The 144,179-nt window shown below is 38.0% G+C and overlaps 3 protein-coding genes across 7 annotated transcripts; all 3 read left to right on the top strand.

The window, feature by feature from the left end:
- Positions 1–33,435: 33,435 nt before the first annotated feature.
- Positions 33,436–108,469, top strand: LOC132549072 (papilin-like). 3 transcript variants are annotated; one of them, XM_060212973.1, is made up of 29 exons: positions 33,436–34,135; positions 68,853–69,722; positions 72,956–73,138; positions 74,098–74,256; positions 74,761–74,913; positions 79,682–79,849; positions 80,857–80,964; positions 81,200–81,394; positions 82,666–82,866; positions 84,027–84,194; positions 84,822–84,931; positions 87,085–87,130; positions 87,593–87,763; positions 89,099–89,275; positions 90,410–90,598; positions 91,231–91,440; positions 93,456–93,629; positions 93,937–94,140; positions 94,294–94,500; positions 95,305–95,472; positions 95,787–95,978; positions 96,908–97,222; positions 97,591–97,776; positions 99,504–99,626; positions 103,096–103,240; positions 103,450–103,604; positions 103,719–103,991; positions 104,439–104,714; positions 105,066–108,469. In XM_060212973.1, exons 1-29 carry the CDS (start codon positions 33,862–33,864, stop codon positions 105,206–105,208), a joined length of 5,943 nt encoding a protein of 1,980 aa, XP_060068956.1. In that variant the 5' UTR covers positions 33,436–33,861; the 3' UTR covers positions 105,209–108,469. The 3 variants fall into 3 exon arrangements, with proteins under 3 accessions (XP_060068956.1, XP_060068958.1, XP_060068957.1); XM_060212975.1 differs by lacking the exon at positions 68,853–69,722; XM_060212974.1 differs by lacking the exon at positions 99,504–99,626.
- Positions 108,470–117,869: 9,400 nt separating this feature from the next.
- On the top strand, positions 117,870–121,104 carry LOC132549159 (zinc finger protein Gfi-1b-like). The gene is made up of 3 exons (XM_060213079.1): positions 117,870–117,958; positions 119,008–119,275; positions 119,547–121,104. The coding sequence occupies exons 2-3, from the start codon at positions 119,098–119,100 to the stop codon at positions 120,542–120,544; spliced, it is 1,176 nt and encodes a 391-aa protein (XP_060069062.1). The 5' UTR covers positions 117,870–117,958; positions 119,008–119,097; the 3' UTR covers positions 120,545–121,104.
- Positions 121,105–128,079: 6,975 nt separating this feature from the next.
- Positions 128,080–141,710, top strand: LOC132549079 (ribosome-releasing factor 2, mitochondrial-like). Of its 3 annotated transcripts, none has more exons than XM_060212984.1 (8): positions 128,080–128,195; positions 129,429–129,557; positions 130,359–130,439; positions 133,410–134,212; positions 134,768–135,061; positions 137,646–138,006; positions 139,965–140,131; positions 141,399–141,710. In XM_060212984.1, exons 2-8 carry the CDS (start codon positions 129,464–129,466, stop codon positions 141,660–141,662), a joined length of 2,064 nt encoding a protein of 687 aa, XP_060068967.1. In that variant the 5' UTR covers positions 128,080–128,195; positions 129,429–129,463; the 3' UTR covers positions 141,663–141,710. The 3 variants fall into 3 exon arrangements, with proteins under 3 accessions (XP_060068967.1, XP_060068968.1, XP_060068966.1); XM_060212985.1 differs by having other exon boundaries at positions 128,109–128,172; XM_060212983.1 differs by lacking the exon at positions 128,080–128,195 and adding an exon at positions 128,372–129,122.
- Positions 141,711–144,179: the final 2,469 nt, after the last annotated feature.

The raw sequence follows: 144,179 nt of genomic DNA, 5'->3' as shown, positions 1-144,179 counted from the left end.
AGATACCACACTGTGGGCTATCTTTACCTCCAGATACCACACCATGGAATGTCTTTACCTCCAGATACCACACCGTGGACTATCTTTACCTCAAGATACCACACCATGGAATGTCTTTACCTCCAGATACCACACCGTGGGCTATCTTTACCTCAAGATACCACACCATGGAATGTCTTTACCTCCAGATACCACACCGTGGGCTATCTTTACCTCAAGATACCACACCATGGAATGTCTTTACCTCCAGATACCACACTGTGGGCTATCTTTACCTCCAGATACCACACGGTGGGATGTCTTTACCTCCAGATACCACACTGTGGGATGTCTTTACCTCCAGATACCACACTATGGGCTATCTTTACTTCAAGATACCACACCATGGAATGTCTTTACCTCCAGATACCACACCGTGGAATGTCTTTACCTCCAGATACCACACAGTAAGATGTCTTTACCTCCAGATACCACACTGTGGGATGTCTTTACCTCCAGATACCACACTGTGGGATGTCTTTACCTCCAGATACCCCACAGTGGGCTGTCTTTACCTCCAGATACAACACAGTGGGCTGTCTTTACCTCCAGATACCACACTGTGGGATTTCTTTACCTTGATACAATGACAGTGAGATAACATTAAAAATATCAAACCTCATAGTCACATGTCATCAAACAAATCAAAGCTGACAGTCACATGTAATCAAATACATCAAACCTCACAGTCACATGTCACCAAATGCATCAAACCTGAGAGGCACATGTCACCAAATACATCAAACCTGAGAGGCATATGTCACCAAATACATCAAACCTGAGAGGCATATGTCACCAAATACATCAAACCTGAGAGGCACATGTCATCAAATACATCAAACCTCACAGTCACATGTCACCAAATACATCAAACCTGAGAGGCATATGTCACCAAATACATCAAACCTCACAGTCATATGTCCCCAAATACATCAAACCTGGCCGTCATGTATCACCAAATACATAAAAGCGAAACATACGACACCCACACATCATCAAAGTGCATCATAATCTGAAACTTGAGTTTTTTTCTCTAGAAGGTAAAAAAACATTAAAGATACACAAGTGAACTTTGAAGGAAATTAAAGAGATAGTGTGTGTTACCTGTTGATAAAGGACACCATCGAAGGTGTTAGGTCATAAGGTAATATCAGATCTTATAACCTGGTATCTATCGGTACTGTACATCAAGGCTATATTACATACTCAGATAGGTATGATGTTACAGGTGTTAGTGGGACAGGTATGATGTTACAGGTGTTAAGGAGCTAGGTATGATATTACTACTAACCTTCATTCTAGATAATCATATTTGGGTTGTTTTTTCTGTCTTTGGCAGATAATCATCATAATTATTCACAGTGTTGTTCAATGTGTAAGGAATAATATCCTGTGAAGGCAGTGTATATATTTACACCAGACATTGTATCCAAATGTACATAAACTTATCTCTGTTTTACTGCAGTCTTAACAATTTGAACAGATTAAATAGATTGAATGTTGTATCCTTGACTGCTTTTGGGTATTTACTCCGGTATTTATGTTATTACAAGCAGTTTGCACTGATGAACGACATGCATTAAGTCATTGACATAATGACAAAATACAGAGTTGTGACCCTTTGTATACTTGTATGTCAAGTACAGGAAGTTAGGTTCAGGCACAAGGTGTACAGAGGTATTGACCTGTCACTGTTTATCAGGAGGTTGGATGTGTACAGAGGTATTGGTCTGTCACTGTTTATCAGGAGGTTGGAGGTGTACAGAGGTATTGGTGTGTCACTGTTTATCAGGAGGTTGGAGGTGTACAGAGGTATTGGTCTGTCACTGTTTATCAGGAGGTTGGAGGTGTACAGAGGTATTGGTCTGTCACTGTTTATCAGGAGGTTGGAGGTGTACAGAGGTATTGACCTGTCACTGTTTATCAGGAGGTTGGAGGTGTATAGAGGTATTGACCTGTCACTGTTTATCAGGAGGTTGGAGGTGTACAGAGGTATTGGTCTGTCACTGTTTATCAGGAGGTTGGAGGTGTACAGAGGTATTGGTCTGTCACTGTTTATCAGGGGGTTGGAGGTGTACAGAGGTATTGGTCTGTCACTGTTTATCAGGAGGTTGGATGTGTACAGAGGTATTGGTCTGTCACTGTTTATCAGGAGGTTGGAGGTGTACAGAGGTATTGACCTGTCACTGTTTATCAGGAGGTTGGAGGTGTATAGAGGTATTGATCTGTCACTGTTTATCAGGAGGTTGGAGGTGTACAGAGGTATTGGTCTGTCACTGTTTATCAGGAGGTTGGAGGTGTACAGAGGTATTGTGTCACTGTTTATCAGGAGGTTGGAGGTGTACAGAGGTATTGACCTGTCACTGTTTATCAGGAGGTTGGAGGTGTACAGAGGTATTGGTCTGTCACTGTTTATCAGGAGGTTGGAGGTGTACAGAGGTATTGGTCTGTCACTGTTTATCAGGAGGTTGGAGGTGTACAGAGGTATTGGTCTGTCACTGTTTATCAGGAGGTTGGAGATGTACAGAGGTATTGGTCTGTCACTGTTTATCAGGAGGTTGGATGTGTACAGAGGTTTTGGTCTGTCACTGTTTATCAGGAGGTTGGAGGTGTACAGAGGTATTGGTCTGTCACTGTTTATCAGGAGGTTGGAGGTGTACAGAGGTATTGGTCTGTCACTGTTTATCAGGAGGTTGGAGGTGTACAGAGGTATTGGTCTGTCACTGTTTATCAGGAGGTTGGATGTGTACAGAGGTATTGGTCTGTCACTGTTTATCAGGAGGTTGGAGGTGTACAGAGGTATTGACCTGTCACTGTTTATCAGGAGGTTGGAGGTGTACAGAGGTATTGGTCTGTCACTGTTTATCAGGAGGTTGGAGATGTGTATTGGTCTGTCACTGTTTATCAGGAGGTTGGAGGTGTACAGAGGTATTGGTCTGTCACTGTTTATCAGGAGGTTGGAGGTGTACAGAGGTATTGACCTGTCACTGTTTATCAGGAGGTTGGAGGTGTACAGAGGTATTGGTCTGTCACTGTTTATCAGGAGGTTGGAGATGTACAGAGGTATTGGTCTGTCACTGTTTATCAGGAGGTTGGAGGTGTACAGAGGTATTGGTCTGTCACTGTTTATCTGTGGACATGAGACTGCTCTGCCTGGGTTTTTGTTACTTTATAAGGACCTAGGGCAATAAAAATGTCACTGACCAGTCACGATCTTTAACTACAAAAAAATCCCATAACTATAAACTTTATTTATTTTACAACTACTGCATGGCAAGCTTTAAGGCTTATATTAATCACTTGTTCAGTTCCTATTGAAGCATGTGAGGAGTCTTACAGTGGGAGGAAACATGTGAATGAGATTGTGCCACTCGACTTTCAGAAAAATTCCTAGGTTCCTAAAGTTAGGCACATGTATCTGATTTAAGGTGTTTTTTCGTGTGAATTTTGGTGGTCTCAACGTTATAGACTTTAGACTTTGGCTACTGATACTAGCACATGGTATGGAATAGTGGAGATAGAATCAATTTTGTTGCTTGTTTCCACTTAAAATGAGTGGAGTGAATCATCTTGTTCTACTTGGACCAGGACTGTGGTGTGGTTAGGCTACCCAGTTTGATGCTAGTGAAACAGGATCTGTATACCATATATAAAGCTCAGGCATATTAACAGTCATTACTATTCTATTAGCATTCCATTGAGGAAATCTGACCTTCAGGAGAGATCATGGACTTAAAAGTCATAATTTAAATCAGTATTCAATTAAATTTGAAAAGATTCTCTTATAAGTAAAAAAAAAGGAGATATTTGATATTCATCAAAAGAATATATTGTGGGATGGGACAGATATGCCTACAACCCTCTCTTGTGTCCATGTATATTCATGATAACATTGGGTCAGTGGTCATGTACTGTCTTTAACAAAGGCGTAACACAGCTGTGACAGTTATGGACCTGCTACTGGTACGTTCGCCAAGGGCAAATGCTTTGATGACAAACAAGATATACACGCTTATAAAACATTTTCATAAAATAAAAATCTTCAGTACTTTTTTTATCTTGCCTAGAAAATGTATGTCTGTTTTTCAGTAATGATGGGTGACATTTTTGTCAGTCATATTTCAGATAGTATCAGTGTGAGACTTTTTTGAGATTTAAATACAAGTATCGTGATTTCAGGCCATAGTTACTGGTGGATATGCTGAAAGTATCATAATTTCGGGCCATTGTTACCGGTGAATATGCTGAAAGTATGAAAATTATACTTGTATGAAAGACTGGTGAGGAGGTTAAAATACCTTTTGTCCATTCAGGATAGAAAAAAAAAAATTTCACAATGAGTTTAAAGTGTAATGCTAGGAAAAACCTAGAAATTTCAATGTTTTGCCTTTATCAACTTCCAAATACAACAGACTGACTGTCATTGCACCACCCCATATAAAGACCTGTGGATACACATTGTAATGTACACAAAAAAATTGTTAAATTCTTCCTTGTCTTCAAATTTAGGTAAAAACCATACTATCAATAGGATAAGTACAGAAAGATAACACTTCCATTTCCGTCTTAAAAAAAAATAAAAATGAAGAATTTCAGTACAGTGAATAGTTTTATAATCAATAAAGGTTTTAAAAATATACGCTGTAAGGAAAGATAAGTAATTTGAAGTGTTTAAACCTATTATTCAATTGTTTTTTGTTCTGGACATATAGTGGTTTGATGTTCAGAATTCAATTGTCAATGTCATGATGATAAATTGTGCCTTCATAGCACACTATTATTATTAACTAATGATGATATTCTACACTCTGCCAACACTTTTGATCTATCACCAGTGGAAACACAAGTCAGCTTTGTCCAGGTGATAAAAAGGAGAAATTAAGGATAGGGGTTGAAAGGTCAGACTTGTTACTGCATCTATCCTCATTCTAACAAGAGTGTCACATTAAAGGGTCAACATGAAAGGTAGGCTGGGATTTGTTGTTACCTGTCAACCAGTAACTAGGGCAACCACCTCAACAACCTCACACTGGAGGTCATAGGTCAACATTGAAAGGTCGAAGGCCATCTGCCACTAGAGGAAGTTTGGTGATTTGTTTGTAGCAGCGGATGAACTTGTGACATTAAGTGTACATTTTTTACATGTTTATACACTATTGATACATCAAAATGGAATGCACATAGTAGAAAAGAGTATGAAGGATTGGACAAGAACTGTGATAAAATTTTGTCATAGAGCATCGGATATTATTGCTGAGTAACTGTTTACACTATTCTGAAGATGTGTTGTCTCATTGTCACTTACTTATTCACGGTATCCAAGTCTGGATTTATTAATTACATTGCATAGCTCTGTACATTTGATATTAATAACTTCAGAGAAACACCTGTATGCACAATTAAAGAATTCACTGTAGGCACTATATAAATTATGTCTTACTAAATTTCATGTTACCTGAGTCACTGTGAATCAGATCTTGCCTGAGTCACTTTATGAGTCAGATCTTACCTGAGTCACTGTGTGAGTTAGATGTTACCTGAGTCACTGTGTGAATCAGATCTTACCTGAGTCACTGTGTGACTTACATCTTACCCGAGTCACTGTGTGACTTACATCTTACCCGATTCACTATGTAAGTTAGATGTTACCGGAGTCACTGTGTATGTTAGATGTTACCGGAGTACTGTGTAAGTTAGATATTACCCGAGTCATTGTGTAAGTTAGATCTTACCTGAGTCACTGTGTAACTTACATCTTACCCGAGTCACTGTGTGAGTTAAGTCTTACCTGAGTCACTGTGTGACTTCCATCTTACCTGAGTCACTGTGTAAGTTAGATGTTACAGGAGTACTGTGTGACTTCCATCTTACCTGAGTCACTGTGTAAGTTAGATGTTACTCGAGTCACTGTGTAAGTTAGATGTTACCCGAGTCATTGTGTAAGTTAGATCTTACCTTAGTCACTGTGTGACTTCCATCTTACCCGAGTCACTGTGTGAGTTAAGTCTTACCCGGGTCACTGTGTAAGTTAGATGTTACCCGAGTCACTGTGTAAGTTAGATGTTACCAGAGTACATTGTAAGTTAGATATTAACTGAGTCACTGTGTAAGTTAGATCTTACCTGAATCACTGTGTAGTTAGATATTACCAGAGTACTGCGAGTTAAGTCTTACCTTAGTCATAACCAGACCTGAACTGAGTCAAAGACTGAATATTTTGCTGATGTCACTGGTGAAAATCAATTTACAAGATAATATTTCCACAAATTTAAGGATGAAAGTTTGACAGTGTGATATTTGCTAGTGAGTGTTACTGTTTGACAGTGTGATATTTGCAAGTGAGTGTTACTGTTTGACATTGTGGTATTTTGTAAGTGAGGTTTGATAGTTTGACAGTGTGATATTTGTTAGTGAGTGTTACTGTTTGACAGTGTGGTATTTTGTAAGTGAGGTTTGATAGTTTGACAGTGTGATATTTGTTAGTGAGTGTTACTGTTTGACAGTGTGGTATTTTGTAAGTGAGGTTTGATAGTTTGACAATGAGATATTTGTTAGTGAGTGTTACAGTTTGACAGTGTGGTATTTGCTAGTAAGTGTTACAGTTTAACAGTGTGATATTTGTTAGTGTGTGTTACTGTTTGACAGTGTGATATTTGCTAGTGAGTGTTACAGTTTAACAGTGTGGTATTTTATAAGTGAGGTTTGATATTTTGACAATGTGATATTTGTTAGTGAGTGTTACAGTTTGACATTGTGGTATTTTGTAAGTGAGGTTTGATAGTTTGACAATGAGATATTTGTTAGTGAGTGTTACAGTTTGACAGTGTGGTATTTTGTAAGTGAGGTTTGATAGTTTGACAATGTGATATTTGTTAGTGAGTGTTACAGTTTGACAGTGTGATATTTGCTAGTAAGTGTTACAGTTTAACAGTGTGATATTTGTTAGTGTGTGTTACTGTTTGACAGTGTGATATTTGTTAGTAAGTGTTACAGTTTGACATTGTGGTATTTTGTAAGTGAGGTTTGATAGTTTGACAATGAGATATTTGTTAGTGAGTGTTACAGTTTGACAGTGTGATATTTGCTAGTAAGTGTTACAGTTTAACAGTGTGATATTTGTTAGTGTGTGTTACTGTTTGACAGTGTGGTATTTGTTAGTGTGTGTTACTGTTTGACATTGTGTAAGTGAGGTTTGATAGTTTGACAATGAGATATTTGTTAGTGAGTGTTACAGTTTGACAGTGTGATATTTGCTGTAAGTGTTACAGTTTAACAGTGTGATATTTGTTAGTGTGTGTTACACAATGAGATATTTGTTAGTGAGTGTTACAGTTTGACAGTGTGATATTTGCTAGTAAGTGTTACAGTTTAACAGTGTGATATTTGTTAGTGTGTGTTACTGTTTGACAATGAGATATTTGTTAGTGAGTGTTACAGTTTGACAGTGTGATATTTGCTAGTAAGTGTTACAGTTTAACAGTGTGATATTTGTTAGTGTGTGTTACTGTTTGATAGTGTGGTATTTTGTAAGTGAGGTTTGATATTTTGACAATGTGATATTTGTTAGTGTGTGTTACTGTTTGACAGTGTGGTATTTGTTAGTGAGTGTTACAGTTTGACAGTGTGGTATTTTGTAAGTGAGGTTTGATAGTTTGACAATGTGATATTTGCTAGTGAGTGTTACTGTTTCACAGTGTGATATTTGTTAGTGTGTGTTACTGTTTGATAGTGTGGTATTTTATAAGTGAGGTTTGATAGTTTGACAGTGTGATATTTGTTAGTAAGTGTTACAGTTTGACATTGTGGTATTTTGTAAGTGAGGTTTGATAGTTTGACAATGTGATATTTGCTAGTGAGTGTTACTGTTTCACAGTGTGATATTTGTTAGTGTGTGTTACTGTTTGATAGTGTGGTATTTTATAAGTGAGGTTTGATAGTTTGACAGTGTGATATTTGTTAGTAAGTGTTACAGTTTGACATTGTGGTATTTTGTAAGTGAGGTTTGATAGTTTGACAATGTGATATTTGCTAGTGAGTGTTACTGTTTCACAGTGTGATATTTGTTAGTGTGTGTTACTGTTTGATAGTGTGGTATTTTATAAGTGAGGTTTGATAGTTTGACAGTGTGATATTTGCTAGTGAGTGTTACTGTTTCACAGTGTGATATTTGTTAGTGTGTGTTACTGTTTGATAGTGTGGTATTTTATAAGTGAGGTTTGATAGTTTGACAGTGTGATATTTGCTAGTGAGTGTTACTGTTTCACAGTGTGATATTTGTTAGTGTGTGTTACTGTTTGATAGTGTGGTATTTTATAAGTGAGGTTTGATAGTTTGACAGTGTGATATTTGCTAGTGAGTGTTACTGTTTCACAGTGTGATATTTGTTAGTGTGTGTTACTGTTTGATAGTGTGGTATTTTATAAGTGAGGTTTGATAGTTTGACAGTGTGATATTTGCTAGTGAGTGTTACTGTTTCACAGTGTGATATTTGTTAGTGTGTGTTACTGTTTGATAGTGTGGTATTTTATAAGTGAGGTTTGATAGTTTGACAATGTGTTATTTGTTAGTGTGGTTGATAGTTTGGTATTTGTTAGTTTTAAAGGTTGATATTGTAACATTGGAATGTGTTAGTGTTTTTTACAGTGTGATATTTGTTTGTGAGGTTAACAATTTGACTGTGGTATTTCTTGCCTGGCATGACAGTTTGACTGTGATATTTGTAATTGAGCATGGCTGTTTGATAGCAGATATTTGCTAGTGAGGTTGACAGTTTGAAAGTGATATTTGTTTGATAGCAGATATTTGCTAGTGAGGTTGACAGTTTGAAAGTGATATTTGTTTGATAGGAGATATTTGCTAGTGAGGTTGACAGTTTGAAGTGATATTTGTTAGTGAAGGTGACAATTTGACTGAGGTATTTGTTAGTGAGGTTGGAAATTCAACAGTGATAATTGTTAGTGAAGTTGACACTGTAGTACACAGAGGATGGTGTTGATGACACATAATTGTGACTAATTTGTCGCTAGTTGTATCTATAATGACAGGAAGCAAATATCTATGTATTTTACACTTGAGATTCATGTTTTGATGAAATTTACATTTGAAATGATAAGAGACACATATATTTTATCAGACATAATGCAAGCGATGCAGAAATGGGTTCTACATGAATAAACATCTTTTGAATCATGCCGTCACGCTTTTACAATAAATACTGTGCTGATTTATGAATTAAGATATTTAAGACATGGCTGAGATATCAGGTCATGCACCATGTAACCTTATCTTAGTACATCCTACAAGGAATGTATTTTACTTTGAGTTAATACAAGTAACTTACTTCAGATGAGTACTGATTACTGTAATAATTATCAGGGATGATCAAGTTGTCTCCCTTTGTCTTTCAAATATGAACTACAATAAAGTTGTAACAGAACAGAAGAGTACAGCAATTTTACATCAGTCATGGTAAGCAGAAAAGCATTCAAAAATCGTACATGGAATGGAAACAATTGATTTTAATTCATGAGGTCATCTTTGTTCAATTTTTTTTATGACACCATAATGAAATATCTGTGAATGAGTGGCATCATTTCATTGTCATTTCTTAACATCACATAAGTAATATAACATGAGTTCAATCCCTAAGTAACACAACCATCATGTGATATATATATGTATATATCTACTAAGATGAGTATGTATATATATATATCTACTAAGATGAGTATGTATATATATATATAAGATGAGTATATATATGTATATATCTACTAAGATGAGTATGTATATATATATATATCTACTAAGATGAGTATGTATATATATATATATCTACTAAGATGAGTATGTATATATATATATCTACTAAGATGAGTATGTATATATATATATCTACTAAGATGAGTATGTATATATATATATATATCTACTAAGATGAGTATGTATATATATATATATATCTACTAAGATGAGTATGTATATATATATATCTACTAAGATGAGTATGTATATATATATATCTACTAAGATGAGTATGTATATATATATCTACTAAGATGAGTATGTAAGTATGAAAGAAAGAAAGCCAAATAATTCTATTTCACAGGGAGGGATTGCAGGATTACCATGTTCTCAAATAGTATCAGTGGAGGGGAGACAACTCTGATAAGTTTAATGTGGCCATAAGAGAAACAGATTTATAGCTGAAAAAAGATGTAATATATTTACAATGTTTTGATTGATACATGTTTAAATAGAAATAAAATTGAACTAGTGACCTGACTTTTTAACAATAATTGTAATACATGACTGACATGGTGTTTATCACGTAGATTAGAAGGGAAGTAACTCTGTGATAACTAGAAACATATTAGAACAAAAAGTTTCAAGGGATGTTACTGAAGGATATAGGGAAATGACAGGCAGGTAAAATATCTTGCGGGACATAACCTAGTTGTTGAAGAATATGTCTGAACCTGAACTGACAACTGAAGAAACTTACTGAACCAGAACTGATGGTTGAAGTGTCTTACTGAACCAGAACTGGCAGTTGAAGTATCTTACTGAACCATAACTGATGGTTGAAGTGTCTTACTGAACCAGAACTGGCAGTTGAAGTATCTTACTGAACCAGAACTGGCAGTTGAAGTATCTTACTGAACCAGAACTGGCAGTTGAAGTATTTTACTGAACCAGAACTGGCAGTTGAAGTATTTTACTGAACCAGAATGAGCCATTGAAGTATCTTACTGAACCAGAATTGACAACTGAACCAGCAGTGGCATTTGAAGTATTATAGTATTAGAACTGGGTGTTGAAATATACAACTAAACATGAACTGGCTCATGGAAGGTTAATATCATGAGTGAACTGGTGAAATAGAGTTGATTCAACTAAAGTCAGAAATATTGCTATAAGAGAAGTTTTCCTATAAAATGTGTCTCTTGTTTCCACTGACAGTAGATGATATTACCAGTTTACACTACAGATGTAACATGATAAATAGCTATAAGTATACAGAAATCACCTGACACTGATCTCCGAATATTTAGGTTTATATAATGTTTTGTAACTCAAGAAGTAAGTTTAGCAGTTAACTTTCATTCAACTTTATAGTCAATGTAATTCAATATATAAACCAAGGATTGTATAAGATTCGGTGACAAATTAGTGGGTTGAGGGCACGGAGACTATATTTCTCAATATTTCATATAATGGTGGCCCCGACATATCCTGGAGATATTTACGGTACAATTTGGACTTGGAACAAGGCCCACGTATAGAGACCCTCAGTGACAGGAAGACAAATACAAGATGGATGGCCATCTAATTGTCATACTGACATCACCACAGGAATGGAGTTTACAGTCCACCAGGAATAGCACAGTTTTGTGTGATTTGAATTACAACATTTTAGTCTGAGCTTCAGTAGTAAAAGTCTCAGTGATTTACACAGTTAAAACTTCATGCTTTATTTACGACAAAACAACAAAGATTTATAATTAGTATAATGTTCATATGTAAATTGTACTTTTTGTTGTAGAAAGTCTATTTCTCTAGAGATAAAATTTACAACTAATGTATGAAGTTGTTATTGCCATGTAAAACAGTGATCTAGATAGAAAATAGCTAGATTAAGTGAGATGAGGACTTGGTCAGTATGATAAGTTAAAAAGATTTTAAACTGAATGTCTCAAAATTTTCTAATTTTTGGAAGTTATGCTTGAATTATTTGCATCTACATTTTAAAAAATTATCTGAAGATCGCCGGCAATAAAGCATCTGTCAATTTACATGATTCGAGTGAAGTTGACAGTTCTGGGCAAGGCCAAGTTAACATCACAGCTAGTATCCAGTATGTAAATGTAGTTTAGATAAGTCCTGGTGCCTTTTTTAGTCATCCCACATCAATTCCATGCCTTTGTAGTTAAAAGTACGCTTGAGTGATTTCCAAAGATAAATGGAGAAAATTTGCAATTATTTTTCATTTTAAGTTGCAATAATTTTTTTATCGCTACGGTAACCCATAAAAGGTCCTGTTGTGTTGGTCAGGAGGTATTGTGAAATATGGTGTCATCCCACTGAGAACATCAGCTGGATGTCATAACTATCTATAGTACAACTTAAAGATTGAAGATTGGTGTGTGTAAGGCATACGTTTGGCCCGGTCAGTTATCAGACAGTAAGGCAATGTCGTCAGGGTAGTCTCTTTAAATATAACTCAGGTATCGCCCAACAGGAACATAATCAGGCAAGCTGGTGATTCAGTCTTTATCTCTCTTGAAATCAGCATCAACTGTTTGTATAATAACTTCATCAGAAGGAATCAAGGAAGAAGAGTCGTACCACTGTTGGGGAGAGTTAGTTATATATGATGTACCACTGTTGGGGAGAGTTAGTTATATATGATGTACCACTGTTGGGGAGGGTCTGTTATATATGATGTACCACTGTTGGGGAGGGTCTGTTATATATGATGTACCACTGTTGGGGAGAGTCTGTTATATATGATGTACCACTGTTGGGGAGAGTCTGTTATATATGATGTACCACTGTTGGGGAGAGTCTGTTATATATGATGTACCACTGTTGGGGAGAGTCTGTTATATATGATGTACCACTGTTGGGGAGAGTCTGTTATATATGATGTACCACTGTTGGGGAGAGTTAGTTATATATGATGTACCACTGTTGGGGAGAGTCTGATATATATGATGTACCACTGTTGGGGAGAGTCTGTTATATATGATGTACCACTGTTGGGGAGAGTTAGTTATATATGATGTACCACTGTTGGGGAGAGTTAGTTATATATGATGTACCACTGTTGGAGAGAGTTAGTTATATATGATGTACCACTGTTGGGGAGAGTTAGTTATATATGATGTACCACTGTTGGGGAGAGTTAGTTATATATGATGTACCACTGTTGGGGAGAGTTAGTTATATATGATGTACCACTGTTGGGGAGGGTCTGTTATATATGATGTACCACTGTTGGGGAGAGTCTGTTATATATGATGTACCACTGTTGGGGAGAGTTAGTTATATATGATGTACCACTGTTGGGGAGAGTCTGTTATATATGATGTACCACTGTTGGGGAGAGTTAGTTATATATGATGTACCACTGTTGGGGAGAGTCTGTTATATATGATGTACCACTGTTGGGGAGAGTTAGTTATATATGATGTACCACTGTTGGGGAGAGTTAGTTATATATGATGTACCACTGTTGGGGAGAGTCTGTTATATATGATGTACCACTGTTGGGGAGAGTCTGTTATATATGATGTACCACTGTTGGGGAGAGTAAGTTATATATGATGTATATATGATGTACCACTGTTGGGGAGAGTCTGTTATATATGATGTACCACTGTTGGGGAGAGTCTGTTATATATGATGTACCACTGTTGGGGAGAGTCTGTTATATATGATGTACCACTGTTGGGGAGAGTCTGTTATATATGATGTACCACTGTTGGGGAGAGTTAGTTATATATGATGTACCACTGTTGGGGAGAGTCTGTTATATATGATGTACCACTGTTGGGGAGAGTCTGTTATATATGATATGAGAGTGTTATATATGATGTACCACTGTTGGGGAGAGTCTGTTATATATGATGTACCACTGTTGGGAAGAGTAAGTTATATATGATGTACCACTGTTGGGGAGAGTCTGTTATATATGATGTACCACTGTTGGGGAGAGTCCACTGTTTATATATGATGTACCACTGTTGGGGAGAGTCTGTTATATATGATGTACCACTGTTGGGGAGGGTCTGTTATATATGATGTACCACTGTTGGGGAGAGTCTGTTATATATGATGTACCACTGTTGGGGAGAGTTAGTTATATATGATGTACCACTGTTGGGGAGAGTCTGTTATATATGATGTACCACTGTTGGGGAGAGTCTGTTATATATGATGTACCACTGTTGGGGAGAGTCTGTTATATATGATGTACCACTGTTGGGGAGGGTCTGTTATATATGATGTACCACTGTTGGGGAGAGTCTGTTATATATGATGTACCACTGTTGGGGAGGGTCTGTTATATATGATGTACCACTGTTGGGGAGGGTCTGTTATATATGATGTACCACTGTTGGGGAGAGTCTGTTATATATGATGTACCACTGTTGGGGAGAGTCTGTTATATATGATGTACCACTGTTGGGGAGGGTCTGTTATATATGATGTACCACTGTTGGGGAGAGTCTGTTATATATGATGTACCACTGTTGGGGAGAGTCTGTTATATATGATGTACCACTGTTGGGGAGAGTCTGTTATATATGATGTACCACTGTTGGGGAGAGTCTGTTATATATGATGTACCACTGTTGGGGAGAGTCTGTTATATATGATGTACCACTGTTGGGGAGAGTCTGTTATATATGATGTACCACTGTTGGGGAGAGTCTGTTATATATGATGTACCACTGTTGGGGAGAGTCTGTTATATATGATGTACCACTGTTGGGGAGGGTCTGTTATATATGATGTACCACTGTTGGGGAGAGTCTGTTATATATGATGTACCACTGTTGGGGAGGGCCTGTTATATATGATGTACCACTGTTGGGGAGAGTCTGTTATATATGATGTACCACTGTTGGGGAGAGTCTGTTATATATGATGTACCACTGTTGGGGAGAGTCTGTTATATATGATGTACCACTGTTTCAGAGGGTTTATTAGGTAGATCCTGTCATAGATATTTTGCTACTGTACCAAAGGTTTTACAAAATATCACACAGCTGGTGAGGTAACAACATTAGTCTGAAATGAGCCATGTGCTGGTGCTACAAGACCGAGAACATTGAGAGCCAAAAAACAAATTTCATCTTCCCCATCTGCTTGAATTTATACTAGGGATACATGCTATTTAACACCTGTACACGTTGGGAATTAACTCATTTAGAACACCTGAGAGTAGCTCTGATATCCTACCGATCATCTCATCTTGACAATGGCTGATTAGATTAAGTAATTAGTAATCTCTAGCCTGGTAAGGTTCTGCTTTATTTAAAAGGTTACAAAGCCATTACATGTATTTTTCAGAACAGCTGATAATTCTAAGCACTCAAGAGCTGAAATTAGAGTTCACTGAAACTTGACCACTAATATATATAAAACTCATGGTGTTATCATTTTCGGGTTAAAATAGGACAAGCTTAATGTGATACATCTGAAATAATTTTTGCCATTTCTGGAAAGTGTATACATTTCATATGTTATTTCAGAGCCACTTTTGTTACATTGAATATGAACATAAAAACCTTCAGTTGGATAGGTATGCCCTATCCACTACCCATTTTAGCTTACATAAACTTAACTCAGTTTTTATGTATCTCATCATTGATCAGTAGGGGAAGATTTAATGTGTAGCAACACTATAACGATGTGACAACTCACAACACAACATCCATGTTAGTGTCATATAGAGAAAAAAACACTTGTGTAATTTATAATTTGTAAAGATGAGTTATGATATCATTAAGGGTTTTACCCTCAGTCCAAGGGTTATCTAATTTATCACAATTTTTAGGAAATAGTATGTGTCATGAATATGTCAGATTACTGAATTGGTTAAAAAAATTCTATTAACTGTATCGTAAAATCCTCAACATCTTTATGTGAAAGTCATCCGCTGTAAAATGGTCTTCATGAGAAATATCTATACTCCGGTTTTATTAAATGTCTGAAATCATATGCCAATATTTTGATTATATCTGAAGCCAACCACAATATGCTGTTGTTGAAGTATGTGAATGTTAGTTAGATACTAAGGTTTCTTTTCATCTCACACCACAGCTAGGGGTTCCACTGTCATCAGAGTGAGTGCAGAAGGGTAAGGGTTTCAACTCTCAACACAGCTTTAGGACAGGGAGATGTTTCCCCTCTCTGTACAACAAGGGGTCAGGAGGATATTTCCCACACTCACTATACCTAGGGGTCAGGAGGATATTTCCCACACTCACTATACCTAGGGGACAGAGGGATATTTCCCACACTCACTATACCTAGGGGACAGAGGGATATTTCCCACACTCACTATACCTAGGGGACAGAGGGATATTTCCCACACTCACTGTACCTAGGGGACAGAGGGATATTTCCCACACTCACTATACCTAGGGGACAGAGGGATATTTCCCACACTCACTATACCTAGGGGACAGAGGGATATTTCCCACACTCACTATACCTAGGGGACAGAGGGATATTTCCCACACTCACTGTACCTAGGGGACAGAGGGATATTTCCCACACTCACTGTACCTAGGGGACAGAGGATATTTCCCACACTCACTATACCTAGGGGACAGAGGGATATTTCCCACACTCACTATACCTAGGGGACAGAGGGATATTTCCCACACTCACTGTACCTAGGGGACAGAGGATATTTCCCACACTCACCTTACCTAGGGGACAGAGGGATATTTCCCAACTTCACTATAGCTAGGGGACAGAGGGATATTTCCCACATTCACTATATATAGCTCACAAGGAAGATTGAGCATCCCTCTTCTCTGTACTACAGACTTCAACACTATATCAGCTATGATACATAATAGAATTAAACATCGGCAGTTTATATATACCATCTACATGTTACTGCAGTATGCTTCCGGATCCTTTTGGAAAGATTTAATTGAAGATGCCAGTTTACATTAATCACCTTAATATTGGTTTATATCACTGACAATATTCTCTGCCAGTACACTGACTCTATTACACACAAGTTTACTTGGTACTATTAAGCAGTGTAGGTGGAATTCCTACATTTTGATGAAGCCTTGTGTAATGAGATATTTAGGATGAAATCACTGGAAGCTGGAACAGATATTCTGATATTGTTCCAATAGAATAATACTGTACAATGTAACACACTATAATAAAAAAAACTTGATTTTTGGATAAAAAAACTTTTTCAACTTTTATAAATCCATCTCTAGGATGTCTCCATTTTCTCCCATTTTTGTGAACTGGTATACATGTATATCGTTACATACCATCATTAAAGGTTATTAGTTTTATATTGAAGACATACATGTGTTAGGTTTTACCTATAGTATCTTTCGCTACAGGAATTGGATGACCAGGCCAGACTTGTTTATATATTTGATGACCAGGCCAGACTTGTTTATATATTAGATAACCAGGCCAGACTTGTTTATATATTTGATGACCAGGCCAGACTTGTTTATATATTTGATGACCAGGCCAGACTTGTTTATATATTTGATGACCAGGCCAGACTTGTTTATATATTTGATAACCAGGCCAGACTTGTTTATATATTTGATGACCAGGCCAGACTTGTTTATGAATTTGATGACCAGGCCAGACTTGTTTATTAATTGGATGACCAGGCCAGACTTGTTTATATATTAACTGACAAGGCCAGACTTGTTTATATATTTGATGACCGGGCCAGACTTGTTTATATATTTGATGACCAGGCCAGACTTGTTTATGAATTGGATGACCAGGCTAGAATTGTTTATATATTTGATGACCAGGCCAGACTTGTTTATATATTTGATGACCAGGCCAGACTTGTTTATATATTTGATGACCAGGCCAGACTTGTTTATTAATTGGATGACCAGGCCAGACTTGTTTATATATTAACTGACAAGGCCAGACTTGTTTATATATTTGATGACCGGGCCAGACTTGTTTATATATTTGATGACCAGGCCAGACTTGTTTATGAATTGGATGACCAGGCTAGAATTGTTTATATATTTGATGACCAGGCCAGACTTGTTTATATATTTGATAACCAGGCCAGACTTGTTTATATATTTGTTGACCAGGCCAGACTTGTTTATGAATTGGATGACCAGGCCAGACTTGTTTATATATTTGATGACCAGGCCAGACTTGTTTATATATTTGATGACCAGGCCAGACTTGTTTATATATTAACTGACAAGGCCAGACTTGTTTATATCTTTGATAACCAGGCCAGACTTGTTTATATATTTGATGACCAGGCCAGACTTGTTTATATATTTGATAACCAGGCCAGACTTGTTTATGAATTTGTTGACCATGCCAGACTTGTTTATGAATTGGATGACCAGGCCAGACTTGTTTATATATTTGATGACCAGGCCAGACTTGTTTATGAATTGGATGACCAGGCTAGAATTGTTTATATATTAACCGACAAGGCCAGACTTGTTTATATATTTGATAACCAGGCCAGACTTGTTTATATATTTGATAACCAGGCCAGACTTGTTTATATATTTGATGACCAGGCCAGACTTGTTTAGATATTTGATAACCAGGCCAGACTTGTTTATATATTTGATAACCAGGCCAGACTTGTTTAGATATTTGATAACCAGGCCAGACTTGTTTATATATTTGATAACCAGGCCAGACTTGTTTATATATTTGATAACCAGGCCAGACTTGTTTATATATTTGATAACCAGGCCAGACTTGTTTATGAATTGGATGACCAGGCCAGACTTGTTTATATATTTGATAACCAGGCCAGACTTGTTTATATATTTGATAACCAGGCCAGACTTGTTTATATATTTGATGACCAGGCCAGACTTGTTTATATATTTGATAACCAGGCCAGACTTGTTTATATATTTGATAACCAGGCCAGACTTGTTTATATATTTGATGACCAGGCCAGACTTGTTTATGAATTTGATGATTAAATCTCTTTTTCATAAAGGAAAGATACCTACATTACTACTGAACATAGACATCATCACATATTGTGGTCATTTGCATGCTTTGTAAAAGTGAGGTTTTGAAATATGATAAATAATCCATTTCATGCATTTGACTTTACAACATAGAACAATTTCTGTAGGTGAATATAATCAGTTTCTGTCTCAATTAAATAATTACTCATAGAAGATTTGAACAGAAGGTGCTGACTCATTGATTGGGGGCCGACCTACTTAAAATATGACCTTTTGATCATTTTAAGAGTGGTCATTTGGGTCAAGTGTCTTCCTAAATACTGACCAAGGGTCAGGGATGCCCTACTTTGAAGGATTACAGGGATTTGAGAACACTTGAATGACTGGACTTGTTGAAGGAGATAGTCAACCAATTGGAACGTTTATCCTGTATCAATTTGGATCTGTTTTTGGGTAAACATCCTGACTCCCTCATACCTTATCAACATAATAGATATTTTCACCTAATTAACAGTACAGTGATCATGAGTTCTCGGATCTTAATTGAGGGTCTACCTTATTCAAACTTCTAAATACTTGTTTGGATTCTATAAACTCTCATAACCTTTCACAGATATTGAAATAAAAGTGGCATGGTGCAATCAATAGCTTGAATATTGAACGAGAATCATCTAAAGGCTTGATATTTCACCACACACTATCTTCTGAATTTCAATTAAAATGTTGATATGTAAACACTGTCATATAAAGCAATGATCTTAAGTATGCCAAGTACAATACTGACATATATTCATGATCACAACATTATGAGATTTATGTGTGATAATACTAGAAGATCCAAAAGTTGTGACGCGAGACCCAGGAGTGAGTTGCCAACCCATAAAACAAAGGATGTAGGAATGACAATGAACCGTGATAATATTAGTGTAACGTCCACAATTCACCTGTACTGCACTGAAGTCGTGATGGAGATCTGATCTGGTGTACTGTTAATGTCACCTTTCAAGACCAGAAGGACTGTCTGATTAGAAGCTGGGGCAGTGACAGAAATATTATATGTTAGAAAATGTAACCTGATAAGAATTTTAACTACTGCAAATGAATCAGAATGTTAAAGAATTAATTCTGGCAATAAACAATAATTTTAAATGTCAAACTATTTAGTTACAGATTCAGTATACCCATCTAAAATGATAATGATGACCAATTACAGTGGTAACTGTTTCAGATTGACCGTACCTAGTTGTTTGTCTCCAGTACAAAGGCCGACTATCACCAGCTTTTCTGGCCATGAACAATTATAGTTTAATTTCATTGGCACCACATGATGATAAAGTTCTATTTGTGGTAAACAAAGTTTTTGTGGCATTATTATGATGGTAAGGATAGATTGGCTTCCACACGGCTGCTCTCGTCTCCCTAACTAGCTGAGACCCCAAATTTAACAGTATAACCGAGACCCTTCACAGTAATTTCCCAGAGTTAAACCAAAGCCCTGAAGCAGTACTTCCCTTTAGTTAAACTGAGGCCTGAAACTGTACTTTCCTAAGTTAAACTGTTTTTATTGTCCTTATCTCATTTCATCTACAGACATAATGTATGCACGAGTACTAGATGTTTTTATGACTGGCTCATTGTGATAGACTCGTGATAGGCTTGTCTGTCTAGGGAAAATTCTCACAGATGATGTTGATGTCTATAAGTTGTTGATTATTGAGCTGTTATATAAAGATGAGATCTTAGAGACCCTTGTGACAGTTTGATGAAGTATACAGATTTCCTGTACTTTACACGTTTCGTTTAAAATAAATGACCATCGTATTTCCGACTGTTAATATCATTTAAGTACTTAAAGTAGGATTAGTGAGGGTTGTTTGGTGTAATAGGCAATGTGTATTTACATTGATGTATTTAGAAAGATCCCAACAATTCAATCGTTTTCTTTCTGTATAAATAATGTTTTGAAATGGCAGTATTCTTAAATTTATGGTCTTTCGTTTTTTGTATGACTGTATATGAAACTTGATGAGCTACATTGTATAATAGAAGTGGTTCAAATTCAGAACTTATGGTTATTTAGAAGACACTCCTTCCATGAGAATGTTGCACTCATCTGTTACACCCCATACCAAAACTTTTCTCACAAGCAACACATGTACTGCCCACATGAGAATGAAGTTGAGAAACTCATGAACAGCTCTATTGCATGTTAAAATATGGACTAAGTGAGAACCTTATGTGAACATAGGAAATTTATGTGTGACGTGTAATTGTTATCTGTCTGAACCAATCTTTCTCCCAGCAGTTGTAACTGGGTTCTTGTGAGATTCTCATGAACTACACGTTGGAAAGCTTGTTCGCTACAGATTGTTTTATATGAAAGTTTTAAAAAATGTTGAAGAATCTACTATCAGGATACTGTAGGATATCGATCAGAGGTTAAATGTAAACCTTTTCTCAAATTTTTCTGGTGAATCAACAATTCCATTTGATGTGGGAATTGATGTGTAGATCTGTTGGCTGCCATGTCTATTGCAGGGAGAGAGCTATGAAGGACACTACCTGAGTGGCTGAGATCCTACTGACTGACAGTGTGTAGGTGTTTAGTGAACACACTCTGTTTATTGATCACCTGTAAATCAGTTTATAAAGATTCCTCCTGTTGTTACCTATCTTTATTTAGGCCATACATTCAATCTAACCACACAAAAACTGACACATTTCTGGCTGGCTGTTCACACCATTCTTTTTAAATGTGCCAATCTCCCTGTTTACATTCCAATGAAGTTCTTCATTTAAAATTTCTATCCAGGGTTTGAGAAAGGAGAATGTCCAAGCTCTTACAACACAGCTATCTACCCGCACACCATAGGTCAATGACTGCTGGGAATTGAAATCTTTTACATGGAATTTGGTCATGTTAAACGTGTACTTACATCACCTGTGATCACATTTGTTAACTTTGTACCACTTTATTGTAAAAATCTGACAAATTTTCAAACAATTGATTTATTCATTGTGTTGTTAATTGCAAAATATTTCAGGAATTTTAGTAAAGCTCATAAATCTGTTGTCACAGAATATCCTTCCAAATGAAGGATAGCACATTGTTTGACCTATATCTGGCACTTCTTTCACTCAGATAACTGCCACTGTGACCTCCATGAAACTCGATGACAAGATAAAGTGTTGAATGAGTTCTTCCTCCATGATTAATACTTATTAATGTCATTTGATAACATTTATGATTCCTTGTGTGAGGTTTAACACACTGATTTGTTTCTTCCGCAACAAAAGATATCATAGGTCAAGTTTTTTATTCAACCTGGTCTAAAATATAAAACAGTTTTTTTAGAAGGCAGAATGAATGCCCTTGACAAAGTTTGTCAAGGTCAGGACGAATATACGTTGTAGCTCTACAGGAAATCATAAAATTTTGACTTCAGTAACTCAAGTGTTACACGAGAATTAGTTAAAAGTATCAAATTTGATTATGAGCAATGATGTCTGCAAACTTTTAGTCTTTTACCCTCCATCCCTTGTAAGGTAAGGAAACCTCGACAGTAAGAGTACATCTAATACTGACTTTCCACCTGAAGGACATAGCCTAGCTATAGTTGCTTTCAACAGGTTAGTTAATGGGTAGGACATCAGGTCTAGAAAAATGGATAGTGAACAGTTCCAGGGATATCACAGCCCCAAATTGTTTTATTAGATAATGAAATCTGTCTCTAAATCTCCCTTAAACTTGAAATAATACTTTTTGAATGGACATTCTGTGTACTGGACAATAACAGATGTATTATATGCCTGCTTGTTGACCATTGGTCATTAGGATTTTCTGAATGTGGACTCAAAGTAGAAAGACCTTGACCAGTCATCTAATGGGTGGGTCACAATGTACGGATGTGAACACTTGACCAATAAAGAACTGAGTATTGATAGATTACTTGTATGTGGAGTTTGATATGGAAATTTAGTGAATGTAGTTGACCTCCCTCAGGGGACAAAATCCAATGTAAACTCTTGACAGTATTAACAGTTGAAAGGAAGTTTAGTTAGGAAGTGATTGAGACAAGCATTGTTTTGCCATTAATGGTGGAACAGCTTTCATTGTCTTAATTCTCTCTATTGGTTTAGGTCACAAGGTCAGGTATTGAAGGGGGGCACTTTTAACTCTACATTCATGGATTATTTTGTTGAGAGTTAATATCCTGTCCAGCGGAAGCTTTCCAGATATGGACATATTGAACCTTAAATGACAGGACCACCAGCCACCTGTTGTTGGGGAGAGGGTGGGGTGGGGGGGGCAACACCACAGAAAGGAAGACAATATCACTGCAAGGGAAAACACCACAGCAAGGATGACAACTCCACAGCAAGGGAGACAACACTACAGCAAGAGAGGCAACATCACAGCAAGGGAGGTAACATCACAGAAAGGAAGACAATATCACTGCAAGGGAGAACACCACAGCAAGGATGACAACTCCACAGCAAGGGAGACAACACTACAGCAAGAGAGGCAACATCACAGCAAGGGAGGTAACATCACAGAAAGGAAGACAATATCACTGCAATTGGGAAAACACCACAACAAAGGAGACAACTCCACAACAAAGGAGACAACTCCACAACAAAGGAGACAACTCCACAGCAAGGGAGACAACACTACAGCAAGGGAGGTAACATCACAGAAAGGAAGACAATATCACTGCAAGGGAGAACACCACATCAAGGATGACAACTCCACAGCAAGGGTGACAACACTACAGCAAGGGAGGTAACATCACAGAAAGGAAGACAATATCACTGCAAGGGAAAACACCACAGCAAGGATGACAACTCCACAGCAATGGTGACAACACTACAGCAAGGGAGGTAACATCACAGCAAGGGAGGTAACATCACAGAAAGGAGGTAACATCACAGCAAGGGTGACAACACTACAGCAAGGGAGGTAACATCACAGCAAGGGTGACAACACTACAGTTTGGTTGACAACACAGCATGAGTGACAACACTACAGCAAGGGTGGTGACATCACAGCAAGGGAGGTAACATCACAGTACCGGAGGTAACATCACAGAAAGGAAGACAATATCACAGAAGGAAGGCATTACTACCGCAATGAAGAGAACACCAAAGCAAGGGAGACATCACAGCAACAGGAAAACACTACAGCAAGGGAGGCGACACCATAGCAAGGGAGGCAATACCACAGTGAGAGGGAAAAACCACAGCAAGGGAGGCAACACCACAGCATGGGAGACAACTCAAAGCGAAGAGGCAAAACCGATGAAAGGGAGACAACACAACAGCAAGGACGCAACACCAAATCAAGGGAGAAAACACCAAATCAAAGGAGACAACACCAATGCAAGAGAGCCAACACCAAGGATATCGCACTTGCTGCTCGCTTTTGATGACATCATATCAGAGATTGAATGTGGGTGTAATGTCATTCAAGGGCTTGCTGTATAGTTTGAAAATGTATATATATTTAAGATATGTTTGAGCTTTATAAAATCTTAACAAATAATCTCCCTTTAACATGTTCAGCCTGCTGGATTGTAACAACATGCTATTCTAGTTCAGTATTTCATATTTATGTATCTAACAAAAAGACTGCATACCATTGAGGTAATTAGTATGCTGAAAGTTAGGAATAAAAATACACATTGACTTAATTTGTCATTGGGCCTGTAAAAAGCACTACATAAATTTTCTTTATATCATAGTGCTTGTTATCTGTACATAGTTGTGACAGCCCTCAGTGCGGTCTGCATACTCTTTGAAATGCAGCAAAATGAACTGTAAGACACTAACACTACAATTATATACTCATCTAGGGAAAGTAAAGGCACATGGCTAGGGAATATTTATTATGTACAGGCTCATGGAAAGAAATGGAATTTAGGCACACAGCTAGGCTGATGTTATAAAACATTTTCATGTACAATTGAAAATTCATTCAGATAAATATTTATCAAAGAATGTTTGTGCAATTTATGTTAGTTTTTTTTTTTTTCATTTATTCTTTGTTTATATAATTATTGTCAATTGTCAGCTTTATCATTACACTTTTTAGTTTTTGTTAGATGCAATGTTTTAAACCATTTTTTTATATAATCAATATTTTTTATAGTATGTAGGTATATAAAAAAAACATGAAAGTTCTCCTGACGTTTTCAGGCACAACCTTCATAATGGTGATAGAGCATTTGAGATTTACTATTAATAATAAAGTCGAGTTTCCCTATAAGTAAATTTTATACGTTCTAGTCTACATTACATAGAATGAATGTATTTACCAAATTAATTTACATAGAATGTGACCATGTATTTCTCATATCTGCGACAAAAGATGGTCTGTTATTTGCCAAAACACAGAATTTAACCCATTAATCCAGCTTGTGTGACATGACTGCATTCTCTTAATTCCAACTTATAATACAGAGAATGAATCCCTTTAGTAAAAAAAAAAGTGCATCTCGTCAATTCCTGCTTGTGTTATATTGAAAGCATCCCTTTAATTTTAACTTATAATACACAGAGTGTATCCCCTTAATTCTCTCTAATAATGCAGGAAATGCATCTCTTTAATTCCTGCTTGTGTTACGTCAAATGCATCCCTTTAATTAGGTCATCTGACCTGAAGGGTCATGATGACCTATTGACATTGTGCTTCATCTGTTGTGGTCCGCGGAGCACTGTCTGCTGTGCGCTGTGTGTAAACTTTTGACATTTCAAACTTCATCTCAAAATCCACCAGTGGTATTAAGTTTAAACTTGCATGAAATGATCCTGAGATGGTCCTGACCAATTGTTATTTTTGGGGTATGTTTGAAATCCAAGATGGCCACCATTGCCACCATCTTGAAAAGACATATTTTAAACTTATCCAGTTTCACAAATTGGTGGGATTATTTGGGAAAGGTATAGCCAACAATTTGTTGTTATTTTTCGACATTTTCAAAACTTCAATATAGCTGTCAGGGAGGCCATTTTGTAACATGATTGCACAGTCATGGTTTTCCTGTGCAACACCTATTTCAATCTTCTCCACAAGTTTCACAAGTTTGATTGAGCTGTAGTTTTACTGTCAGAAAATAGATAACACTTACAGTTACCTACCTCTCACCAAAACTACCAACTGCATCATGGAAAACAGCTTCTTAGTAAGATTTCATTCAGAGTATAAAAAAAACCCCTTCTCCTTGCTGACAGTGTTTGTAGTCAGATAACTATTCAGGCCCATGGGCCTCTTGTTTCCACTAACAATACACAGAATGCATCCCCTTAATTTCAACTAATAATGCAGCAAATGCATTTATTTAGTAAAGAGAATACATCCCTTTAATTCCTGCTTGTGTTACGTTGAATGCATCCCTTTAGTTACTACTCACAACAAGATTCAGTGTAAGTAATATGTAGTGTTAAGATATATGACAATAAATACTTTATAGACCCTACCAAGGATAGTTAATAGTGCCATACCATTACATATACATTACCAGCGTTTTGTCCAACTCCTGATGTTATCAGAGACTATGTATACTGGTGGAGGGCAGCACCTCTTACTTTTATGGGGATCCCTATAGTATTTACACACAGAAGAAATGTTTCTTTATGTGTCTATTATGTTGCATAATAAAACAGGAAAAGGTTGTTAGAATCAGGTGTGTGGTTGTCATGGACGATCTTCCATGAGCTTCCATTTCATATGAGATTGAGTAAGAATATAAAATGAAAAAGAGTTTCATAAATCTCATATTATACGGAAAGGAATGTGAGATTCTGTTTATCATGTATTTCTTCAATATTTTGTAAGCAATTACAAAAACAGTTATATTACAATGATGGAACATCTAACTTTGTAACTCTATTTCTGAATATTTCTTTCACTTATGATAACATAATGCATATATGACACAACAAAGTTCCATTGTGTCAAAATGGAAATAATTGGACTCACCAGCCAATCAGATATCCACTGGGCATTATTACACATGTGGTCATAACAAAATCTATATTACAGCTGCTTTTACACAGATAACTGGGTAGTTTTGTGATCAAGTTACATATAACTTCATCATATAGTCATTGTAGCGACAGGCGAAATATTCAACTATATATAGTCATCAATATCTGACACAGCTTCTCTACTGTTAATAAGTTATAACAATTCCTAATAATTTTCACAAGTATATAAAAAATAACAAAACAAAGTCATAGATTGGTTAGGAAGGAATCTATTCAAGAACAAGCCTTATGGTGTGAACCTGCTCTGAGGTATGAAGATTGAGAGATGATTTGAGACAATTCCGCTGCTTCATGTGTACTCATGCAGGTATTTCTTGTTAGGTCGTAACAGGTATAACATGGTACTAGTCAGATGAAATGGGAGCAGAGTAGTGAATGGTGGTGACAGTTAGTGACCACAACTGAATCTTTTGTCCAGTTCCCCTCTATTGTCCACCATTATTGGACACTGGCTGGAGGCGGTAGGAAACCGCCATCTGTGAACTAGACTGGCTCCTGTCTCTGAATATCAGAATCATAAATAACATTGGGCTTTATAATTTTGGTCTCTCAGATATGTCTGACCCTAAGTTTCAAACTAGGGGAAGATAAGCTGTTGTAATAATTTAGACGAGCAATTCTGTACGAAAACAAGGGGATGGTAGCAAGTAGTGATGTGATTGTGCCGGGATGGTAGCCAGTAGTGATGTGATTGTGCCGGGATGGTAGCCAGTAGTGATGTGATTGTGCCGTATGTGGTGGGAGATATTTATTGCTCTGATAGTAGTCAGACTTTTAGTTAATACATCTGTCTGGGTCATTTAGGACATTCATAACCCACATTAAACATTCCCAATTACTGTGCATTGTACAAGTCACTAATACAATTAATTTGCTGAAATGACCTATGCGAGTGATTGATGTAGGAGATCCATGAATACTCAAACATATTTCACTTCATATCCTTGTGATCTCAAATAAGCTGATTCCAGAGCCCCAAGTATCAATTCATACAGCTAGGTTGACTAGAACTTTTAAAGATAGAATAGAATGGCTTGTCATTTTTATAGAAGGATACGTATTCATGTCAGCTGATTATGTGAATAACTGACCAGATTTATTGAGTGGAAGATAATGCTAAAGATAGTTGAAATTTCAGTTCATAGATTTATTGTAAAAGATTATTTTTTCTCACAATCATTTGAGGCTTTACCATAAGCACTATGCAAAAAAATGAATTTATCAAATAAGTCATGAAACCTACTGTAGTTTTCTCAGTTAAATTTTTTTCAAGGTAACATGAACTTCTCATTTTCATCACACTCTTGAAAATAAGGAAAATCGACTTCACAGTTGTCAGGAATGGTATGAACACAGTAGAACATGGGAAATAATCTTAGTATTTCCATATGGAAAATGTTTGATAGATGGACTGAAGATAGAGATGGCAAGCGCTGTGAAGATCTTGAATATCCGACTACAGCATCACACCATATGTAAATCTTCAATGTCACATCCAATGAAGGTTGTACTAATAATTTGGACACAAAAGAGCAATTTTATACAAAGAACATCTGTACATGTTAGGTAGAATACTGCTACAGAGTATCACAAACACTGTTTTCTGCAATAAGAAATCCCTATGACAAGAAAACTTAAGAGAAAGGGCATTGGCCGGGGGTAAAACTGTTTTGACTATACTGCCTGTGATCTGGGACTACAGAACACCTCCACACCTGGAAGAATTATCTACAATCTTTGAAGATGTTGCAGTCTTTACAAAACACATAATTTACTAACCCTGCAAGTAATAATAAAATTGTGCTGTTGATGTTTTTCATGGAAAACAGACATCGGTCAGATGTTTGATGATAAATTAATTGGTCACTTGAGCCTATAAGATTTATCTCGGGTATACAGAGTTTTACACAAATATCACCAATATCAGCTCTCAGTGGGTAGTTCAACCCTGTCACAGCAATACTTAATACCATGCATAATGTTGAGGGATTATATTGGATTTAAATATATTCATTTTAGTCTGATAAAACAGGTGGACAAAATAGATTTTACCTGTGTATATAACTGACCCACCCGACAGAGTGACCAAAGCCTTGGGTGCCATGATGACCTCTGTTGACTGAGGTCAGTCTAGTTAAGCTGATACATGATCCAGGTGGATTAGATGTAAACATTTGTCTCTTATATAATCTGAATTGACTGAGTTAAGTACCCTTAACAGAATTGAAAGTATGGTAGAGTGAACGGCTGGCATAAGACCCTGTTTACCTAGCCCAGACCCCAGTCCACTATAAGTACCACCTGGGTTAAATAACACTGTGTGTACATATTTGAAATCCTTGATCAACAAATTGTGAGAGGAACAAGATATTAAGTCATGTTTATTGTCAAAAGAGATTGAAGCTGATTGAAATTGTTGATCAGTTTGTGACAGCTATGTCACCAAACCCTGTGACAGGATAACAGAAATGATTGTGGAATCTCATCATGTCCGCCACAATAAGTTGTCTGCCATGATGGTCAATTGACATTGCTTATTTTGTTCATTTACCAAATCAAATCAACATATATACTTAATTCTGTGTTGGTTAAGAATATGGAAAGTTAATACACTGAGGTTGACTTACAAGCACCATACTGACCGATGAACTTTGAACTGGTATTGACTCCATTTCAGTAACTGTAGACATTGTTAGAGACCCTGCGCCCTCGGATCCACTAAAGAGTACTTCATTTACCTGAAAACTCTAATCACCACTGATCAATATTTCAACTTGTCTTAAAAATTATCAAGATAAGATAGATGTCTTAACATTCAAGTTGTCATATCTTAAAGTTCAGGAAAGGTTAGTAATCTGATGATACTAATGCTGAAGATCAGAACAGAAACTGGCCTAGAGATTCAGGAATTAATTTGAAATCATGACAATCACTATTAGAAAAGAAATAAAATGACTAAGCGCAGAAACTGGTGAGAAATACCAAACAGAAAGTAAAACATCGCATCAACTATACCACACACTAAATCGTGATAACTGATACTATCCTTTATATTACAAACATTGAACTGCATTGTACAAGATCAGGTTTATTATAGCAATTATGTCATGAAATTTTACAGGTAATGACTTACCTGTCCCTGGCAATTCTTTAGGCCCTACACTTATCTATAATGTCATAAGGTGAAGGACAGACTCTTTTTTAGTATTTTAGGGGTACATTCAATAAAAAATTACCCTGTTGATAGAGGTCAGACCAAAGAACCTACTCAATAGTGATGCTTTAGATTTTGGTGATTGAAAAAAGAATAAACTTATAGAGCATATTAGCTAGTATTACATTTATTATGAATTCTCACTGTCTACCAATGTACCTTCTTTTGTTTTACCATTCTCCACCTTTCTATAACACTTTTCTAATTCATCTGGATTCTCTGTTTCTGATTACCCCTACCTCACTCTATTTCTTTCACACTTCCTCCTCATTTCCTTCTCTTCTCACACAATGTATTTTGTCATTTTCTGTGAGTATTAGCTTCTCTGTGGTACAGTTGTATCTGTTTTTGTTTGTGAGCCTCTCACTGTTACATCCGCTTTTGTGTCCAAGCCTCTTTGTGTTACATCTGTGTAAACCTGCCTATGTTACATCTGATTTTGTGTGAACCTGCCTATGTTACATCTGTATTTGTGTGAACCTGCCTATGTTACATCTGTATTTGTGTGAACCTGTCTGTGTTACATCTGCATTTGTGTGAACCTGTTTGTGTTACATCTGTATTTGGGTGAACCTGCCTGTGTTACATCTGTTTTTGTGTGAACCTGCCTGTGTTACATCTGTTTTTGTGAGAACCTGTCTGTGTTACATCTGTTTTTGTGTGAACTTGCCTGTGTTACATCTGTATTTGTGTGAATTTGCCTGTGTTACATCTGTTTTTGTGTGAACTTGCCTATGTTACATCTGTTTTTGTGTGAACCTGCCTGTGTTACATCTGTTTTTGTGTGAATTTGCCTGTGTTACATCTGTTTTTGTGAGAACCTGTCTGTGTTACATCTGTTTTTGTGTGAACTGTGTTACCTGTGTTTCATCTGTTTTTGTGTGTGCCTGTGTTACATCTGTTTTTGTGTGAATTTGCCTGTGTTACATCTGTATTTGTGTGAACTTGCCTATGTTACATCTGTTTTTGTGTGAACCTGCCTGTGTTACATCTGTTTTTGTGTGAATTTGCCTGTGTTACATCTGTTTTTGTGAGAACCTTTCTGTGTTACATCTGTTTTTGTGTGAACTTGCCTGTGTTTCATCTGTTTTTGTGTGAACTTGCCTGTGTTACATCTGTTTTTGTGTGAATTTGCCTGTGTTACATCTGTATTTGTGTGAACTTGCCTGTGTTACATCTGTTTTTGTGTGAACCTGCCTGTGTTACATCTGTTTGTGTGAGAACCTGTCTGTGTTACATGTTTTTGTGTGAACTTGCCTGTGTTACATCTGTATTTGTGTGAACTTGCCTGTGTTACATCTGTTTTTGTGAGAACCTTTCTGTGTTACATCTGTTTTTGTGTGAACTTGCCTGTGTTACATCTGTATTTGTGTGAACTTGCCTGTGTTAGAGATTCACAGTGTTACATCTATTGCTCTTTCTGTGTTTGTGTGAACCTCTCTGTATTACATCTGTTTTTGTGTGTGAGCTTTTCAGTGTTGTATTTTTTGTGGGTGTGAGTCTCTCTGTTGTGTGTGAGCCTCTCAGTATTACATCTGTTTGTGTGTAAGCCTCTATGTGTTACATCTGTTTGTGTGTAAGCCTCTATGTGTTACTTCTGTTTGTGTGTAAGCCTCTCGGTTTAACATCTGTGTTTGTGTGAGCCTGATCATGTTTTGTCTGTGTGTGTGAAGTCAGCTGTTTAAAGAGATTCAGGTTACAGGTAAATATTTCAGTGAAATAGAAGAAAGGAAAAAAAAAAAAGAAAGAAACTCTTTACAAAAGAATTTATCCTTTCCAGATTTAGTGTATAAATTACACAGGTGTATACATGTGATATGCATGTGTTTGTTAGTGTATCTGGTGACTTCATTGATAATGTCATAGGGCAGAAATCGCGTGCAGATTTCATATACAGCCTTTTGTGTAGCACCAGATGACAGAGACCTCCAGTCAGCTGTGGTTGTGAGAAAGTGATCATGAATGAAATATCTGAATGAGTTTTTGATAAAGTGAAAAGCAAACGAATATTATGTGGTTCAGAATAAAAATAAAGTTCTGGTGGTTTGTGCCTTCACAGGAAAATTTGTGAATGAAACGGGTTTGAATTCACTAGATTGAATGAAAATAACTTTACGCTATTCTGATAAAGTTATTCACCATTTCACAACTGATAACGTAGATAACATTTCATTACTTGTAAATCAGAATCATTTCACTCTTGCTTGAAGATTACTAAATAAATTATGTTTTATTTGATGAATGTTTTTTTTTTCAGTATGCATAATTGAAAATTACATATACACAACTGATGATTATATGAAGTAAACTACTAATAACTAACTGATTCATGAAAATGAAATATACCACTGATTAGTGAATGAGATATACCACTGATTAGTGAATGAGATATACCACTGATTAGTGAATGAGATATATCACTGATTAGTGAATGAGATATACCACTGATTAGTGAATGAGATATACCACTGATTAGTGAATGAGATATATCACTGATTAGTGAATGAGATATACCACTGATTAGTGAATGAGATATACCACTGATTAATGAATGAGATATACCACTGATTAGTGAATGAGATATATCACTGATTAGTGAATGAGATATACCACTGATTAGTGAATGAGATATACCACTGATTAATGAATGAGATATACCACTGATTAGTGAATGAGATATACCACTGATTAGTGAATGAGATATACCACTGATTAATGAATGAGATATACCACTGATTAGTGAATGAGATATACCACTGATTAGTGAATGAGATATACCACTGATTAGTGAATGAGATATACCACTGATTAGTGAATGAGATATACCACTGATTAGTGAATGAGATATACCACTGATTAGTGAATGAGATATACCACTGATTAGTGAATGAGATATACCACTGATTAGTGAATGAGATATACCACTGATTAGTGAATGAGATATACCACTGATTAATGAATGAGATATACCACTGATTAGTGAATGAGATATACCACTGATTAGTGAATGAGATTACCAATGATTAGTGAAAGGGACTTGACAGATTAATCCATTTTCAGTGGTAATGCCTCCCAGCTGTGACATAAAGACCTATGATAGTGACACACAATAGGGTTCTGCCTTTCTGTCCACTGTCCCTTTACAGTCATTGTTAGTGAGAACCCATATCTATCACTGATCCTTAATGGGTTCTCCAGGTAGATATCAACATTTTACGATGGTGTGGTCACTGTTGTAAATAACACAACCTGTATGTATTTATAATTTAAATGTATACCTATGATATGTAGACCTACACCCTATCAGAGAGGCACCGTGCTTATACAGCTCTAGGTCCGGTATAGATAGCAGCCCAGCGGTACACCTACACCGCTGTCCTCAGTCGTTCACAGGGAACGAGGGTGTGCACGTGTATAGCGTGAATACACGCGGTTTGTGTTGCAAAGTGAAGAGTGCATAACATCAGAGAGAGTTTGTGAAGGATTACACATTTTGAACAAACTTTCATGATAAGTGTACAAGGAATTCTATTGTTGGATATTTAAAAATCTTGAAATTGAAGATTTTCCTTGAAATAATTTATGAGGGAAATTGACATGATTTTATGTGACCAATGAGTGTGTAAGAGATTATACATGGATTAGTGTACCTGGTGATTCAGTCACACGATTTGTCGGGTGATTTATACACACGAACATTAGTATTGTTAGGCGAGATAAAGTTGAGAAGTTTCCATAACTTAATAGATTATAAGACAATCAAATATAATGACAACAAACTTCTGATATTTCTTTTTCTCCCAAATTGTGCCGATTTAGATCTTTTTACAGTAATAATTTAAATAGTCGACCATGACAAAGTTGTGTGTCTTCCCCACATTGTTTGTGGTGCTCTTGATTGATATGACCAGCGTGATTCTTACTTCAGCACAGGATAGTCGGTGTGGATTAAAGAAAGACAGAGGACCTTGTTATGAATTTGGAGCTAAGTGGTATTATGACTCTGTCCGGAAGGATTGTTATCAGTTTTGGTATGGTGGATGTGATGGAAATTCAAACCGATTTGAATCTCGAGAGGACTGCCAGACTGAATGTTCAGGATACACAGGGGCCGTTGGTGGGACAGGTTGGTTTGGCATGACCTGCTTATATACCTTGCCTTGCTCCGTTGGTGGCTTACCTTCCAGCAGCTGAATCCTACTTGATGCTTAGTTTGCTTGGTTGATAACAGTGATAATCATCTGTTTTACATGATTTGTTGTAGGAAAGATGCTGAATTTTCGCTAGTAAACTCCAACACTTCATGCCTCCCTATTTGGGGGAGACCATTGCTTTTGCACATGCATTGCATGCTCCTTGACATGCTGGCTTCTCATTAGGTGACTCACTTGAAGGCATGTACAAGGCCTTGTAGTGATCTGATTAATGGTATTCACCCGTTGAAAAGCTTTTGCTTGAGTTTTCGTGTATCAACAGCTTACATGTTTGCTCCATAATACAGGTGTATAGAGTCCCAGTGACTAACTACAGTACACATCAATTATAAATGTCAAGGTCAGGGAAGCTTTCTTACTTCACATATTTTTATAATATTGTAGAAAAAATTCTTATTTTCAGTTTTTACCCTTCGATCATGATTGGATCCTCAGAAGATTACATGAAGCAAGGTTTGATGATGTTGATATCATCTACATCTTACTGACCTTCAGCTGGATGTGTTTAATCATTGAAATAATTTTTTCAGACAAAATTTATTTGAGACTGTTTGTCTGTTACATAATAACCATTATAGCATAGTAGCCACATGATATCGCTTAACAAAATCATAAAAAATACATTCACAGGTGAGACTGATCAGAGAGGAAAGATTCTGTAATTTAATTCTTGTAATGGCTATAGATGCATCCATGAGGCTTTTGCAGAATCAGTTTGATCGTTTTTTCTGTTTTTAGTGAAGACTAATTTATAAATGTTGTACACTTGTATGTAATTTACTGCTATAGCAGTGATTGCTATGATATCTATGGAATTGGGCGTCCATTTTTCCTATATCCTTTATATTCCATCTTGATTTGTTTTCTGAAGAATAGTTTTTGCAAAACCTTAAGATATCATACTGTGTCTACTTCACTTGTGCTGTAGACTTTCTATAGTATAATTACCATACTGTACCTCCCCTAGTGTTATAGACTCCCACTAGTCTAGTTACAATACCTCTCCTAGTGTTGTAGACTCCCTCTAGTCTAGTTACCATACTGTACCTCCCCTAGTGTTGTAGACTCCCTCTAGTCTAGTTACAATACCTCTCCTAGTGTTGTAGACTCCCTCTAGTCTAGTTACAATACCTCTCCTAGTGTTGTAGACTCCCTCTAGTCTAGTTACCATAGTGTACCTCTCCTAGTGTTGTAGACTCCACCTAGTCTAGTTACAATACCTCTCCTAATGTTGTAGACTCCCTCTAGTCTAGTTACCATACTCTACCTCTCCTAGTGTTGTAGACTCCCTCTAGTCTAGTTACAATACCTCTCCTAGTGTTGTAGACTCCCACTAGTCTAGTTACAATACCTCTCCTAGTGTTGTAGACTCCTCTAGTCTAGTTACCATACCTCCTAGTGTTGTAGACTCCCTCTAGTCTAGTTACCATACCTCTCCTAATGTTGTAGACTCCCTCTAGTCTAGTTACCATACTGTACCTCTCCTAGTGTTGTAGACTCCCACTAGTCTAGTTACAATACCTCTCCTAGTGTTGTAGACTCCCTCTAGTCTAGTTACCATACTGTACCTCCCCTAGTGTTATAGACTCCCACTAGTCTAGTTACAATACCTCTCCTAGTGTTGTAGACTCCCTCTTGTCTAGTTACCATACTGTACCTCTCCTAGTGTTGTAGACTCCCTCTAGTCTAGTTACCATACCTCCTAGTGTTGTAGACTCCCTCTAGTCTAGTTACCATACTGTACCTCCCCTAGTGTTATAGACTCCCACTAGTCTAGTTACAATACCTCTCCTAGTGTTATAAACTCCCTCTAGTCTGGTTACAATACCTCTCCTAGTGTTGTAGACTCCTCTAATCTAGTAACTATACCTCTCCTAGTGTTATAGACTCCCTCTAGTCTGGTTACAATACCTCTCCTAGTGTTATAAACTCCCTCTAGTCTGGTTACAATACCTCTCCTAGTGTTGTAGACTCCTCTAATCTAGTAACTATACCTCTTCTAGTGTTGTAGACTCCACCTAGTCTAGTTACTATACCTCTCCTAGTGTTGTAGACTCCCTCTAGTCTAGGTACCATAGTGTACCTCCTCTAGTGTTGTAGACTCCCTCTAGTCTAGTTACCATAGTGTACCTCTCTCCTAGTGTTGTAGACTCCACCTAGTCTAGTTACAATACCTCTCCTAGTGTTGTAGACTCCCTCTAGTCTAGTTACAATACCTCTCCTAGTGTTGTAGACTCCCTCTAGTCTAGGTACCATAGTGTACCTCCTCTAGTGTTGTAGACTCCCTCTAGTCTAGTTACCATAGTGTACCTCTCTCCTAGTGTTGTAGACTCCACCTAGTCTAGTTACAATACCTCTCCTAGTGTTGTAGACTCCCTCTAGTCTAGTTACAATACCTCTCCTTGTGTTGTAGACTCCCTCTAGTCTAGGTACAATACCTCTCCTACCTAGTGTTGTAGACTCCCTCTAGTCTAGGTACCATAGTGTACCTCTCCTAGTGTTGTAGACTCCCTCTAGTCTAGTTACCATACTGTACATCTCTTAGTGTTGTAGACTCCCTCTAGTCTAGTTACTATACCTCTCCTAGTGTTGTAGACTCCCTCTAGTATAGTTACTATACCTCTCCTAGTGTTGTAGACTCCCTCTAGTCTAGTTACCATACTGTACATCTCTTAGTGTTGTAGACTCCCTCTAGTCTAGTTACCATACTGTACATCTCTTAGTGTTGTAGACTCCCTCTAGTCTAGTTACTATACCTCTGCTAGTGTTGTAGACTCCCTCTAGTATAGTTACTATACCTCTCCTAGTGTTGTAGACTCCCTCTAGTCTAGTTACCATACTGTACATCTCTTAGTGTTGTAGACTCCCTCTAGTCTAGTTACCATAGTGTACCTCTCCTAGTGTTGTAGACTCCCTCTAGTCTAGTTACCATACTGTACATCTCCTAGTGTTGTAGACTCCCTCTAGTCTAGTTACCATACTGTACATCTCTTAGTGTTGTAGATTCCCTCTAGTCTAGTTACTATACCTCTCCTAGTGTTGTAGACTCCCTCTAGTATAGTTACCATACTGTACATCTCTTAGTGTTGTAGACTCCCTCTAGTCTAGTTACCATTGTGTACCTCCCCTAGTGTTGTAGACTCCCTCAAGTCTAGTTACCATACTATACCTCTCCTAGTGTTGTAGACTCCCTCTAGTCTAGTTACTATACCTCTCCTAGTGTTGTAGACTCCCTCTAATCTAGTTACCATAGTGTACCTCTCCTAGTGTTGTAGACTCCCTCTAGTCTAGTTACCATACTATACCTCTCCTAGTGTTGTAGACTCCCTCTAGTCTAGTTACTATACCTCTCCTAGTGTTGTAGACTCCATCTAATCTAGTTACCATAGTGTACCTCTCCTAGTGTTGTAGACTCCCTCTAGTCTAGTTACCATACTGTACCTCTCCTAGTATTGTAGACTCCCTCTAGTCTAGTTACTATACCTCTCCTAGTGTTGTAGACTCCCTCTAATCTAGTTACCATACCTCCTAGTGTTGTAGACTCCCTCTAATCTAGTTACCATAGTGTACCTCTCCTAGTGTTGTAGACTCCCTCTAGTCTAGTTACCATACTGTACCTCTCCTAGTGTTGTAGACTCCCTCTAGTCTAGTTACTATACCTCTCCTAGTGTTGTAGACTCCCTCTAATCTAGTTACCATAGTGTACCTCTCTCCTAGTGTTGTAGACTCCCTCTAGTCTAGTTACTATACCTCTCCTAGTGTTGTAGACTCCCTCTAATCTAGTCACTGTACTTTGGATATCCTAATATTGAAGGCTTCCTCTAATCTATTTTTAAATGAAAAGGCTGAATATGTGTTTAGGTTTAGAAATAATTTGTCAATGACCATTTCAGAAAGTGATATCTTGAAATGTTATCAGTTTAGTTATCAAATCACTTGATATGCTTTTCCTATATTTTATTGGCCCATTGAACTTAATGAGGGTTTAACCCCTAATGCTTCCTCTCTGTGTAAGTAGTTGAGGTAATAGGTGACCTTTTGTACAGTGTATATTTTGGCCTTGGTAAGCTGACTGGTAATGAATAGTGATATACCTCTTATTGAGGAAAGACTGTAGGAATTGTCAGGATTCCACACAATTACCTAACCAACAGTACAATAGACATTGTCTGCTACATAGCACACACCTCTTCCCTAGCATTACAAACATGATGTTATGTAATAATAATTATGTGACCTTTGACCCATGTAAACTTTAGCCTCAGTACCTCACTTTTGCATAGTTATGTTTGACCTATGACCTTTGTTCCTTGTTTATGGAATGATAGTAGCATTATATGTGTCTGGTCTGGTGAGAAATAACATATAGGTTTTGAAGGGGTCTGGTTTATAATTATGCGAGTTTATCAAATGGTATGAAGTGTAAGGTGTGATGTACACTGTCACTGTTTAATCTAGTGCCAAACCTCTTTGTTAATACAAATGGCATAATCAAGTCTTCAGTAATTAAATTTCCTACCACATGTGAGGAAACTGGTGTTAACAATACACATTTTTGTATTGATATGTGAAAACCAGGTAAATATCACACCCCTAAATTGCTGTAGATGTTTTTAAGAGCCAAAAAAGCTGTTGTAGTTCTTGGTTTCATAGACCTGTTAATGAGAACGCTTGCCCTGTAAAGTATACAATACATTCCCTGTCACATTCTCACTTTGTGTTGTACAACTAAAGGTGTGCATGCTCCCTAGAAGTTTGGCTAGTAGGCACAAATGAAAGTTTAAATAAATGTGTTTAACTGCACCATGTTAGGCAAATTGAATGGCAGCGTTTGATGGATTAGTAATTTCAAGTCTGTATCAGCATAATAAATTCAGGTTAGTCTGTCCTAATACAAATAACTGTACAAATAGAACAGGTTTCAATGAAATTGAGTGCACAGAAGAAATCACTCCCTAAATTGTCTTGTCTAAGAAAAAAAAAAAAGAAATTAGAAATTAAAAATAAAATTGTGTCACTGTCACAACAACGACCTGGTTTTACCTACAATATCACTTGACATTTACCGGTAAAGCAAACATAATTGAACTGCTGGAATATTGATTTTATTGTAGGTGATATAGGACAAGTTGAGTCACTCTACAGCAGGTTTATCTTGCATGTGTATTTCTGTGGGTAGAAATAAGAAAATATATCTTTATGCTGATATAAATTTTATTTATAAAGAATGAGACAATTGATGAAAGGTTTCATGGCTTCACCAGAAACTTCAATATTAAAACTTGCTTTGCTATAACTTGGGCCTTTTATAAAGCCTTGATCCAAGATCCTGTAATGTTTGACAGAGAGTTGATCTTAGACCCCAGGGCCTTTGACAAAGCCTTGATCTTAGACCCCAGGGCATTTGACAAAGACTTGATCTGTGATCCCAGGCTTTTGACCTAGAGTTGATCTGAGATTCTGGGGGTTGGGGAAGGAGATGGAGCAAGAATTGAACTGTATTGAAAAATAAAGCATTGTTAACCAGATCTTACTCTTTTTACATATGCATTAACACTTTCTGATATCCCTTGTATGATAAATGACCTCTGTTACCAACGTCCTCTTTATCAACACCAATACAAAACACTGGTCCATCCTTAACTGACTTCCAAATGATACTGTTTTTATAACTATCAGAATGGCTCTTATTACATTAGGAAACTTAAAGTTTAGACCTTGTTCTCAAATTTCCTCGATTGGAAATATTTTATCGTTGTCTGAATATTTGAAAACACTAAATTTAGGTCAGTCAAAACATAAATGAAGTTGACAAGTTGTAAAGAGTAAATATGATAGTATACATATGGGGTAGGTCTGTTTACTTTGTAAATTTGTTGAGAAGAGAAATTGAATTGTGAATTAAAGGTAACTGGAGAGTACCTGAAAGATTGGTATAGAAAATAGAACCTGATAAAGGAGATTTACACTAATGACTGGAGTTGGATATACTGGCAGACATCCTACGGGGTATTGTCACATAATCATGTGATTTACACAATTTATGCAGGACATGCCTCGTAATTTATCAGCTTTATAGGTAAACTGATGATTAATATGTTCAAATTAAGTTCTTTCATCAGTCTCCAACTGGCAGGCCCATAGAATTGTTACCTGGGTCTACAGCATTCCACTTTGTCTATCTGTTCACTGCTGACAGCAGTCTACAGCATTTTATCTTGTCTGTCCATCTGTCCTCTATCTGTTCACTGCTGACAGCAGTCTACAGCATTTTATCTTGTCTGTCCATCTGTCCTCTATCTGTTCACTGCTGACAGCAGTCTACAGCATTTTATCTTGTCTGTCCATCTGTCCTCTTATGACAGGGTGCTACAGCCTTGCACCATTTCAGACTATCTGTTCACTACTGACAGGGTTCTTAAGCATTCATACTTAGACTTTCTATCAGTTTCACTAGAGATAAGTGTCTATGGCATTTTGCTTTGTCTGTCTGTCTCTTCACTTATGAAAGGGTACTACAGTCTTGTAACATTTCTGTCTCTCTGTTAACAACTAACAGGGTTCTATGGCATATTAATTTGTCAGTCCATCTATCTGCTACTGACGAAGCTCGTCATTATTATACCAAATCTGTTTACTACTGACAGGGTTCTACATCATTGTATGTTGTCTGTCCATCTGTCCTTTACTGACAGGGTTCTACATCATTGTATGTTGTCTGTCCATCTGTCCTTCACTGACAGGGTTCTACAACATTGTATGTTGTCTGTCCATCTGTCCTTTACTGACAGGGTTCTACAGCATTGTATGTTGTCTGTCCATCTTTCCTTCACTGACAGGGTTCTATAACATTGTATGTTGGCTGTCCATTTGCCCACTACTGACAAAGTTCTACAGCACTGCATGTTGTTTGTCCATCTGTCCACACTTACTGGACCTAGATATAGATGGAGCTATTTAAATTAGTTTCTTGTAGTGATAAAATTACCTAGAAGTACATTTCAGTGGGACTTGCAGGGTTTTGATCAAAGCATAGGGAAATTGCTGATCCATTCATTTTCAATAATTAGATTCATGTTAAGGCTTTAGAAATAGTTAATCACACACCTTAATTCTTTGTAAGTTGTCAGGCGTTCCTGAAAGTTTAATAGCCACAATAAAACTTGTATCAAAGTAATATAGAAATGGTCGTTAATATTCCATTATCGCCGTTGTGCTTGTGTGTAGGAGAGTCAGGAGATATGTTGTCTGTCGTATCTGTAGTTCCAACAGCTCGTTTGTGTTTTTGCTTTTATTACTGAAATCGTGTTTGTTTCTCTAAGACATTTTTTGATACTGTTAACGTTTTTTGATGGATTTACCATTGATGTGATGTTTGTGATTTTGTAGAATGGCTTCTCAAAGGTCAGCCTCACCTTATGGCCAACTCATTAAAATAGTTGGGGGAGATTTGATCTAGAGATGAAGTAGAATATGAGTCCTCCCGGGTGTTTTTTTCTAACACTGCCGAACAACATTCACATTATTTCAGCAGGCCATGAAATAGTATTGACTGAGACGAGGTTTCAATGGGAACAGCCTCCCAAATTATGTTCAGTTTACATCATTCAAGTTCATGGGAGAAAAAGTTCTTTTCAACTTCATTGATTGTATGTAAGAAAAACAAGTAATATAAAACCATGTTAGGGAAAATGTTTCTAGTTAAAGTCCAAATGGAATTCACATCAAATATTGCTCACTTAGAAATTGAAAAATGTAAGCTAATGTTATTTAATAGGAGTGTCATGTTATTGAACAAGTTTAGGAAATTTATTTGATGCCATTTTGTCATCCTGCTAAAGACATTGTGGAGGACATTACAATAACTAGCTGGTGTCATGATGGAAGAGTTTAGAAATGGTATCTAACTACATGATAGATATGTTGAGGTTGTGAAGCTACCCACCCTATTGACACCATGAGGTTGTGAAGCTGGGTATAATATTAAGATTAAATCAATGTTTTAACATATTGTTGGTAAGACAGTAATTGTCATGTGTACTTTAACAGGAGGTCTTTTAACTAAAGGGTATTCCTGTTTTAGATTGAAAAGATTCCTGTTTTCAGTTTGATGTTTTATAAATATATTTATGTCTACCTAGTAGAAGGGTGATGGGGCCACAGCAGTATTACTTTAAATCTTCAAAAGACCTCACTAATAGTGCAGAATATTTTATTGTTAAAAATCTTTTTAAGCGGAGTTGTATTCCTCGAGACATGAGTTTGAGATGACATAGTGAGTAGGTCAGAAGTATCACCAGCTGTACCATTATAAGTCATATCCTCCTTCACATCAAAATAGGTTTTATGCTGTAACAAAGTCACGGTAAATCAGAACTTTCTGAGCGTCTGTTGAAAATGTTGATTACAGATATATGATACACAGGAATATTGGTATTTCAAAAAGCAAATTAGTAATGGAGTGATGTTTGATTTATTTCTACAAAACTGCAGCGTTTTAATCCTAAAACATTTAGATTTGTTCCTGATAGAAATTCAGAATTTCTAGAACTTACTTTAGAATATTATAAGTTGGATGAAGAAACGGATTCAGGCACCAGTGTGTATTGGTTAACCAAACTCTCTCAGGGTTTCCAAACAATTCCTCTATGTTATGATGTACAGTGATACGGATGGTCACAATCTGTCCATTTAGAATTGTCAGGTCGAACCGAACTGGAGCCTAACTCAACAAATTTGATAATTATTGCTTTATAACAGGGTGACTGCTATGTGGGCGTGTAAATTATCAGTCAGAAATTATGGTAGGGGTCACAGTAAATACAATGTTTACTGCAGATTATTGTTTCCATCAGTCTAATATAACAGAAACAGGAGTCTATATATACTTAACACTGCTGTGTGCCCTCTTCAGACATAATAACCAGTATATGTCATACAGACAAGAGATATGGCATATAACATAAGGGTGGAATTGGCAAAATCCAATTGTTTGTGTTGTATCGGCAGTTTTGTATTGAAGTTGTCTTTCCACATCAGAAGCATTTTTGGAAGCTATGATATTAAATTCATGTTTCACCATACAATATATGTAGGTAAATGAGTTTGAAAGGTCTCCTCAGGGAATTGTCCCTATATGCTATAACAGTAGGTGAATCAAGACCGGTGCCTATGGAATCTGTAGCTTACACTGCATTTGTTGAAGTAAATACACTGTAAAAAGGAAATAAAATAAAATGAAAATGATTTGAAAAGGAAATAAATGAAGTGTTAGTGTGAACAGAAAGCTCTGTTTTTATCAAAAACATTATAGAGATATATATATATATTTTTCCTGGAACAGCAACGATCACATTCATTTTATGTTTCTTGTAAAGTTTGAGGAAATTTACATGTAGACTGTGTAAGTCATAGTATTTCTACATAGGTGTATACCTGGTATTTTTAGAATATTAACCACCCGCCCTTTTATCAATGCATAAATATGCAATATCTTAAAAGGTCTATATAGACTTAATGTACCTGGGCTTACAGGTGTAAAATCAGGTCTCCTTAAGTGTGTCACGTACCTTTTTATAAACCTTGTAAAAGGAAGATTTCTTTGTTTACTGATGACCTCAATACTACAAAGATCCAAGGCAAATAATCAACTGCCGACACCCAGTCTACATTGTACAAGTATTCAACTGTTTAAACCCAATCTACAGTATAACAGTATTCCACTGTCTACACCCAGGCTACAGTATAACAGTATTCCACTGTCTACACCCAGGCTACAGTATAACAGTATTCCACTGTCTACACTCAGGCTACAGTGTAACAGTATTCCACTGTCTACACCCAGGCTACAGTATAACAGTATTCCACTGTCTACACCCAGGCTACAGTGTAACAGTATTCCAGTATTCCACTGTCTACACCCAGGCTACAGTGTAACAGTATTCCACTGTGTAACAGTACACCCAGGCTACAGTGTAACAGTATTCCACTACACCCAGTCTACACCCAGGCTACAGTGTAACAGTATTCCACTACTGTCTACACCCAGGCTACAGTGTAACAGTATTCAGTACTGTCTACACCCAGGCTACAGTGTATTCCACTGTCTACACCCAGGCTACAGTGTAACAGTATTCCACTGTCTACACCCAGGCTACAGTGTAACAGTATTCCACTGTCTACACCCAGGCTACAGTATAACAGTATTCCACTGTCTACACCCAGGCTACAGTATAACAGTATTCCACTGTCTACACCCAGGCTACAGTATAACAGTATTCCACTGTCTACACCCAGGCTACAGTGTAACAGTAACAGCTGTCTACAGGCTACAGTGTAACAGTATTCCACTGTCTACACCCAGGCTACAGTATAACAGTATTCCACTGTCTACACCCAGGCTACAGTATAACAGTATTCCACTGTCTACACCCAGGCTACAGTATAACAGTATTCCACTGGCTACACCCAGGCTACAGTAACAGTCTATTCCACCCACTGTCTACACCCAGGCTACAGTATAACAGTATTCCACTGTCTACACCCAGGCTACAGTATAACAGTATTCCACTGTCTACACCCAGGCTACAGTGTAACAGTATTCCACTGTCTACACCCCACTGTCTACACCCAGGCTACAGTATAACAGTATTCCACTGTCTACACCCAGGCTACAGTATAACAGTATTCCACTGTCTACACCCAGGCTACAGTATAACAGTATTCCACTGTCTACACCCAGGCTACAGTGTAACAGTATTCCACTGTCTACACCCAGGCTACAGTATAACAGTATTCCACTGTCTACACCCAGGCTACAGTGTAATGTAACAGTATTCCACTGTCTACACCCAGGCTACAGTATAACAGTATTCCACTGTCTACACCCAGGCTACAGTGTAACAGTATTCCACTGTCTACACCCAGGCTACAGTGTAACAGTATTCCACTGTCTACACCTAGGCTACAGTATAACAGTATTCCACTGTCTATACCCAGGCTACAGTGTAACAGTATTCCACTGTATTCCACCCAGGCTACAGTGTAACAGTATTCCACTGTCTACACCCAGGCTACAGTATAACAGTATTCCACTGTCTACACCCAGGCTACAGTGTAACAGTATTCCACTGTCTACACCCAGGCTACAGTGTAACAGTATTCCACTGTCTACACCCAGGCTACAGTGTAACAGTATTCCACTGTCTACACCCAGGCTACAGTGTAACAGTATTCCACTGTCTACACCCAGGCTACAGTGTAACAGTATTCCACTGTCTACACCCAGGCTACAGTGTAACAGTATTCCACTGTCTACACCCAGGCTACAGTGTAACAGTATTCCACTGTCTACACCCAGGCTACAGTATAACAGTATTACACTGTCTACTGTCTCCACTGTCTACACCCAGGCTACAGTGTAACAGTATTCTACTGTCTACACCCAGGCTACAGTGTAACAGTATTCCACTGTCTACACCCAGGCTACAGTATAACAGTATTCCACTGTCTACACCCAGGCTACAGTATAACAGTATTCCACTGTCTACACCCAGGCTACAGTGTAATGTAACAGTATTCCACTGTCTACACCCAGGCTACAGTGTAACAGTATTCCACTGTCTACACCCAGGCTACAGTGTAGCAGTATTCCACTGTCTACACTATGTATAAAATTTGACAGTATTTCACTATGGATAAAGTTTTTCACCGTCGTTTGTAGCTGTAGTCCACTGTATACACTCAGTGAAGCCAAGAATACTTTCAATATTCGGTGTTGGTGTTGTGAGGTCAAACCATAAGGTTGCACTAAATGTTAAATGTTAGTCTTCATATTTCAATTAATGTCAGGATTCACAGTAGTAAAGAGACCTTTTATAGTTTAAGTTGTACTACTCATTTTATAGATCACTTAGTAGAAAATTATATTATAGGGTGTGTTAAACTTCTAGTGAGTGCCCTCTTCTAATGATTTGTTTGTTAAGCCACCAATATGGAAGCTGTCATAGAAGTTAAGTCAACATTTGAAAATTCATTCAAGGGAAAATACTGGGATGAAGAAACAGGATGTTTTTTTTTCTCGAAAGTTTCACTTGATGTGTGATGTTATTGCAGTTGGAGAACTTTTACAGTGAGTTGAATTACAACACAAAGTTGTGGTGAGTTACGAGTTCCAGATAAGGGAGGTAATTTACTAATGTTTAGTGAATGCTGAAGCTACTATATCATGATTTGACAGCTTCCTGTACCATTAGTGCTGAAACAAATTAAAAAGTTGTGTAAAACAATATGTGTCTGACTTCCAAAGACAAGAGATAAAGCTTGGGGCTGTGTGGTAATAGTGACAGGTTAGGGTGTCCAATAATTGTAGGTTTGGGGTAATTCCAGCTGTCACACTAGATGATAAGGCTTTCCCATCATAATCTGCTGATGTTTCATTGTTTTGTTCCCCACTAAATTCCTCTGTAGATTCTGCAGATTTGCTGGGCAACAAGATCTACATTAACTACTTCGACATAATTTACAAAAAATGTTACAAAAAATGTCACTATTGTAGAGCTATGCATGCTGATGTGATGTTCACACAAACTCCACAGTACAATATTGCAGCACTGATGGTGATGCTGATCACAGAGATAGATCTGACTCGTTGTCCTGTAGGAGGTTGCTGCTTGTTAACTGGCTTATGATGTAGATAAGATACTTTAGCCTCTGAATTGGAAATAAAATGGTTTCCTTGTTGAGTAGATTATGAGGAAGATGAAATTCTTCCTAGGTTGTCAGATGTTAAGCGGACTACAGCTGCCAAACCTTATTGCTGCTCTGATCGGGAAGAGATTCTTTCCGCCACCTCTGCATCGTGTTGTTGCACTGATTATGATAAGATTTCGACCCTTCAGTCTTTATCAATAAAATCTGATCCAGCTGCTGCACCAGTGCTTTCCGATGTGGCATGGCAAGCCCCATAACAGTTGTCAACAAGCTGGTCGATGACAAGTGTAAAAGTGGATGGTACTGAGTGAAAACACATGTATTCTGATGGTTTTGTTTCCTGTGAATTGAACATGAACTAACAGTGATACAGAATGTAAGGACAAAAAGCTAGCTTTTAGTTCATTATGTAGAAAACCTTGACAGGCAATCCTCACACATTTACAGCAAGGTTGATTCACCAACAGTCAAGAAACATTCTAGCATTAATGAAATTATTTCAAGGGGGGAATTAGCTAAGATAATTGCCTGAAGGTCAAGGTCACTGTCTAAATGTTCCCTGTATTAACATATCATATTGGTATCATACAGTTGTAACAAAGATACCATACGTGTAATATACATGGAATGTATAGTGAAGTCCTCTTTCATTAAAAAAGAGAAGAGAGGAAGGATAATGGAAAAAATGCTGACATCTTGTGCGGCATTTCTGACCATGTTCCTGTCTCGTCAAACATGTGTTAAACCATATCTATGTCTATAGAACTAATGTAACAGAACATCCATTACATTGTTACAATACGATTGGCTGGAAAACCAGTCGTAATTGACAGGAAGTGAGAGTGACCCCTGAAATGGCGTTCATGTTATGATAAATCTATGTTATAACAAATAATGCCATTTTCATAAGGGGAGATCACTAGAAAATTAAGTAGTTCTGGTCATTATTGATTCATAAACCTGACATGCTTATTGTGTCCTAATCTTAACACATGTACAGTGTTTAGAGTAGGAGGTAGATCCTCTTTGATATTGATGGTTACAATTATATTTTAAACAGCTAAATTACCTGGTGGTGCATGGAAATCACAACAAACATTTAAAGAAAAACAGGTATCTGGAGACAGGAAGGTTATGGAGCTTTGATTGGTTGACATTACTGGTGCACAACCTCATTCCCTGTTACCTTCAGTCCTACCATAAGGTCTACATAGAGACAGGACAGGAATGTCAGTGATACCTCTGGTACACACCCTAGTTCCCTGTTACCTCTAGTCCAGTATCACTAAGTCTCTATAGAGACAGGACAGGAATGTCAGTGATGCTTCTGGTACACACCCTAGTTCCCTGTTACCTCTAGTCCTACCATTAGGTCTCTATAGAGACAGGACAGGAATGTCAGTGATACCTCTGGTACACACCCTAGTTCCCTGTTACCTCTAGTCCAGTATCACTAAGTCTCTATAGAGACAGGACAGGAATGTCAGTGATACTTCTGGTACACACCCTAGTTCCCTGTTACCTCTAGTCCAGTATCACTAAGTCTCTATAGAGACAGGACATGAGTGTCAGTGATACCTCTGGTACACACCCTAGTTCCCTGTTACCTCTAGTCCAGTACCACTAGGTCTCTATAGAGACAGGACATGAGTGTCAGTGATACCTCTGGTACACACCCTAGTTCCCTGTTACCTCTAGTCCAGTATCACTATAGAGACAGGACATGAGTGTCAGTGATACCTCTGGTACACACCCTAGTTCCCTGTTACCTCTAGTCCAGGACAGGAATGTCAGTGATACCTCTGGTACACACCCTAGTTCCCTGTTACCTCTAGTCCAGTATCACTATAGAGACAGGACATGAGTGTCAGTAATACCTCTGGTACACACCCTAGTTCCCTGTTACCTCTAGTCCAGTACCACTAGGTCTCTATAGAGACAGGACATGAGTGTCAGTAATACCTCTGGTACACACCCTAGTTCCCTGTTACCTCTAGTCCAATATCACTATAGAGACAGGACATGAGTGTCAGTGATACCTCTGGTACACACCCTAGTTCCCTGTTACCTCTAGTCCAGTACCACTAGGTCTCTATAGAGACAGGACAGGAATGTCAGTGATACCTCTGGTACACACCCTAGTTCCCTGTTACCTCTAGTCCAGTACCACTAGGTCTCTATAGAGACAGGACATGAGTGTCAGTGATACCTCTGGTACACACCCTAGTTCCCTGTTACCCCTAGTCCAGTACCACTAGGCCTCTATAGAGACAGGACAGGAATGTCAGTGATAATTCTGTGAAAACTAGTGTTTTGTGTTGGTCAGTTATTGCTTTCCTGTTGGTAAGGTCAGTGGTAGAGTTTGACTCACTAGTGTAATATTATAGTGTTAAAATCAGAAAGAGACGGAAAAAAACAGTCCTGTAATGTTTGTTAAGTTTGTCATTTCCTCTTTCATATTGACTTAATTTCACTGAAAAATGATTTGTAGTTTAAACAAGTCGTTTGTTTTGCATTGTGAATAGGAAGATTAGAGTTGTAATTAGTTGTAAGACGGAAAGAGAAATTGAGATAGACACAGATATGATAATGTGTTCATTATTGCTTACTCTCTACTCACGGTACTTATATCACACCTACATGTATAAAACAAACAGCTGTTGATTCAGCCAACAAAACAGCATGTCTTCTACTAGCGTGAGAGAGATAAAAAAAAAGGGTGTTGTTCATTTGGAACAATATGCATGTAGATGTACATTGTCGACATGCTGATGTCCTGTTGATGGGCGAGAAGTATGATATCCGGTGTTGATGAGTATAATATCCATGCAGGAGAAATTGGCTGTACCACTTACTACATTCAGGGAGAGATACACTGTCAATCAAGGTTCCTGTGTGTAAATGTTGTAGAAGTGTACAAACATGTTTTTTATTGCTAAGCAGTTCATGTCTTGGCAGTACTATCAGACTGATATTTAGCAAAGGATGGAGATCTACCAGAGCTGTCGTTCAGTATCAAAGGACACACCTGTTGTTGTCTGGGGTCTTCTGGTATCACTATAACAGTATGTTGTTGTCTGGGGTCTTCTGGTATCACTATGACAGTATGTTGTTGTCTGGGGTCTTCTGGTATCACTATAACAGTATGTTGTTGTCTGGGGTCTTCTGGTATCACTATATAACAGTATGTTGTTGTCTGGAGTCTTCTGGTATCACTATGACAGTATGTTGTTGTCTGGGGTCTTCTGGTATCACTATGACAGTATGTTGTTGTCTGGGGTCTTCTGGTATCACTATGACAGTATGTTGTTGTCTGTGGTCTTCTGGTATCACTATAACAGTATGTTGTTTTCTGGAGTCTTCTGGTATCACTATAACAGTATGTTGTTGTCTGGGGTCTTCTGGTATCACTATAACAGTATGTTGTTGTCTGGGGTCTTCTGATATCACTATGACAGTATGTTGTTGTCTGGGGTCTTCTGGTATCACTATGACAGTATGTTGTTGTCTGGGGTCTTCTGGTATCACTATAACAGTATGTTCTTGTCTGGGATCTTCTGGTATCTCTATAACAGTATGTTGTTGTCTGGGGTCTTCTGGTATCACTATGACAGTATGTTGTTGTCTGGGGTCTTCTGGTATCACTATGACAGTATGTTGTTGTCTGGGGTCTTCTGGTATCACTATAACAGTATGTTGTTGTCTGGGGTCTTCTGGTATCACTATAACAGTATGTTGTTGTCTGGGGTCTTCTGGTATCACTATAACATTATGTTGTTGTCTGGGGTCTTCTGGTATCACTATAACAGTATGTTGTTGTCTGGGGTCTTCTGGTATCACTATAACATTATGTTGTTGTCTGGGGTCTTCTGGTATCACTATAACAGTATGTTGTTGTCTGGGGTCTTCTGGTATCACTATAACAGTATGTTGTTTTCTGGGGTCTTCTGGTATCACTATAACAGTATGTTGTTGTCTGGGGTCTTCTGGTATCACTATAACAGTATGTTGTTGTCTGAGGTCTTCTGATATCACTATAACAATATAATACATATGGTAGAAAATTATGATATAGTCATATTGTCACAATGGTCACAAAATATTGACTTCACAAATGATTAAAAGTCAATATTGACCTTGCAAAACCTTATCCTAAGATTATTCTTAGAGGTCACATGATATTGGCCCTACAAATTCCCAAGGTCAAAAGATATCCTCAGAGGTCACATGATATTGGTCTCACCAGATTCTCAATGCCAGGTCACAAGATACCCTGAGAGGTCACATGATATTGGTCTCACCAGATTCTCAACGCCAGGTCACAAGATACCCTGAGAGGTCACATGATATTGACTTTACCGATTCTCAGGGAAGTAAGATGTCCTCAAAGCTCAAAATCTGTTTTCCAAACCAAATGTTCAAGGTCAAAATAATTTCTCAAAGGTCACATGACGTTGAGGGCGTAGATGTTGACTGTAGGAATTCTCAAACATTCAACAACATTGACTTGCAAATGGTCATGTTTAGAGTGACAACAGCAACCCACAAAGTGAGTATTTAAAAAGACAAATGACTTTATAAATCTATAGAACAGTTGTTGTAACATCTTACACGCTACAATGATAATACAAGGATGGTATGGTCTGAGTTGGAATGCCAGGAAGACATTAGGTACTGCGTATAAACAGAGTACAACAGTACCACTCATTAGAACAGTGTTTAGTTTATAAAGTTCTCCTTCATTGCTCTTGTCATAAGGGTGATGCATGTGAAAAACATGTTAGAAAATATTTGTATACTAATGGTACAGTTGATGTGACCAGCAGGGAAGCAATATCTACTGTGTCGGCACAAACCCTTTCCCATTATATTAGACAAGCAGGTATAACCAAATGCTGTGTTGACATAATGTAATTTAGAGGCAACTTTGTATCCTTTTAGTGATTGTACACATTTTTATTGGAACCCTTCACTTCTGGTTGTGTTATAAGAACATCTATTCTACTACCATCTTGTAATTGTATTATTGTCACTTTCTCTTCAGAGCTTTATAGCTGTAATGGATTATCAAAAGTTTACCAGGTTACCAGCTATTTCATTTTAATTGGATCCATTTGGTAAGGGAGTTGGGTTTTTCTGAATCCTCTTGGTGGGGGCATTAGGGTTCCTCTGGATCTACTTAGTGAGGTATAGGTTTCTCTGGGTCCTTTTGATGAGGGAGTTGGGATTCTCTGGATCTACTTGGTGAGGTATAGGTTTCTCTGGGTCCTTTTGATGAGGGAGTTGGGATTCTCTGGATCTAATTGGTGAGGTATAGGTTTCTCTGGGTCCTTTTGATGAGGGAGTTGTGTTCCTCTGGAACAGGTATAGGTTTCTCTGGGTCCTTTTGATGAGGGAGTTGTATTCTCTGTCTACTTGGTCTATTTTCTCTGGGTCCTTTTGATGAGGGAGTTGGGATCCTCTGGATCTACTTAGTGAGGTATAGGTTTCTCTGGGTCCTTTTGATGAGGGAGTTGGGATTCTCTGGATCTACTTGGTGAGGTATAGGTTTCTCTGGGTCCTTTTGATGAGGGAGTTGGGATTCTCTGGATCTACTTAGTGAGGTATAGGTTTCTCTGGGTCCTTTTGATGAGGGAGTTGGGATTCTCTGGATCTACTTAGTGAGGTATAGGTTTCTCTGGGTCCTTTTGATGAGGGAGTTGGGATTCTCTGGATCTACTTGGTGAGGTATGGGTTTCTCTGGGTCCTTTTGATGAGGGAGTTGGGATTCTCTGGATCTACTTGGTGAGGTATAGGTTTCTCTGGGTCCTTTTGATGAGGGAGTTGAGTTTCTCTGGGTCTACTTGGTAAAGGAGTTGGGTTTCTCTGACTATAGGCATATACCAACAATTTGCTACATTACTATTTTGAAATCATCATCCTGGACTTGGCAGGAATATCCAGATGGCCACCATTACTTCCACTTTACAATTAAAGCCTCAAAGTCCTATCTTTCCTACCATTTAATTGAACACCAGTTTTAAAGCCTGTCAGTTCCTTTCCTGCCTAGTAATAAATAAGGTTAATTGTTTCAAAACTTCAAAAGTCAAGTTAAATTTGATTATAGATTGATGAATACGTAATAGTGTTGAGTTGAACAGTAACTATAATTTGATTGTGATTTTGTCGTGAAACATTCAAAACACACCCTTTCTCTGTGTCATGGTTAAAGTATCAAGCCATATATGGTGCTATAGTGTTAATGGGTTTTGTTCAGCAAATTGATACATGGACTAATAGTGACAGTATGTTTGGGAATTACCAGGTTTTGCCACCCATTTGTAAGCTGAATGTTCTGTCAGTAGATGTGAGTAACAATGTTATATAGCTTACCACAGTAGCTCTATTATCCTAGGCTAACTAAATGTTGGAACCTACTTGGGTAAACCTATAATTATTATAACTGGTGTACAATGCCAAACAGCTAATGTAGAATCCATTTGTTTGTGGGCCTCCAGGTCACCTTGAGGCCAGTCACTATAACAGGTGACTATGTCCTTGGCCACTCTAAGGCTATAGGTTCTATCACAGATGACCAAGGCCCCAATCACACTGGAGTCAGGCCACATAACTGGTGACTATGGCCTTGGCCACACTAAGTCAACATATAGGTAGCTGGGTCCTTGGCCACACTGAGGCCAGGAACTTTGGCCCTGCTCTCTGATGCCAGGCCCTGTTATAGGCCATGGCCACGATGGCGTCCGGCCCTGTAATAGGTAACTATAGTCCTGACCACACTGGCTAAACTGAGGCTGGGTCATGTAAAAGGTCATTGTATATCTAATGTACTTTTATATCTATTAGTACATCAGTTATTTTAGTAGTTGCACCAAAAGTGCTCTTTTGTTTGTAGACAGGAATTTTCAAAGGTACATTTCAGTTCTCTTTGATGTTTGAAACTTAGTTTTTGCAACTTTTTAAAATTTCTGATAGCTAACATCCTGTGGTGACACCGAGTGTATAATTCTGGAGGACAAGTGTAAGTGCCTGTAAAATTGTTCCCCTCATCGCACAGTTCATATTATCTTCAGTGTCGACATTTAGATGCTGCAAAACTGCTGAAATGTCAGACCTCCAAAATTGCTTGCTCTTAATTTTTAGATGATTCACTCCTACAAATGCCAAGTAAAATTGAATTTTCTGTAATTTTAAAAGTCTTACTCTTGAACGAGCAAATTACTAAAAACATTTAAAGTTAATGGAGATGTTGATGGACAGGATATAAATACACCTCCTACAGCACAACCGCTTTGGGTAGAGATTTTTTAGTGTTGACATTTATAGCTGGAGACTCTCACTATCCATCAGGTTATCAGATTCAGCATCAAACTGGACAGTTTCAGCTGATTTCATTGATAATTAGAGCATGATGCTTGCCCAGAATTTAGCACTGCTTTAGTTTGACCTTGAACTAAGTCTGTGACTGAATTAAATTGAGACAGTGTTGTATCACACTGAGACAAGGGATAGTAGCTGTTTATTTCATACCAAGATTTACTGTTATTTGGTGAGCAGCCAGATGAACCCTAGGGAGCTTGCTGTGAGGGATCTGATTTACTTAGAGTTTTTTTTTCCATTTCTAATTACCATAACCTTTCAAAATTTACCAGTATACACCTGGCTACTTTCATTATCCCCGAGCTCCAGTCTTTCCCTTCCATTCAGTTTGTGGATTGTACATTCTGTTACTATAGGATAAGTAAATGAACAGACATATAGGTAAAATAGTATAGGTGTACTGACTACAAAGTCAGACTGGAGGAGTGCGATAGGAGAGGTGATTGTTAATGGAATTATAAAAGTAACCAATTATATACTACTGTGTGTATTATACAGACTTAGGACAGGACTATCTGTCTCACTTCAGCAAGCAGCTGCAAATCGTTCAGCTTATATCCTGCAACTTCATGTTATCCTTTTGTTTTCCATTGCTGTCAGAAATCTTCTTCGATGTTTTCTCTACCAACACATTGAATTAAACAAGCACTATGAGTAATGATGTAAATGATAAAGAATGTGCAGATTCTAACATCTGACTGTAGGTAGTGGGGAAGCACTGATCTCTCTGATCACATTAAAGGCTTGTGTTTTATTTACTGGTTTAACTTGTATATCATACTCACAATCATTAAAATGGTACTCACTTATGATTTAAATTTTGATATTTTACAAAACTTATAAACTTATAAATGTTAAAAGTTTATATATATTTAACTACGTGCCTGAATGGTTTTATAAAAATATAAGTAAAAACAGCTATTTTTTTTGTACCATAGCTGTTCTATAAGATTGTTCTGTTTTCTTAATACTCAGACATGCAGGTCAATTACTGTTGGCTGTACCAAGTTTGTGAAGAAAATCACTTGAGAATTACACTTAATTATCTCGGGGTAATCCTCGTACACAATACATGTACAAGTTGTTGCTTTCATGTGCTTATGAAGTGGGAAATATGCTATAATGGATAGAAAGTAAACAAACTTAGCGGCTCTCAGACAAGTTATAAGGCATCTTCTTCCCACTCTCTGCTTGCCTGGTTTTCATCATGTCTGCGTATTTATCATTTAACAGAATTAGGGTGATAATTTTCAGTCATGATTCTGCATGATTATCCAAACTGGGTGAATAAATTATCAGAAGCAGTACAGACTGAATAGTGGGGACAGGGTATACATGTTCTGTCTATCCTCTGTAGTACAGACTGTGTAGTGGGGACAGGGAAGTCTGAGGGAATAGTACAGACTTTGTAGTGGGGACATGGAAGTCTGAGGGAATAGCACAGACTTTGTAGTGGGGACAGGGAAGTCCGAGGGAATAGTACAGACTTTGTAGTGGGGACAGGGAAGTCCGAGGGAATAGTACAGACTTTGTAGTGGGGACAGGGTATATATGTTCTGTCTATCCTCTGTAGTACAGACTGGGTAGTGGGGACAGGGAAGTCTGAGGGAATAGTACAGACTTTGTAGTGGGGACAGGGAAGGCTGAGGGAATAGTGCAGCAGACTGTGTAGTGGGGACAGGGAGTTTTGAGGGAATAGTACAGACTGTGTAGTGGGGACAGGGGGTTCTGAGGGAATAGTACAGACTGTGAAGTGGGGACAGGGTATACATGTTCTGTCTACCCTCTGTAGTACAGACTGGGTAGTGGGGACAGAGTTCTGAGGGAATAGTACAGACTGGGTAATGGGGACAGGGAAGGCTGTGGGAATAGTACAGACTGTGTAGAGGGGACAGGGAAGTCTGAGGGAATAGTACATGTTCTGTCTATCCTCTGTAGGACAGACTGTGTAGTGGGGACAGGGAGTTCTGAGGGAATAGTACAGACTGTGTAGTAGGGACAGGGAAGGCTGAGGGAATAGTACAGACTGTGTAGTGGGGACAGGGAGTTCTGAGGGAATAGTGCAGACTTTGTAGTGGGGACAGGGAGTTCTGAGGGAATAGTACAGACGGTGTAGTGGGGACAGGGAAGGCTGAGGGAAAAGTACAGACTTTGTAGTGGGGACAGGGAAGGCTGAGGGAATAGTACAGACTGTGTATAGGGGACAGGGAAGTCTGAGGGAATGGTACATGTTCTGTCTATCCTCTGTAGTACAGACTGTGTATAGGGGACAGGGAAGTCTGAGGGAATGGTACATGTTCTGTCTATCCTCTGTAGTACAGACTGTGTAGTGGGGACAGGGAAGGCTGAGGGAATAGTACAGACTGGGTAGTGGGGACAGGGAAGGCTGAGGGAATAGTACAGACTGTGTAGTGGGGACAGGGAAGGCTGAGGGAATAGTACAGACTGTATAGTGGGGACAGGGAAGGCTGAGGGAATAGTACAGACTTTGTAGTGGGGACAGGGAAGGCTGAGGGAATAGTACAGACTGTGTATAGGGGACAGGGAAGTCTGAGGGAATGGTACATGTTCTGTCTATCCTCTGTAGTACAGACTGTGTAGTGGGGACAGGGAAGGCTGAGGGAATAGTACAGGCTGTATAGTGGGGACAGGGAAGTCTCAGGGAATAGTATACTCTGTAGTGGGGATGGAGTTCCGAGGGAATAGTACAGACTGTATAGTGGGGACAGGGAAGGCTGAGGCAATAGTACAGACTGTGTAGTGGGGACAGGGAAGGCTGAGGGAATAGTACAGACTGTATAGTGGGGACAGGGAAGGCTGAGGCAATAGTACAGACTGTGTAGTGGGGACAGGGAAGGCTGAGGGAATAGTACAGACTGTATAGTGGGGACAGGGAAGGCTGAGGCAATAGTACAGACAGTGTTTAGGGGACAGGGAAGTCTGAGGGAATAGTACAGACTGTGTAGTGGGGACAGGGAAGGCTGAGGCAATAGTACAGACGGTGTAGTGGGGACAGGGAAGTCTGAGGGTAGGTTACCAGTCTGTAACACACTACAGTTGGTTGGTATTTGAAGTATGTTGAATTTTAAGTATTTTGTTTTCTATTCTATTGATATTGTTTAAGTTAAGTCTCACACAGTTCTGGAAATTATTTACTGATCAGATGGTTGTAGTGTGTAATTGTTGAGTTTGATGTAAGCAGTATTTCTGACTATGGAAATGGTATACAAACATGAAGAAGGGTGGGGACATTCCCAGGTTACTATCCAATATACACACTTGGGAGCTGTGGGTGTGGAGGTCAATCTTTGTTTGAAGTGTACAGGTCAATATGTCACAGAGACCTTTATATAGCTTTTCATGTACCAAGGTCCTCAATAGTTTGATAAGTCTTATATTATCATAAGAATGTGATTACTCATACCTTATCTGTATCTCTTCTTTAAGAAATGTAATTGAAGATACTGTCTTGTTGGAGCAGTACTGGGAAAACTTATAGTCTGCCCCGACACAAGTAGGTAGCTCTTGATCCACACTAGGGAACTTAAGTAAACAACATTAACAGAATCTGTCCACATGCCCAGAGGACAGTCAATAGACTCTGTGTCCACACATCCCACAGAGGACAGCCAACAGACCCTGTGTCCACACGTCCCACAGAGGACAGCCAATAGACATTGGGACGTGTAGCCCATACACAGTGTCCACACTACCAAGAGGACCCCTGTAGCCTGTAAAATATGTGTCCACACTACCAAGAGGACCCCTGTAGCCTGTACACTGTGTGTCCCCACTACCAAGAGGACCCCTGTAGCCCATATACTGTGTGTCCACACTACCAAGGGGACCCTTGTAGCCCATACACTGTGTGTCCACACTACCAAGAGGACCCCTGTAGCCCGTATACTGTGTGTCCACACTTCCAAGGGGACCCCTGTAGCCCATACACTGTGTGTCCACACATCTTTTAATATCAAATAGACTTCCCAAATACATCACAAATGACCTCGGCAGCTTCAGTGAATAATGTGGCAACAAGTCACTTTTATTTTGAATTCATTTAGAATTTTTTGCACTAATTGGCATTTGGATTTTGACAGTTTATAAATCATTTCACAGTGAATTGCATCAGTAACTCTATCTTTCAGTACGTTGGTTATCTGAAGATGATAGTTTTTGTTTAGTAATCTAATATTGAATATGATTGAGTGTCTCTTTAAGTGACACCCTCCTATCTATCACTTATAAGTGGTGATCAAAGGAAATGATAGAGGGTGATAGGCTATGATCTACTCACAGAATCATGCTGTTTTTGAGGAGATTGTGACCAGATTTTGGAGTGACAACTAAGATAAACTCCAGCCAAGATCAGAGGCAGCGCCTGATAATTAGATATCCTAATGTAACACCAGGTTGGGGTGTTGGCTGACCCAGTCCAACACAAGGGTGAGTTTTTGGCTGACCCAGTGTAACACCAAGGTTGACTGACCCATTGAGATTGAGTAAAACAGAGCTAGAAGAAAGGGCCTTGTGTTATTACTGTTGATTATTATGGTATAGCACCATTGTAGAAGGGGCACCTATCCTTTTCCCCAATCCATCAGTGAATCATTGTAAAACTGACATCACTTTGACACATCTATAAATAATTCAATTAACCTGTAATTTAGGCATCAGAGTGGTGTTATTCTTAGCTTTTTGATTCAGGACAAAGCTATTTTTAAATGATTGTATAAAGATGACATTTGTGTATAATGTTGTGATTTGAAATAAATTTCTTGTTCAAGATTGTCTGTAAAGATATTTTTTTGACCGTTTATTAATGTATTCTTACATCTATAAGAGTAGAGTAGGGTCAACAAGTGTCTTAGAAGGCATAGTAGAGTCTTCAAGGGTAAAGTAGGGTTAATAAGTATCTATAAGGGTAAAGAAGGATATACAAGTGTCTACAAAAGTATAATAGGGTCTACAAGTGTCTATAAAGGTATTGTAGGGTCTACAAGTGTCTATAAAGGTATTGTAGGGTCTACAAGTGATTATGAAGGTATTGTAGGGTTTACAAGTGATTATGTAGGTATTGTAGGGTCTAGTAGTGCCTACAAAGGTATTGTAGGGTATAATGCCTACAAGGTTGTTGTAGGGTCTATGAGTGTCCAAGAGGATGTATTAAGGTCTACAATTTTAAGTGTCTATGAGGGTATTGTAGTGTCTACAAGTGTCTTCAAGGGTAAAGTATGGTCTACAAGTATACTATTAAAGTACGGTCTGCAAGTATATGGGTAAAGTAGGGTCTGCAAGTATACGGGTAAAGTGGGGTCTACAAGTATACATAAGGTTACAGTAGGATCTATTATATCCACAAGTGTAGGGTAGCGTCTTTAATTGTATATGATGGTATTTGTAGTACTTACAAGTATCTACGAGCATATTGTTTATCATGAGTGTATATTAGAGCTTGATGCTGTTGTCAAAAGCGGCATAGTAGAGTCTGCATTGTCACAAGAATACAGGAGGTTTTATAACACTCAAAAAGTAAGATCTTAGATTATCCATGACAGCAAAGTAGGGCTTCCAACATCCTGAAAATATGGGAGGGCCTCCAAATTCCTGAGAAAATGGAAGGGTCTCCAAGTTCCTAAGAATATTGGAGGGCTGACAATGTTTCTATAGTATGGTAAGGCCTGTCTCTAGGAAATGGAGTGAGGGGAGGGGGTGGTTACAATGTTTCTATAGTATGGTAAGGTCTGTCTCTAGGAAATAGAGGGCTTACAATGTTTCTATAGTATGGTAAGGCCTGTCTCTAGGAAATGGAGGGATTGGGGTGGGGTTACAATGTTTCTATAGTATGGTAAGGCCTGTCTCTAGGGAGTTGGGGATTACAATGTTTCTATAGTATGGTAAGGCCTGTCTCTAGGGAGTTGGGGATTACAATGTTTCTATAGTATGGTAAGGCCTGTCTTTAAAATAATGAAGGTCTTACAAGTTAACAAAATTTAAAACCAGCTGATATGGAGGTTTAACTTACAATTGAACCTACCCATGTAGTCAACAACTAAAGCTTTTGTCAGGATTCAAATCATTTTATATCATATTTCCCCTAATCCTGCCTGTGATTTCCCTACCATGTCTCCAGGTTTCAATGTAACTTGATAGGGAGTTGGTAGCTAAACAGGTAACAAGAGCGATATACCTGTTGTGGCCCAGGGTGATTCCAGACAGTGTGATATTGCATAAGTTTATTAAATCACCTACTTCTAACACGTGTCTGTTTATCAAAGTCATCTAGGAAAATCTCCCTGACAGTGTACATACAGAAAGATTGAATTGGGCAAATATGTAACAACTGGTCTACATTGTAAATCTTAGGTTAATGGTAGGCCCCTGACACAGTGGCCATTTTGACATCCCATTTCTTTTCTTCCATTTATATTAAGTTTTTAGAGATTTCACAGGTATACTGATGCATTATCAGCACTATTGTTGTAAAGTCTGTATAAACAGCAAAAAGGGCTTTCCAAATGTCATAGATAATGTAGGAAAACTGTCACAGGTAAAGTCTACACAGGCTTATCATGGCTACGTTGCGGAGTTAATCTTATCCATTCTAACATCTCTCGTTTGTTAGCTGACGTCAATCTTGCAGAAAATTGGTTTTGTTGTTCATTTGTAGATAAAGTTAAATTAAATATAGTTTTCTGCATGTACGAGTTTATTTTACTTTATCAGACGGTTGTGACTGATTTATGACCAGGGATAGAATGGTGCTATTCATGGCCATTTTGTGTGTTTAAAACTGAAGGGATATGAAGAGTTGGAGATGCCATAGTGATTATAGAGGGGGGAGATCACTACACAGCCCAATGATAATGGCTGTCTTGTAGAGGATTGTCTGAATCATCACTAAGGTGTCACACCAACACAAACCTCTTTGATGAAATAAATATGATAATATAATAGAGAAGTGATTCAGAATACTTGTCATTCCTATTGAAGAAATCATCCAAATTCTCAAGTTTGGTGAGTGAAGTGTGTCCTGAACGAAATTGGATGATGATGCAGTAACCTCCCTCACACTGTGCAGTCATTAGAACACTTAAGTTAAGGTACTTAATGTAGGCGACAATCCGTGTTGTTTAGTGCAACTGTAGATTTATACTTTCTCTCCCTTGTGAAATTTTATCTGTGCTAAGTCTCCAATATTGCGGATAGATCCTGACAGCTTCTTTTCTGCATGCTTCTTATACAGGGCTTCTAAATCTGAAGATTTGTTCTGTTTTCATATATATCAGAAGCATTGTTAAGTACCTCTCTCATACTCCTGAAAATGTTGGTTTAGTGAATATCTGGTATATTAACTAAGGTGTATAGCGTGGTCAGTTAAGGTCCTGTTGAATGTCTCTAGTACCCTGTGAGAGGATGCCCTTCCATTTAGAAACCAATACTGCCCACAAGTGACACAAATAGTAGGAGTCAGTATCTGTTTTGATATCATTACCTGGTATCTGATTGTTGTTAAAGTTTAGTACCCTTGATATGGTCTGATGTTTTCATTACTATTGAGGCCTTCGGGGTGATCTTTAACCCCTACAATGATAGGGGATTAGTGTGTCTCGACTGGTCAGTTTTGTCCAGAGCTATGTCTCCAGACTTTTTTGCTTTTCTAGGCACCTTTGTATCTTTACTGATCCAGGAATCAGTCATAAATAAGTAGTCCATCCAGATTTTAGAGGATGAAGACGGGGGCAGTATGAGGCTGTGGAGCTATACAGTGTCCACTTTCTGGTTGGCTGGTCAGTGATTAGGGGTGATACAGCCCTAGGATATTGATCCATCAAGTACAATCGCAGCCAGACTTTATATTCATTTTATGATTACAGCCATAAAATCTCCACCTTGCAATCAGACCTTTGTACAAAGTAGCAATTTATGGGAGAAAGCCCACACACAAAAATAGGGAGTGACCTTTACGAACCCTTCATCAAAAGCTCTAGAGGTTTTTTGGAGAGGAACATACACATTGACTGCTGGCGGAGTAGACCAGGTCATTATTGGGTACAATCTGGTAACTACAAGTGATTAGGGCTGGTCAGTGGTCTGACAGCCATGGAGTCCTACCCTTTATTGTTGTGGTCAGTTATTCAAAGATAAAATCAGTTGACCACATCAGCTGAGAACAAATTACTTATATCAATATTATCTGGTGAGTAAACACAGGGTTGGCATCTTAGGGCAAAAACAAACAAGTGTGTGTAAGTGTGATCCTATAGAGAATTACAGGGGGATATTGTGTGGCTAACAACTTCTAAGATATTCACCCAGGACAGAAGCTGTCTAAGACCACAAACACTGACATACAGTATACTCTGTCTACACTGGTCATCATCTTTACTCAATCATGGTAAACATATCTAATTTGATTGTCTTGTTAAATAATGGTCCCATATATCCTTCTTAAAAACTGGTATATATTTCTAACAATGAAATAATTTAGAGACCCATGTGACCTGTTTCTTTGACCCTTTAGAGCCAACGATCCATGTCTAATATTACTGACCAGGTATCTTGGGGACTCCTTGACCAATGGTGTTCCATCCACTCCCTAGGTATGCTTTCTATGTAAAGTACAAATTTGTAAATACCATTATCATTGCATGTAAAACAGCGAGATCTAGCAAATTTATTTTACTATTGAAACATATTTTTTTCTGATGACCTCTGGTTGACCAGTATGTTACAGCCACTGTATGCATGATTGCTAATTATCATTGTGGAATAACTATGGTGACCGACTTTCAAGTTTCACCTCAGTACAGTAACACTCTAGGTGGTTATTATGACGTATTATCTCCTCCACCACAAAAATACATTCCCTGACGTCATAATGTACTCTTTCAGATCTGAGGAAAGATAAATCAGCTTAAGTGTTTTACAAATGATGTCCCAATGTGAACCAGTAGGTTAAGGGGTGCTTACACGGCCAATCAGCACCTTACACTTATTACTGTGAGCAGACTCTGGACATGCAGGGCTCCCACTGAAAGCCCCAGTCCGGATAATTACATACCCAGGACTACTGAACCCTTTAATCCCCTGTTGCAACATTATGCAGCCCCAGTAAGTAGTTGGCCCCCTTGGTGACCAGATCAACATGTTGGGGTTTGTACTAGGGTTTCTAGTCACTGTGATATTAGCCGCCTCATCTGCTCAGGATAATACAACACATGAAACTAGTAAGTAATGTATGTATAGATAGTTATCACTAAGTCAGTGTTGTGTGTAAATATCTGTGGTATATATGTTACAGCTAATTATAAGGATAAGATGCCGTTACACACACCAAAGTACAATCATTACAGGATTTCCTAAATTACACGGTGGCAGTCTTTTTATTCCATTTCTAAAACTTTTTTTGAGTGAGTACAAGACAGATTTCACGTTTTGCTGGGTTACAATACACCCACATATTTTCCTTGTCTGAAACACCAATCGTCTGGTTAGGTATTCTGTCTGCCAAAACTTGTAAAATTATTTCACATATTTCAAAACTCTGACCATGTCTTTTGTTGTCTTATTCTTCTTGTCCTTTTTTCAACCTTCTTGTAACTTTTGGCATTTTAAACCCTGACAAATGGATAATGTGTTCAGTGTTATGAAGAACATTTATCCTCTTTTTTAAGGTATATGTTGAAAAAACATTGGATAGGAACAGAAATACAATTTTCTGTTAAAACACATTCTTTTCCTTACTGGTCTTTCTGTTGCTCTATGTGCTTTGTGTATCAGATTGGTATCTGTTGGTTGGAGTTTACCACTTTCTGAATAATTTACAAACTACCACTAATATGTAGTAAAGATAAGCTAATCCCAGTAAGACATTCCTTAACTGGTACATTTTTCTTACCAAACTATTATTTACCAGCTATTAATCATATTTAGAATAATATTGCTCTTACATAACATTTGATGTAAATATTTTTATCTTGTCTTCAACAACACGGTAGTGACATCAACCAGCCAGCTACTAGTTCAGTAATTTGGTGGAAATACTTATTGCACATGTTCTAGTGTATATATCCAAAATATTTCAGGCTATTCTCACCAGTTCTAAATAGGTCTGTCTAAATCAAAATCATATTAACAGTTTAATTCCGTTATCTATGTTTCTGTACAAATGGTACAAACTTTCCTTTTGTGGGATGAGTCAGTGGGATTTTGCAAGCCTTTGTTTAAAATGGTTGAAATTACTTTTTATTATGATAAAAAAGGGATATTACTTTTGTATTTACATTGTTATCTCTATGGGAAAATGTTCCTGAATGTATCAGGACTATTCTGTAATCAAATACAGTATTGTTTTATACTGTGATTGTTTTAAAGGTCTGACAGAAATGGTAATTTCTTCCCAAAACTTGCTTCATTATTGAATTTGATAACAGGTAATTTGATTTTAAGGATTTTTTTTTTGTATTTGTAGTCTGTGGTATGTTGTACATGTTCCTTTTACATGCTATAATGTGACACTTGATCCTCTCAGAAAGAGAATCGTTTGTGAACTGTTTCACTGTTATAAATTACAACAAACTACAATGTACAAAACAGTATCAATAGCATTCATGTTTCAGATATGCAAAAAGAGGTTAGAAACACAGCAATATCTTTGGTACCTAAGACAGAACACAATCACATTCTGGAGACACCAATTTATAGAAATGATTCATTTTTGTAAACTAGTAAGAACAGTAACTCTACATCAAAGGATGCAGTGAATTGGATGCAGTTGGCGATAATTGTCACCGATTATGACCCTTGTCTGATACGTTTCCTGACAATCACAAATGTACTTAGGAGAAATAGTGACTCTGAGGCTAGATAAAATATCTATGTAACTGACATTTGTAGAGAAACATCTAGGGCAGAGGATTTAGTACGTAGGTGGGCCAGTTACTGGGCGTATATTGTGATCATGTCACCTTAATTTCAGGGTTGTAGGGTATATACTGGGGTGTGGAGAGTTGTGTGTGATGGCAGGGTTGTAGGGTATATACTGGGGTGTGGAGAGTTGTGTGTGATGTCAGGGTTATTTGGAATATACTGGGGTGTGGAGAATTGTGTGTTATGTCAGGGTTATTTGGAATATACTGGGGTGTGGAGAATTGTGTGTCATGTCAGGGTTATAGGGAATATACTTGGGTGTGGAGAATTGCGTGTGATGTCAGGGTTATTTGGAATATACTGGGGTGTGGAGAATTGTGTGTCATGTCAGGGTTATAAGGAATATACTTGGGTGTGGAGAGTTGTGTGTCATGTCAGGGTTGTAGGGTATATGCTAGGGTGTGGAGAGTTGTGTGTGATGTGGGTCAGGTTGCTTTCCTTAATCACAAGGTATGGTTACCAACAACCCTGACATCACACACAACTCTATAATACAGAAAGAATTTTTATGGTTTTATTTTCTTGAAATACCATGCCTAGATAGTACCCCCCAAAAAATGTTTTTTCTTCTTATAAAGTGGAGGTGTCTGTAGATTCCTTTTTATCATTGTTGGCCTTGATTTTGCTGATCACAAGGGGACCAGCATTTTTAACAGGAATGTTGTAGTTCACTGTAATGTTCATCTGTTTCTAATTTTTGTTGACTGAACCTGCTGTGATACTGTATCATTCAGTGATGGATTCCTGGTGTTCTGCAGTATCCTGTCTCCATGGGTACAAGTCCACAGTCAGTATTTCATAAGATAGTGATTTTGTGTCAAATTGCCTCATGTTATTCTAAGACAATGAGGGCTCTCTATCTGGTCACTGTCTTTACTGCCAGTAAAGGACTCGCCTGGCCAGGGAGGTTTTCATTGATGGGTTTGACCGGTTGGACCAGAGTTATTTACTCGTGAAATGTACATGGACCTACTGGTCTTCTTTTGCTTTCTGATCTGCCTGGACTAGAACTTTTGAGGCTTGTCTTCATATTTTGGCGTCTGTGTTGATTTGTGCCTGAAATGTTATATTTAAACAGCCATATATGATAAATCCAAGGTATTATTTTCATGGCCATAAGTATACAGATTTATCAGCTCCAGGTTTCAGATATTTCGTTATAATTACTGATTTTTGACATTCCCAAGTTATTTCTTTGCTAGATGTCACATAATCCTCAGGTAGATTTTGTATCTTGTCAACCAGGACTTAAAAAATCTGAATGTTACTGACCAAGCCTTGTTCTTCCTTTTTGTATTACTGATTTAGCTCTAGCTGAAAATTTCTAGTGCTTCTAAATTGATTCCTTCATTTATCATCATTTGTAACCCAGTTGTTGTATAGTAATAACCAGGCTACTGAAATTTGATATTGAACTCTGTTTAAACAGTTAATAGGTGAAACATTTTGCTGGGAGGGATAGCATTATCTGTGATTGTTATTAACTTCAACTGATCTCTTTCAAAGTTCATTGTGCAAGCCTTTGGTGAACTAAAATGAAAATTTTGTGACAAGTTTCATGAATCACATATCAAATAAAAAAAAGTGTCCGATCTTTTTTATCACACGATTAAACTGTTCTGGCAGATATTGTTTGAAAAAAAGACACTTTTATGTCACACTTGAAGTCATGCCTGCTCTGTATTTCTAAGGTCTCCATTGTTATGTCACAAAGTCATCTTAGAATGTGTGATGTCATTTTGTTATCTAAAATGATGCCACAATAAGCTTTATTACACTGTATAATACACAAAAAATATGACATGAGTATATTCACAGAATAACAACATAATCATGAGATAAATTTCTCTAAGACATAGGAAGGATGGAGATTGTTCTTCTCTATGGTGTTGCTTAAAATATTGTTTTATATAATATTAGAATCTTACATATCTTTAATGTATATCATAAACATTACTTCACTAAAAAAGCAATAAGTTGTTGTGACCACGCTTATTACCCTGTAAGTGACCACGCTTATTACCCTGTAAGTGACCATGCTTATTACCCTGTAAGTGACCATGCTTATTACCCTGTAAGTGACCATGCTTATACCCTGTAAGTGACCACGCTTATTACCCTGTAAGTGACCACGCTTATTACCCTGTAAGTGACCATGCTTATTACCCTGTAAGTGACCATGCTTATTACCCTGTAAGTGACCACGCTTATTACCCTGTAAGTGACCATGCTTATTACCCTGTAAGTGACCACGCTTATTACCCTGTAAGTGACCATGCTTATTACCCTGTAAGTGACCATGCTTATTACCCTGTAAGTGACCACACTTATTACCCTGTAAGCGACCACGCTTATTACCCTGTAAGTGACCACACTTATTACCCTGTAAGTGACCATGCTTATTACCCTGTAAGTGACCACACTTATTACCCTGTAAGCGACCACGCTTATTACCCTGTAAGTGACCACGCTTATTACCCTGTAAGTGACCATGCTTATACCCTGTAAGTGACCATGCTTATTACCCTGTAAGTGACCACGCTTATTACCCTGTAAGTGACCATGCTTATTACCCTGTAAGTGACCATGCTTATACCCTGTAAGTGACCATGCTTATTACCCTGTAAGTGACCATGCTTATTACCCTGTAAGTGACCACACTTATTACCCTGTAAGTGACCGTGCTTATACCCTGTAAGTGACCACGCTTATTACCCTGTAAGTGACCATGCTTATTACCCTGTAAGTGACCACACTTATTACCCTGTAAGTGACCACGCTTATTACCCTGTAAGTGACCATGCTTATACCCTGTAAGTGACCATGCTTATACCCTGTAAGTGACCATGCTTATTACCCTGTAAGTGACCATGCTTATACCCTGTAAGTGACCACGCTTATTACCCTGTAAGTGACCACGCTTATTACCCTGTAAGTGACCACGCTTATTACCCTGTAAGTGACCACGCTTATTACCCTGTAAGTGACCATGCTTATACCCTGTAAGTGACCACGCTTATTACCCTGTAAGCGACCATGCTTATACCCTGTAAGCGACCACGCTTATTACCCTGTAAGTGACCATGCTTATACCCTGTAAGTGACCATGCTTATACCCTGTAAGTGACCATGCTTATTACCCTGTAAGTGACCATGCTTATTACCCTGTAAGCGACCATGCTTATACCCTGTAAGCGACCACGCTTATTACCCTGTAAGTGACCATGCTTATACCCTGTAAGTGACCATGCTTATTACCCTGTAAGCGACCATGCTTATACCCTGTAAGCGACCATGCTTATACCCTGTAAGCGACCACGCTTATTACCCTGTAAGTGACCACACTTATTACCCTGTAAGTGACCACACTTATTACCCTGTAAGCGACCATGCTTATTACCCTGTAAGTGACCACACTTATTACCCTGTAAGTGACCACACTTATTACCCTGTAAGTGACCACGCTTATTACCCTGTAAGTGACCACACTTATTACCCTGTAAGTGACCACACTTATTACCCTGTAAGTGACCATGCTTATACCCGGTAAATTTTGTGACATTGCTTATTGGTTTGACTTTACCTGTGTTTTGTTGCATGCATTTGCAGAAGTCGTTGTTGAGCCCGATAAGCCCATTCTCGTTGGTGGATGTGCAGGAACACGTTATGGATGTTGTGAGGACGGATTAACATCAGCTCTGGGAGAAAGCAGACAAGGCTGTCCTGAAAATGAACCAGTTCTGGTTGGTGGATGTGCAGGAACACGTTATGGATGTTGTGAGGATGGATTAACTTCAGCTCTGGGAGAAAGCAGACAAGGCTGTCCTGAAAATGAACCAGTTCTGGTTGGTGGATGTGCAGGAACACGTTATGGATGTTGTGAGGATGGATTAACTTCAGCTCTGGGAGAAAGCAGACAAGGCTGTCCTGAAAATGAACCAGTTTTTGTTGGTGGATGTGCAGGAACACGTTATGGATGTTGTGAGGATGGATTAACTTCAGCTCTGGGTGAAAGCAGACAAGGCTGTCCTGAAAATGAACCAGTTTTTGTTGGTGGATGTGCAGGAACACGTTATGGATGTTGTGAGGATGGATTAACATCAGCTCTAGGAGAAAGCAGACAAGGCTGTCCTGAAAATGAACCAGTTTTTGTTGGTGGATGTGCAGGAACACGTTATGGATGTTGTGAGGATGGATTAACTTCAGCTCTGGGAGAAAGCAGACAAGGCTGTCCTGAAAATGAACCAGTTTTTGTTGGTGGATGTGCAGGAACACGTTATGGCTGCTGTGAGGATGGTGTTACATCTGCCCTTGGAGAAAACAGATATGGATGCCCTGAAGCAGCAAAACCACAACCTCTATTACCATCTGCAATACTGGAAGAATGCAGTGAAACCCGCTTTGGCTGTTGTGCTGATGGTCTTACATCAGCTCGTGGGGAGAACAGATATGGTTGTCCGGAGACCCTTATAACTTCAGGTGGGTAACATATTTGGTCATTAAATATATCCTCCTGTGGATATAGATGTTTATATGGTAAAAGTAGACTTTATTAGGTCCACAGGCAAATGTAACATTATATAAAGAGAAAATTTCAAAGTAATAACTTAAAATCCCCATGGCCACTCATGTTCAAAATTCAGACCGAACCCTTTTTACTGAAAGACTCCTTGGGCTGGAATTTTTTTTCTCTCTCTGTTTGTCTACATATGCAACACACTGACTTCTGTGGAAAATTCTTCTGGTGATTTGCAAAAGAGAAAGTGATGAAAGCCAAGAGCTCTGTTGCTATCTGTTGTTAACCCAATGGCTCTGCTACCAATTGTGTACACCTATACACTACCAAGCATCTTACTTCCCTTGTCTTTTTGCTGACTGTTATTGTATTGGCTCCAACTTTGTAATGTATTATGTATGTCTCATATGATTTTTCCATGTTTAAACTCATACAGATATGTGGTTATGCTATCACAAATTGAGCTGCAGCGTTTGCAAAGTGATGGCCAAATAAGTGAAGCATGACCTTTGTGTTTTTGCAAGGTTGCAATGGACTTGATGTTTTCTTGCTTTACAACTTCATTACAGGAATAATTCTGATGATGTTTCTGACAGAGTTTCAGTAAGTTCTTATAAAATGTACTTTAGGAACAGAACAGGTGTAATAGTATAGGTACAAAACAGGTGTTATACTGTAGGTACTGTACAGATGTTATACTGTAGGTATAGAACAGGTGTAATACTGTAGGATGAGTGTTATACTGTAGGTATAGAACAGGTGATATACTGTAGGTATGGGTGTTATACTGTAGGTACAGAACAGGTGTTATACTGTAAATACAGAACAGATGTTATACTATAGGTATAGAACAGATGTTATATTGTAGGTACAGAACAGGTGTTATACTGTACAGTTGTTATATTGTAGGTACAGAACAGGTGTTATACTGTACATGTGTTATACTGTAGGTACAGAACAGGTGTTATACTGTACATGTGTTATACTGTAGGTATAGAACAGGTGTTATACTGTAGGTACTGAACAGATGTTATACTGTAGGTACAGAACTGGTGTTATACTGTAGGTACAGAACAGATGTTATACTGTAGGTACAGAACATGTGTTATACTGTAAGTACAGAACATGTGTTATACTGTAAATTCAGAACAGATGTTATACTATAGGTATAGAACAGATGTTATATTGTAGGTACAGAACATGTGTTATACTGTAAGTACAGAACAGGTGTTATACTGTAAATACAGAACAGATGTTTTACTGTAGGAACAGAACAGGTGTTATACTGTAGGTACAGAACAGGTGTTATACTGTAGGTACAGAACAGGTGTTATCCTGTAGGTAGCGAACAGGTGTTATACTGTAGGTACAGAATATGTGTTATACTGTAGGTACAGGTGTTATACTGTAGGTACAAAACAGGTGTTATACTGTAGGTACAAAACAGGTGTTATACTGTAGGTACATTTGTTATACTGTAGGTACAGAACAGGTGTTATACTGTAGGTACAGAACAGGTGTTTTACTGTAGGTACATTTGTTATACTGTAGGTACAGAACAGATGTTATACTGTTGGTACATGTGTTATACTGTAGGTACAGAACAGATGTTATACTGTAGGTACAGAACAGGTGTTTTACTGTAGGAACAGAACAGGTGTTATACTGTAGGTACAGAACAGATGTTATACTGTAGGTACAGAACAGATGTTATACTGTAGGTACAGAACAGGTGTTATCCTGTAGGTAGTGAACAGGTGTTATACTGTAGGTACAGAACAGGTGTTATACTGTAGGTACAGAACAGGTGTTATACATACTGTAGGTACAGAACAGGTGTTATACTGTAGGTACAGAACAGGTGTTATACTGTTGGTACAGAATAGGTGTTATACTGTACAGATGTTATAGTGTAGGTACAGAACAGGTGTTATACTGATGGTACAGAATAGGTGTTATACTATAGGTACAGGTGTTATACTGTAGGTACAGAACAGGTGTTATACTGTAGATACATGTGTTATACTGTAAATACAGAACAGATGTTATACTGTAGGTAAAGAACAGGTGTTATACTGTAGGTACTTGTGTTATACTGTAGGTACAGAACAGATGTAATACTGTAGGTACAGAACTGGTGTTATACTGTAGGTACAGAACAGGAGTTATACTGTAGGTACGTGTGTTATACTGTAGGTACAGAACAGATGTAATACTGTAGGTACAGAACTGGTGTTATACATACTGTAGGTACAGAACAGGTGTTTTACTGTAGGAACAGAACAGGTGTTATACTGTAGGTACAGAACAGGTGTTATACATACTGTAGGTACAGAACAGGTGTTTTACTGTAGGAACAGAACAGGTGCTTTACTGTAGGTACAGAACAGGTGTTATACTGTAGGTACAGAACAGATGTTATACTGTAGGTACAGAACAGGTGTTATACTCTAGGTACAGAACAGGTGTTATACTATTGGTACATGTGTTATACTGTAGGTACAGAACAGGTGTTATACTGTAGGTACAGAACAGGTGTTATTCTGTTGGTACATGTGTTATACTGTAGGTACAGAACAGGTGTTATTCTGTTGGTACATCATTTTTTATATGGCTTTTTCCCCATTAATCATGAGGCCTAGAATGAAGATACTTAACTATAGTGGACTTTCAATAATTGTACTATTTCTTTCTTAACCAAAGGGTCTAGATGACTGGTATCGACAGCTACCAAGTGTGATCTTTTGTCAGAAGCACACTGGTATCGACAGCTACCAAGTGTGATCTTTTGTCAGAAGCACACTGGTATCGACAGCTACCAAGTGTGATCTTTTGTCAGAAGCACACTGGTATCAACAGCTACCAAGTGTGACATTTTATCAGAAGCACACTGGTATCAACAGTTACCAAGTGTGGCAAAGTAAATAAACATGGTGCACATTATCAGGGTAAAAGTTCATCACATTTGAATCACAAGGGTGAAGAAATGAAAGAATTCTTCAAGGTTTGAATTGCAAAAAAAAATATCAAACTTTGGTGTTGATATTAAAATCAGTTTTGATTGAGTTGTTGTATACACTGTTATTGTTCTAGTACAACTTTGATAACTATGACTGTTCATCCTTTGTGAAAATTTCATGATATTTCAGAGTATATTGAAGTACATGTCAAAGTATACTTTGTTGTTTACCTACAGATGTGTGTAGACTGGACAGTGAGCGAGGCACATGTTCTGATTATACTGTCAGATGGTTTTATAATAATGAGGATTCCCGTTGTGACCGGTTTTGGTATGGAGGCTGCGATGGAAATGGAAATAATTTTGCAGATGAGGAGGAGTGTAAAGCTGCATGTGTCAATGCACCAGTGGTTAAACCAGGTCTGTAATACCACCTGTGTTTATAGTGTAATATCACAGGTGTGTACATGTTACAGTACTCAAATGTTTACAGGTAATGCTGTAATAATTCAAGTGTTTACAAGTAATAGTGTAATAGGTCTGGCATTTTCAACATAACCAAGTACTGTGATAGATCATCTGTTTACAGGCAAAAATGTGATAGTTCAGGTGTTTACAGGCAAAAATGTGATAGTTCAGGTGTTTACAGGCAAAAATATGATAGTTCAGGTGTTTACAGACAAAATTGTGATAGTTCAGGTGTTCACAGGCAAAACTGTGATAGTTCAGGTGTTTACAGTCCAAAATGTGATAGTTCAGGTGTTCACAGTCCAAAATGTGATAGTTCAGGTGTTCACAGGCCAAAATGTGATAGTTCAGGTGTTCACAGGCAAAATGTGATAGTTCAGGTGTTTACAGGCAAAAATGTGATAGTTCAGGTGTTTACAGGCAAAAATGTGATAGTTCCGGTGTTTACAGACAAAATTGTGATAGTTCAGGTGTTCCCAGGCAAAAATGTGATAGTTCAGGTGTTTACAGGCAAAAATGTGATAGTTCAGGTGTTTAGTCCAAAATGTGATAGTTCAGGTGTTCACAGTCCAAAATGTGATAGTTCAGGTGTTCACAGGCCAAAATGTGATAGTTCAAGTGTTAACAGGCAAAATGTGATAGATCATGTGTTTACAGGCAAAAATGTGATAGTTCAGGTGTTTACAGGCAAAAATGTGATAGTTCAGGTGTTTTGAGCAAAATAGCGCACACCTGTAAGAGTGTGATGGCTCAGGTGTTTATAGGGAAGAGTGTGATAGGTCAAGTGTTCAAAAGTTAGTTTCACAGCTCAGTGTTTGCAGGTAAAATTGTTATAGCTCAGGGGTTAACAAGTAGATCTGTTTTATTACAAAGTTGTGTGCAGGTGTAAACAATATTTTGTTATGTTACAGCTGTTAGGGAGGAATACAAGCCTGGGCAGTGTCCACCTGTTGCCCATGATCGTACTGGCTCCTGTGATAATGAGTGCCAGTCAGATTATGACTGTCAGGGAGCCCAGAAATGTTGCACAAGTGTTAGTGGGTGTGGTCGATCCTGTCGGAGTCCCCATGGTAGGTATAATGCCCTTATCATTCCTGGCAAGAGTCTCCTCAATATTACCTCTGTGACATTCATCAAGATAGACTCAAGATATTTGGCCAGAAGCAATCTTGGATGAATGGCCTTAAAACATTTTTCAAAACACAGAAGTCAGATATCTTAAATCTTCAAACTTACTCTGAGAAAGGATGAGGCAAGATGTCATGTATCATTCAAAGATGAATGGTATATGAGTTTGTTCAAATGAATGTCCTTGACCCACCATCAGTCTAAGGGTGTCAAACTTCATGTCATTATGATATCTGTCCAGTAGCATGGTTATGGCTAGTATAAATTTGGATGCTTCTACACTTCAAACCAGATGAGTAATACAAATCCATTAAGCCTTCTGTTATTACAATTTTTTTTTCAAGATTTTTTCATGTGCCATTTTATGTATCATTTTGCATTGTGATAGTGTGAACTAATTAATATTGAGCTTTGACTTTCAAATTTCAATTTGGTTACTGTTACAGGAGAGAGAGAGGAGTTTAAACCTGGTTCTTGCAAAGTAGTTCCTCTTGGTAGGATGGGTGCCTGTGTAGAGGAATGTCGATCTGACTATGAGTGTCATGCAGATCAGAAGTGCTGCAGTAACGGATGTGGCCACACTTGTCAGGATATACAATGTAAGGGGGCCAGAGTCAGAATACCCATATCAGGGGTCAGAGTCAGGATACACATATCAGGGGCCAGAGTCAATACATAATGTAAGGGGCCAGAGTCAGGATTCACAATGTCAGGGGCCAGAGTCAGGATACACAATGTCAGGGGCCAGAGTCAGGATACACAATGTCAGGGGCCAGAGACAGGATGCATAATGTCAGGGGCCAGAGTCAATACATAATGTCAAGGGTCAGAGTCAGGATACACATTGTCAGGGGTCAGAGTCAGGATGCACATTGTCAGGGGTCAGAGTCAGGATACATAATGTCAGGGGCCAGAGTCAGGATACACATTGTCAGGCGTCAGAGTCAGGATACACAATGTCAGGGGCCAGAGTCAGAATACCCATATCAGGGGTTAGATTCAGGATACACAATGTCAGGGGCCAGAGTCAGGATGCACAATGTCAGGGGCCAGAGTCAATACATAATGTCAAGGGTCAGAGTCAGGATTCACAATGTCAGGACCCAGAGTCAGGATTCACAATGTCAGGGGCCAGAGTCAGGATACACAATGTCAGGGGCCAGAGTCAGGATACACAATGTCAGGGACCAGAGACAGGATACACAATGTCAGGGGCTAGAGTCAGGATTCACAATGTCAAGGGTCAGAGTCAGGATACACAATGTCAAGGGTCAGAGTCAAGATGCACAATGTCAGGGGTCAGAGTCAGGATGCACAATGTCAGGGGTCAGAGTCAATACATAATGTCAAGGGTCAGAGTCAGGATGCACAATGTCAGGGGCTAGAGTCAGGATTCACAATGTCAGGGGCCAGAGTCAGGATACACAATGTCAGGGGTCAGAGTCAGGATACACAATGTCAGGGGCCAGAGTCAGGATACACAATGTCAGGGGTCAGAGTCAGGATACATAATGTCAGGGGCCAGAGTCAGGATGCATAATGTCAGGGGCCAGAGTCAATGCATAATGTCAGGGGCCAGAGTCAGGATACACAATGTCAGGGGCCAGAGACAGGATACACAATGTCAGGAGCCAGAGTCAGGATACACAATGTCAGGGGTCAGAGTCAGGATACACAATGTCAGGGGCTAGAGTCAATGCATAATGTCAGGGGCCAGAGACAGGATACACAATGTCAGGGGCTAGAGTCAGGATTCACAATGTCAGGGGCCAGAGTCAGGATGCACAATGTCAGGGACCAGAGTCAGGATTCACAATGTCAGGGGCCAGAGTCAGGATGCACAATGTCAGGGGCCAGAGTCAATACACAATGTCAAGGGTCAGAATCAAGATGCACAATGTCAGGGGTCAGAGTCAGGATACATAATGTCAGGGGCCAGAGTCAGGATACACAATGTCAGGGTCAGAGTCAGGATACACAATGTCAAGGGTCAGAGTCAAGATGCACAATGTCAAGGGTCAGAGTCAGGATACACAATGTCAAGGGTCAGAGTCAGGATGCACAATGTCAGGGGTCAGAGTCAATACATAATGTCAAGGGTCAGAGTCAGGATACACAATGTCAGGGGCTAGAGTCAGGATTCACAATGTCAGGGGTCAGAGTCAGGATACATAATGTCAGGGGCCAGAGTCAGGATGCACAATGTCAGGGGTCAGAGTCAGGATTCACAATGTCAGGGGCCAGAGTCAGGATGCACAATGTCAGGGGCCAGAGTCAATACACAATGTCAAGGGTCAGAATCAAGATGCACAATGTCAGGGGTCAGAGTCAGGATACATAATGTCAGGGGCCAGAGTCAATACATAATGTAAGGGGCCAGAGTCAGGATACACAATGTCAAGGGTCAGAGTCAAGATGCACAATGTCAAGGGTCAGAGTCAGGATACACAATGTCAGGGGTCAGAGTCAGGTTGCACAATGTCAGGGGTCAGAGTCAATACATAATGTCAAGGGTCAGAGTCAGGATACACAATGTCAGGGGCTAGAGTCAGGATTCACAATGTCAGGGGCCAGAGTCAGGATACACAATGTCAGGGGTCAGAGTCAGGATACATAATGTCAGGGGCCAGAGTCAGGATACGGATACACAATGTCAGGGGCCAGAGTCAGGATACATAATGTCAGGGGCCAGAGTCAGGATACACAATGTCAGGGGCCAGAGACAGGATGCACAATGTCAGGGGCTAGGGTCAGGATTCACAATGTCAGGGGCCAGAATCAGGTACACAATGTCAGGGGCCAGAGTCAGGATACGGATACACAATGTCAGGGGTCAGAGTCAGGATATACAATGTCCGGGGCCAGAGACAGGATTCACAATGTCAGGAGCCAGAGTCAGGCTACACAATGTCAGGGGCCAGAGTCAGAATACCCATATCAGGGGTTAGATTCAGGATACACAATGTCAGGACCCAGAGTCAGGATTCACAATGTCAGGGGCCAGAGTCAGGATACACAATGTCAGGGGCCAGAGTCAGGATACACAATGTCAGGGACCAGAGACAGGATACACAATGTCAGGGGCTAGAGACAGGATTCACAATGTCAGGGGCCAGAGTCAGGATGCACAATGTCAGGGGCCAGAGTCAATACATAATGTCAGGGGCCAGAGACAGGATGCACAATGTCAGGGGCTAGAGTCAGGATTCACAATGTCAGGGGCCAGAGTCAGGATGCACAATGTCAGGGGCCAGAGTCAGGATTCACAATGTCAGGGGCCAGAGTCAGCATGCACAATGTCAGGGGCTAGAGTCAGGATACGGATACACAATGTCAGGGGTCAGAGTCAGAATACACAATGTCAGGGGCCAGAGTCAGAATACCCATATCAGGGGTTAGATTCAGGATACACAATGTCAGGACCCAGAGTCAGGATTCACAATGTCAGGGGCCAGAGTCAGGATATACAATGTCAGGGGCCAGAGTCAGGATACACAATGTCAGGGGCCAGAGACAGGATACACAATGTCAGGGGCTAGAGTCAGGATTCACAATGTCAGGGGCCAGAGTCAGGATGCACAATGTCAGGGGCCAGAGTCAATACATAATGTCAGGGGCCAGAGACAGGATGCACAATGTCAGGGGCTAGAGTCAGGATTCACAATGTCAGGGGCCAGAGTCAGGATGCACAATGTCAGGGGCCAGAGTCAGGATTCACAATGTCAGGGGCCAGAGTCAGCATGCACAATGTCAGGGGCTAGAGTCAGGATACGGATACACAATGTCAGGGGTCAGAGTCAGAATACACAATGTCAGGGGCCAGAGTCAGGATTCACAATGTCAGGGGCCAGAGTCAGGATACACAATGTCAGGGGCCAGAGTCAGAATACCCATATCAGGGGTTAGATTCAGGATACACAATGTCAGGGCCCAGAGTCAGGATTCACAATGTCAGGGGCCAGAGTCAGGATACACAATGTCAGGGGTCAGAGTCAGGATACACAAGGTCAGGGGCTAGAGTCAATACATAATGTCAGGGGCCAGATTCAATACATAATGTCAAGGGTCAGAGTCAGGATGCACAATGTCAGGGGCCAGAGTCAGGATTCACAATGTCAGGGGCCAGAGTCAGGATGCACAATGTCAGGGGCCAGAGTCAGAATACCCATATCAGGGGTTAGATTCAGGATACACAATGTCAGGGCCCAGAGACAGGATACACATTTTAAGGGGCCAGAGTCAGGATGCACATTGTAAGGGGCCAGTCAGATTGAAAACATTCAAAGGAGAACCACGAAATTAATACCAGGTTTTTTAAACATTTATCGTATGAATAGCGCTTAGCGAGACTGGACCTACCTACCTTAAAACATCGCAGGATGAGGGGAGACATGATTAACACCTTCAAAGTCATAAACAATAAATATGATACAAGAGTTCCGAAAAACCTATTCCAGATGGCATCCTCCACTACAACAAGGGGACACTCCAAGAAATTGTATAAGAAACATTCTCGATTAGACATCAGAAAACATTTCTTTAGTCAAAGAACAACAAATGTATGGAACAGTTTACCTCAACATGTCGTTGATACTAATACAGTTAAACAGTTCGAAATTTTATTTGATGAACACTGGAAAGAAATCGATATTTTATTTTAAAGTCATGAAATAACACCAGAAGTATTTATCTTTAAGAATATTATTTATTGTAAATTCATTTACAGATATGGACACAGAGGCTTATTCCCAGCCTGCGTCCATCATATATCCTAATAAATCCTAATAAATAAGTAATGTAAGGTTGAAGGAGGGGCTGGGCCATACCTGTCAGGATACAAAATGAGACCACAGCTCACACTAGTCACAGTACACATAATGATTGACTGTAGTCAAACTTGATGACTGGATCACTAGTTGTTGAATTGTGTAATTGCCTGTGAGGATACCCAGTGCTTTCCTTCTTTTTTTTTCTCTCTGGAGATCAGTTTTAGTTTATCTTAAGTTTATTTATGAAAAGAAACTTTATACCACTCATTAAGTAAAAGTGGTTTGAGGTTTGGGGGAGTATAGTGAGTTTTAGTCTGTACTTGTGTCTGTAACATGAAGAGTCAGTTCATATTCACACCATTAAGTTCTACACTTTAATTTTGATTTGTCATACATCAGGGTTAAAAAGTCAAAGGTCACACTTAACCACTTTTTAAATAAAAATCTTGTAGACAAGAACATACCTCATGAACCACCTAATAGATTTACCAAAGTATCATGTACATCATCAAGGTCTAAACCTATTATTTAGTCAAAAATAGCACTTGACCACTTTGATGTGGGATAAGAGTATACCTCTATGTGCAATCCTTTTCAGATGACCCTCCCGAATTTAAGGAAGGAGAGTGTCCAATTCTGCGATTAGGTGAAGTTGGTACATGTGGGTATGAATGTCAGACAGACTATCAGTGTGCTAGTACGCAGAAGTGCTGCTACAATGGATGTGGGTATTCCTGTTCCCAAGTCCAGGATGACAGAGGTAGAGGTAGGTATACATCAGTACTCATTCAATGACTTTGTGGGTATTCCTGTTACCAGGTCCAGGATGACAGAGGTAGAGGTAGGTATACATAAGTACTCATTCAATGACTTTGTGGGTATTCCTGTTACCAGGTCCAGGATGACAGAGGTAGGTATACATAAGTACTCATTCAATGACTTTGTGGGTATTCCTGTTACCAGGTCCAGGATGACAGAGGTAGAGGTAGGTATACATAAGTTCTGCTTCAATGACTTGGTGGATATACCTGTTACCAGGTCCAGGATGACAGAGGTAGATATACAAATGTTCTGCTTCAATGACTTGGTGGATATTCCTTTTACCAGGTCCAGGATGACAGAGGTAGGTATACAAAAGTTCTGCTTCAATGACTTGGTGGATATTCCTGTTACCAGGTCCAGGATGACAGAGGTAGGTATACAAAAGTTCTGCTTCAATGACTTGGTGGATATTCCTTTTACCAGGTCCAGGATGACAGAGGTAGGTATACAAAAGTTCTGCTTCAATGACTTGGTGGATATTCCTGTTACCAGGTCCAGGATGACAGAGGTAGGTATACAAAAGTTCTGCTTCAATGACTTGGTGGGTATTCCTGTTCCCAGGTCCAGGATGACAGAGGTAGAGGTAGGTATACAAAAGTTCTGCTTCAATGACTTGGTGGATATTCCTGTTACCAGGTCCAGGATGACAGAGGTAGGTATACAAAAGTTCTGCTTCAATGACTTGGTGGATATTCCTGTTACCAGGTCCAGGATGACAGAGGTAGGTATACAAAAGTTCTGCTTCAATGACTTGGTGGATATTCCTGTTACCAGGTACAGGATGACAGAGGTAGATATACAAAAGTTCTGCTGCAATGACTTTGGTTACTCCTGTTTCTTGGCTCAGTTGACTTTCCATTTTAATGTAGTTTCATTAGCTCACATTTGAACATACCTTTGACTTTGTATCTATTGATGTTTTGTGATTTTGGTCCCTTGTTTTTCTTCCAGCGCCGATGTCTGCCCCACGTGACCTCACTCCTGTGTCTGTTGATGGTAATGCTCGTGCTGTCACCCTGAATTGGCAGCCACCTGAGGATACCAGTGGACAGATTGAACGTAAGGGAATAATGTTAAATTAAGGATGATATTAGATTGGAATGGGAAATTGACCACAGAAAGCAAAAGTTTATCAAGCATAAGCATGACAAATTTTGTCAGTCAGTTTCAATTAATTGTTCCTACTTGTATAAAACATTTTGAATGCACTAAGAAAGACTGCAAGAAAGCAAGTGTTTGCTAACTGACTTTGCTCTATACATTATAACGCTGTATATACTTATATTTGGTCCAGGCTACATGTTGTATTACACAACTAATTCTCGTGAGGATGAAAATGCTTGGAACCGACAAGAAATGATGGGAGATCAGCTTACCAGCACTGTCAACGGTCTTGTTCCTGACACTCTGTACTACTTCAAGATCCGTGCCAGCAACCGTGAGGGCATGGGGCCAGCTTCTAAGCTGGTGTTCTATACCACACCCAATGGTGAGTGAGACATGGGGCCGGCTTCTAATATGGTGTTCTATACCACACCTGATGGTGAGTGAGGGCATGGGGCCGGCTTCTAATCTGGTGTTCTATGTCACACCCAGTGGTGAGTGAGGCCATAGGGCCGGCTTCTAATCTGGTGTTCTACACCACACCCAATTGTGACTGAGGGCATGGGGCCGGCTTCTAATCTGGTGTTCTATACCACACCTGATGGTGAGTGAGGGCATGGGGCCGTCTTCAAATCTGGTGTTCTATATCACACCCAATGGTGAGTGAGGGCACGGGGCCGGCTTCTAATCTGGTGTTCTACACCACACCCAATGGTGACTGAGGGCATGGGGCCGGCTTCTAATCTGGTGTTCTATACCACACCCGATGGTGAGTGAGGCCATAGGGCTGGCTTCTAATCTGGTGTTCTACACCACACCCAATTGTGACTGAGTGCATGAGGGCCGGCTTCTAATCTGGTGTTCTATACCTCACCCAATGGCAAGAAAGGGCATGGGGCCGGTTTCTAATCTGGCGTTTTTTTCTACACCCAATGGAGAGATGGACAAGGGGCTGGTTTTTAATGTTCTATATTACAATCAACGTGTCATTCGAGACATTACACATCGATCACTTCCACTGAAGCAATAACTAACTGACATGCCAAGTAAAAGTTTTTCAAAATTACATCGTAATATAATAGTTTCCATCAGAAATCATCAGAAGTGTGAAGACAGCCTTTTACTTTACCTAGAGAGGAGATTTAACAGTTTTCAAAGATTTCAGTTGACATACTGTTCGTAAGCCTAACTGGACAATACGGAATGGTGCACACACTTGTGTAATTTGTCTATGTTATAAAGATTACAACATTCAGAAAGTTTTGTACTAATGATTCAATGATGATTGTAATAGTATCACTATTGACAGATAAAAAAAGAGTTACTTGGTTTGACATACAAACTGTAAAGCCAGTTATTTTTGTGTGGATGACGGTACATTAGTATGACTACAAAAATTTAATCCTTGGCATAATAACACACAGTTGCATAACATGTCCTTTTCCATCCAGATCACAAAATTTTTACTTATTAAAATATAATTCATTCATGAAAATTTTGACCTGTGAAAATTATCAGCTATACGAAGTTCTGTCATGTATGATACAAGTATTGTTCCAGCTGTCACATCCCTTCACATATTGTATAATATTGGGAGATTCCACAATCAGCTTCATCAGATGACTGCTCTGTAACCAGTAACTCTTGTGTTGCCAGAGGTGAAGGCTGTTACCAGTCCATTGTGCGAGCGAGAAGCATTTAGAGGAAGCTGCTCCAACTATGTTGTACGGTGGAACTACAACACAGACGAGGCCCGATGTAAACGTTTCTGGTATGGAGGCTGCGACAGCAATGGAAATAACTTTGAAACTGAGGCGGAATGTTTACAGACATGTAAAACACCTGTAAAGGTAGAAGGTAAGGACATGTCTCTTTTACTCTGTGGTGCAAAATCCAGGAGTAGTTAAGTCAAAGAGTTAAAATTTTTGTACACCACTAATGATACATGACAACAGGTTATTACACACCAGAGAAAAAACACACTATTTATATGATAAACAGAACAATTACACACCAGAGAAAAAAACACACTATTTATATGATAAACAGAACAATTACACACCAGAGAAAAAACACACTATTTATATGATAAACAGAACAATTACACATCAGAGAAAAAACACGCTATTTAAATGATAAACAGAACAATTACACACCAGAGAAAAAACACACTATTTATATGATAAACAGAACAATTACACATCAGAGAAAAAACACGCTATTTAAATGATAAACAGAACAATTACACACCAGAGAAAAAAACACACTATTTATATGATAAACAGAACAATTACACACCAGAGAAAAAACACACTATTTATATGATAAACAGAACAATTACACAGCAGAGAAAAAACACGCTATTTATATGATAAACAGAACAATTACACACCAGAGAAAAAACACGCTATTTATATGATAAACAGAACAATTACACACCAGAGAAAAAACACGCTATTTATATGATAAACAGAACAATTACACACCAGAGAAAAAACACGCTATTTATATGATAAACAGAACAATTACACACCAGAGAAAAAACACGCTATTTATATGATAAACAGAACAATTACACACCAGAGAAAAAACACGCTATTTATATGATAAACAGAACAATTACACACCAGAGAAAAAACACGCTATTTATATGATAAACAGAACAATTACACACCAGAGAAAAAACACGCTATTTATATGATAAACAGAACAATTACGCATCAGAGAAAAAACACTATTTATATGATAAACAGAACAATTACACACCAGAGAAAAAACACTATTTATATGATAAACAGAACAATTACACACCAGAGAAAAAACACGCTATTTATATGATAAACAGAACAATTACACACCAGAGAAAAAACACACTATTTATATGATAAACAGAACAATTACACACCAGAGAAAAAACACTATTTACTTAAAGTAAACAATGGTGATCCTGATTGCCAATGTTGAGCATGCTTTACATTTTAATGTCGCTGTAAAAATATTAAAACATAACATTACAGACGTGTGTGCATTGCCCTCGGTGACGGGTAGATGTCGTGCTGCTCACAGGCGCTACTTCTTCAATACTGCCACAGGATCATGTGAGCAGTTTATCTATGGAGGATGTAATGGCAATGCTAACCGATTCAGAACTCGGGAGGAGTGTGTGGAACGTTGTGGGGGCAAAGGTTAGTGTCTTCTAGCCCTTTATCCTTGCCTGTAGTCCTTTACACCTGCTTGTTTTATTTCCAAATAAAGAACAATTATTTCCTCCAGGAACCAATATTCTCAAAATAGCATGTAATGAATAGGACACTAAACAACAAAGAGCACTCTACTCAAGTGAATATATATCTTTCCAGAACAAACATGACTTGTTTCTTTGAGGTCTTAATGTTACCCCACAGGTGAAGGAAAGTAACTCCAGTTATTTTAGTTTTAAATGTTGCAATTGATCGTAAAGATAATTTTAAAATCACCTAGCGGTCTTATCTGACATACCAAGAGATGAAGTTTATTATACTAAAGAGGTCAGTATGCCAAACTGCAGGGGTCTAGTCTGAGACACCAAAGGTCTCTAGTCTGAGACACCAAAGGTCTCTTGTCTGAGACACCAAAGGGTAAAAATCTGACACACTGCAGGGGTAAAATCTGACACACTGCAGGAGTAAAATCTAACACTATTGAGATAAAAGCTGCCAGCCTGTAGAATTAAAATCTGGTATTTGCTCGGGAGGTCATATTTGTCAAACTGTAGAGATAAGAATTTTAATGCTGTAGGGGTCAGATTTGACATGTTTTCCTCTGTTTTACAGTTGCAGATGAAGATAGACGTCTATGTAAATTCTCCCAGCATGGCTGTTGTAGAGATGGGCTAACACCTGCTGATGGTCCAGACTACTACGGCTGTCCTGATCACTGTGTGGTAAGTCTACTTTATTTAAACTGGTATAATTACAGTCATATTCCTGTAACAGAGATGATATTGCTTCTCTACTGCCATATTCCTGTAACAGAGATGATATTGTTTCTCTACAGCCATATTCCTGTAACAGATTATATTGTTTCTCTACAGCCATATTCCTGTAACAGAGATTATATAGTTTCTCTACAGCCATATTCCTGTAACAGAGATGATATTGTTTCACTACAGTCATATTCCTGTAACAGAGATGATATTGTTTCTCTACAGCCATATTCCTGTAACAGAGATAATATTGTTTCTCTACAGTCATATTCCTGTAACAGATGATATTGTTTCTCTACAGTCATATTCCTGTAACAGATGATATTGTTTCTCTACAGTCATATTCCTGTAACAGATGATATTGTTTCTCTACAGTCATATACCTGTAACAGATGATATTGTTTCTCTACAGTCATATACCTGTAACAGATGATATTGTTTCTCTACAGTCATATTCCTGTAACAGATGATATTGTTTCTCTACAGTCATATACCTGTAACAGATGATATTGTTTCTCTACAGTCATATTCCTGTAACAGATGATATTGTTTCTCTACAGTCATATACCTGTAACAGATGATATTGTTTCTCTACAGTCATATTCCTGTAACAGATGATATTGTTTCTCTACAGCCATATTCCTGTAACAGAGATGATATAGTTTCTCTACAGTCATATTCCTGTAACAGATGATATTGTTTCTCTACAGTCATATTCCTGTAACAGATGATATTGTTTCTCTACAGCCATATTCCTGTAACAGAGATGATATTGATTCTCTACAGTCATATTCCTGTAACAGATGATTATCATATTCCTGTAACAGAGATTATATAGTTTCTCTACAGCCATATTCCTGTAACAGAGATGATATTGTTTCTCTACAGTCATATTCCTGTAACAGATGATATTGTTTCTCTACAGCCATATTCCTGTAACAGAGATGATATAGTTTCTCTACAGTCATATTCCTGTAACAGATGATATTGTTTCTCTACAGCCATATTCCTGTAACAGATGATATTGTTTCTCTACAGCCATATTCCTGTAACAGAGATGATATAGTTTCTCTACAGTCATATTCCTGTAACAGAGATGATATTGTTTCTCTACAGTCATATTCCTGTAACAGATGATATTGTTTCTCTAGAGTCATATTCCTGTAACAGATGATATTGTTTCTCTACAGTCATATTCCTGTAACAGATGATATTGTTTCTCTACAGTCATATACCTGTAACAGATGATATTGTTTCTCTACAGCCATATTCCTGTAACAGAGATGATATAGTTTCTCTACAGTCATATTCCTGTAACAGATGATATTGTTTCTCTACAGCCATATTCCTGTAACAGAGATGATATAGTTTCTCTACAGTCATATTCCTGTAACAGATGATATTGTTTCTCTACAGCCATATTCCTGTAACAGATGATATTGTTTCTCTACAGCCATATTCCTGTAACAGAGATGATATTGTTTCTCTACAGTCATATTCCTGTAACAGAGATTATATAGTTTCTCTACAGCCATATTCCTGTAACAGAGATGATATTGTTTCTCTACAGCCATATTCCTGTAACAGAGATGATATTGATTCTCTACAGTCATATTCCTGTAACAGGTGATATTGTTTCTCTACAGCCATATTCCTGTAACAGATGATATTGTTTCTCTACAGCCATATTCCTGTAACAGAGATGATATTGTTTCTCTACAGTCATTTCCTGTAACAGAGATGATATTGTTTCTCTACAGTCATATTCCTGTAACAGAGATGATATTGTTTCTCTACAGCCATATTCCTGTAACAGAGATGATATTGTTTCTCTACAGTCATATTCCTGTAACAGAGATGATATTGATTCTCTACAGTCATATTCCTGTAACAGAGATGATATTGATTCTCTACAGTCATATTCCTGTAACAGAGATGATATTGTTTCTCTACAGCCATATTCCTGTAACAGAGATGATATTGATTCTCTACAGTCATATTCCTGTAACAGAGTTTATATAGTTACGCTAAAGTCATAAACCTGTCACAGAGATGATATTGTTTCTCAAACTGTTGGAAAGTATATAGGTTTTGATTCTGGTTTCTTGTAGAGGAGTGAATTTGGATGCTGTGAGGATCAAGTTACAGCAGCTACAGGTAAAGTGTAACATTCTTCAGTCACATTTTGACCACCTCTGTGTTTGTTAAGGCATTGATACAGATATTTTGATATGAGACACTATTAGACATGTGAAACCATCAGATGGTGAGCTGTTCATATCGCCTAGACAGTCTTTTCTAGGCCGTCCATTTTTGTTATCGCTATTTTCACTGAAGTACTGGATAGACCATTCTCAGTCTTCATATGTAGGTTTCACCAGTCCTGTACATTTGTAATAGTGCTTTGTATATTTAGGGACTGTAGGAAATGATCTACAGGTAGTCATCGTGGATTTGACAGTTATGTGTATCGTCTATTTTGAGATTGATAAAAGAAATGTTATCTTTTTAGTAATCAGTATATTCTTACAATACTCTCTTCATTATAGTTAAATATATTTCTATATTGTGTACTAGTTGTGGCTATTGGAGAATTCATTGGTAGTGTTATGTGTGTAGGTCCCAATGAAGAAGGTTGCGACAGCGTGGATGAAGGCTCTGGAGACATGGACACGGACAATGACTGTCGTGAGAACGTCCATGGCTGCTGCCCTGACGGAACTCCTGCCAGTGGACCAAATAATGAAGGCTGTGATAGAGATGCTGAAAATGTTGAAATTCCCTCAGGAGGTACCTTTTTTTTGTGTGGCTCATTTCATTTGCATTGTCAGGTACAACATATTTTTTTACTTGATAATGATAATTTTTGTGACATATGTCTTGTTCCCACTAAACCTACCTCAGGATGTATACAATTCTCTGATACCCTTATTCCCACTAAACCTACCTCAGGATGTATAATATTCTCTGATACCCTTATTCCCACTAAACCTACCTCAGGATGTATACAATTCTCTGATAGCCTTATTCCCACTAAACCTACCTCAGGATGTATACAATTCTCTGATACCCTTAAACTAAACCTACCTCAGAGATGATATTCTTTCTGAAACCCTTGTTCCCAAAACCTATAGGTTGTATAATATTCTCTGAATACCCTTATTCCCACTAAACCTACCTCAGGTGTATAATATTCTTGATACCCTTATTTTGAAACCTACCTCAGGATTTGTTACAATTCATCTGATACCCTTATTTTGATAAACCTATTCAGGATGTAAACCATCTCTGATAGCCTTCATTCCCACTAAACCTACCTCAGGATGTATACAATTCTCTGATATCCTACTAAACCTACTCAGGATTATATGTATTCTCTGATATTTATTCCCATAAACTTTGTACCTCAGGACTGTAGGATGATCTACTGAGTACATCGTGGATTCAGTTATGTGTATCCTATTTTGAGGATGTAAAAGAAATGTTATCCCTTTTACTAATCCTACCTATTCTGTATAATACTCTCTTAGCCTTATAGTTAAATATATTTCCTATATGTATACAATTCTCTGGCTATTGGAGAAACCTACCTCAGGTATGTTATGTGTGTACCCTCCCACTAAGACCTACCTCAGGATGTATAAATTCTCTGATACATTTCCCACTAAACCTACCTCAGGATGTATACAATTCTCTGATAGCCTTATTCCCACTAAACCTACCTCAGGATGTATACAATTCTCTGATAGCCTTATTCCCACTAAACCTACCTCAGGATGTATAATATTCTCTGATACCCTTATTCCCACTAAACCTACCTCAGGATGTATAATATTCTCTGATACCCTTATTCCCACTAAACCTACCTCAGGATGTATAATATTCTCTGATACCCTTGTTCCCACTAAATTTTTCTCAGCAGGTACACTTTTCTCAGAAAGTTGATTTGACTCCTAGGGACCTGTGGACAGGGCCCCAAACGGGAAAATTTGATAAAACAAACAAAAATGCAAATTCCAGCATTCCTAGACAAAAGATGAAATAATTAAAACTAGGTTAAATATGTATTGTTATGTTTGTAAGAGGAGGGCATGAATAGTTTCATGAAATCATTGTTTATTGTAGATTCGTGTAACAAACCTAGCGAGAGAGGCCCCTGCTCAGATTATGTTGTGAAATGGTTCCATAACTCTGACTCAAAGAGATGTGAGAGATTCTGGTATGGAGGATGTCAAGGAAATGGAAACCAGTTTGACAATGAGGAGGAATGCACAAAAACATGTGTAGAAAAAACTCAAGACAGTATGTATGGTCAGACTAAGTACTATTCTAGAAAAACATTTATCCAACCCAAGACTCCAGGTTTAGTTTAGGGTTATTCTAGAAAAACATCCCAGCCCAAGACTCCAGGTTTTGTTAAGGGTTATTCTAGAAAACATCCCAGCCCAAGACTCCAGGTTTTGTTAAGGGTTATTCTAGAAAATATCCCAGCCCAAGACTCCAGGTTTTGTTTAGGGTTATTCTAGAAAAACATCCCAGCCCAAGAATCCAGACAAGACAGTTTGTACACTCCGACTTACCAGACTGTTTGTACACTCCGACTTACCAGACTGTTTGTACACTCAGACTTACCAGACAGTTTGTACACTCAGACTTACCGCACTGTTTGTACACTCAGACTTACCGCACTGTTTGTACACTCAGACTTACCAGACTGTTTGTACACTCAGACTTACCGCACAGTTTGTACACTCAGACTTACCAGACAGTTTTTACACTTAGACTTACCGCACTGTTTGTACACTCCGACTTACCAGACAGTTTGTACACTCAGACTTACCAGACTGTTTGTACACTCAGACTTACCGCACTGTTTGTACACTCAGACTTACCGCACTGTTTGTACACTCAGACTTACCGTACTGTGTATATACAGAGTAATGGTGTAGCATGCTATTGTGAAGCATGGGGAAATGAACCGGGGTCAAAATACTATAATTGTTAAATGAACCGTAGTTAACTTCACCATTATTTAGGGAGTTGCTGGGCCATGGTAAAGTGAAGCATTTTCGTACTAATTAACTTTTTTAAATTAAATTTTTTCTCTAATCACCCTTGTTAATTAAGAAAAAACCCACAAATAACAAAAGATATGTCTTGGGTGATGAAATTTAGGATGGCCATACTACAACAGGTCAGTGATGAAATCATCACTGGGAAATATTTCACACAAAGTATTGATGAAAGAGACAGTAGTATTAACATTTTTGTAACAGTAAGGGAAAACCTTCCATAATAAGAAAGTTAGATAATGACAATATCAATAATCTTTTTTTTTAGTGTGAAATAGATTTTGAAGCAAGGATTTAAGGGATGACATTATATAAACAAAACAAAAGACTTGTATTGTATTGTATTTTATATTGCTGCTTTCAGTTAACTTGCCTTGTAAACTTCCCAAAGATGTTGGACCATGTCGAGCACTTGTACCAAGGTTTTACTTCAACCAGGAGACTGAGCGATGTGAACGATTCGGATACGGAGGCTGTCAGGGGAACGCCAACAACTTTGCTACTATTGATATGTGTCGACAGACTTGTGAAGAGATTATAGTGGAGGAACTTGGTAAAATATTTGTGTATCATCCTGTCTTAATCATGTCAAAGAGTATGATGTAAATCAGAAACATGAGAAACCATGACATTGTCTGTCTATCTGTCCAAGTGTCCATCTCTTGTCCCTTCAAAAAACATCAGGCAGATTTCCATATTGGACTTATCATGGTCACCATGCCTAGATGTAGACAACATTATTATAATATAAACAATTGTAACAGGTTTAAATGACTTTGACTTACATCTTATCAATTTTTATATACTTAACACTTCCCATGTCATCACATCAGAGGCTAGATGAAAACATTGTAGGACTCGGTGCATTTTGGAAGTGGCAAGTTAGTTTCAGTTTGTTCCAGGTAATGTATTGTTTGGTTGAAATTGGTCTTCAGGATAAAAGTTGCTGGTTGGGTACATCCTGTGAATGATTAAGGGTTTACAGGGTCATTCCACGGTCCTTACATGGTCAGGCAGATAACAGTTGCCATTACTGATCTTTCTTAGAGTTCAAATTGCCCATAAAAGTTGATGCTTTCCTAATAATAATGAACATTGTAGTCTGGTTAGTTTACAGGGTTTATATCAAGTAGTTGTAAATCATTGCTTAACAACTTTGTGACGTAGTGTTGTTCTGAATTACAGACACCTGCCAACAGCCCATGGAAATTGGACCATGTCGTGGAAACTACCCACGGTTTTACTACAACAGCAGGACACGCGAGTGTACACAATTTAATTATGGAGGATGTGATGGAAACGAGAACAATTTTGCCACCCGTGAGAAATGTGTGCAGCGTTGTGCTCCTAATGTGATTCCATCAGTAACAGATGCCCCTGTAGTGCCACAGGAAGGTACGTTATGCTTACACAGCTTTGTATATGATTTTTTACCTCTGCATTCACAGTGACTATTTCCATTGAGGAAGAAACTGTCAGACATCGACACTATACATATTGTGAGATCTATTCTATTCAGGTTCTCTGATCTTGCTTGGACTTGTTTTACTTTTAGTGTTGCTTCATAGGTAAAACACTAGACATGTAACTGACAGATGTTTAAACTTGCGTCTTTCTGGTGACAACAGTATACCTGTATTGTACAAATGGGATAATCAGAAACTTTTGTTCATTGCAAAGTATGAACATTTGGTGTAAAAAACTTTTCATTCATTGCAAAGTTTGAACACTTGCTGTAAAAAAACTTTTCATTCATTGCAAAGTATGAACACTTGCTGTAAAAAACTTTTCATTCATTGCAAAGTTTGAACACTTGCAAAAAAAATTTTCATTCATTGCTAAGTATGTTGCTGTGAAAAACTTTTCATTCATTGCAAAGTATAAACACTGCTGTGAAAAACTTTTCATTCATTGCAAAGTATGAACACTTGCTGTAAAAAACTTTCTGTTTATTGCAAAGTATGAACGCTTGCTGTAAAAAACTTTTCATTCATTGCTAAGTATGAACACTTGCTGTGAAAAACTTTTCATTCATTGCTAAGTATGAACACTTGCTGTGAAAAACTTTTCATTCATTGCAAAGTTTGAACACTTGCTGTAAAAACTTTTCATTCATTGCAAAGTATGAACACTTGCTGTAAAAAACTTTTCATTCATTGCAAAGTATGAACATTTGGTGTAAAAAACTTTTCATTCATTGCAAAGTTTGAACACTTGCTGTAAAAAAACTTTTCATTCATTGCAAAGTATGAACACTTGCTGTAAAAAACTTTTCATTCATTGCAAAGTTTGAACACTTGCTGTAAAAAAACTTTTCATTCATTGCTAAGTATGAACACTTGCTGTGAAAAACTTTTCATTCATTGCAAAGTATAAACACTGCTGTGAAAAACTTTTCATTCATTGCAAAGTATGAACACTTGCTGTAAAAAACTTTCTGTTTATTGCAAAGTATGAACGCTTGCTGTAAAAAACTTTTCATTCATTGCTAAGTATGAACACTTGCTGTGAAAAACTTTTCATTCATTGCTAAGTATGAACACTTGCTGTGAAAAACTTTTCATTCATTGCAAAGTTTGAACACTTGCTGTAAAAACTTTTCATTCATTGCAAAGTATGAACACTTGCTGTAAAAAACTTTTCATTCATTGCAAAGTATGAACACTTGCTGTAAAAAACTTTTCATTCATTGCAAAGTATGAACACTTGCTGTAAAAAACTTTTCATTCATTGCAAAGTATGAACACTTGCTGTAAAAAACTTTTCATTCATTGCAAAGTATGAACACTTGCTGTGAAAAACTTTTCATTCATTGCTAAGTATGAACACTTGCTGTGAAAAACTTTTCATTCATTGCTAAGTATGAACACTTGCTGTGAAAAACTTTTCATTCATTGCAAAGTATGAACACTTGCTGTAAAAAACTTTTCATTCATTGCAAAGTATGAACACTTGCTGTAAAAAACTTTTCATTCATTGCAAAGTATGAACACTTGCTGTAAAAAACTTTTCATTCATTGCAAAGTATGAACATTTGCTGTAAAAAACTTTTCATTCATTGCAAAGTATGAACACTTGCTGTAAAAAACTTTTCATTCATTGCAAAGTATGAACACTTGCTGTAAAAAACTTTTCATTCATTGCAAAGTATGAACACTTGCTGTAAAAAACTTTTCATTCATTGCTAAGTATGAACACTTGCTGTAAAAAACTTTTCATTCATTGCTAAGTATGAACACTTGCTGACAAAAAAAAAGAAAGAAAAACTGTGTTTGTTGCCGAAGTATAAACACTTGCTGCATAAATATATAAACTTTGGTTTATGATAACTTAGCAATCGGGTCAGAAATCTTGACCCCAAAGAGGTTAAAAAAAACATATATTTATTAAATGTCAAATCTTTTTCACAGAAAAAGATGTCTGTCTTCTTTCGTATGAAACTGGACCCTGTTCTGGAGCAGAAACCAGATGGTATTACGATTTCAATGAGGGATTCTGTAAACAGTTTGTGTATGGAGGCTGTGGACAAAATGAAAACAATTTTGCCTCAAAGGAGGAATGTGAAAACACCTGTAGTCGAGAGCGTAAGTGTTAACAGAACACTCGACACCAAATGCCCTGCTTATACCAAATTTGAATGCTTTTATCCTGCAATAAGTTTAGGGCCCAACTCTTACATACTTAAATCAGGCTTATTGCAGGATAATGACATCATATTCGTTAGCATTGATTAATTACCATATGAATATGTACTCTATGATCAAAAGAAACAAACCAAGCCTTTTACTATTGTAGAATCACACCACTCAGTACTATGTAAGATGTTCAAGCCTCACAGTATGTCATTGCAGTTTTGTACTGTTAAACCTTATACCTAACTTGTTATTACAGATGTATGTGGAAGTGGTGAGTCCAACTCCCCTATACAATGTAATGCTTACATCCGGCGTTACCGTTACAACCGTGTGAGTGCAACTTGTCAGGAATTTATCTACGGGGGATGTGGAGGAAACTCTAACAATTTTGTCTCTCAAGAAGCTTGTCAGCGCAAGTGTATTACTGGTGGATCAGTAACACGTCCCATGTCACAGAAAGGTACAGCCCATATTTACTTCTGGTAATAGGCAATCATTGTTTTTTATTCAAATTTGTCTTTTTGAAGAAAAATGGTTTTATTACTGAAAAAGTGCAACTGACCTTCTGAAATGAAAACAATTTGGTTATATAAATTGAAATCTTTGATTCTAGAAATCTGTGCTCTGCCAAAGGAAAGTGGCCCATGTTTTGCTTATATGAGGCGTTACTTCTTCAACTCTAACACGGGATCCTGTGAGCAGTTTATCTATGGTGGATGTAGTGGCAATCAGAACAATTTCGAAAATATAGAAACCTGTCAGGAGAAGTGTGCAGAGGACACTGTTGATGGATCAGGGGAGGTCGAAACAGACAGCTCAGGTAAAGTTACGTTTCAATATACAAAGGGGGATAACTAGTTGTTCAAGCTTTCATTTTCATGATACAAAGGGGATGACTCATCTTTATCAAACTGTCATTGTCATAATTTAAAGGAGAAAAATTTATCGTCTTTGGCAAAATACCTTGAAAGAATTTTCATCTTAATCTTACCATCATGGTCAGAAGACAATGAGAAGTAACTTGGGCAAATCTTCCCTTAAGGGAGGATACTTTGGATAAATATGACCATCACTCAAAGGGGGATAACTCTGGGAAATCCCAACTTCATGGCAGTCAGTATACCAATAGGAGAAATATTACCATGATTGCCAGTTTTGTGTTTATTACCAGTGTAAAGATGGGTCACCTTGCTCAGTGTAATGATGGGTCACCATGCTCAGTGTAAAGATGGGTCACCATGCTCATTGTAAAGATGGGTCACCATGCTCAGTGTAATGATGGGTTACCATGCTCAGTGTAATGATGGGTTACCATGTTCAGTGTAAAGATGGGTCACCATGCTCATTGTAAAGATGGGTCACCATGCTCAGTGTAATGATGGGTTACCATGCTCAGTGTAATGATGGGTTACCATGCTCAGTGTAAAGATGGGTCACCATGCTCAGTGTAAAGATGGGTCACCATGCTCAGTGTAATGATGGGTTACCATGTTCAGTAAAAGGGAATGTTACCAAGTTAAGTGCAATGACTGGTCACCAAATTCAATATAAACAGGGGTTTACAAAGTTTACAAAGAGACAGAGACAATATCAGTGTAATGAAGGGTCATTTTATACATCATAGATTACTGTGGCCTAAAGATGGATACAGGACCGTGCCGTGCCAGTATCCCTGCCTGGTACTACAGTCATATAGAAGGCCGCTGTAAAGAGTTTTTGTATGGAGGATGTGGGGGCAATAAAAACCGATTCATTTCACGAGATGTATGCGAAGCATCCTGTAACCGTGAGGGTAAGTTTCACAGGCAGAAACAGACAACAGTATAGCACCACTCTATAGATTGTCCTTGTATAGGGAATTATATCATATCTTAGTCTGTGAAATATAGGAATAATCAGTTTGATATGAACTTATGATGATCATTTCAGTGATGTTAAAACTGTTCCAGTGACGATATATCTTTCATAGTTTTGACTAGCATCCACGATGTATAACTCTATAAGGAAAATATTTATGTCCATTATGTTGAACTCAATATAGCAAGATGTGTCCATTACAATGGGATGCTCATGCTCAACAGTACACTTACCAATGTCTATCCACAGCTGTGTGTATGCTACAACCAGACAAGGGTAACTGTGTTCAGAGTGTACAGCGTTACTACTATGATGTATCCCAGGATGCTTGTGTCAGTCTAGACTATGGTGGCTGTGGTGGAAATGCTAACAACTTTGAATCCCGTGTAGCTTGTGTTAGCAAATGTGGAGGTTCCTATGCAACTGCAAGTCCACACAGTGGTAAGTATTGGGAGACAGTCTTATGTCACTGCAAGTCCACACAGTGTTAAGTAAAGGGAGACAATCTTATGTCATTACAAGTCCACACAGTGGTAAGTAAAGGGAGACAATCTTATGTCACTACAAGTCCACACAGTGTTAAGTATTGGGAGACAATCTTATGTCACTGCAAGTCCACACAGTGTTAAGTATTGGGAGACAGTCTTATGTCACTACAAGTCCACACAGTGTTAAGTAAAGGGAGACAATCTTATGTCATTACAAGTCCACACAGTGTTAAGTAAAGGGAGACAATCTTATGTCACTGCAAGTCCACACAGTGTTAAGTAAAGGGAGACAATCTTATGTCACTACAAGTCCACACAGTGTTAAGTATTGGGAGACAATCTTATGTCACTACAAGTCCACACAGTGTTAAGTATTGGGAGACAATCTTATGTCACTACAAGTCCACACAGTGTTAAGTAAAGGGAGACAATCTTATGTCACTACAAGTCCACACAGTGTTAAGTATTGGGAGACAATCTTATGTCACTTATGTTAAGTATTGGGAGACAATCTTATGTCACTACAAGTCCACACAGTGTTAAGTAAAGGGAGACAATCTTATGTCACTACAAGTCCACAGAGTGGTAAGTATTGAGAGACAGTCTTATGTAACTACAAGTCCACACAGTGTTAAGTATTGAGAGACAGTCTTATGTAACTACAAGTCCACACAGTGTTAAGTAAAGGGAGACAATCTTATGTCACTATAAGTCCACACAGTGGTAAGTATATGGAGACACAGAATTGGTTCCAGGCTCTGGTGGAATTAAGTCCTGGCTTGCTGTTGCATTTTCCTCCCTTGTCTGATATATTTTGTGAACGATTATTAAGATCTCAGTCTAGACACCAGTGATATTAATGATTATTACTTTTTCCTTTAGATGATGTTTGTTCCATGGACAACGAGAGAGGTCCTTGCCAGGACTATACTGTGCAGTGGTTCTACAATCGAGATGAAAGGGTATGTGGTCGCTTCTGGTACGGTGGCTGTGATGGCAATGGGAACCGCTTCAACACTGAGGAAGAGTGTAAGCAGAGATGCAGTGTAGAAGTGGTCACAGCTCGGCCACATCCAACTTATGCCCCAGTCACAGCACAGCCAACTTATGCTCCTGTCACTACCTCCAGGCCAGACCCTGTGTACACTCCCAGACCAGCTTACAGCACTCCGGATCCAGACACCAATGTGATTGATGGTAAGATGGTAACTTTGTCTACCTTATCTATGAAAATGGATCTGTTTAAAACTTGGTCATCATTATCAGGGCTCTCGATCTGCCAGATTCCCAATGCAAAATAGTATCTTTTTTTCCCAATTTGGACCCCAAGTTTTCCCAATTCAAAGGAAAAAGCCACTATTTTTCCCAATTCTAAGGGCCTCGGGCCCCAGTCCCAAAATGGGGTGTGAGATTGCTGATTATTAATATAGACATTGCAGGACATTGTGTGTACATGATGTGAGGCTAACAAATTTAACTGTGACTTCAAATCATAGCTTTACCAGCATTGATATTGTGTATATTTTGTGATAGACCATTGACTTTGAAGCTATTTTTACCACCAGAGTATGACATCTGTGACCTTGACAAGGAACGAGGAAGATGCAGTAACTACACTGTCAGGTGGTACTACAATAATGAAGACCAGAGGTGTATGAGGTTCTGGTACGGGGGCTGTGATGGTAATGCCAACAACTTCGGAGATGAGGCAGAGTGTCAGAATATCTGTGTGGAGCGACGTAGGCCAGTGGGTAAGTTACTAGGATGATTATATCTGTTGTACACATATCTCACATAAACACTGGACTGTAACAACAACAATAGGTGATTGGTCACATTTCTAGTTCTCTATCGGTCTGGGACAAAACCCATGTACTCCTGCACCTACAACTGACTATTATTAAAGAGCAGTTCCTCCTGGAATAATCTTTATTTATTGGACAATAAGCCCATGCCTGATAATAAGTCCGCCCATCCATTACTGTTCAGTATAATTACTCGTTAGATTATTTTCATTGTCCAGTTACGAGCTCATTATCTGACCTCAAGTCAGAATTTGTTCTTCATACCCTAAACTCATTGCAATGTTAAGGATGCTTGTATGGCACAATGGTAACGTACTTGATTCTTACCTAGGCAATCAAGGCTTCTTTTTCTAGATCTTTTTTTGAAAAGATGTGATAGCTAAATTTGACCAGGAAAGTGTTGATTGCTGGCAATACCTTGTCTTGTTGTAAATCAAAAGTACATTTTGGTGAACATGGTGGTTCCCCTTTTTTATAGTGAAAATTACAGCTCCCAGTATACAAGAAAGTGAAATATTGTTGAAGTGTAAATCTTACTATCATGAATACAGAGATCATTGAGTTTCAACAGGTTCTATTAATTACTTAGGAACTTACAGATGTTTCATTCAATTCTTATTAGGTTTAATTCTCAATCCTTAGTATTCACCTAAAATGTGGTAGTATTCTTGTATCCATTTATCTGCATGCTAGGACATTTCTGTCATATCTGTTGATAAATCTGTGATGGTTGATCGTTTATTTCTGGATTTTGAGAATTTCCTATGACAGTTGATAAACAGCTATCATGATGGTACGAGAGCATGTTTTGTATGATTACCTACAGATGTATACAGGTACGTCTACCTTTAGCATGACAAGTGACAATGTATCATAAATGTAGGTCATATAACCGGTGGTAAAAATGAGTGATAATTACAGTACATCCCAAATGTTATCATAAATTCATTCATTCCAGCAACAAAATTTTAAAGTATTAAATGAAAAGAACGAGTTCATTACAATTATGATAATGCAGAGCAGGTATTTCATCTATTTTCATCACCTTTACACACAAAAATTACCCCGGGTAGTAGGGATATAAAGAAGGTAATATACAACTCATAGCGAAGCAAAATATTCCTGTATATTTGTTTGAATTTTCATTACCAAAAAACAGCACTAAGTAATCTTTACACATACCATGCCACAATGTTTAAGTAACAACTCATGTATTGCCTACATTAATATAGTGTAACAATGGACCATTCACTAACAATGATTGTAGACTGTAGCTTTAACCAAGCGAAGCAATCCAAGTACAGTTAAAAGATAGAACTGGAACATAACTGCCTCCCTTCTGCATGTCCCTCTACCAGCCTCATCTCACCTCCCCTACAAGCCACACTTAATGACAGTGCAACTGAACAAACTCTGTCAGGTGTGATGATCTGGCAGCCTGCGTCTGCCTCCTCTACCTCTCACGTGCATGTGTCTGTCAATTCTAGATCTAGGCAGATTGAAGGTACTTCTCTGATAAAACAACATGGAATGGAGTTAGATGTTCAGTTTTAACATTCACCTTGGTTATGGTTTTTTCCAAATTGTATTAATTCTGTTTTTCCTTTCTAGTTTTGTTTATTTCCTTTTTTTAACTATTAACCAATATTTCTAACCCTATTGCATGCCTCCAGTCACTCGACCTCCAGTGACCCCTCGACCTGACAGGGGTCGCGGGAACTGCCGCTTATCACGTTTTGGGTGTTGTCCGGATGGAGTCCTCCCAGCTGCCGACAGCTACTTCAGCAACTGTAGAGGTACAGTCACATGTGTTGTGTGCACAAAAGTGTGTCAGTATTAGATATCTGAAGGTAAATTGTCAACATTGAGTACCTGTGTAGGTGATGTGTCAGTACTAAATAACTGCATAGGTATTGTATCACTATTGAGTATTCCTGTGTAGATAATGTGATGGTATTAAGTACCTCAGTGATGTACCAGTACTGAATGTCTGTGTAGATAACATGTCAGAGTTGAATATATGTGTAGGTGATGTTTCCATATTGAGTACCTGTGTAGGTGATGTTTCCGTGTTGAATACCTGTGTAAGTGATGTGTCAGTATTGAGTACCTGTGTAGGTGATGTGACAGTATTGAGTACCTGTGTAGGTGATGTGTCAGTATTGAGTATCTATGTAGGTGATGTGTCAGTTTTGAGTACCTGTGTAGGTGATGTGACAGTAATGAGCACCTGTGTAGGTGATGTGACAGTATTGAGTACCTGTGTAGGTGATGTTTCCGTGTTGAATACCTGTGGAGGCGATGTGTCAGTATTGAGTACCTGTGTAGGTGATGTGTCAGTATTGAGTACCTGTGTAGGTGATGTGTCAGTATTGAGTACCTGTGTAGGTGATGTGACAGTATTGAGTACCTGTGTAGGTGATGTGTCAGTATTGAGTACCTGTGTAGGTGATGTGTCAGTATTGAGTACCTGTGTAGGTGATATGTCAGTATTGAGTACCTGTGTAGGTGATGTTTCCGTGTTGAATACCTGTGTAGGTGATGTGTCAGTATTGAGTACCTGTGTAGGTGATGCGACGGTATTGAATACCTGTGTAGGTGATGTGACAGTATTGAGTACCTGTGTAAGTGATGTGTCAGTATTGAGTACCTGTGTAGGTGATGTTTCCGTGTTGAATACCTGTGTAGGTGATGTGTCAGTATTGAGTACCTGTGTAGGTGATGCGACGGTATTGAGTACCTGTGTAGGTGATGTGACAGTATTGAGTACCTGTGTAAGTGATGTGTCAGTATTGAGTACCTTTGTAGGTGATGTGTCAGTATTGAGTACCTGTGTAAGTGATGTGTCAGTATTGAGTACCTGTGTAAGTGATGTGTCAGTATTGAGTACCTGTGTAAGTGATGTGTCAGTGTTGAGTAGGAAGAAGTTAATATTATGTGTTAAGTAATTGTTGTGCCATACAAGGAGAGGATGATGTTTGTACTGTGTGTAATTTTTTTCTGTGCATGAATTACCTTTTCTCTCTGCATGTTCTCCCCCAAGTTTATGTTATTGTTATTTTTCATTTGTCTTTACTGTTATTATGGTACAAACGAGAGGATGTTTACTTTTCAGAAAACTAATATACTTCTATCAGAATTGATTCGTATTCAAATATATGTAAGCGATATATATATATATATACATATTAGCTATCAAATTACACATGTAATTATGGTTGTACTTATTAAGTTGAATCAAATTCAAATTATTTGCAGCTGTTATAGCTGTTTTCATTATTTTTTGTGTGTTTGTGTGTTGCTAAGTTTCCTGTCACAAATGTCTTGATCAGTCACACAAGTACATATACCTGATTGCTGTACATTCACCTGTACCAGGTATTTAACAAACATTTTATGAAACTTGTAGAGACTGGACTTGCACTGTATGAATATAAAAACCAGGTAGTACCAAACAAGGATATGATGAAATAAGAAAACAGGTTATTGTGCCTAGAGAAATATTCAAAGATTTTCAGCTTTCAGACATTTGCGGTCAAATGGCTGTAGCTTGTGTGTGGTAATAACATGTAGAAAGTATTGAATAGTCACTGAAATGGCATTATCACTGGTGAGAGACTCTTAGGTTGGAGTGTAAACCAAGACATACATTATGTAGGATGTGGTCAGCTGAGAGGCGATCTTAGGCTGGAGTTTGAACTAGGACATAGTATGTGGTCAGCTGACTCAGAAGCTATCTTAGGCTGGAGTTTGAACTAGGACATAGTATGTGATCAGCTGAGAGGCTATCTGAGGCTGGAGTTATAAGACATTGTATGTGATCAGCTGAGAGACTATCTGAAGCTGGATTTTTAAGACGTAGTATGTGATCAGCTGAGAGGCTTTCTGAGGCTGGCGTTATAAGACATTGTATATGATCAGTCGAGAGACTATCTGAGGCTGGAGCTATAAGACATTGTATATGATCAGCTGAGAGACTATCAGAGGCTGGAGTTATAAGACATTGTATGTGATCAGCTGAGAGACTATCTGAGGCTGGAGTTTTAATACATTGTATGTGATCAGCTGAGAGACTATCTGAGGCTGGAGTTTTAATACATTGTATGTGATCAGCTGAGAGACTATCTGAGGCTGGAGTTTTAATACATTGTATGTGATCAGCTGAGAGACTGTCTGAGGCTGGAGTTTTAATAACTGTCTGAGGCTGGAGTTTTAAGACATTGTATGTGATCAGCTGAGAGACTGTCTGAGGCTGGAGTTTTAAGACATTGTATGTGATCAGCTGAGAGACTATCTGAGGCTGGAGTTTTAATACATTGTATGTGATCAGCTGAGAGACTATCTGAGGCTGGAGTTTTAATACATTGTATGTGATCAGCTGAGAGACTATCTGAGGCTGGAGTTTTAATAACTGTCTGAGGCTGGAGTTTTAATACATTGTATGTGATCAGCTGAGAGACTGTCTGAGGCTGGAGTTTTAATACATTGTATGTGATCAGCTGAGAGACTATCTGAGGCTGGAGTTTTAATAACTGTCTGAGGCTGGAGTTTTAATACATTGTATGTGATCAGCTGAGAGACTGTCTGAGGCTGGAGTTTTAATACATTGTATGTGATCAGCTGAGAGAGTTTTAATACTTGTATCTGAGAGACTGGAGTTTTAATACATTGTATGTGATCAGCTGAGAGACTATCTGAGGCTGGAGTTTTAATACATTGTATGTGATCAGCTGAGAGACTGTCTGAGGCTGGAGTTTTAATACATTGTATGTGATCAGCTGAGAGACTATCTGAGGCTGGAGTTTTAATACATTGTATGTGATCAGCTGAGAGACTATCTGAGGCTGGAGTTTTAATACATTGTATGTGATCAGCTGAGAGACTGTCTGAGGCTGGAGTTTTAATACATTGTATGTGATCAGCTGAGAGACTATCTGAGGCTGGAGTTTTAATACATTGTATGTGATCAGCTGAGAGACTATCTGAGGCTGGAGTTTTAATACATTGTATATGATCAGCTGAGAGACTATCTGAGGCTGGAGTTTTAAGACATTGTATCGGGTAAGAGCTTTACATCAACAGGCCTAGCATGCTAAAGCTTTTTCTCCCACTTCACTGGAACAGCACTCTGTGATCAGATCTACCACTTAAAGCTTACTTCACATGAATGGCAAGACTGACCTCTGCATCTTGTTTATAGAATTAAAACTAGAGATACTTGGGTTGATTATTAATGTTAACTGTGTGTGACTTGATTGTATGTAGATCCCAGTGCAGGCTCTGAGGAGACCGACCTTATTGATGGCGACTATACCTCCATCATAGAACAGCCAGGACAGGATGTGTTACTGCCGTGCGCTGGCTACAAACCGGGAACAAACACAGGCACCATAGCTTGGTACAGGGATGCGTAAGTGTTATCACTTATTTTGTAATAGTCACTTTTCCAACAGCTTTGTCAAAAACATTTTTTCTGTATCGTGTACACATATTTTACTTTATTATTATTTTGAAATCAGCACTAGTGTGTGTGTCGAGTCATTTGCTAATAGGACAATAAAACAAGTCTTGGTGTTGTTTTCTAGCTACCTTTATAAACCCTTAGTTTTCTTATCTCAGATTCCTGGTGTCTGATGACAGACGTTACGTAAACTACCTGAATGGTTCCCTCCTCATACGCAGCCTCTCCAGCCAGGACTCAGGGGTGTATGCTTGTCGTGTCACCAATGGCAACGTTCTGCCATATATAGAGAGATATCGATTACAGGTTGAAGGTGAGCAACACTGGTGAATATTTCTGTGATCAGTATAAATGTGCTTACTGTTGAAAATCATCAGATGTAATACAGATCAGTACATCATTGTGACCATTAAACCTTTCATTTCAGTGGCAATAGGAATCTTCCCTACACCAGCCAAGATTGTGGTTAAGCCTGGAGGCAACGCTTTTCTTCACTGCCAGGCATATGGCACACCTCGACCTTCTGTGTCCTGGACCCAGGGAGGGACCCCTGTCCGGTCAGTGGGTAGGTTTGCTGTGTTTGACAATGGCACTCTGATCATCTCCCAAGTGAATGTCCAGGATACCGGGGACTATGTGTGTATGGCAACTAATGGAGTGTCAACACCTGCACAGCGCATCATGATGTTAGCAATTAGAGGTAAGTAACAATTTGGTGATTCCAGATGATACAGACAGGTCTGGAGTAGAACCTAAGTATAGTATAGGAATTTCGTTTTTAATTTTTCAAGCCTCTGGTAAGGTAAAATACAAAATTGGTGAAATCTCAAATGAAAAGGAAGCAAATGTAAGATTCTCTTTATAACATACCTTCTATACTCTCGCAAGACTGATACAAAATCTGCAGTACTCTCCCACCATATCTCTTTCTGTGGCAACCATCACACATTTCCTATGATGCTATGAAATTATGATGTCACAAGAGAGTTCCTAGGTCTTATTAAAAGTTTTATCATAACACAATATATGTAATGGGTATTACATACCGTAATAAACGGGTAGTTATTTGATGAAAAGGGATGAAAAATTTGAATCTGGGTTTAGTCAGGGATTCCTACTAATTAATTCTTCTTTATAATTGTAACAGAATCACTGAAAGTAGCTATTGACGAAGTTCATAACAAGAAACCAAGGGAAGGTGATCGGCTTTACCTGACCTGTCGAGGGTATGGCTACCCACAGCCAACCTTGACATGGGAGAAACTTGGGCGTTCCTTACAGAATGGGCCTGGAGTGTTTGTGAGGGGAGGGGACCTACGTATCACCAACCTCACCTTAGATGACACAGGGTTGTATACCTGTATTGCTACCAACAATGAAGAGAAGGTCGAGGATGATATATCTATTCAAGTCTTGCAGAGAGGTAAGTTTTAATGAAGTCTCCATCATAATAGGTTGGCTGTCTCAAGGTTAAACTTCAAAAATACTGTTCTTCGCCATACATTTTACAAAGAAATGTGGGTCAATAATATGATACTGTTCTATTCTAAAATATGATAGATACTGTTCTATTCTAAAATGTGATAAAACATAAATTGTGGAAATAGGAAATAGATTTCTTCACTAATTACAGAACAACAAGATCACTGGGGAAAATGTTTAGAAGTATCATTGAAAATGGAGGAAATTCTAATAGCTTCGTTGAGAGATTCCGTTATTTATGATTTCCTGTTTGTTGTTTGAATAAAACCTGTGGATTATCTTTCTTTTACAGATGCCACACTGCCTGACTGTAAAGACCGCGCTCCACTGTTGAAGTGTCGTCTAATTGTGACAGCAATGTTATGTAACTACAGTATATACTCCAATCAATGTTGTGCAAGCTGTGAGCGAGAAAGGTCACGGCTGATAGGCTAATATATCTACCAATAATACTCTACAACACATACATTACACGAACAGCTACTGAGGCCGCACACTGTGGATCACAGTGACCTATATTGACTATTCGGTCCTGTCTGCTCAATCTTAGGCTGACAACAAGCCATCAGAATAGAGAGGTTGACAGTATTCTAACAAACCAAAGATGTTTATTTGGAGCCTTCAGTCCCTTGTTCGAGGCAGCAGGAAGGTCATAGTAAGATAACTCTATTCCTGTTGGGAACAACATTCTACCAGGATGTTCACAATAGAGCTGTATACTTGGTGTTGTTGAACAGAGTCCCATCAACATAATATTTTTAAATTCAGTGCTTGTAAGTTTGTAGATAACATTTTGTACTTCATATCTGTAGCTCACAGTAACAGTTATGCCTGATTTTGGGTATAAGATCTGTCTTTGTTACTTTTCAGTAAAATATGATCATCTGTCTGACATTTCAACATATATCGTCTTGAAATTGTATTTTATATATATTAACTAGTCTTTATTCATATGTTAACACTCCATCTAAATGGTAGCCTGCTTTATTTTCACTGCTAGTTATAATTCACTTGAGTCAATCATATATCACTGTTTTGTTCTCAAAATAGACATTATTCATGGTAACTTAATGGACTTACTTAAATTCGGAATTTAGCCGAGAATTAGCAGAGTTAACAGATGTATACGAGTGCCTGAGATATAACTGCCTTGTGGGTAGCCATGCCTGTCTTATATATATACTGTTTAGAACTAATTCACTTAAATAGGTAATAAAACAATTGTGAATATTGTCAAAAATGTATGATATTGATGGAAAACATTACCTTTGTCTGCTGTGTTAAATATGTTTGTATGTAATGATATGCAATTGGTTTTGAGTAAACAAAGAAAACAAATGATATGTAATATATAATCTAAAATTTGTATCTCTACCATGAACACACAGCTATTGAAAACTGTGTTAACCATGTACCCACAGCTGTGTAAGTCTGCTGTGTTAACCATGTACCCACAGCTGTGTAAGTCTGCTGTGTTAACCATGTACCCACAGCTGTGTAAGTCTGCTGTGTTAACCATGTACCCACAGCTGTGTAAGTCTGCTGTGTTAACCATGTACCCACAGCTGTGTAAGTCTGCTGTTAACCATGTACCCACAGCTGTGTAAGTCTGCTGTTAACCATGTACCCACAGCTGTGTAAGTCTGCTGTTAACCATGTACCCACAGCTGTGTAAGTCTGCTGTCAACCATGTACCCACAGCTGTGTAAGTCTGTTGTCAACCATGTACCCACAGCTGTGTAAGTCTGCTGTTAACCAGGTACACACAGTGTGTAAGTCTGCTGTTAACCATGTACACACAGCTGTGTAAGTCTGCTGTTAACCAGGTACACACAGCTGTGTAAGTCTGCTGTTAACCAGGTACACACAGCTGTTGAAATCTGTAGTATTAACCATTTACACGTAGCTATTGAAATCTTCTACATTGTATGTTAACTATCTACACACAGCTTTGTATTCACATTGTGTGGTGCCAGTTCCATGTGTGTTGGCGTGACTGCTTTTGCCTTATATATACAGATTCTAATTACATCAACATACAAAATACCTCATACACCCTGATGATATATAATTCCATCTGATCTGCTTGTTATAGATTAATAAACAAACACCAAAGACTCCATATTTTTTCACATATGTTTCAGTACTAACAATTGACTGATAAAGGTCCTCTGTAAATCTTGTACATATTTCATGAACAAGTAAGGCAGAGGTCAAACTTGTGAAGGTCAGTGCCTATTAAAATTATCTGTACAAGTTGTATTTATAATGTTGTTTATTCATTATGCAATAAGACCCTACATGTGTCATGGGGCAATTCATTTACAGCAGTATACAGCCAGTACAATGGCTAAGAGAGATGGCCTCAAAATTAGTGAGGGATTGTTAGTTCAGAATTTGTGAGGGATTGTTAGTTCAGGGTTAGTGTCGTACAGCAGTATAGCCAGGACAAAGACTGACAGGATTGGCCACAGAATTTGTGAAGGATTGTTAGTTCAGGGTTAGTGTCGTACAGCAATATAGCCAGGACAAAACTAACAGAGATGGCCTCAGAATTTGTGAGGGATTGTTAGTTCAGGGTTAGTGTCATACAGCAGTATAGCCAGGATAAGAGAGAGATGGCCTCAGAATTTGTGAGGGATTGTTAGTTCAGGGATAGTGCCTTACAGCAGTATAGCCAGGACAAGACAGAGATGACCTCGGAATTTGTGAGGGATTGTTAGTTCAGGGTTAATGTCGTACAGCAATATAGCCAGGACAAAACTAACAGAGATGGCCTCAGAATTTGTGAGGGATTGTTAGTTCAGGGTTAGTGTCGTACAGCAATATAGCCAGGACAAAACTAACAGAGATGGCCTCAGAATTTGTGAGGGATTGTTAGTTCAGGGTTAGTGTCATACAGCAGTATAGCCAGGATAAGACAGAGATGGCCTCAGAATTTGTGAGGGATTGTTAGTTCAGGGATAGTGCCTTACAGCAGTATAGCCAGGACAAGACAGAGATGACCTGGGAATTTGTGAGGGATTGTTAGTTCAGGGTTAATGTCTATGTAACAAGCCAGTGATGTTATTATGAATATATTGATGATGTGTATTCTATTTTAGGTTTTACAACAGGAGATCAATCGTCTCTATTTTATACAGTAATTTTGCAAAAAATAACAATGATGAATTTAGAAGTAGACTATAACATACAAAGATCAACACACTTTGTATGAGGTATTATTTCAATTCATCAACCATCATTAATGGAAAAACACTGTATTACCTTATGGATCTACATTAGGAGGATGGTGATTTAAAATGGAGATGGGGCATGGTTGAGTAGACCCTGGTTACACATTACCCTATATCTCTAAAGAAATCTCACTATTCATAATACCTCCACACATTCTTACTTCTGCTCTTTTTGGTCTCCAGGAATGTGTAAAGTAAGAGTTATCTCCCCTGAGATACAGTTGTATTTAGATAATCACTACTAAGACGTGTTCTGTAGGTCATCATTTCCTTTATATATTTGTACCAATATACCAGTGTATATATTATAAATAAACTTTTCTACTTTACTAGGATAAATAATTACTGTTTCTTCCCATATCCATATATAAAACATTTAATATGTTGTGTAAATGTATTTAAGTCATTTTATAAAAATATTAAAATGATGACAAAAATAAAAGCTGTATTATTATCTATAGATATTGTGTTATACGTTGTGTGTAAGTGTTTGTGTACAGTCAGACGAGACCCCATCTTTATACTTGAATTGTCACAACTTGGTGCATGCAGACCGAACAAATCTACCACAGGAATGATTTCCATAAACTCCAATTGGAGAATAATGTTTCTAAATTAAATACAGAAAACAGAAGGCAATTCTCTCTCACAACTAGTTGTAGCAAACTTCTAAGCACACAGTGGTTAATAACATTATGAACCATATTGACAATCAAAGCATCCTTTAACCACTCCAACACCGTATGTATCCTATGTGAGTCAGCTCCTTGAATTGAGAAGGAAGAGCTTTCCAACTTTTCACAAAGTTAGTGATTCACTTTGTCATAATCTTCAATATTATGGTATAAAAAAGTAAGTAAACAACAGCTAGTACTGTTGATGCTATGTCTGTTGTCACTCAAGGTTTGGTTATTGGTCCATCTATCTTTTTATATAAATGACCCCGCACCCCGATGGCCTCCGTTCCTCTGTACATCTATCTTTCTTTATAAATGACCCCCTCTCCGATGGCCTCCGTTCCTCTGTAAATCTATCTTTCTATATAAATGACCCCCACCCCGATGGCCTCCGTTCCTCTGTACATCTATCTTTCTATATAAATGACCCCCCACCCCGATGGCCTCCGTTCCTCTGTACATCTATCTTTCTATATAAATGACCCCCCACCCCGATGGCCTCCGTTCCTCTGTACATCTATTTTTCTGTATAGATGACCCCCACCCCGATGACCTCCGTTCCTCTGTACATCTATTTTTCTATATAGATGACCCTCCCACCCCGATGACCTCCGTTCCTCTGTACATCTATCTTTCTATATAGATGACCCTCCCACCCCAATGGCCTCCGTTCCTCTGTACATCTATTTTCAGATAACTTAATTGTTTAACATCACTTTCCCATTTGATGCCCAGCTATTACAACATGATCTAGATCAATTAGCTCTGTGGTAGATAGCATGTTGAATCCTGATAAATGTAATTCCTTTCCATCACCTGAACAACCAACACAACATCACAAATACATACTGTATGGAAATGAGTTACAATACCTAGGCAAAGTAAAATATTTAGGTGTCCAATGTCTGTGGGAGGGTCAATTCCACCATAAGCTTTCTCAGACATAAAGGTTACCTCTACATATGTCAAGGAGCAGGCAGAAAAAAGACTTGTTAGAATTTTGTAAGAATACGTCTGCTTTGTTTAATGTGACTATTATAAATGCTGCAGCACAGAGTAGCTCAATTAGTCACCAACAACTATAGAAACGTCTTCAGTGTTGGTGACATGTTTAAATATCTTAAATACCACTGACATCACTATATAAGTCAAAAGACCAAAGACCAACTCATAGCTCCATCCAACCACACACACTGCATCAAACATCATCATGTAGAACAAAGGCATGGGAACGATCCTTACATAGCACCATAGACTTCCAAACATCATATTCATTACCTCCTCTGACTGCTTCAAACTGTCATTAAACACTTCTAACTTATACTTATCCCATTTTCTATAGTATCCACTATCACATGACATTATCGTCACATAGATGGTGGTCATTACTACGTAGATGTATCCTTCCTTCCTACAATGTCGCCTTATATGATTCTTGTCCTAGTGACTAAAGAAAATTGAATTATTATATAAAAAAAGATCTCAACAGATACACAGGGTAACTATTAACCAGCTTTCTTCTGAACTTGTAATCAAAGGCCTAACTCAGTCTTCAGAATTTCCTTATGAACAAGTTGTCAATACAGATATATACAGTCAGTGTGGGTGTAACATGGGATCTGCCTTGGTAACAGTGCTCTCGGTCAATTAACTTATGTGAATGATTACGTTTAAGTATCTTAGAATCTTATCTAGTATTAAGTAGCTGAAGTATTTTAGGAGTGAACAGTAGCCATTTCAAAATTTGACTTAGAAGTTTAGAAATTGATATTTCCAAAGAAACACCTTAAGATATCTATTCTTGAAACTATGAAAATATCAATTAAAGTTTCTTACTGTACTGTACTATTTCATCATATTTGATCAGGTACTCAAAGTGTCTGTCAACTGTTGTCGTGGAAGTTCTTTATTTCTTATAAATTGTTCTGTAAAGTTTCTCCAGTGGTATCCTGTTTTTCAAAAACAATAGACCTCTAAAAAACAGCTTGGGGAGTTGACAGCACCAGCTCAAAATGTGACCCCGTACTCCTTCGGGACAGACGTCTCTCTTCTCTAGAAAAAACATTATCACTGATGGTTGTTGCCGATGATGATGATGATGATGGTGACTTGATGAGAACGCAGTGGTATGGATTCATTATAAAGTACACCGCTTACCAGAATGATACTGATGAAGAAATTCCGACAATTCTGTCGAATTCGACGTGTTTATCGGTCAAGTCAAGCAAGCAATCCAAGTGTCTTCTGCAACCTAAACCATGACATTCCACGTTTACAGGATTGGAATGTTCCATGACTAATACAGTTCAAACATGTAAAGACGAAAGCTTCTCCTCCAGACCTTTTGGTGTAAAACCAATCTTACTTGTACTAATGAACCGATTACTTCCACTTTCATTGCTACCTTGAGGAGTTTCTGCGTGTTGTAAACATGTTCAAAACAGCCTCATCGTGTCAAGTAACCGCTCGAGACGACTGAAATATAGAGTCAGTAAGGGGACATGTACACTTCTTTTATGTTACAAACTCTTGAAGTTCTGACGAACTTAGAGTCAGTTAGAAACCGACAGACATATGTCTGTCTGGCTCCCCCATCTGTAGCCTCTGGCGACGTATACCTTGAAACTAGCTGGCTGTCTTTAAAATCTAAACGAGAGAAGTTTTCATTTCATCCGTCTTCTGTCCCCTCAACTTCTTTCCTTCTCTCTGGTGCTGCCCATATCAACATGTTTATAATGAATACCTAGTGCACGTATCTTATATTGTCATCACGTGCTATCTTTTGATATTGTGTATTGTAACGTTGAGAGAAAGCCTAGTTATTTGTAACAACTTGTACTCAATCGCTTTGCTGTACTGTCGATGGAATACGTTTGAATGAGTTGTAAAACGAAAAAACTCGTTGGGATCCAAATTTTGGGACATTTCTCACAGAAAAGAGTAGTTAAGAAAACTATACAATAAAATAGTATGATATGAAAGACAAATGTAAAGAATTAGGACCGCATAAGGGCCTGATTCGAACTGAAACTGACCAAAAATGTTTTTTTTTTAATCTGGAAACCACTTAATCCAAATTGTCATCAGGAACTGTTTTTTGTCGGTTCGTACATTGATGTTACCTGGTCGTCAACATTACAACTTTCAATTTATCATTTTTTCACTCTAAAACAAAACACGAATGCTATTCTCAACAATTAGTATAGTATGCAGTGATAATCAAATGCGAAAAAAATGCTGTCACCAGTATCAGAACGTATGTTACTTATCCCAGGATTTTTGGTTCGATTCGACTGTACCATAAGTATCTTCCCAAACAAAGTATTATCACATATAGAGTTACATGTAGTTTTGTAGCTGTCACCGCATTCAATAATTACAAAATATATAGATATAGCCAAGCCATTATCATCATAGCTAGACACGGTGTTTACTCGTAAGTGTACAACACCAACTGGAATAAGTCTATAGGGGTCATTATGCGCCATATCTCATTCGACATGAAAATGCGAATAAAATTCTCTATTTTCCCCATCTTATTAACATTAAATGTCTCCATTTATCACTACCAGTTTTACATTTACCGGTATCTATGACGACGATCTCTAGTTTTATCGAATTTGAATTAAGACTATGTTGACATGTCGGTTTTGTGTCTGATGTTTCTGTACACGCTGATACACAATATGTATAATTGTAGGTGTATATTTTGTGCAGATATTTCAATTAAGACAACCAAATAACTTCCTGTATCCGGTGCAGCAACTGTTTCTATAAATAGTTGCAATAAAACCCATCTGAATGAGTGCGAATTAAGCATGATAATAATTGTGTACGTCAATAATGTAAAGCACCTTCTAGGCTTTCGTCTGTGATAACGGAAGTAAGATTAATTCCGGTGATATTAGTACATTTCTATTAAAGTGCGCCGGAAATGTTATCGCTCGGTGTAGTTAGACTAGGCTTTGTCATTGATTCAGTGCCAGTCCACTCTCGTTAATTGAGTACGTTAGAATAAGATTCGGTGTTCTATGTTTTCTATCCCTTGCACAGGGACGTATTATGAATTGAGAATCCTAAAACGAACATATCTTTGTAATGACCTTACCAGATAAGGCACACACTATACTGTACAGAATCTATAACAATATAATTTGTGAATAAAACAAATAAAAAGGTAGATATTCCAGAACATTTCCTTCTGGTTGGTAGTGTACTGTAACCTAAAGATGTCACGCCACGTTGCTGAAAATTACATTCTAAAATTTTATGGATATATTGATTCATTATTTGGTGTTTATACCGTAATTTCGTCGGCATTACTGCATTGAATCAATGGAGTTTTATTATAAGTTATATTCAAAATAGCTTTTCTGGTAGCAGAACATTTACAAATTATTTCATTTCAAACAAATACATACAAGCTGCAAACTGCCTTTAGTTTAAATTTGAAATATTTTTAAATGGAATAAAATATATCTTCTCGAATCAATAAATGAAGTCGTAACTCGTCTCAAGCAATACAGGTGGTACGTTCATAGAAGGGAGGTAACTCGTCCACTCAGCCGGTTGATCTCTAAGTAAATTTACCTTTTCTCCCTTTGAGTACTGCTTCCGGTTTTCTGATCATCCAAAGTTAACGGCAACACGTTCAGAAAGGGGGTTACCCTTCTCCTAACGAAATCGACTCATGTATCTGTTGAATCTGCTTAAGTCATGATCGATCAGCTTATTTCACACTTAACTTTCTGGCATGTTTGCTATAGGGTCTTGCTCAAACTCAGTATTCAGTACTCATAAGTACATTTTTCTTTCTCCAAACTGCTTGTAATATTCACCTTGAGCATCACTTTAGCATTCACCGTATTTATCTTCTTGTTACTGTTTCCTTCTCATTTCGTTTCTGCTGCACAATCCATCCCCACTCCTCTCTCTCTCTCTCTCTCTCTCTCTCTCACACACACACACACTCGCATCATAAAGATCTTGCGTTTTTTGTTTGTTTTGCTGGGGTTTTTATTTTTTTCGAAAAAAGGCAAGTGCGACTAGTTTAGTAAAGTGCATGTTTTGGAATGTGCTTGGACGGAAATCCCATTAAGTCGCATGGCCGTGGAAATGATGGATTGTTTATCTGAATATAGATGTTATTGGTAAACGGAGAGTCAAATTGCTGGATCAGATGTTATCAGTAAAAACAGTTGTATCTGGTTTGTTAACAATCTGGAATCGGTACTTAAACCTCAAAAAGTGGGACTGGAAGGATTGGATTCTCCGTGAAGAAACGGTTATCGGATGGTAGACGACAAACACCGGGGTATACTATGTTTAAAATTTACAACACGCGCGAGTCAGCAGACCTTCGTCACGTGTATTCTACTGTTACTGGAAAACTTCTCTTGTGCGGTTGTTGTGCACTAAGTTTTAAGACAAATAAGTGTATAAAAAAATTGAACGAATTTTCCTACTTCAAATTAACACGTCCTCAAGTGGCAGGTATGACGTCACAAACACCGACCATAATCATCACCTGTAACAGGAGCTGAGGCTAGTCAGGTGACCTGTTCTCTTCTACACAGGTAAACTACCCATGTTGGGATGCCGAAAGTTTCATTAGGGCGCTACTCCGACTATTATTTTCATTAACGAGGAAGAGCAACATTGATGGAGACAATTACAGTGCTTGAGAACAGTGCTGCAGATGCAACAGGGACGAATAAATTACCTCGCTAAATTGTGATTTTGTGTGAAGAGTTAAATCAGTGATGCGTGACCAAATTGATAACAGGAAAGTAAAAATAACCGAAAGAGAAAAATTCTCAGCCATGACGGAGTGACTTGCTTACTGAGCAATGAAACTATTTTCAGGCGTGGACAAAAATCAAAATACAATATCAGTGGCGTACTTCTGTACTCCCGTGCATCCACATCGGTTTTCGGATAATATGTTTCTTGTTTTTGTTTTTTCTTGATAAGGAGCTGGAAGTTGAAATTCAGATAATTTACTCTTTGATTTAATATTCTTGCAGAATAAAAACTCATATTACTTATCAACACTGTAAAAATTATAAGTATGCTCCAGTTCATGGACTATTAATCGTAAGAAGAGATCTGTTACACATTAGTTACATTTAAAATCCAGACAAATCTAAGAGACCTAATAGATTATCGACTTTCAATCTAAAGCATTCTACTGGGGCACCTTTTTTTATCTGTATTATTTACCTGTAAGGTACTGGCTCAAAAAAACATATATAATATGTATAAATGCGATCTATAGTAAGTATTGATACACAAATGACCTTTGATCAAAGTAGAGATCTTGATGCAACCGATAGAGAGAGAGAGGGGGGGGAGAGAGAGAGGGGGGGAGGGAGAGAGGGGAGAGAGAGAGAGAGTTGTTTTGGGATGTATAACATATAACTAACTAGTTGCAATATGGTGACTTGAATCCAGACACGTAACGTCAAAAATAATTTTAGGACCTTGTCGGGACGAGACGGGTGCCATGCCTACCAGCAGAGGAACCATATATTCTCCACTTTCCGTTTCCCCATAGACTTCAATGTTAATCACAGATTGTTTTTTTTTTTTTTTTTTTAATAAAATTGGATTTTAAACATTTAACACTTTTAAATAAAATGATTGAATAAAGTGACGAAAATTGAAACGTTGACATATACTTCTTGGGTATAGATTAATTCTGTACATTACAGGTAGTTGGTTTGAAATCTTCATCGAATTTTTCAAAGTGAGAGGTGAGCGAAAAATGACTCCTAGTCATCTTTCTGCTTTTTTGTAATTCGGTTATCTACTATTGATTATACCCTGGTTTGTTACATGCAGGTGTTGAATTCTGGAATAGTTACAAACCTATATGTATAATAAGTACGTTTTAGAACTTCGTGCGTTACCGTAATTAATTACATAAATGATTTTGATACATTATTAAAAATACAAACACGTCATGTTATTTAAAATATAACAGTGTAAATCCAATTGATCTCTTTAAAAAGGACGCAACTAAAATTGTTAACTAGAAACATTTTCGGGAAAAATAATGTCAAAATGAATAAAGACCTTAGATTTTACCTTTCATTTTTAATGCTAAAAAGGCTGTTAGTTTTGCAGCCAGAATATGTAAACCATAAACGATATTGTACACCCGAGAGAGCATCCTCTCTCAGTCTCGGGTCGACCCTCATGGCGACCTGTTTGGATAGTAAAGAAATGCTTCTAAAACAAAAATGACTCCTGGCTACTCTCCGTAATGTACGTAATGTACGCAGGCTTTCTGTTGTTGTCAAACACAGCAAAAATATACACAGCAAGTGTGTACTGATAGAAATAGTATTATATTATCATTACTAGTATATGACAGGAACTGAAATTCCAGCGGGTGTAATAATACCGTTACAATGACAAGCCAAGTTGTCATTTATTTATGGAAAAATATTGATCCATTAACAGACATACTTAATTAAGATATTTTATTTGTTAGTAAGATATCTTGTTTGTTTATAAGATTTTTTTTAAATCTATGAAATGTCTAGGTTACTATATAAGATATATTTTAAAAATTGAATTATCTTTATTAGATATGATCATGTGGTGAGATGAGGCACTTACTCAGTATCCCATAGTCAACATCGCATAGTCATCCCAGATACAGATATATTTCCCAGTAAAAATTGAATTATCTTTATTAGATATGATCATCTGAAGAAATGGTGAGATGAAATGGCACTGAACCCGCAGTCAACATCCCAGTCAATACACCGCAGTCAGTATCCCAGTCAACATCCCAGTCAGTATCCCGCAGTCAACATCCCACAATCAATACACCGCAGTCAGTATCCCACAGTCAACATCCCACAGTCAACATCCCAGTCAATACACCGCAGTCAGTATCCCACAGTCAACATCCCACAGTCAACATCCCAGTCAATACACACCGCAGCAGTCATCCCACAGTATCCCACATTCAATACACCGTCAACATCCCAGTCAACATCCCAGTATACACCGCAGTCAACATCCATCCCACAGTCAATCAATACACCGCAGTCAGTATCCCACAGTCAACATCCCAGTCAATACACCGCAGTCAGTATCCCACAGTCAACATCCCGCAGTCAACATCCCACAGTCAACATCCCACAGTCAAAACACCGCAGTCAGTATCCCGCAGTCAACATCCCAGTCAATACACCGCAGTCAGTATCCCACAGTCAACATCCCACAGTCAACATCCCAGTCAATACACCGCAGTCAGTAACCCACAGTCAACATCCCACAGTCAACATCTCAGTCAATACACCGCAGTCAGTATCCCTAAGCCAACATCCCACAGTCAACATCCCAAAGTCAACATCACACAGTCAACCACAGTCAACATCCCTGTACGCCAATCCATCCCACAGTCATCCCGACGCAGTCGTAATCATCCCAAGTCAACATCCCTGTCGTTTTGACGTCGTAATCTCACTATTCTCATGACGTCGTCCCATTCAACATCCTAGACAACTTTTTAAAAAAATGTCTCAGCTGTCGACAACCCACAGAAAATACCCAGGCCTCCACTGGTCCACAGTCCGCCTCTGCTCCTGCAAGCATCTGTATACCATAAATTTGACAATCAATTTATTCCTCTTACCATGCAAAACAGAACGAGATGTCTTCACGAGTCACAACGAAAATGTCAATTCATTTGATATATCATATTTAGATTGATCGGTTGAGCGAAAGACTAAGAAGGCAGAAGTTACCGTTTCAAATCTTAGCGGATGCATTGAAATAAATAATGACATTTTATATACATCTTTATTGTATTGTAATTCTATATCATATAGATATGTATAATACTAACTATATGTTTATACCCACAACTTATCTTCTTTGGCTTTGTTACCGCTTCGAGGACCAAAATAATATAACATATTATCATTGTTTTATAATGTGTAAATGTACGTTCATAGCTGTTATACTTAAAAGATTGCGGATAAGTTCATGTCATTAAAAAAACTATTTGCAAATATTCAATGCATTTATTAAAGCGTGCCTAATTTGTATGTAGGTCTAGGTCGTATGCAAAACAGTTTTGATCAATGACGTCAGCTTTTCGGGAAATATTGGAACTCTTTTGCGTCAACGAGTAAAAAAGTAGTGGACAGGGCAAGAGGTACGGGGTGGAAACTTATTGTAAACAGTTCAAAAAGTTTCCAAAAGTTACTTGGAGTAATTTATGACATCAAAATGTAGAACCAGTCATTAAGGTAAGTGTTTAGGGTGTACACTTAACTGTTACAAGGTGTTGGAAAGTTGTTTTACTTGTCGAAGACACTTACGGAATATTGGGGTCACGCGAGGAACGAGTTAGATTTCTAGGACATGCATCAACAAGGCCTCCGGTGTATTTTATTGCCCCGTCTAGTTTTTAAGAGACGGTTCTGTAATTGATGTATTGTTAGATATTAACCTTTGTTCGTTTTATGTGTAATGATTAGTTATTATTTTATCAAATTGACGAAGACGAGTAGGTAAACAAAGTTTTATTTTCTAAGATTTTTGCATAAATTATGGAGTAAACTTCACGGCTGATTGAACACGGTGCAGTACTTGAATTGGTAAGGCTAAAAAATATAGTCGGAATAAAGATATAACGTTTTTTATGTGTGTGTTATTGTCCTTGATAACGAAAACAATTTTTTGCATAGTTTTTTTTAACTTTACATAGTTTATTTTTTTAAGATATTATTGTATGTTGTAGTTTCTGGGTCAATGAAATATAGTTGACTGAAAAAAATACGCGCGGAAGATGTGCATTTTGTATATTATCATATTTCCTGTACTTAGATTTCCCCCGCTTCTTCTTCTTTTTTAAAAGAACATTTGAAAAGAATACTCCTGATGTCTGTAGTAGACGGTGTATAAATTAAATGTGAACTAATAATACTTTCTTTCATATGACACAAAGCTTTTGTGAAAATTGTTCAAATGTTATGATATTCATAATATAACAGACAGTGAGTATATTAACTTGGAACCAGTCATTCTTTGTGTCCTGTGATCATGCCAGTTGTCTCATTTTCAATTATCTCTCAAACTATTCTTTGCGAACATCAGTATAATATCAATACAAAAATGTTAGAATAGATTGTGGCATGGTTTGCGAAGAAATTATAAGCAATTGAGTTAGAATTTGTACATGTACAGTAATTTTGCAAATTTCTGCCATGAGATAATTAAGTAACATTTAACATAATCATTTTTATGCATTTAGCAGAATATCTAAAATAAAACTTTGCATCATATATATTTTCAGCAAATCACTCAACAATGTACTTTCGTGAAAATGGCTATCCAATTGCAAGGACTGGTTGCTTTTAAATGTTCTCAGACATGAGTTTTCAAGATGGCAGAGTGTGAGGCAGTGTCAGATAGAGAGGTTCTCCTTAACTACTATAATGAACTCCTCTCTCAGAACAAGATCAATGCCTGTAAACGTCGCAAGGTATCCACAGAGGAGGCAGAGTCATCTACCCTTGCCAACAACAGTCTCCTCTCTGCAGAGATTAGAAATACAGAATCATGTGAGTGGTTATGAGGACAAAGCACAAGTTTTCCATACATATGATGTAGTCTTAAATGTGTTCAAATAACTCGTCTAGGAAGATATTTTTTATCTGATATTTATTTGTGATAAGATGTTAATGTCCTTATCAAAGTTAATTCCTGCAGAAAGTGCAATTCAAGTTTGCTATTTTTAAGTAGGCATTATTGAAAAGGTATTCTTGAATAGCCTTTGATAATTCTGCCAAAATTCTGGTTTTAATTATTTTTTGTTTTCATTGGTTATTTCAGCATTAGATTCGCCAAGTTCTAGTCCTTCTACTGGGGAGCAAAGTGATGCAGAACAGTCGCCCTCAAAGGTTGTCTCACCCAATGATTCTGCCACCACAAATGAGGCCATCCCTACAACCAACGTCATCCCTCCCACTGAGGTTATCAGCCCTACCAAAGTAAAGGTCACCCCTCCTTCTGAAGTCATCATTCCCACCGAAGTCATTAGCTCAACTGAGGTTGTCAATCCTGAAGAAGTCATTGATCTTTCTCCTAAATCTGTGAACAGTCCCACATCCCCAGCAACCTCCATCTTACCCCCAACACCCACTACTCCAATCTTACCGCCTACCCCTACAAGCCCACTGACTCCTAATCCTCCTGCCACACCCTCTAGTGGCACAGAAAACACACTAGAAGATCTCAGTGAAGCCCTCAAGGATGCAACTCAGACTCCCACAAATGAACAGGGTTCCTACCCCTGTCCTAAATGTGACAAACAGTTTGCCTATGTAGGGAATCTAAAACGACATATTAAGATGCACCATGGAGAATTTCGACCATACAAATGCTCATTGTGTGTCAAAAGGTTCTGGGGAAATGACAGTCTAGAGCAACATTGTAAGCGAGTTCATTCCAAAGATAAGCCATATGCTTGTGCCCACTGTGAAAAGAAGTACTCTGTGTGTTATGACCTTCAGAAACATGTACGTAGTGTCCATGGAAAGGACATAGATTGGGAGGTGACTGTGCCTAGTAAATCCCCTGGGCCTGAAGATACTGGATCAGACAGGCGTAAAGTTACTGGAATAACCACTGTACACCTCGGTCAGTTAAACCACAAGTGTAAATTCTGCAACAGGGGTTTTGCCACATTTAATGGACTTGGTGTGCATCTAAAAATGCATTTCCGTTGTAAAGTATGTCAGAAAGGCTTTAACACAGAGGAATCATTGAGGACCCATGTGGAGAAAGCACAACATCAGGCAGGGGGTCTAGACCAGGAATATGTTTTATAATTCTATATTGGGTCTTTAAAACATCAGTATTAGATAATCATGCTCACCCCAAACATTCCAACATATATTCATCCAATTTTTGTATTGGATCATTTTCTATGAATTCACTGGAAGAAGGGTTTGGGTGTGTATATTAAGGTTGAGCTATCCAGTAGAAATCCTTTTTTTTTATATTTTATCCATGATTACATGTTTTAACATGAAGGTTTTTTATGTTTTGATTTTTTTCTTTAATTCTAGTGTTAACCATATACATGGCTTTAATTTTAAATGTAGCTTTAACAAATGCCTACGTTGTGTATTAACAAGGGTATGATATGTTGTATACATTGAAATGTACTAGGATATTCTCGATAGCATTGAACACAGGACTTTTTACAAGCATTGGTAGTATAATTTATTAAGTCACGGAAGAAAATATTTTATCTTTATTTATATATACCAGTATAGTGCTTCATTGTATTTTTTACTTCATTTTGATATTCAGATCTTTTGTTTTAAGAGTTTATAAATTTTTGAGGTTTTGAAAAACAAATCTTCTGGTTGGTATAACATATATATGCAGACTAGATATAGAATTGACCAAGGTTTAAACAGAAAAAAACAACTGGTTGGTTATGATATTCAGTTAAAACTATAGTTATCATTACAATTCATATATCTTAAGTTTTCTGTGGTGATAACATGGAGCTTCTGCTGGAAACTGAGAACCTTTTTTGAAATGATTTCCTCTAATAGTGTTAAGTTACATAACTGCAAGCTTTTAACTGATAAACTATAAGTATGTTTTAAACATTTACCATCTCTTTTAAGTTTGTGATTGGTCTATTATTTGTTATTTTTTAAAATTTTGACAATAATGATCACAATGAATCCGTCACCACTATAAACTTGAAACCAGTTTGTGTTTTTTCTCTTATGGAATATTATGAAACTAAAACATTTCTTATGAATGATGAATTTCAGTCTTAGAAAATTTTGTATCTGCTTTCTTATTTCCTTGTAGTATTTTTCTAGAAAATACTTAATTTTACATCTTAATTTTTATGAAGTTTAAAAGAAGACAATTTTTAAGTATTTTATTAAATGAAGACTTGTACTATCAACAGCCTGAGTGTTTAATTATGTGTGCTGGACATACACTGTTTATGGTTTTATATGATATCCCCTATACTTAGTAATTATAAATGCACATTTGAAATTGAAGACATTTTCCAGTCTTGTTGATAAATGCACTGTTAAGTTTGAAGTATTCCAACAGTCCTGACCAAACTTTTCACCAAACATTAAAACTAATTTAAATAGAAAACTCAGAAACTTGCAGGTTTACCATCGTGCTACTGACTGTGAGATATTGGGGTTCTACTGTATATAGTTTCTCAGCTACTGACAATCAGACTGTGTACTGTATATATTGTGTAAATTGATTTGTAACTTTTGTATTACAGTAATTATGCCTACTGTGGAAATCCTAGTAATGCTGCCAGCTTAGGTTGGATTAACCTCTTAGTGAAGTGTGTGATTTTAGTATTAAATACTAACCTTTTTTTCTATAGATGAACATGTTATTCAACAGTTGTTTAACTTGGTACTTGCACATCATTCTTTTGATATTAACTGTTTCTGGTTTTCTCTTTGTGGCATTAAATTTTGTTGTGCTTGACTGTTTCCTATACCCCCACAATGTACATAGACATTTTGTTACCTATTCTAGTGGAATTTTACTGAATACTAGTTCTCTGACACAATCTAGATGTTTACATTTTGTCCATCATTCTACCAACAGGGTACTGTACACAACAGGATGATGTGATTGGTTACGTTTCTATACGATAGATATCCTCTTTAACTGTGGCATTTTTTATACCTTCTTAGAAAGATATGTTGCTGTGATATTTTAGTTTTCAACATCTCTCAGTTCTTTAATACATTAATTTTACACAGATGAAATTTTCAAGTCTCAGTTTCCATGGAAACAATGTTAGATATGCGTGGTAATTTTATATATGTGTGATTTTCCTGATATGTCAGGATGTATCGTAGACTTAATCTGAAATCTTGACTGATAAAGTAACATAATTTGGAAGTCAGTCTAATACATTAAAAAGGATATTCATAAGTTTATATCCTATCTCTTATCTTTAGGAACACATTAATGTGTTTGCTTTTATCTGAAAAATGTGTAACAGTGTCAGTCCTGTAGAACACATATACCTACTTAAAATATATGTACTACTCTCACCTTTTATCAGTTACATGTTACCTGTTTATAAGATAAGTATTGCTTTCAGGTCATTTGAGACTTTGTCAGTAAAATTTTTAAAAACCTTTCATGGCAAAAGGCACACCAAAATTGTAAATTATGTAGTCCTCAACCCCCAGGCACCTGAGTGGCGAGGCCAAAAATCTTCTTCTCAAATCCCAGGTTTGGTAGAATCAAGTGCTCTTCATGGATGGAAGGTCTTCAGATGCTTTAAAATTGTGAATTTGATGTCCCAGAGTCTCAAATTTCCCCCAGGGGAGAGGGTAAAATTTACTATAGTTTATACAGGAAAATCAGATTTTTTAACGTTATTTTTGTATTTTTTATTCCAAATAGTTCAAACCTGGTTAGAATAGTTTAAGATGATAGTTTAATGAGATGCACATATTGACCCTGCTTCGATATGATTGCTTTATACTGATTATATAGTAAATCAAAAGTGATAGTAGGCTTAAATTTAATAGCACCAAATTGTTTGTTTACAATACTTTATTCCATCTTGATGTTTTTGATGTACAAGTATCAAAAGTCCCTAACATGGAGAATTATACTGTCCTATTTCATTTTCAAACATGATTAATGTTCATACTATATTATTGTAAATTTTATAACAGATGAAATCCAGTTAAAAGTGCAAACACTGTTTCAATCCTTCCTTAAGTGGACATTGTACATTGTGTATCAAACAATGTTTTATAAACCCAGGAGGATTCCCCAACTAGGATGTGTAACTCATTTGTTTGTAGTGTTTGATTAATAGTAATTTAGTATATATGTCATGATGTTTATATATAGCTGATAAACAAGCTTATGTCACCAAAGACTTTTACATATGTATTTTCTTCCTTTTTATGTCAGTTTTCAGTTTGAAATCAACTGATTGTGGCCAATTATGTGTTAAAAATTTGTTGAAAACAATAGAATTTGCTTTATAAAATGTATATAACAAATACATGTATATGTACATCTTCATGAATGGATGTATGGTCAACTCCAAATATCACATTCATATAATTGACTAAAAACAGAAACTTGTTAGTTTCCATGTAGTCAAGTAAGTGGTCTTGATGAATTTAATTTTTTTTTCTTTTGGTGTCTCTACTAGCTCAACATTATACTTACCTATAATATTCAGCATAAATATATCTCATACATGTGCAAGTGATATATGACTACATGTATGGTGATGTTAGAAAATTTGTCTTACAGTCAAAGTTTAAATCAAGCAGAATATATGGTTGAGTTTTTGTTTTTTCGTGACAACAGATGTAATTACATGCAATAACTCAACATGATAGGACATGACGCCTTAGATCATGTGATGTTTACCTCATTTACATATGTTTTTATACCTTACTTATCCCAGGTACCACTGAACTACTGAAAACTTAGTACCGGGTAGATAGGACTGCTTTTCATACAATGTTGTATATGATTACAAGGGCATTACCACAGTACAGTATACAGTACTACTTTATATATAGTGTTGTCATATTGTCAATTCTTTTTGTTACTTGATACACTGATTGTATTTTATACATTTAAAAATATATTTTTCCTGCTATTTCCATGAAAAAGTATGTTATTGCATCATCATGTGTCTGTGCAAAATTACTTTTAATTGTATTTTTACATGGTCACATGATTGTTAAAATCAGTTGTCTTTGATGGTATTGTTCACCTGTCCCTGGCTACGATATATTGGAGAATCTTCAAATTGATATTGTGAAAGATTTGAGATATTTTTGGTGTAAGTTGTACTGTAAACACATGAGAAATAGTTAAGATTTAGTATATATTGGATAGATTGGAATGGTATATGTAAACAAAAGTTTGAAATTAGAGAACTGTAATGGCAGGTTTGTTTGATATCCTTAAAGTACAACAATTATTAGTGCCTTCCCATGGTGAAGTCAGAAATGTTTGTCCTTTTGTACGGATAGTAGACAGGATATAAGATTATGCAAGGCCGGATTACCTTATTTCAGTCTTATTCTTTCAAATAATACATATAAACAGTTTCCTTTTCTATGTATTTCTATGTTCCGATCATTATGGGAATATTTCTGTCTGAAAGAAAATAATTCTATATAAATTGTCACTAGAGGTACATTGTACTATTATTTACCTTACCCAGGAATCATATAACCTGTACTATACCTATGTATTTAAGCCAGGGCAAGGGTTAGATGTAGCCATCAAGTATCTTGTAGAGGACTAGGCTATCAAGGTACCCAGTGCTAGGGTTTAGATAATGTGTCTAACCCAGGGCCAGGGGTTAGACATAACTATCATGTGTCTTGGGGTCAGAGGTTAGTTATGGCCATGAAGTGCCTTACCCAGATCCATGGATGGAAGTGAAAGACGGCCATCAAGTGTCTTGCACAAGGCCAGATTTACTATGTCCATCATGTGTCTTATTTATCCAGGGTCAGGGAAAAAACATAACCATTATTTACTTATGATATTGTCCTCTTCCAACAGTAACAATATCTTAAGTTTAATCACAATTTCTTCCTTTATATTGTATTTGAACAAATGTTGAATTTTTAAGCATTATTGCCTTCAGAATAATAGTGTTCGTGAACTACAGAAGCAAAGAAAGAATGAATATGTGGTTTTCACAATTGTTAAGTCAGTCAATATAAATAATACAGGATACTGAAGAAAGAGAAATAAAAATGAGCATGTTTGTTTAGTGTGTAGAGTCTGCATCATGTTTATGTATATTCTATTATTTTGTAATTACTTTGTATCAGCATTATGCTTGTTGTACATCACTATACATAATTAAGATTTGCCCATTTGGCACTTCATTTGTGTTTATTTGTTTCCCATCTCAGCCATTGAATTACAATTTTGAACCAGATTTTGTATTCATATTCAAAGTTATTTTAAGTAACAATAGTACAGCAGGTATATTAGAGTGACTGTTCTTGTTCCTAACTTGACATCTGGTCCTTCATTACCAGCGATGTACACTGTACCACCAGTGTTTAAAACTGATAATAAATAGTGATACTTATTTCTGTTTTTATGAACACTTCTGAAGAAAAACGGGGACCAAGAAGAATTTTATTCTTTTCTATAATCATTAGTTTTTCTCTGTTTGTGTTCAGTTTTAACTAATTATTCTATAGCCTTTATAAGTCTAGTGAAGTCATGTTATTATACTTCATTAGACTGTCACTGTTTCAAAGGGAAGTTTGACATTATAAAGTGATTTGATGGTACAAAAAATGATTAAAAATAACATACTTTTTTTTAAAATCATACACTTGAAATACTGTATTATGAGATTTTTATTTCATGCATGGTAAATATTAAACTAAAATATCTTCATTGAAAAAGGCATACATTATATATTTTTAGTCCCAGCTCTTTCTTGGCAAAACTATGGCATGGACAAAATGTTAATCTTGTTCCAAATTTGACAACAAGTGGCAAAATCATGTGGTATATTTGCAGTAAGCTAACTGGGGAAAAAATGGCAATATATCATCAAACTGTACAAAATTATTGTAGAGTAATTAAAGTAACACTTACATTGAAAAGGATAATTCACTGTATTTTGTAAATCTTTGAGAACTTTGTTATTGTGTATTACTTCATATTTTCTTAATTCAAAGTGATTCACACCAGATTTTTTATATCTTTTTGCATCAAATTTTGGTTATTTTTTTTCCAATATAATATTTGTCATATCATAGATGTTGATAGGAATCAGTTCAGTGTGGTGTTATTTTTCATGATTTTGTGTGTACTACTATTTCAATGTAGGCTTGATATAGTAGAAACATTTGATGTGTCTAAGCCTGACCAAACTACTTACGTTACAAGAAGTCATTAGGAATTCTCATACACTCCCATTTACATACTTGAAATGTAAAAACTGGCAAAAATAAAAATACTTGAGCAATGTCAGTATGTTTTGTGATTTGATATTTTAAAATACTGCTAGCATGTAAGTATGATCACAGTGACCATGGTGTCTGACCATAACTCTTGTCTTGTATCCAAGTTGTCTGACCCCATACCTCCCATAACTCTGTTGTCTTGTATCCAAGTTGTCTGACCACCACTCTCTGGTCTTGTTACCATGGTGTCTGACCACCTTTCTCTGGTCCAGTGACCCTGGTATCTTACTATATCTCTCTAGACTAGTAACCATTGTGAATGAACAGAACTGTCTGGTCTAGTAACCATGGTGTCTGACCACAACTATCTAGACTAGTAACCATGGTGTCTGACCACAACTACCAAGACTAGTAACCATGATATCTGACCAGAACAATCTGGTCTAGTAACCATTGTTTCTGTTTCTGACCACAACTCCTTGACTTGTGACCTTAGTGTTTGACCACGACTTGCTACACTTATGACTTGAGACAGCTCTTTGATTTGTGACCTTGGTGTCTGACCACAATATGCTACACTAGTGACCATAGTGTCTGACCACAATATGCTACACTAGTGACCATAGTGTCTGACCACATCTCTTTGACTTGTGACCATGCCATCTGACCACGACTTGCTACACTAGTGACCTTAGTGTCTGACCACAACTTTTTGACTGGTGATAATGATGTCTGACCACAACTCTTTGACTTGTGACCATGCTATCTGACCACAACTTGCTACACAATTGACCTTAGTGTCTGACCACAACTTTTTGACTGGTGATAATGATGTCTGACCACAACTCGCTCTACTACAGTGTCTGACTACCCCGTACAACTCTTTGATTTGTGACCCTGGTGTCATATGTTTAAATAAATATCAAGTCACTGTATTGTTTGATGACTCTATTAATTCCAGACTGGTAAAAGTGGAGTCTGACTCTTGCTGCTTTGAAAAATGTGTTCTGAAACAGATGTCATGATGGTAAACCACATTTCACATAAAATCTCGGTTTTAACATTAACGTTACCGCGCAAAGGTTTTGGGATGTGTATGAAGTTATTATGAAATAGCATATAACCTTTTCCTTCAACAACTTTTTTTCAAATGTTTTTTCTGTTATTATTAAATTAGTTGAATCCGGAAATATTGTTCCGAAATCTGTTTTGCCGATTATAATAACGAGGAAGTACCTCGGGGTTTTAGTACAGTATTAATGTTCCGAATAGAACAGTTAGCCATGCGATGCCTATTTTTGACATTTCGGTCGGCAAACCTGTTCAAAACAATATTATGTCGAAGATGTCCTGTTATCATACAACACAGATTAGCTTTCAAATTATCAAAGTCCGAAGAAACGAATCGGATACGGAATACTGGAATAATTGCTCACATAGACGCTGGGAAAACGACAACAACCGAACGCATGCTATTCTATTCTGGCTTCAGCGAACACCTTGGTAGGGTAATTGGACGTAATTTTGACAGGTGCTGCAGTACAAGTTTAAGTCAGTCTCAGTGATTGTCAGTGCACTTAATTTGAGTAAATGGACATTGTATGTAATCATAGTTCTATATACGGTAGAAGGTATTCAATAGTTGCTCGTTAAAAGTCAATCTCTATTTCGCCGGTATGATCTCTAATGAAGGAATATCGTTTCTGACATCGGTTATTCCTTCTCCTCCTGTGAGAGATGAATCCCGGACTGTGTCTTGGACAAATTATAGTTATAATTGTAAAAGATAAACAAAGCAATGGCGTTTGTTACTTTTGTGCACCATATAAATATGTTAAATGTTTTATGTGACTTTTTTTATTACTAAATAGCCATGTATGTACAAACCCAGACTAGAACCTGAGTAGCTCCATATGTAAGGTCACACTTACAAATGTATAAAATACTGTATTATATCCTAAGGAGTTGGATGGGTTGAGAGTCATCCCATGTCTCCTGGCATGACTGTGCTAAAGAAATAAAAAGTAGATCAACATAATCACACAATTCCATACAGGACATGTTAGATTTCATCCCCAAGTGACTCATAGGCAACAAAGATGCCTACATACATAGGCCAGCTTATGTTAGTGGGACAGACGTAGAGAGGATGTGTTTGGCAGTGTACTCTATATTGAATAAGGCCGATATGTGTGTTGGAATAGCCATTTTGTCAAGCTATAACACCTGAACTACTCATGTATCTTAACCTACGATACCTCTCACCTATGAGTACACTATACTCCACCACTTTTGAATCTCAATGTCACAGACATTCAACTTTAGACTTCTAATTTTGGGTCTAATGCTGGACGAAGTTGATATTGACAATAAATGATTATTAACAAGAAGTTCAATGACACAACATACCAAATTATAGAAGAAATGAAGAATGGAAGGTTACATTGCCCTTCTTTTGGTAAGTTTCAGTGAAACTTTTTGCAAGAACTGCTGTGGATACAAGAAGTATACAGAGCCCTCATTATATAAAGTAGAATCAGGTTCCTAGTGTTAAGACAACATGGTCAGATCTTATCCAATTCAAGATTTATTCCATCAGAAGTCTATTGACATGTTTCAAATTTGAAAAATGTCAACAAGCTTCTGAAGGAATAATTCTTGAATTGTTGAATTGAAAAGGATCTGGCCGCTGTTTTCACTCCAGGAACGTTATTGTGTTAACATTGTTCAAATACAGGAATATAATTGCAATATGTTATAACAGGATCTGTTGATGATGGTGATACTGTGACTGACTACATGGATCAAGAGCGAGAAAGGGGAATCACAATTACATCCGCTGCTGTAACTTTTGACTGGAATAAACACAGGATTAATCTACTGGACACCCCAGGTAGGATTCTATTTACTGTATTGTGTGATATTCTGTGAATATATGTCCTATGGTAGGACACTTTACTGTATAATATGATGACCTGTGTATATGTGTCCTATGGTAGGACACTGTTTATTGTATAATATGGTGACCTGTGTATATGTGTCCTATGATAGGACACTGTTTACTGTATAATATGGTGACCTGTGTATATGTGTCCTATGGTAGGACACTGTTTACTTAGTGTGGTGACCTGTGTATATGTGTCCTATGGTAGGACACTGTTTACTTAGTGTGGTGACCTGTGTATATGTGTCCTATGATAGGACACTGTTTACTGTATAATATGGTGACATGTGTATATATGTCCAATGGTAGGACACTTTACTGTATAATAATGGTGACCTGTATATATGTGTCCTATGATAGGACACTGTTTACTGTATAATATGGTGACATGTGTATATATGTCCAATGGTAGGACACTTTACTGTATAATAATGGTGACCTGTATATATGTGTCCTATGGAAGGACACTGTTTACTGTATAATATGGTGACTTGTGTATATATGTCCAATGGTAGGACAATTTACTGTATAATAATGGTGACCTGTGTAGATGTGTCCTATGGTAGGGCACTGTGTACTGTATGATATGATGACCTGTGTATATATGTCCTATGGTAGGACACTGTTTACTTAGTGTGGTGACTTGTGTATATGTGTCCTATGATATGATACTGCTGGTGAGTGATTTATACAGGTGATCTGTAGTCTGTGATTGACTTTCTCTGTTAATGTTTTTGATTCTTTTCACAGGTCATATTGATTTTACGGTGGAGGTGGAGCGGTGCTTGCGAGTCCTCGATGGAACTGTCACAGTTCTAGATGCTGCTGCAGGTTTGTAAGCATAAATTACCATTTGATAATATAAAATATGTTTACTGATTTTTTTATGAAAGGGATCTGTGTTTTGTTTTACCTAATTTCTAGCTCCGCTACTCAAAGCTTGCTGGGATGAACAGCTATCAGGTTGGTTCAAATGAATTATTTTGATCTGCTTTCATGGTCACAAGGGTCATATTTGTTGAAGGTTATGAACAACTTGTTCTCAATAGTTAAATGTTGCAGGGTGATGATATTGTGCATGTAGGATACTAGAATGAAAGCCTACCAAGTTTTTTAAAGTGAATGACCCTGACCATCTTGCAAGCTTACTATTATCCAATATCTTATAATATTTAAATGACTTCTTCCCAATAACCAAATGGCCAAGGATATTGATATTGGGTCTGTAGTATGCTGGGTTTAAAGGCTACCAAGTTATCAAATGAGTGATTTTGACCCATTTTCTAGATCACACGGGTCAGAGGTTTAAAAAAACAACTTCCTCCCAATAATTTAAAGACTTGGGACACTGATTTTAGGCCTGTAGCATGCTGGAATGAAAGCCTACCAAGCTGATGAAATTAAATGCTTTGACTCACTTTCCAGGTCACAGGGATCAGATGAGACCAATAGGCCATGGGTCATGAGACAGATTAGTTTCTGATTTAGTACCTCAGTATCTGTCATTTTTACCATTCTACAACATGGCATGAGTTTCAGCTGTTGATCTGTCCATCTGTAGATTTGAGTTCAAGATGTTTTCCTAGCACTGTACTATCTAAAGGTCTTTTCTACAAACTTACAGCAGTATACTAAATGAAGATAACTGTCACCTGCATGTTTTGTTTCCTTGACCTAAGTAAGATTATGTGCATGATTTCATTCATAAGCATCAGGGCTCATATACATATTTTATAAATATTTTCTATAATCCAAGTGTTTAAACAACATTAGTTTATCTATTTTGGTACTTTTGAAAGTTGACAAAATGTGGGCCATGATAACATGTCAGTTAAGCATCAGCCTGAAACGAAGATCTCAGGTGTGTTAGCATGAAAAAGAGATGATCTCTATGTTACATTAGGCAGGTCTGGTCAGACCTTCCTCGTAGTCAGTGCCACCTATCCCACTACTAACTGAGGCAGCTTGCATGGGAATGCCCTGCAGCTGTTTTCAGTCCCCCACTGGGAATCACAAAGGACTATAGATTTGTGTTGTGTCCATCCATCTTTCTGTCTTTCTGTCCTTATGCAATCTTGTCCAGCCACTACACTACTAATCCAGGGAACTTTATACTTGGGTTATGGGTTCACCTTAATCAGGCATTGTGTCACATATTAAAAGATGGTCACCCTGACCTATATTTTAACCTTTGACCTACATCTAAGGAATAGCTTCTCCAAGCCCTATTTCTATAATACTAACTAGATGAGACAGTGTGTCAAGTATCAAAACTAGGTAATTCGGACCTACTTATTCACCATTGACCAACATCATAGAAAAAGTTTGTTTAGGAACTTAATAACATTTAAGACATGGGTTCACCTTCATAGTTTAAGTGTCAATGAGGGACTGTAATTTACTGAATTACCTAGTTGTTTTTGTCTGGTGTGATTTTTTTTTCTTTGAAATTGTCAATTATTTCTTTGCTCTTCCCATGTTTTCAAATTAATCATTCTTATGAGTTCCAGAGTCTCTACTTTTGTTTTGATATAAAAATCACCACTGATTTTGAACTTTACCTCAGAAGTAGCAAATAAGTTTTCTGGTGTGAGTTGGGGGGAGTGGGGAGCAATGTAGACAAAGTGGGGCTAATTTGACCATATTCAAAACATTTTTTTATATAATTTTTTCATGTGTGTTTAATTTAACTGAAGATTTTTATCAAAAATGTTTTTTTCATGCTACCTAAATGTGAATTTATTTAACTCTGATGATGAAATTACTGATTTTTACCATCAGTTTTCATAATTGAATGAGACTGAAATGTACTGATAACCAGTTTTTCAGGTTTGACACTGAATTTCTTTTTTTTCTTTGTTCACACTTCTGCTCAGTAGCATCCAACCAGCCTAAGAGATTATCATGATATTTCATATTATTGTTCTCAAGTAGTTTGTAACTTTGTCTTAGTTTTATGTTCCATGATGTAACTTGTTACTGACACACCTTGTAACTGACTGACCTTGTTACAGACACTCCTTGTCACTAATGACCTTTCCACTGACTGACCTTGTTACAGACACTCCATGTCACTAATGACCTTTCCACTGACTGACCTTGTTGCTAACAAATCTGGTTACAGACACTTCTTGTCACTAATGACCTTTTTCACAGACTGATCTTGTTACTGACAAACCTTGTTACAGACACTCCTTGTCACTTATGACCTTTCCACTGACTGACCTTGATACTGACACACCTTGTCACTAATGACCTTTCTACTGACTGACCTTGTTACGGACAAATCTTGCTACAGACACTCCTTGTTACAGACACTCATTGTTACTAATGACCTTTCCACTGACTGACCTTGATACTGACACTCCTTGTTACAGACACACCTTGTTACAGACACTCCTTGTTACAGACACTCCTTGTTACGGACAAATCTTGCTACAGACACTCCTTGTTACAGACACTCCTTCTCACAAATGACCTTTCCACTGACTGACCTTGTTACCGACAAATCTTGTTACAGACACTTCTTGTTACAGACACTCATTGTTACTAATGACCTTTCCACTGACTGACCTTGATACTGACACTCCTTGTTACAGACGCACCTTGTTACAGACACTCCTTGTTACTGACACACCTTATCACTAATGACCTTTTTCACAAACTGACCTTGTTACTGACACACCATTTTGCCACTGACTGACCTTATAGCTAATTTACCTGACTGCTTGTAATATCAGCTGTGGTTAGAATGCCAGATGTGTATTGTGAGATGCTCATTTTTTTCTGAATGACCTTCAGGTGTGGAGGCTCAGACATTAACAGTTTGGCGCCAAGCAGAGAGGTACAATATTCCCTCAATAATTTACCTAAACAAGATGGACAAACCAAATGCAGATTTCCAGCAGTGTTTGCAGTCGATAGAGGACAAGTTACATGTAAAAACAATGCCAATATATGTACCAATCAGTTGTGATAGGAACAGTTTGAAACAGATTGACGTTGTCGGTAAAAACTTACTCACATGGGATCTGACGGAATCACCAGATGGAAGAAAATTTGATATCAAAAAAATCTCAGAGGCAGATCAGACTTTATGGGAAGAAATGATGAAGTGGAGAACAGCTATTGTTGAAACAATAGCAGATTTTGATTCCAAACTGGAGGACCATGTACTGTCTAATACACCTGTAGCAGATATTCCTGCTATAGATTTGGTGCAAGGACTGAGGCAGGCTACAATAGACAGACATGTTGTGCCTGTGATGGGAGGAAGTTCTCTACGGAACATGGGTATACAACCTCTAATAGACTCTATATGTCTCTATCTTCCAAATCCAGGTGATAGAAATTTTGAATTTACTAAGTTTTATGGTAAAGACTTGTGTGCTCTGGTCTTTAAAATTGTTCATCATAAGGAACGAGGTACTCTGACTTTCCTTAGAATTTACAATGGGGAAATAAAAGGAAAGACCAACATATATAACGTGAACCAGAATGTAAGTGAGAAAGTGACACGCCTACTACAGGTTTATGCAGACAGTTTTCAGGAAATTCCATTTTCTGGACCAGGAAATATAGTGTGTGTAACTGGATTAAAGTCGGTAAGTCTTTGGACAAGACACCATAGTGGTGTGTTAATGGACTTACGTTAGTAAGTCTCTGGACAAATTGTTTTGTGTGTTACTGACTTTAAGTTAGTAAGTCTCTGGACAAATTGTTTTGTGTGTTACTTGACTCAAGTTAGTAAGTCTATGGACTGAACGCCGTGTGTTTTACTGGTCTTTAGTAGGTAGGTCATTTGACTATAGTGTTACTCAATATAAGCTTGTTATTTTTTGTACCAGGCACAAGTTTGTGTTAATGGACTAAACCTTAGGTGTATAGCTGATATTCTGGTGTTAAACATCACAGGTCAAGTTCATTGATCATGGAGTCCAAATCAAAGTTTTCTAGGCAACCAATGTGTAACCAAATAACACAGCAATATGTTAGGATAAAGACAGGTTTGAAATGAAAAATTTTCCTGAAGAAAACAAAACTGAAATAAGAGATAGACATATCAAACTTACAATCTGTCTAAATGGTAAAATCTTCATTGGCATTTAAAAATCATGTATTTGAACAAGAATTGTCAACCTTTGTTTATTTTCCCACAGGTGAGAACAGGAGACACAATTACAAGCAGTCAACCTGCAGCTAGAAGAGCACGGAAAAACATGCTTAAAGTACAGGCAGAGGAACTGGGTTCAGCAAGCCAGCAGGCTATTCAGAGTTCAAATCTATGTGATGAAGATGACATTGATGAAGATGATATTAGTGATTCCATTCTGGCTGGGATACAGATACCACCTCCAGTATTCTTTTGTTCCATAGAGTCACCTTCAATGTCTAGTCAGCGGAAGATGGAGTTAGCACTGGAGTGTCTACAGCGAGAGGACCCAAGTCTACATGTATGTATTACTGTATATATGGAAATATGGAGAGGAGGGACAAGTTACAGGTGTGTACGGGAAATGAGTGTGTGGTTAAATTACAAGTGTGTACAGGTAATATGAAGAGGAGGGGACAAATTTCAGGTGAGTATGGGAAATGAGTGTGTGTTTTGGGGGATCTACATGTGTGTAGGAAATCAATATGTGTGTATAGGGAATATAAGAAAGAGGAGACAATATACAGAAGTATATGGGAAATATGGGGAGTGAAGGGGAGGTAATCAACTGGTGTGTAGTGATAGGAGGTGTGGAAAGGGGCACAATCTATACAGTGTGTATAGGAATATGTTTGGTGGAGGGCAGTTTACAGGTATATATGTGTGTAGGGTGTGTATATATATTGAGTGTTAGGGGTCAGTCTTTATGTATGAAGAAACTATGTGAGGACCAGTATAGAGGTGTGTATAGGGAGTGTGTGGGGACCAGTCTAAAGGCATAGACAGGTGTGTATAGGGAGTGTGTGTGGACCAGTCTAAAGGCATAGACAGGTGTGTATAGGGAGTGTGTGTGGACCAGTCTAAAGGCATATACAGGTGTGTATAGGGAGTGTGTGTGGACCAGTCTAAAGGCATATACAGGTATGTATAGGGAGTGTGTGTGGACCAGTCTAAAGGCATAGACAGGTGTGTATAGGGAGTGTGTGTGGACCAGTCTAAAGGCATAGACAGGTGTGTATAGGGAGTGTGTGTGGACCAGCCTAAAGGCATAGACAGGTGTGTATAGGGAGTGTGTGGGGACCAGTCTAAAGGCGTATACAGGTGTGTATAGGGAGTGTGTGGGGACCAGTCTAAAGGCATAGACAGGTGTGTATAGGGAGTGTGTGTGGACCAGTCTAAAGGCATAGACAGGTGTGTATAGGGAGTGTGTGTGGACCAGTCTAAAGGCATATACAGGTGTGTATAGGGAGTGTGTGTGGACCAGTCTAAAGGCATAGACAGGTGTGTATAGGGAGTGTGTGTGGACCAGCCTAAAGGCATAGACAGGTGTGTATAGGAAGTGTGTGTGGACCAGTCTAAAGGCATATACAGGTGTGTATAGGGAGTGTGTGTGGACCAGTCTAAAGGCATAGACAGGTGTGTATAGGGAGTGTGTGTGGACCAGTCTAAAGGCATATACAGGTATGTATAGGGAGTGTGTGTGGACCAGTCTAAAGGCATAGACAGGTATGTATAGGGAGTGTGTGTGGACCAGTCTAAAGGCATATACAGGTGTGTATAGGGAGTGTGTGTGGACCAGTCTAAAGGCATATACAGGTGTGTATAGGGAGTGTGTGTGGACCAGTCTAAAGGCATAGACAGGTGTGTATAGGGAGTGTGTGGGGACCAGTCTAAAGGCATATACAGGTGTGTATAGGGAGTGTGTGTGGACCAGTCTAAAGGCATATACAGGTGTGTATAGGGAGTGTGTGGGGACCAGTCTAAAGGCATAGACAGGTGTGTATAGGGAGTGTGTGTGGACCAGTCTAAAGGCATATATAGGTGTGTATAGGGAGTGTGTGTGGACCAGTCTAAAGGCATAGACAGGTGTGTATAGGGAGTGTGTGTGGACCAGTCTAAAGGCATATACAGGTGTGTATAGGGAGTGTGTGTGGACCAGTCTAAAGGCATAGACAGGTGTGTATAGGGAGTGTGTGTGCACCAGTCTAAAGGTGTATACATGTGTGTATAAGGCGTGTGTGTGGATACAGGTGTGTATAGGGAGTGTGTGTGGACCAGTCTAAAGGAATATACAGTTGTGTATAGGGAGTGTGTGGGGACCAGTCTAAAGGCATAGACAGGTGTGTATAGGGAGTGTGTGTGGACCAGTCTAAAGGCATATACAGGTGTGTATAGGGAGTGTGTGTGGACCAGTCTAAAGGCATAGACAGGTATGTATAGGGAGTGTGTGTGGACCAGTCTAAAGGCATAGACAGGTGTGTATAGGGAGTGTGTGGACCAGTCTAAAGGCATATACAGGTGTGTATAGGGAGTGTGTGTGGACCAGTCTAAAGGCATATACAGGTGTGTATAGGGAGTGTGTGTGGACCAGTCAGGTGTGTAAAGGTGTGGACATAGACAGGTGTGTATAGGGAGTGTGTGTGGACCAGCCTAAAGGCATAGGCAGGTGTGTATAGGAAGTGTGTGGGGACCAGTCTAAAGGCATATACAGGTGTGTATAGGGAGTGTGTGGGGACCAGTCTAAAGGTGTATACAGGTGTGTATAGGGAGTGTGTGTGCACCAGTCTAAAGGTGTATACATGTGTGTATAGGGAGTGTGTGTGGACCAGTCTAAAGGCATATACAGGTGTGTATAGGGAGTGTGTGTGGACCAGTCTAAAGGAATATACAGTTGTGTATAGGGAGTGTGTGGGGACCAGTCTAAAGGTGAATACAGGTGTATATAGGTAGTGTGTTTGGACTAGTCTGCAAGTATATGTAGAGGAAGTTTATGGGGACCAATCTTCTGGTGCAAATTGGCAGCACTTCAAATGTGTCTGGAGAGTATATAAGGTAGGGGATAGTTTACAGATAAGATACGATAAACTAGTGATGTTTTTATGTAGGTGGAGTTTAAAGAAGAGACCAGCCAGACAATCCTCTCAGGCATGGGGGAGCTACACATGGAAGTTATAAAGAACCGTATAATCAAAGAATACAAAGTTGATGTGGATTTAGGACCTTTACAGGTAGCATATAGAGAGGCCATCAGTAGAAAGGAAGTTGTTCACAATGAAAATCTCGACACATGGATTGGCAATCAACATCACACAGTCAATCTCACGATGGCCATCAACCATAATCCAGCTGCAGAAAAATTCACCCATGTCAAGATAGCAAATAAGGAGAAAAATCCTTCTTTACAGAATATAAAATGGAAACATGTCAGAGCCATTGAGAATGGTGTAAAGGCGGCATTATCATCAGGTAGGACTGTCAATCCCTGTCAGGCAGTGTCATGTGGTATTAGTGTCAATCAGTGTCAGGAAGTAGGACTGTCAATCCCTGTCAGCCAGTGTCATGTGGTATTAGTGTCAATCAGTGTCAGGAAGTAGGACTGTCAATCCCTGTCAGCCAGTGTCCTGTGGTTTTAGTGTCAATCAGTGTCAGGAAGTAGGACTGTCAATCCCTGTCAGCCAGTGTCATGTGGTTTTAGTGTCAATCAGTGTCAGGAAGTAGGACTGTCAATCCCTGTCAGCCAGTGTCCTGTGGTTTTAGTGTCAATCAGTGTCAGGAAGTAGGACTGTCAATCCCTGTCAGCCAGTGTCATGTGGTTTTAGTGTCAATCAGTGTCAGGAAGTAGGACTGTCAATCCCTGTCAGCCAGTGTCCTGTGGTTTTAGTGTCAATCAGTGTCAGGAAGTAGGACTGTCAATCCCTGTCAATCAGTGTCATGTGGTATTAGTGTCAATCAGTGTCAGGAAGTAGGACTGTCAATCCCTGTCAGCCAGTGTCATGTGGTATTAGTGTCAATCAGTGTCAGGAAGTAGGACTGTCAATCCCTGTCAGCCAGTGTCCTGTGGTTTTAGTGTCAATCAGTGTCAGGAAGTAGGACTGTCAATCCCTGTCAGCCAGTGTCCTGTGGTTTTAGTGTCAATCAGTGTCAGGAAGTAGGACTGTCAATCCCTGTCAGCCAGTGTCCTGTGGTTTTAGTGTCAATCAGTGTCAGGAAGTAGGACTCTCAATCCCTGTCAGCCAGTGTCATGTGGTTTTAGTGTCAATCAGTGTCAGGAGGTAGGACTGTCAATCCCTGTCAGCCAGTGTCATGTGGTTTTAGTGTCAATCAGTGTCAGGAAGTAGGACTGTCAATCCCTGTCAGCCAGTGTCCTGTGGTTTTAGTGTCAATCAGTGTCAGGAAGTAGGACTGTCAATCCCTGTCAGCCAGTGTCATGTGGTATAAGTGTCAATCACTGTCAGGAGGTATTAGTGTCAATCACTGTCAGGAGGTATTAGTGTCAATCACTGTCTGGAAGTAGAACTCTCAATTACTGTCCGGAGGTATTAATGTCAATCACTGTCAGGAGGTATTAGTGTCAATCACTGTCCAGAGGTATTAGTGTCAATCACTCTCAGGAGATGTCAGTGTCAGTCACTGTCAGGAGGTATTAGTGTCCATCACTGTCAGGAGGTATTAGTGTCAATCACTGTCAGGAGGTATTAGTGTCAATCACTGTCAGGAGGTATTAGTGTCAATCACTGTCAGGAGGTATTAGTGTCAATCACTGTCTGGAAGTAGAACTCTCAATTACTGTCCGGAGGTATTAATGTCAATCACTGTCAGGAGGTATTAGTGTCAATCACTGTCAGGAGGTATTAGTGTCAATCGCTGTCCAGAGGTATTAGTGTCAATTACTGTTCGGAGGTATTTGTGTCAATCACTGTCCGGAGGTATTAGTGTCCATAACTGTCTGGAAGTAGAACTCTCATTTACTGTCAGGAGGCAAACTGTCAATTACTGTCAGGAGGTGGGGTGTATGACTCAATCAGCATCATGAGGTAGACTTTCAATTACTGTCTAGAAATAGGACTGTCAATCTGTGGCAGGAAGCAGATCATTGTCAAGAAATAAAGAGATTTTACACATGACTGTTTTCTGTGTCTGTTAGTTAAGAAGTGATGATATCATTGGTAACTTTCCATTGTAGTTGTTAGGCTGATGTCATATTGATAAAGTTATTGATGATTTCTTCTTGTACAAACACAAAAAAATATATTGAGAACAAATAAAATGATTCCATATGTTATTGAATAGTAAAGATTAACACATTCATTATTGACAGCATCTCATGTTTAGGTTCCCAATGTTTACAATTAGTAATTTCACTATGTTGTTCAGTGTATAAAGTTAATGAAGCTTACTAAATTTAGGAATTGTGTGATTTACAGGTCCCATTTTGGGCTACCCAGTGATAAATGTGGAGGTGTCCCTATTAAACTTTGATATCGGGCGAGGGACGTCCCTCCCTATGATTGGTGCTTGTGCATCGCAATGTGTAAGGCATGCTTTAGAGCAGGCAGACCCAAGACTTCAGGAACCTGTCATGAAACTAGAGGTGAGAGACAAATACATAAGAGTGCTGTGGAGTGAATTATCTGGCTTACTACCAAGAGTTATGTCCCTTGTGTTGTAACTGGAGGCAAGTAGGGTGTACAATCTAGAGTTGTTTCCCTTGAAGTGGATCCAGTTAATGTCAAGTCCAGTATTGCGACTTTTATTGGGGGAGTATTTAGCAGAAACATCTTACCATGAAATGAATAAAAACATTCTGCTTTTAGATTTTTTATATTTAGTGATATTTTGTATTGATAATGGAAATGTTTGTATCGATAGAGATAAGAACATGGTCACTTAAGTGATCCTCTTTCAAAAATGTGCTATAAATCGAGGTGATGGTAGGTTTGTTGGTATATCTCAGGTCATAATAACATGTTATACAAGTACTAGCTTTGTATTAGAGTCCCATAAGAAATTTTATTCATTTAAATACTTACCCACTTACAACGTTTTTTTCAGAGCAAAATTCTATGTTACTTTTCTGTTTACACTAAATATTACAAACAAGTAAACAATGGATGTTGCTAGAAGTCAATAGTGAAAATCTCAAAACCAGATAAACATACATATACATATGTTAATATATCTTCTTAATTAGTATCATCTTAAGATAAAATAGTTTGGTTTGTTGCCTGCTGGTATATGGTAAGGTTAACATTGTACAAGATCAAGTTTTTTCACATTTGATAACATCTTAATAAGCAGTATTTGACTGCAATTATGAAGCAATAGAAGATGATTACCAGCATTATTATTAATACAGATTATTGGTCAGTATTTTGGAGATGACCATCTACACAGTTTTCCATTAAGTAAAGCGGGGTCATAGCTTTAACTAATTAAACCTTATTTATTTCCAAATTTCAGGTTATTTATAACATGGAAGCCAACACAGTAGAGATTTCTGATTAGTCAAAATTTTGAAAATGTCTGGTTTACCTGAATTTGGCTTGAAGGGGATTTGGGGTGGAAGGGTTGACAAAGTCCGTGAGAGCATATTCTAGTGGAATTCATTCAATTGGTAATGAACAAAAGTGATGAGTTGAGATTGCTTTTCAGGTTCAATGATTGAAGGTAGATGCATGTCAGGTTCGAATAGGTCTCTCAGAGTAATGGGTATACATTAGTTCTAGTAAAGAAAACCACCAATTGAGGGTACCCACATCCCTTTTGGATCTCTTGTTATTCTAAAGTGGTAAAATCCACTCGATTGGCATTGTTAATCTTAGGTGTAACTTATCAAGAATATCTCCTTTCCTCAACAGATTTCCACAGAGGAGGAGTGGCTGTCGTCCATCCTTAAAGACTTGGCAATGAGACGATGTGAACTGGATGCTGTTCATTATAGGGATGGCGTGCGCTTGGTGGAAGCCTCAGTCCCACTGGTCGAACTTCGTGGATACTCTTCTGATCTCCGTCAGATTACATCTGGAACTGCATCCTTTGTCATGGAACTCTCCCAATTCAGAAATATGTCTGATGAGGATGAGCAGAAAGTGATAGAAACAGCTACAGGATTTGCATCCTAGTATACACAATATATTGTGCTGAAGAATAAATGTGTGATTGAAATCATAGTATATACAATGTGAAGTTGAAGTCTTTTGTTATTTTCTGTATTGAATTCGCATTTTATGTTACTATCCAGACCCACTCCTGGATGTAATGTGTTGGAGGTTAGTATCCAGACCCTCTCCCTGATATAATGTGTCCAGTGTTAGTATCCAAACCCTCTCCCTGATGTATTGTGTCCAGTGTTAGTATCCAGACCCTCTCCCTGATATAATGCATCCAGTGTTAGTATCCAGACCCTCTCACTGATATAATGTGTCCAGTGTTAGTATCCAGACCCTCTCCCTGATATAATGTGTCCAGTGTTAGTATCCAGACCCTCTCCCTGATATAATGTGTCCAGTGTTAGTATCCAGACCCTCTCCCTGATGTATTGTGTCCAGTGTTAGTATTCAGACCCTCTCCCTTATACAATGACCCTCTCCCTGATATAATGTGTCCAGTGTTAGTATCCAGACCCTCTCCCTGATATAATGTGTCCAGTGTTAGTATCCAGACCCTCTCCCTGATATAATGTGTCCAGTGTTAGTATCCAGACCCTCTCCCTGATATAATGTGTCCAGTGTTAGTATTCAGACCCTCTCCCTGATATAATGTGTCCATTGTTAGTATCCAGACCCTCTCCCTTATACAATGTGTCCAGTGTTAGTATCCAGACCCTCTCCCTGATATAATGTGTCCAGTGTTAGTATCCAGACCCTCTCCCTGATATAATGTGTCCATTGTTAGTATCCAGACCCTCTCCCTTATACAATGTGTCCAGTGTTAGTATCCAGACCCTCTCCCTGATATAATGTGTCCAGTGTTAGTATTCAGACCCTCTCCCTGATATAATGTGTCCAGTGTTATTATCCAGACCCTCTCCCTGTTATAATGTGTCCAGTGTTAGTATCCAGACCCTCTCCCTGATATAATGTGTCCAGTGTTAGTATTTAGACCCTCTCCCTGATATAATGTGTCCAGTGTTAGTATCCAGACCCTCTCACTGATATAATGTGTCTGGTGTTAGTATCCAGACCATCTCCCTGACATAATGTGTTTAGTGTTAGAATCTGTATGGAATATCTCTCCACATAGGCATAAATCCAATCACAAATGTTCTACACATTTTTAAATTTCATTCTTTTTTCGGAACAGTATCATTTATTTGTGTTATTTCTTGTTTCGGCAGACCGAAAATGGACATATTTTTCCATGCACAAATAACTGTTTAACGAAATACAGATCTATTGTTTTTGGTCTGCCTTACACAACATGATTAACCATCCGAGAAACACCATCTACATCAACAAGGTGAGGCCAGTTCTCCTTTTGCAGGGACTTCGAAACACTTCTGACCAAAGTTGAAGGCGATATCTCTTTGATAAAAGAAATCGATTAATATTTTCATTTCGTCACAGAAATGACTCTTAGGCACGTACTAAAATATACACGGTATGCACATTTTTTATTGTTTTTTTAATTGATTCATTTTTTCTTGTTTGTTTGGTTTTGTTATAAGGTTTTAAGTAGAAGCATTAGAGGATTGAGCAAAAAAGTAAATTTACGGTATTAAATTTTATGAATACAGCTTTGTTTATTATAGAAGGTCGCTATGAACATAGACCGACGTATGGGAAATGTTTAAAAAAAAAATGTGCACGTATAGGAGTCCTAGACAATACACTAGTACAGCAGATTAAAGTGATAATATGGCCTATATTCTCACACAGTACCCTATCTTAGTTCCGGTCCCTGTGGCTGTTACCGGTGTTTAGTGGCATGCCCAGTATCCGGTCCGGACTTTAGAATTACGTGCTTGCAGGGCGGGACAATATAAGTTTCCTGTGATGCTGGAATGCCACAAAGCTGCATAAACCGACTTCTCGTACGTCAACTTTCAACTGGATTTACTTTGTTTTCGATAGATATGATCTGTCACGCTTGCTATAATCCTCATTTAAAAAACTGTTGTCAATTTATTAAAGCAACATGGTTATAAAATGCTGGAAATCAAAAGCTCATTTATTGATTTATTTTAATATCGAGTTTCCAAATCCCAAAATTAAGCAAAAAGCGTAAGTAGCATATCATGGCGTTGTCAAACTTGTTTCGGGACCTGGCCAAACTGTATTTATGTTTCTGAGTGAATGATCAAGATCGAGCGGCATTCATCCCAGTATGGGTCTCTGTGAGTGGTATTAATTTTATGTTATTTAAGGGGTCTTACGTCCACTATTACGACCTTTTGACCTTTCAGCGGACAATCGGTAAGTGGTCGGAACGTTAACCTATACCAAGGCGTTGGTAACGGTATAACAAGACGTGTACAAACTTTTATAAAAAAATATAACTTTGAAAAATCGACTCCTTGATGTGTCGGAAAGATGGTTCCGAATTATTTCGTTCTATAACACTACTTCGTTCTATAACACTACTTCGTTCTATAACACTACCGTTGGCAAATTATTAGCTGAAATGTCCTATGATTCGAA

The sequence above is a fragment of the Ylistrum balloti genome, unplaced genomic scaffold (genome assembly GCF_031769215.1).
Source record: "Ylistrum balloti isolate Yb309-2 unplaced genomic scaffold, AGI_CSIRO_Ybal_v1 Utg370042, whole genome shotgun sequence".
NCBI classification, from domain to species: Eukaryota; Metazoa; Mollusca; class Bivalvia; order Pectinida; family Pectinidae; genus Ylistrum; species Ylistrum balloti.
The sequence above is the reverse complement of the archived record's forward strand: the minus strand, read 5'-3'. Positions and strand labels throughout refer to the sequence as shown.

Coding starts and splice junctions, on each gene's coding strand:
- LOC132549072 (XM_060212973.1), top strand. CDS start 33,862: ATGACAAAGTTGTGTGTCTTCCCCACATTGTTTGTGGTGCTCTTGATT. Junction 97,777..99,503: donor GGAGCGACGTAGGCCAGTGG/GTAAGTTACTAG, acceptor GCATGCCTCCAG/TCACTCGACCTCCAGTGACC. Junction 104,715..105,065: donor TATTCAAGTCTTGCAGAGAG/GTAAGTTTTAAT, acceptor TTTCTTTTACAG/ATGCCACACTGCCTGACTGT.
- LOC132549079 (XM_060212983.1), top strand. CDS start 129,038: ATGATTATTAACAAGAAGTTCAATGACACAACATACCAAATTATAGAA. Junction 129,558..130,358: donor TAATCTACTGGACACCCCAG/GTAGGATTCTAT, acceptor TTCTTTTCACAG/GTCATATTGATTTTACGGTG. Junction 138,007..139,964: donor AAAGGCGGCATTATCATCAG/GTAGGACTGTCA, acceptor TGTGATTTACAG/GTCCCATTTTGGGCTACCCA.
- LOC132549159 (XM_060213079.1), top strand. CDS start 119,098: ATGGCAGAGTGTGAGGCAGTGTCAGATAGAGAGGTTCTCCTTAACTAC. Junction 119,276..119,546: donor GATTAGAAATACAGAATCAT/GTGAGTGGTTAT, acceptor TGGTTATTTCAG/CATTAGATTCGCCAAGTTCT.